This window comes from Motacilla alba, chromosome 4 (genome assembly GCF_015832195.1).
Source record: "Motacilla alba alba isolate MOTALB_02 chromosome 4, Motacilla_alba_V1.0_pri, whole genome shotgun sequence".
Taxonomy (NCBI): Eukaryota; Metazoa; Chordata; class Aves; order Passeriformes; family Motacillidae; genus Motacilla; species Motacilla alba.
This window is the reverse complement of record NC_052019.1, coordinates 46701627-46845437: the sequence shown is the minus strand read 5'-3', so window position 1 is coordinate 46845437 and position 143811 is coordinate 46701627. Positions and strand designations below refer to the sequence as shown.

The 143811-nt window shown below is 42.4% G+C and overlaps 4 protein-coding genes across 5 annotated transcripts in view; 3 read left to right on the top strand and 1 right to left on the bottom strand.

Annotated features, from left to right (window-relative positions):
* SGMS2 (sphingomyelin synthase 2) overlaps positions 1-24997 on the top strand; it is a 42160-nt gene extending 17163 nt beyond the window's left edge. For both annotated transcript variants that reach the window (XM_038136380.1, XM_038136379.1), the window contains exons 2-6: positions 8249-8867; positions 9615-9732; positions 11417-11570; positions 13321-13487; positions 14218-24997. In XM_038136380.1, the coding sequence (XP_037992308.1) occupies positions 8413-8867; positions 9615-9732; positions 11417-11570; positions 13321-13487; positions 14218-14421 (1098 nt within the window). In that variant the 5' untranslated portion in view covers positions 8249-8412 and the 3' untranslated portion in view covers positions 14422-24997. The remainder of the gene's footprint in view (positions 1-8248; positions 8868-9614; positions 9733-11416; positions 11571-13320; positions 13488-14217) is intronic.
* An 857-nt stretch (positions 24998-25854) lies between these two features.
* Positions 25855-40098, top strand: LOC119700765 (cytochrome P450 2U1). The gene is made up of 5 exons (XM_038136376.1): positions 25855-26378; positions 31602-32234; positions 35454-35615; positions 36576-36743; positions 37152-40098. The coding sequence occupies exons 1-5, from the start codon at positions 25940-25942 to the stop codon at positions 37328-37330; spliced, it is 1581 nt and encodes a 526-aa protein (XP_037992304.1). The 5' UTR covers positions 25855-25939; the 3' UTR covers positions 37331-40098.
* Positions 40099-41963: 1865 nt separating this feature from the next.
* On the top strand, positions 41964-59615 carry HADH (hydroxyacyl-CoA dehydrogenase). Its single transcript, XM_038136381.1, has 8 exons — positions 41964-42112; positions 45274-45402; positions 46727-46884; positions 51600-51726; positions 52952-53041; positions 54568-54640; positions 57729-57845; positions 58885-59615. The coding sequence occupies exons 1-8, from the start codon at positions 41984-41986 to the stop codon at positions 59001-59003; spliced, it is 942 nt and encodes a 313-aa protein (XP_037992309.1). The 5' UTR covers positions 41964-41983; the 3' UTR covers positions 59004-59615.
* A 7575-nt stretch (positions 59616-67190) lies between these two features.
* On the bottom strand, positions 67191-142973 carry LEF1 (lymphoid enhancer binding factor 1). Its single transcript, XM_038136377.1, is given in 13 exon segments — positions 67191-73179; positions 85480-85520; positions 86159-86207; positions 89807-89914; positions 92629-92791; positions 93479-93601; positions 95430-95513; positions 97738-97828; positions 101810-101942; positions 139799-139932; positions 141392-141455; positions 142291-142471; positions 142473-142973. Coding segments are annotated over 12 exon segments (1194 nt in total). The 5' UTR covers positions 142502-142973; the 3' UTR covers positions 67191-73179; positions 85480-85485.
* Positions 142974-143811: the final 838 nt, after the last annotated feature.

Genomic DNA, 143811 nt, shown 5'->3' with positions numbered 1-143811 from the left:
TACTGTGAGCATCATCCCTCTTAACTAATACTCATAAAGCTTTCCAGGCAACTACATCAACAGAGTTGAGCAAGCTGAAAACTCTTCTTAGGGAGAAGAGAGGAAGCGAGTCATTGATTCTTTCCTGACCGGTTTTAACAGTGTGTAGTGTGCTAGTCTTCTATTGTTGGCACAGAGGGTAAAACATTGGTCAGAATACCATCAGACAAGGGTGTGTGTGGGTGTGTAGATATGGGTGTTTCTGAAAGGGGATGTTTCTGCTGCTTGAGCCTCTGAACACAGCAAGTGTTGCTGCTATCTACAGAGTCACAATTTGTAATGTGCCACATGAACTGAGGGACATGTGAAACCAGCTTGTAGTATGATACTAATTAGTTTTAAATATGCCCTGTCCTAAGAACTCATGTGGGGTGAGGATTGCAGTCTTGTGCTTTGCAAGGACTATTGTCTGTTTCAGGCTTTTTAAAAAGTGAGTTATGAGGTAGGAGCCTCTGTGTACACCTCAGTGCTAAAAACACTTTTCTCTGGATTGTGCAACTTTTATATTTATTACTGCTGGTAAAATGCTGTGCAGATTTAAGCAATTACGGTCCTCTCACTTTAAACTTCTGAGGTGGAGGGTTCTTATTGCTGCAGAAAGTACACTAGAATGTTCTCAGGAATGTGACCTCTTATTTACATGTGGGAAAGGCTGTGAATGTTGTCTTTTTGGACTTCAGCAGGGCCTTTGGCACTGTTTCCCACAGCACACTGCTGGGAAAGCTGGGAGCCCATGGCTTGGACAGAAGTATCTTTGCTGGGTTCAGAACTGGCTGGATGGCCATCTGGATGGATGGGCAGAGTCCAGGAGGATGAAGTTTATTAAGTCCAAGTGCCCAGTCCTGCATTTTGGCCACAATAACCCCCTGCAATGTTATAGGTTGGGGATGGTGTGGCTGGACGGTGCCCAGGCAGGAAGGGACCTGGGGGTACTGGTTGACAGTCAGCTGAACATGAGCCAGCAGTGTGCTTTGGTGGCCAAGAAGGCCAATGGCATCCTGGCCTGTGTCAAGGATAGTGTGGCCAGCAGGAGCAGGGAGGTCATTCTTCCCCTACACTCGACACTGGTGAGGCCACACCTTGAGTGCTGTGTCCAGTGCTGGGCCCCTCAGTTTGGGAAGGACGCTGAGATGCTGGAGTGCATCCAGAGAAGGGCAACCAGGCTGGTGAGGGAGCTGGAGGTGTTTAGGCCAGAGAAAAGGAGACTCAGAGGTGATCTTATCACTCTCTGCAACTCCCTGAAAGGTGGTTGTGGTCAGGTGGGGATTGGTCTCTTTCTCCAGGCAGCAACTGCCCGAACGAGAGGGCACAGCCTTAAGCTGCATCAAGGGAAATATAGGTTGGATATTAGGAAAAAGTTTTTTACAGAAAGAGTGATAAAGTACTGGAATGGTCTGCCTGGGGAAGTGATGGAGTCACCATCTCTGGATGGATGTGTTTAAAAAGGGATTGGATGTGGCATTCGGTGCCATGGTTTAGTTGAGGTGTTAGGGCATGGGTTGAACCTGATGATCTTGAAGGTGTGATTGTGTGATTCTGTGATTTTGGTATTGGCACGGCTGCGTTTTGGAAGTAACATGGGGAAAAAATTGACAGGCAGTATCTTGTTAATAATTACTCAAATATTTTTAGGGTATATCACAGATCAATTTACTGATTATGTAACTTCCTCTTCTAGCTGCCTGATGGCTGATAAGTTGTCGCGCAGTCACTTTAAAGCACACATTAGTCACTGTGACTCCTCACTGCCCTGTACTGAAAGTGGTGACTAATCTCTGGGTCTGACTTTCCATTATGAAGTGCAGCCTTTACCCTCTGTAACTAGGTGGAGGACTTCACAAAATAGTCTAAAACATTTCTGCCTCCTGTGCTGGCTCCCCCTTACCTCACAGCCAGTGTCTGCAACTTCTGAGTCAGCTAGGAAAGATTTGAGGCATTTGTTGTTCTGCTAGGCTCTTAACAAATCTTTAGACTTTGCTGTCTCTTTGAGAAGAATCTTACTTTGGATAGTGGCTCTTAAGCAGTGTCTGTGAAGCTCTAGCAGAATAAAAGAAGAAGCCAGCCTGCCCATAAAAGCCTGATCCAGAGGCTTTTTGTCTGATGAAACTGAGGTAGTACAGTGACTTCCCTACTTTGTACAGTGTTTATAATAGGCTTTTCTAATGAATAGAACAAGGTTATGAGCCAAACATTTTTTTGCAATGTTACAAAATATGCAGTGATAGAGAACCTTTTTTGCCTTTATTCAAAAGCAGCTGATTCAGAGCTTAAATATCACTTCAGGTTAGCAGACCTTTCTGTGCAGGTGTGAAATACTGAAACAGTCTCATTTTAGAGAGTATGAGTTAAGCAGGAAGAAGACTTAATCTTAGTTTTCTGGAATAAATAAGTTGTGAGGGAGTCTTTAGGCTTTAGACTTTAAGGTTGGAATAACATTAATACTTCTTTCAGCTCTGTTCAGAAGGGATTTAGCAGTGTGCATTGACAGTGAAGGCAGGCAACACTGTCCTGAGCTGTATTTAATAGGAGCACAGTCATTATTTATAGGGAAGTTGTTATTCCTCTCTGCTTTGTTCTACTTGGCTGTCTAGAATACTGTATCTGGTTTTTGGTCCTTGATCCAGGCAAAACATGAAATGGCAACAAGCCTGGCAGAGAGACCATCCAGGGTGGTCAGGAGGCTGGAGCACAGGCCTGGGAGGGGAGCCTGGGGGAGCCTGGGTTGCTTCAGCCTGAAGAAGAGCAGTGTCAGAGGTACATGACTGCAGCCCTTTCATACCTGCAGGGATGCCATCAGGGACATGGGGGCCAGGCTCTTCGCAGCAGTGGGAAGATGAGATATAAAGGCTGTAACTTCTAATAAGAAGTAGGTACTAAACCAGTAGATTTAACAATTAAAAACCAAGCAAAATAGCAAAAATAACAGTCCAGCTTTCACTGTGAGAACAGCCATGCAGTGAACCGGCTGCATGGGGAGGTTGTGCTTCTTTGTAGGCATGAAAAGTACAGCTGGATTGAAACCCTGAGTCACTGCTGATCCTGGCCAGAGGCCCAGGGACCTCCTGAGGTTTCTTCTAACCTGAATGATTCTGTTTGTTCTGCTGGTTCTACAGATATATGACTGACCATTCTCAAAACACTTGTTTTAGGAAAGATTGTTAACCTGCAAATAAAACCAACTTTGTCATGTACATATGGATTATTTCTAGAAAGAGTTACAGTAGCACTAAAAGATAATAAATATTTGACAGCTATTGTGATCTTGTTTCTTAAACAGAAGGGTAATACTAGTCACAAGGAAAATATAGCCATGTTATGGTGTCACCTTTAAAGGATATCAGACTCTTAGTTACCAAATACAGTCCTTCAGAGTCTGGGAACCAAAGAGTTTAAGAGTTTGAAGATTCCTTCATGCAGTTAAGACAAATCTACTCAGCACTGTTCAACATGATAAAAGAGCTTAAAGATGCTTTTTGTTTCCTTGTTTGCTTAGTTTCTGGGGATAGGTTAGATGGGCTTTAAGGACTTGCTCTAGTGGAAGGCATCCCTGCTCATGGCAGGAGAGTTGGAACTAGATGACCTTTAAGGTCATTGTCAACCCAAAACATTCTGTGGTGCTACAAATGGGGCTATTTTTTGTGCTTTTTGGGACATACTGTTTCAGAAACCTGGCACTGCTGTAGAATGCACTGGATAATGAATTACTAGAAAAATGAAACCTAACATACCTTTTACTGTTAAGAGGTATGAAGAAACAGAATTCCACAGGACTGGTAAAACTTGGTTTGTACAAATGGATAACCTGTAACTTTGAAGCTTTTCACGTCTGATTAGTATAGGGATTTAGTCCTTAAAGATGTCTTCTCTTGGTACATGAGTAATCCGAAATGAAGGACTTGCAAAATCCCTCTCTCTCAAGGTAGGGGGAGAAACTGCTCTATTTCTACTGCTGAAAATAGTTTTATATGATGTAAGTAGTTTATGCTTTTTTTTTAATAAAAAAGCTAACATTTACTGCAAGTGATAATGTGATGATAATGAATGATATTTCTGTGATCCAGCTCTGTTCTACTTGCAGTACTTTGGCGTCACAGCCGTTGTCTTCTGGAGGTTTTGGGTGGTGTTGGGCTTCTTTTTTCTTCCTTCCAGCAGCCTGCATGCTGTGAGATGTACATATAGCTTGGAAGAAGGGATAGTGAGATCTGGAATGCTTTCAAAAATCAAAATTAGGGAGAAACCCCTAAAAGCAAGTTTTTATTCATTGCTGTCTAGATAACAGTGGTAACCTGGCTTCTTTTTTAGTTCTAGTTCCATAGGTAATCCTAAAAATTTAACTGATCAAAATACAAGCTAGATAAAAATTGTCTCCCCGTAACTGTATGATATAGATGAGTTACTTCAAATTGTACTTTGTTTGCAGATCCTTTTTCTTCAGTTACTAAATACAAGAATACAGCTGTATCAAATGTTTGAGCCAGCCTTAACAAAAGTGAATGAGCTTTAAAAAGTACTCTCAGAAGTCTTTTCCATTTCGTATGTGAAAATACAGCTTCTCTTCATGTCAGAATGGATCAGTCTCACTGTTTTGGCTACTCTTGTTCAAATAGTATTTGAACAGCAGGTTAAAAATTGCTTATTTGAAAAGCCTGTGCAAATTGTCTATTCAGTCCTTCATAAATTATAAAAATTAAAATATTTTGGGAAATGTTCAAGTTCCAATACTGGATGAGAAATACCATTTGGGAGCTAACTTCATGTGAAAATGACCTTTAGATGAAAATCGGATGACTAACAAGCTAAATAAAACTCTGTTATTCTTAAGTTCTAGCATAAAGAACCAAATGCAGACATGCTTTCTGGTGCTTGTCTCAAAACTGTGTCCCCCATCAACTATTTTCTTGCAAATTACAGTCAAATAGGGATGCAGGAAACTAAGGGATGCTGTTTGCATGGGCACTGGTAGGAGCTCAGGATAAAATATTAGGACACTTCCTCTTTTAGTATCTTTTTAATTCTAAAGATTTTCTTTGAAATATGTTGTTGCTTGAGGCAGTTATGATTTCTGCTGTAAAGTTGCTGCTTAAGAAACTCTGCTTCTTGATAACATTGATTTTTAGAAGGTATAGAAGGGGTTCCAAAAAGAAAACTTCTTCCTAAAACTTGGAGGTATTCCTTATAGGAATTTTATTTATCCTTTTGGGTTACTTGGCCAGTTTTTTGTGAGTTCAAGACTTCCCCAGTAGTTGCTCCCTATTCTAGAGCAATTTATTGTGCTTTTCAGACCTAGGTGTTGGCAAGATGGCCAGATATAAGCATTGCTGCCTGGTTGCTGAAGGCCGCCTACTAGGCAGTTTGTGGGCATCTTCTGGTTTTGATAGGGAGATGTTTTGGATTTGACAAAAAACTCAAATGGATATTTTATCAAGAGGATCATAAGGGACAACATGGAGCTAAAAGGAACCACACTTTTTTTGGGTGTGTGAATGGATATTTGAATTGGGGACAGGAACTTGGCAGAAGAACCTGTGCCCTCCTGGGGAGTTCCTTTTACAGCCAGTAGCAGAGGATGATTAGGCTGTTGGTGCTCTGTATCTGTCACTTCCCTGGCCAGTCAGATTGCCAGCAAGGGACTGAGAGCTTCAAGAGGGACTTTTGTCTTTTTCATCAATAGAGTTGCTAATTTCTTTGAGAATATGGGAGAAAGAGATTGAAAAGGTACTATAAAAGGAAGCATTTACCTTCTTACAGATCATTCATCAGATGATATATAGCACCTTTAATTACCAATGTAAACAAACTTTTGGCTACAGTATGCGCTCTGCTTGAAATAATCTTGATGAGCCATCAGAAGTGGTAGATCAATATGCCTTACAATCCGCTTAAAAGTATCAGGAAGGAACACAACTTTCTCCTGCAAGCTGTGGCTATAATTGTTTTGCTTAATAAGTTAATATGAGAACATGAGCACCACTCCATTTTTTTGGTTCTTATTTTATTGTACTTCAGATATTCTTTGATCTTTAAGGCTTACTTGGATGTCATTAAACATCTGAAAGTAAAACCTTTCACTTATGTCACTAGGCACACTAGGTTAGGTATTTGTGGGGAAGAGAAGGAAATAATGAAGGTAGTTTGCTCTCAGTTAATGCATAATTCTAATAATGTTTCAACAATGCAGGATGTAAAATTTACCAGGTTTTGCCAACTGCTGCCTCACTGGCTGCTATATGTAACATCATGGTGAGAAGTGGGGTCTTGACTTAGTAAATGAATGTTAGGTACATGCATTCCAAAATATAAGCAATTAGGTTCAGTTTTTTTCTCTACTGTCACCAAAGTGTTCTGTCATAATCTTAGCTTTAGTAGTAGACAGAAGGAATAGATGTGTGTGTGTGTGTGTGTGTTAAGAAAAAGACTTGTGAAAGCTGAAATACTGTTCTGGTATAGTTTTGAGTAAGGCTGTTGCTTTTGTAGATGCTCTAAAAGGGTATTTTTAGTTGTAGGAAGCATCAGAGAAGTTGTTGTCTGGCTGATGGGTTAAACATGCCCTTTTTTTAGAGATGCAGAGACCACAGTATGATTGGTAAGAGGGAGAAAAGGCATAAAAAATCATCACTTGTTTTCTTGGGTGTTTATTGTTTGTATGTGTTGTGTATGGATGGTTATCATACACTTGTAGATCAAGAGTTTAGGGAAGGTCAACCAATGACAGTGGATTTCAGAAACACTGTTGGGGGATAAATTTAGAAATGCTTCTCATCTATTTCCATTTTATTTGTAGGAATCTAATATTTGGGATCTGAACTTTTACTTTTCTTTTTCAGTGGTTGAAGCAGCACCCAGGAAATCAGTGAGATTTATGTGCTGAACACGTTAAACGTCTTCTCTGTTTGGGTGGGATGAGGCTGGAAGGACCAAAACACCATCACTTGACTTTCCAGGCTCTTTTTGGTTTAGATTGTCCTGTAAGCAGGTGGCATGTTCTTAAGCAAGTCCTCTGGTATATGGTAGGGAGACTGGCAGCTCTAGCTGCCATCATGGTGACTTAATTGTACACAAAGCATGGCAAACTGGCAGCCTGCGGTTGGCATGCAGAGACTTGAGGGGGTAGCAGTGCTGAACTTCTCTTGCAGGAGCCACTAAAATAAGAGAATCACAATTTACTGGTAGATGGGGAGCAATTTGTACATGGTTATACTATTTTTGTCATGGGAGCTGAACAGAGTAAAAAAAATAGGTACATCACAGCTATGATAAGTGGTTTCATAGAACTTTAAAGATGGGGAAATGGCCTTTATTTTTGCTAGCACGATGTCTGTTCACTAGAGATGAACTTCATTCTTTGCTCCTTGTAGAAAAACTTGTTATAAAACATATGTACTTACCTGGTTTTTTCGCTTGCAAAACTTCGGTGAATTAGCAAATGCAGCCTGAAATAAATCCTGAGTAATAATGACTCTTTTCTGTTTGTTCCTGTTTAAAACCATCTAAATAGATCTGTTGTTGAAGTAGCTAAAGGACAAACACAGGTTCATTTGTCATCTGTTCTATGTGTAGTCTACCATAACTAAGAATCCAATCCAGGGATATATTTCTCAGTTATCTGAAATTTCAGACATTTAGTGGATATTACAATGGCTATATAAATGCATTTTTGTCTTGATGGAATACTCATTTAGATCTAATGAAATTTAATGGAGCTATCTATTGAGTAGATTTTCTAGATGAATCTAAATTAATTTATGCCCTACAAAATTGAATTCTGTAGTGCCGTTCTGGTTTTTGTCCCATCACCTGAACTGACAAGATTTGTCTGATCTATATGGACAGCCCATATTAATATCTGTAGCAACCCTATGGTCAAAATCAGGATATTTTTCATGGACTATCTCTAAGCAGTAAAATTCAATGTTGCTGCAAATATGGATTAGCCTTAATTCTGATAACTGATAAAGCAAGTGATGCCATGATCATTTAAGTCTGTGGATCTTGTCCTTTAAAATAACCCAAGCCTTAATTGGTACTAGTTGTTAAAATGAGATGAGATTTATCAAGTAGGAGTTGGCTTGAATTATTTCACAGTAATTTGCCTTTTGACTGTGTTTCTAAGTAGACTTGGATGGAGAGCCTGTTCTGAGAATATTTTGTTCACTGTCACGTTACTAGTTATGAAAGCTCTCAGTATCTGTTTTGGGGTTTTTTTTTGCAGATGATTCAGCTCTAGAAGAAAGACTTGTCTTCACAAATTCCTTTGGAGGCACAATGGATGCATTTTAGAGTTCTACAGAAGTCATCTAGGAACAAGAACATTGGACTTTGAGGAATAACAGAGTTCAGAGAGCCCAGAAATTGGTCACTAATAAAGCCTTGGAAATGAATACCATTGAGACAGCAAAGCTTGAAGAGCATATGGAGGGTCAGCCAAATGAGACTTCTAATGGCTACTCACGACCTACTCTCTCAGTCAGTGAAGAGAACAAAAATGGCACTAGCAAACCCAAGGGCTTGTCTAATGGCTTGCGAAAAACAGCAAAGAAGTATCCTGATTACATCCAAATTGCTATGCCTGCTGAATCTAGGAACAAATTTCCTCTGGAATGGTGGAAAACAGGCATTGCCTTTGTCTATGCTCTCTTCAACTTGATTTTAACAACTGTCATGATCACTGTGGTCCATGAGAGAGTACCTCCAAAGGAGCTAAGCCCTCCCTTGCCTGACAAATTTTTTGATTACATTGATCGTGTGAAATGGGCTTTTTCTGTATCAGAAATAAATGGAATGATACTACTTGGATTATGGATATTCCAGTGGTTGTTTCTTAGATACAAGTAAGTTTCCAATGTTTTTTTTTCCTCTGCTGTATGTTTACATTGCTCATTTTGGGTAGAAGAAATCATACAGTAAAATCCTTAACAATATTGTAGAATAGGGCTGGCAGGAAAATAACAAAGGGATAGCTTGTTTACAGAATGTTATAGTGCCTATGCCAGGTAGGGAAATACAGCTTTTCTGACTATTGAATGATGTCTTTGAATTCTTAACTTCTGACATCTATGTTGTACTAGTCAAGTTTTTTCTGAAATTGGGCTTTTCAAAGTGTGTTTACTGACCTGAGGATGTTTAAACTGGGGAAATCATGATGGTGTAAGAAAATCTCATCCAAATTTGAGGAAGAACACACCCCACTGTCCTCTACAGCTAAACAGAAGTTTTTTCCTGTGTCTTTAACTATATATAAGTTGAGAATGGGGTTATAGTATGGGACTGAAAAGAAAAGGTCACTGAGTTGAGGAAAACTGCCTGGCTACACCTGTAAGTTAGACTGAGGACATCTTAAATTGGTGGGAGCTTCACACTATAAGGAGCTAACAAGACTAAATGCTAAAGAGGTATGATTTAATATTTGATTCAGAGAAGTGTGTGGTGAAGAGCTGGGGTGGAGCTGCTCTTTCAGTCTAAGAAAGATATCTAAGAAAGATTTTCAGCTCTCTAATGTAGCTAGAGCTCCATAACTGTTGAATATCCTGCATGTAAACTTTGTACTCAATCTGTTTCCCCCCTTTCCTTACTTTCAGATCAATAGTGGGGCGCAGGTTCTTTTTTATAATAGGAACTTTGTATCTGTACCGCTGTATTACCATGTACGTTACCACCTTACCTGTGCCTGGAATGCATTTTCAGTGTGCACCAAAGGTAAGAGTCTTTGCCTCTTGCTTCTTGCCTTAAGTCTTTGCATTGGTCCTAATGGCTCCTTAGATCAAATAGAAGATAATGTTTCAGGTATTACTAAATAACTCAAAATACTTTCAGCTGATGTCTTCAGAAACACAGGTAGTGATAAACCAAAACTTGTGTGATAACAGAGCCTCAAATTGTTGATGCAGTTGGCTGCTCCCTTTCAGAACATCTTAGGTTGGAATAGTGCTGCTGCTAAATCATTCACCTTGCTTCTGAGGCTCTATTGCTACTGTAGCAATGTTTTTTCTTATATGGTAGGATACCCAAGGTCAATACTGTAATTCATAGCCTGATATGCAAGCTTTTGTTGCTGTATTCCTGTAAAAACGCACACTGTTGTGTTCTTTGCTTAGTTTCTCACACTGTTTGGTCAAGATCTATTGCAATACCTGAAGTCAGCTGCCTGTCTCAGTTTCCAACCTGCAAAATGTATAGGAATGTGACTTAAACAAGTTCAGCTGCTTAAATGAACTGATACATACAGAAACATGGACATACTAATAGTTTTACAAAAATATTTTAAAAATTTGATGACACTGGAGTTAAGTGATGGCATAAAGGAGTTGTTACTCCCACTTTAGGTTACTAATAAAAAATTGTAGACTTAAAATTCCTTGGAACAAACTCTATTGTGTTAGCTGTACTGAAAAAAAGTATTGCCAGTTTAGTGGAGGAATAAATTTGTTACCTCTTGGATAAGATTTCTAGTCTTGAGTTACAGCTTCATGACTGTTGTCTTGTATATTGAGACAACTTAGGGATGTAGTGGATGAAATAATTCTCTTACAAATCAGTGTCTTTTTGAAAATGCTTTATTTAACTGCCACTATTGTGAAGATTTAATGGTTTTGTTCTAGCATCTTGGAGAATGACTATGTAATAGACTGTATTGAGGAGTGAGAAGAGGTAATCAAAGGAAAATGCAAATATCTTTGAAAGTACATTTTGCTAGCATTAAACCAGGATTAATTACTTCAGCTCTGGTAAAACAGTTGATGATAATTCTTCTGGATTTTTTTAATATGTGAATAGTTTTCTGATTATGGAAAAGAGTTATGCATTTATCTTGGTTTTTTTTCCTAGAATTAATTTAAAGCAGCTAGATAAAACTGCCTAGTATCTGTAAGAAATCAAAAGCTGGTCCTAATATATGCTTTAAAAATGTACATCCTCCAAATATAAGTTAAGTCCTGAATGAGTTTGTAATTAAATCTAAAATGAAGCGAGTTTGAGGGTTTTACTCTGTAGAAATACTGGTCAGCTCTGGACAGAATAACAGAATTGGTATGCAAGGTTGTACCAGTTTTTAATGGGTTTCATTGATTCTGTCAACTGCTGCCATGAGAGATCTGACCTTAAAAATTTTTAATGTTTACCTTGTTGGTATATTCTGCATCTCTTTCTTGTACAATGCATATTTTAAATTAGCCTAGGAAAGTATAGATGGAATGCTAGTTACCAAACTGATCTTTATCACCTGTCAACTTTTAAACAAATAAGCGTGCATTTCAGAATACGTGAAAGAAACCTGAAGAAAATTAAGATAATTTGTCCTTTTACTCCTGTCTCCTTGACTCTGCATGTGTTTGGGTAAGAAGTTTACCTGAGTCACTTATGATACTTCTTTCTGGTGTTCTAGTTGAATGGAGACTCTCAGGCAAAAGTTCAGAGAATCCTGCGACTGATTTCTGGTGGTGGTCTATCCATAACTGGATCGCACATCCTCTGTGGAGACTTCCTGTTTAGTGGACACACTGTAGTATTAACGCTGGTCTATCTGTTCATCAAAGAGTGTAAGTGACTGTATTTCAATGCACTTTCTTGTTCATATTCATTGTACCAGGAAAACAAATGACAAAAGTACGTGTAAAACTACTGCCCTCCAAAAGTTACTCGTCAGCTGTACGCAGACTGTATTTATATGGGTTTGAAACACAAATCAAGTGGAAATGGAACTGTGACTATAGTAAATTCATAAAATGGTTAAGGTTGGAAGGCGCCACTATAGGTTATCTAGCCGAACCTTTCTGCTCAAGCAATTTTCTGTAGAGCGCATTGCACAGGATTGTGTCTAGACAGTTCTTGAATGTTTCCAGTGAGGGATAGTTCACAGCCTCTCTGGGCAGCCTGTTCCAGTGCATGGTTACCTGCGCAGTAAACAGGTTCTTCCTGCATTTAGGTAGAACTTCCTGTGCATCGTTTCTTACTTGATGCCTCTTGTCCTCTTGCTTGGCACCCATGAGAAGGGCCTGGTTCTGTTCTCTTGACCCCTTCCATTCAAATATTTAGACACACTGATGAGGTTTCCTCTCACACTTCTCCAGTCTAAGCAGGCCTATTTTCCTCTATTGTTCCTTATGAAAGAGGTACTCCAGTTTCCTAATCATTCTCATAGCCCTTCACTAGACTTGCTCCACATCTGTCTTGTACTAGGGAGACTGGAACTCCAGATGTGCCTCACCAGGCTGAGTAGAGGGTCAGGACCATGTCCATCAACCTGCTGGCAATGATCTTACTAATACACCCCAGGCTATTCTGCCCTTTTTGGCCATGAAGGTGCTGCTCATGGACAGCTTGGCCACCAGGGCCCCCAGGTCCTTCTCAGTTGAGCTGCTTTCCAGCAGGTTGGCCCCCACCCTGTAGTTGTGCACCAGGTTCTTCCATCCAAGTGCAGGACCCTGAACCTGCCCTTGCTGAGTTTCAAAAGGTTCTGCTCTGCCCATCCCTCCAGTGTGTGAAATCTTCCAAAGGGCAGCACAGCACACTCCTCTGAGCTTTGTATGCAAGGGGTGCCAAAACCTCTCACTGTGAGTGAATTGAAGCCAGTTAGCCTGTCAGAAGTTATGAATGATCATTGTGACATTCAGGGCATTTTTTCAATGGGCAAAGAAATACAGGAGAACTTTTCCACTGAGGTGACTGAAAGGCATTTTGAAGAGCTTTGCTCTCATTTGTTAAATCTTTCATTAAAGGGTATAAATTCACATACTGCCCTTTTCTGTGTATTTTGTTTCACAGAACTGAGGCTTCGTGCAAATTAATTACAACTTAAGAATTAAAATGAGTGTATTTCTGTTTAATTTGTGATCTCTGCTCAGGTTGTATCAATTCTAGAGACTTGAGTTTACTCAACAATAGACTGTGAAAAGATTAAATACAACCAAGTTAAATAACCAAAGTGTATGTTTTACCTCAGTTTTCTCTTCCTCTGCACCCTAGATCCTAGAAATGATTTAACTGGAAAACTTAATTTGACTAGAAGATGGGTGGCAGTGTTGTCTAACTAACCCATCTTGTGCTCACCTTAAAAATTAAGAACACCTCAGTAAGTTTGCATAATTCATTATGTACATTCATACAAATCAAAATGAGATCTGTACCAGTGTGATAGCAGGGGATCTGTACCAGTGTGATATGAGTTATGTTTTCAAATTTAGCAGCCTTAAATTAATTTTCTTATCTTTTCCCCTTGCTCTTGTGGATTGTTAGAATAACAGATGGCTTTTTGCTGTGTTTTTTCCCCATCACCTCCCTGTCTTGCAGATTCACCACGTCATTTCTGGTGGTATCACTTAATCTGCTGGCTGATGAGTGCTGCTGGCATTATTTGTATCCTGGTTGCCCATGAACACTACACCGTAGATGTCATCATTGCCTACTATATCACCACGCGGCTCTTCTGGTGGTACCACTCCATGGCTAATGAAAAGGTGAGTGGCCTTCACAATCAATGTGTAGCCTGCATTTGTTAAAATTGCCTGAAGCTTAAAGTAAATTCTTAATCTCAGAATAAAAAGAGGTTCTATATAGAAGTTTAAACAGAATGGGCAAGGAGTATCACTTCATTGTTAAGTTAATAATATTAATTTGCCTTAAAAATATTTTGGAGCTTTTGAGGTTTTATTGCTATAGTTGATGTATAGAATAGCCCTTCTTTGTCTCAGCTTATGACTAAACAGTAGTTGAGTATTAAAATTTCTGGATAACTGAAATTACTTAGACATTCCTTCAATTCTAATGACATTTCTTGTGTAAATGTTGTTAAAGGTACACAGTTCAGAAGGTTGTTGCTGCTGTTGTTTCAGCAACACTTTCAAGTAGAAGCATAGCTCTTAAGCCCATTTAGTCTAATTCTCAACTATCACTCATCAGTGGAAACATGACGTGCCTGAAAGCACTCATATTGGAGAAGTCTTGAGTGCTTTGTTCCCCCAAATTTTGCACAGCAACAAAGCATCTCTTTGTGGTCAAGATGCTCAGTTTGTAGTATGTATTTGGACTCTGTCTCCATTCTGTGTTTCTAGGCTAAATACTCACTGTCTTTGCAGAAATGCATGCACATGCAATGCATTTTTGCTGTTGTCTTGACTCAATGTAATTGATTCCAAGCCTTTAAACTGACAGTTGCCTTTTCCTCTTTACATGCTTGTGCCAATACAGACTTTAAAGGTGTCTTCGCAGACGAATTTTCTCTCTCGAGCATGGTGGTATCCAATATTTTATTTCTTCGAGAAGAATGTGCAAGGCTCTGTTCCTTGTAGTTTTTCCTGGCCAATATCTTGGCCTCCCAGCTGCTTCAAATCTTCATGCAAAAAGTATTCACGGGTTCAGAAGACAGGAGAGGACAATGAAAAATCTACCTGAAGAAAAGAAGGAAAGCATCTGCTCTGGTTTTTTCATTTTTGATTTTTTTTTTACCAAAACATTAATGCTGTAACCAAAGTTCTTAAGAAGACTGTAACTGAAGAAGTGGACCAAGCTTCTGTGCAATTGATGGAAAGACAATTGTAGACACATATATTGCGTTTCAGATGTTTTCCTCTCATCTGGCTGTACAGACCTATTCTACTCTTCAGTGCTACTGAAATGCACCACTGATGGGATTTTTTTATTAAAGAAAAAAACGGAGCAGGATTGTGCTTTATTAATGAGATAGAGGTGCCAAAGACCACAGTAACACTTCCATTACTATCACGCATCCACAGAAGCACCCAAAAGTCTCCTCTTCAGAGCTCTGGAGTGCGTAAGGGCAAAAACATGCTAACATGTAAAGGCACGATATTGGCATATTGAGGTGTAGAAAAAATAACACATTTGTGGGAAGTGGTTTGTTGCATTATTCTTGCTAATGGAGGTTAGGCCTTTGTGTGACTGGTACAGCTGGAAGCAAGTCTGACTTTTTTACACACTGTGGGTATGAATATCTTAGGACCCTAAAATACTACTTACCACCGTTAACTCCAATGTATAGTACTATATACCAATTTTTACATTTTTATTAGTAATTTTATATTTAAATAGTTGTGTTACCTGATGAATTTGCAAATTAGAAACAGCTGCTAGCATCAGAGCTCAAGGAGCCTAAAATTTTATTTTTAGTAAGAGACACAGTTTCAACATTTGAATCTTGAATTACAGCTGGCCTTGTGTATATAGCTCTACAGTGCCTGTCAGTGTATATAGATGCAGATATACACAAAAGCACATACCTTAAACAAAATTATTTACTGGGAAGAGTAATCCTAGAGTTTTAATGCGGGTAGAAGTTGTACAGTTCTCACCTGCTTGAGGAATGCAAGGCCAGGTCCAAAATGGGGCTACATTTAAAATAAAAATTTTAATTTTAGTAGCAATCTCTTTCTGAAGCTATGTAGCAGGTTTGCTTGGGAGCCATAGTTCTCCACTGAATTTCTTTTTTTGTCTTTTACCTCTTGACACATGTTTCTGTGATTTACTTTAAAGAAACAACCAAACAAAAAAGTGCTAAGATGGGATATCTACAACAGCAGCATTTCTTCAATTACAGCATAAAATAATTCCATATTAAATGACACTGTGGTAGACCTCAAAAATAGATTACCTTTCTTCTTCCCAGGGTTGCAGTCCAGTTAAAATGGCTATCTAAACAAGGTGCCTGAGAATGGGGGAAGCTACCATGGGGTGAACATGTAACAAAACCACAGATTAACAGCTACCTGTTTCTTGTTAGTTTATGTTGTTTTGTATTGTTGTGAAAGCAAAGTAGCAAATTAGCACACCATGTTTAGCCATTTATATTCTGGAATAATTTCTGCAGTTAACTCAATATTATTTTCAGATATTCACTAAAACCTAATGAAAAGATAAAACTGCATTATGTTGAGGTGATACTAATAGAAACGAAATGCTGCATATTTTAAGAATGTCTCGAACTGAGTGACAAGTGTGAACACAATTTAACTAATGACAACTTGTTTTTAAAAAGTCCAGAGTTAAAGTCATAAAAAGAAATACAGAGTATTCCAACATAATAATTTTCAGTTAAGGGGATAATTTCTGAGTTGTACATGAGAATATTTTTGTGCGTTCAAATATTTTTGTGCATTATCAAAATAATACAATAAAAAGTGTTCCTTTCAATACATTTTTGGAAAAACTTAGTTAAGAAAGAAATTCTGCTGTGGTTTGGTTTTGTTATTTAAAATGAGTTTAGTAGACTCTGATAATGTGCCTCTGAAGTTGTGTGTATATCGGCATATCTGTGCTTTCATTTACTTGCTTCTAGCAGACCTTGAACAGCTACAAAGCCAGTATCAAAAAACTTTTGAAAATTCTTTTTTCTCTCATAAATTAATCTGTTCAACACCAGTCAGTAGATCTCCTGAGATACTTGTTATATCAGTACTACTTCATAGATCATAATTTTTAAAGCTAAAATCTAAGCTTTGTGATACCTTAAATATAGTCATGTTAATCCCCTTGTAGTAATACTATCTTTTAGGAGTTATGAATGGATTTCATTAGTAGTCACTGTGCCTTGAAAATAGCATGATGAAAAGCATTACCTAAGGAGCTTAAGCAGTTGTTTTTATCTGGTGGCTGAAAAATAAACACTTTGACAGTGGGATTTCTCTAACAGATCTGCAGAGTAGGCTTTCTTCATGCAGGATGAGGTGTTTAGGGTTTTTTACACTTATTCCTGTTTCTGAAGGAAAAAAAAACGTGCAAGTGATGAAATAGACTTTCCTGCTGTATTACAACAGACATCTCTATCAAATTCAGCAGTAGAATGAAAGCTCACACAGCCCAACAAAAGCAGAGTGTTTACCTGGTTCTAAGTGGCAGCTCTAGCTCAAAATACTTATTCCTGTTCTGGCTCAGTCCTTCCTTAAGTACTTAATATTTATCCATTGTATGGAAGCTCTCAAAGGGATATGTGTATGTTTAATTAGCAGAAAGCCCCGGTTTTCTATCCTCTCAATAGCTTTTAAGTGATTTTACCAACTTGGATGGTGTAACTGTATTTGATGACTCTTCAGACCTATATGTAAGGTGATAAAATGGGGTAAGTAATGATATATATCCTAGTTCTTACTGTTATAGTAATTTATCTGATATAAACCACAACTGCTATGTAAAAATTAATTATTGTAACATCTTGATGATCATTGTATACAAATACCATGAAGCTTAAAGTATAGTTTCATCATAAGAAGCAAGAGATTGGAGTAGGCAAAAAGAAGAAACTTGGTCTTCCCTTAGGCCTACCATCAAGTGGTCATTATATTATTTGGTCTATATATGCCAAATACTTAGCAGTGTGTCACTAGTTATTTTTTCCTAGTTATAGTAATATTTCTCAGGTGTCACATGAGCTGCCCCTTTCCTCTGACTATAACATGCTCTTCTCGACTGAAGAGTATTTTCGTGTTGAACTTTACAGACACTTAATAAAAAAACATCACTGCATTTACCAGTATGACTTAAATGCTGGTGGGCTTTCTTCAAATGCCTAACATAAATTTAAATCTGGATTTTAAATGTTAACTTGAGCATTTAAAGAAGTATGCTGCTAAGTAGTCATGCTACAGATACTTACTGCTAATGCCAGAAATTGTTAACGTCTACTTGAAAGCACTGGAAACGGGCACCTTTTTCGGTATGTGCTTAGCACTCCCATGTGGATGTAAATGGTACTAACTGTTAGTCATCCTTCACTGCTGCTTTCTTGGAAAGATCGCCACAGGTGGCGTCGTAGCAAAAATAGCTGTGCTAAACATTGCTATGAACCCTAGTACTGGATTTGCTGCCCTCCTTAAAAAAATTGGGAGAGAAGGAAACTAAAAAAAGTTTGTTAAACTACACTACCTTCATGTAATAGAGAAATAAAGCTCAGCAACAGAGACAGAACTGGGAAGTCTTAGAAGAGATGAGAGACCATTCTCTTAATTGAATTATTGCAAATTAGCTTAGTAGGGTCTTAAATCAGAATCTGTTCAATCTCTGGCTTTCTCTTTATCAGTAGTATCTGGCTAGACAGTTTATCCTAAGTTGTTTGGTACTAACCCAAATTCTTTTTCTCATTTCATTAGATAGGATTTACTGTTCTAGGGACAGATCCATTAGCTTCAATGCAAGGTGAAGTCTTTCCATTAACTTTAAACAAACTTTCACATGGCTCTGTGTTGGTTTTTGTTTGTTTGCAGGATTTTTTTCTTTGTTAGTGGGGTTTTTGGTTTTTTGTGGGTTTGTTTTTTTTTTTTTAAGTGCATAAACCTTGAATCTTAAAGATTCATGGGCTTATTTTGAAAATGGGTCCAAGCTGCTAGATAGACTGGAACCATTTTGCCTTACTGGCAGATCTAATAGTTGTAAAACTCCATTGTCATCTTGATATTTTCACAATATATGTGTTTTGGACTTACCTAGAACTCTTATATGGGCTATGAGATAGAACACTTCTGTATTGAAGTGCTCTATTCCAGGCATTGTAAAATTAATGTCTTAATTCAGTTACTGAGAAGAGGGATCTTAAAAGTAAATACTCCTATTAGGCATCATTCAAATGAGTATTGCTGCTTAAGTACACATGAGAAAAATACCCTGGCATGCCATTCAAGTAGCTTTGCTTATAAGTAAGTCTTCATGTGCCACTCTGTGACATTTCTTAGAATCCAGAGAGAAGAGCTGTGAAACAGAGAATATAGACAAAGGCACTTGTAGTATTTATAAGGAAAAGGAAAGAAGATGAAAACACTGAAGTAGATGGTGATCATATATTGCTTTTTGCATGAAATGGAGCTAAAACTATACCTAACTTGTAAGAAGTGTAGATTTAAATTGTGTAATAGTTCTGGAAAAAAAAACCAACTATAAGGAAAGCCTATAAGGAAGCAGCAGTATTAAGCACACCATTCCATGGTACAGATGTGTATCTCTGCTGGCTCTCATCCATAACTTCCTATATAAAAACAAAACCCAACTCAGTGAAAAATGCTTGGAGATTAAAGTGCTTAAATATTATTTACAGTCTTTTAGAAGTTGTTCCTACAAGCTGCCATTAATAGTTTCTAAAAGAAGAACAAAGTGCTGCAATGCTTAAATACTGAAGCTTTTTTCTAGTTGGCTTCAGTTTCCATGGATTTAACCATATGATTAAATCTTACTAACCTAGAAAGCAGCACATAAGAATGTCAGGCTGGATACAGGTAGCTCATGTATTGCAAGGAAGCTTTCCAGTTTTGAACTCATCTTTCCTAACTAAACTTTCAATGCCTGAATGATTTTTAAAGATGAAGTAATACTGTGTAGTCTCTAACATGTACATGAAATACTGGTGTTGAGGACTCCTTCTTTCTACTGTAAGTCAGTGATTAAAAACCCACAAAGGTTTGAGTTGTTGTCAAGGAAAATTTTTTAATTGCAAAGAACGTGGAGTTGAGCACATGTTGAGCTGTTTGTTTTCTGTGGCTCTTGGCTGTGTACTGACCTTTAAGATGCAAACTAGGTGGGAAGAGAAGATCACTTCTTACTGGGAGGAGCAGTGTGTCACTTCATGAATTAAAATTATATTGGCTGCATGTTACATGCAGTCTTATCTGTACTACAGTTGAAAAAAGATGCTGTATTATACTATTATAGTTAGTTTTTGCATTCTTAAAAATGGTTCTGTAGTGGTTGACCCAGTCCTTCTGCTGGATGAGGAGTGAGTGCTTTTGTCCTTTACTTGCTGTCTATATGGTTAAATATAACTGGTTTTAGGTCTGGTAAATGGCAATGAAAAAATTTCAGATTCCTTGGATACAGTACCAGAGATGTTTTAAGGTGTCTGTGCATGGGTTTCTTCTAGGAGAAATATTCTTCTTTCAAGCTGTGCCTAAAAAATAATAATGTTAGCTCTTGCATTTTCTCTCAGCATAATGTGGTCTTTAGGAAGTTAGCATTTGTGACACTGCAAATAATTACTACAGAAGATGCTCCTTTGTGCCAAATGAGTTCAGTTTTCACAAAGTATCTTTGAAATATGTTTGAAGATGACTTTTGAGTTTTTTGGTTGTTTTTTTTTTTAATTAAAAGTGGTCAGAAATGAGTCTGAAATAAAAGCATCTCGAGCAGTTGGGGTCAGGCACCACGCAGGCACATGGGTGTGGAAAGGGTTTCTCTGGCATAAGTAATATTGGATTCAGAAGGCAAACCAGGTTGCATTTGTACAGTACAGATGGCTGTGAGCCATCTCTACCTGTCCTTTTGAGCTTCTTTTGGACTGACAGTGCAGTACTAAAGGTGGCAATAGCTAGAAAGTGAAGGTCACTTACAAATCAAAACTATAAATGGAGCTGAAAAGGCAGATCTCTGTAAAACCGCTCATCAGAGAGCTGTGTTCCAATTCAACAGAGCATACAATTGGGTGTTACTTCAGGTGTGTGAGTCATATTTAAGATAAGTGGGACTGTTTGCTTTCTAAATTTTTTATTAAAGATGGCAGGTGTGCTGAGAATACCAAGAGGAAGTTTATCTCCCTGCTTACTTTTACCTCTGCCATTGAAGTGATTGTGTATGAACCTTAAACAATATTACTGAATTCCAACCCCTCTTTACATTTTGAATAACTTAGCAGTGCTTTGTTACTTCTGTAAAAACTGGGTTTACATTCCACCTGTTTCCGTTTGTTGCCACTGAAAATGGCAATGGTGCTTATGCTGAAGCCTGTGCTGCTTTAGACTCTTGTCTAACTACATCTGCTTCTACTAATTGTATTTTCTAAATGGCTCAATACAGAAGAGTAGAATTTACATTTGAGAGAGCTTCATAATTAACCCTAAAGCCAAAGGCATTCTTGTCAGACACATCTTTGCACAATTAGTACTTGAAAATAATTTTAAAGCCTAACATGGTAGGACATAATTCTTTTCCCTCAGGAATCAATTCTTGCTTCTTAAATGTTTAGCACATTTGTTTGTGTTTATTTTCATGATTCAGGGCAGTATATGTGAGATGTGAAAAAGGTTCTGCTAGCTTTTGAGGTCAGGGTTATACCAAGGAACCTGAAAGTAAAAGCAGAAATAATGGTTTGATGGCTGTGGTTCTCATGCTTTCCATGTGACTTTGAAAACTTTTAAGACTTCCCCTAAAAACAGCACAGGACCTCATTTTGGCTGCAATATGGTTTCTTCCTTGTCAGCTGACAGCTTTTCTTGCAGGACTTCTCCTAGGTTGGATCTTGGGTATCCATAGCTCTTTATGTCAATTGGAGCTGTAAATCCAACCTTGGAAAGACTAGGCAAGAAAAGACATTGGTCCCTTGAGGGACCCTCCAAGGTAATATGAGAATGCTGTAATGCGTGCATGACAAGAAGCTGATAAGATGGCATTGTTCTGTAGCTTCAGGGTCCAGTTCTGCAAACGCCATGCAGCATACTACAATAACAAACTGAGAAACCTTTGGTGCTGTAGTTTCTACTGGTCTTTGCAAATTTGGTGTCGTTTTCATAGAAATTCTTCACAATTAGCAGGAGTTGGCTTTTATATTGTAAAACTTTCAGGATGACACTTTAACTGATATTTTGTCAGGTAACTGAGTGTTATGGTTTGCTGCATATGTGCAAGAGGTACTAGAGCTAGAGTTGTGATTTGTGCTGCAATCTGTTCACTGTGTTAAAAAACCCCAAACCAAAATCAACCATTGCACTAGCTGTACTTTAAAAACAAACAAAAAAAGCAATAATGGGAGCATCTTGTAGCTTTTCCCTCCAGAGGTGCTGTCTGTCAAGGTCACTTCACTGTCAACTGTGAATTTGGTAAAACAGGTTGAAGAAATTGTCCTATGTGGTTTACTTGGCACATACAAGTTGAAGTTGTTTATTGTCAGCCTGTGTACTAATGAATACAGGTGGATTATTTACATAACCACTCACATGTTTAAAAATCAGAAACCTTATATCCATTTATGGTGCTAATAATCTCAACTATTATAAAGAGCTGGTATTCTATTATTACACATGAACACTAAGGAAAGCTGTTGTGACACCTTTCAATAAAATAAAATTTCTCTACATTTTAAGCCTGTTCCAAATGATTTTTATATAAATACAACTTAAATACAATATATTATATAAATAACACTTTTCTATTTCGTTTTTATATAAAAATGGCCAAAAAATAGTATTTTCATGCAGGAAAACATTAGGAGTGTATATTGTTCTAAATTACATGTCCAATTATAAATTTTCTTACATTTAGGATAGCTAATCTTCTGAAACTCAGTCTAAAAATCTAAGAATTTCACTAGGTAGGATTAAGGGACAGGCTAGTAGTTTTAATAAAATAATTCTCTGACTTTGCCATCACTTTTGAAGCCTTGGAGACAGAGGGAGAGGATGTGAAATGGACAAAGCTGTATTAGGAGGACACTGATTACACAGAGTAGATGTATATTTTGGTGAAATTTTTAAAAATCCAAACAGCTTGGGATGGAGGTGACCATGTAGCTGTCTAAAGAACAGAAGTGAAACAACATAATTGTCAAGGCAGTTCACAGTAGGACATTGTAAGAACATGTGTGAGAACCTTAAACTAGATTGTTTAGATTGTGAAACAACAAAGTAATTTTCTAGCTTTTTTTGAAGGCTTCACAAGCAACTTTTTCTTAAAATGAAAAACTATCTTGTGCCTTCTGTTGCAGAAGTTGTTGCCTTTCCCCCCACCTTTGGTTGTGATTTTATTGTATATAATGGACAGTGCACTTCCATATCTTTCCAAGAGGCATTTTTGGGCAGCAGTACCTACACTTTCTATCCACAGAGGATACTGAGCCTTTAGTTCTTGTTGAAGGCCCCTTACTTGTGAGCTTACAGTTGTGAAGTATCTGCCTGTGACAGGTGTGGCAATCCTGCTGGAGTCAGCTCTTAGGTAAGCATGATGCCCTTAATTCATCTGGCCACGTGAAGTGCCGTGCCCAGGTGCACTGGTGGCACTGCAGCACACCCCTCTGCTCTGAAATGATTGTACCCCAAGCTGCTATGCTTCATATACTAGAATAAATTCTCTTTAATCACTTCCACCTAGTACTTCAAGAAGTAAATGGGCTTCTCTAAGATCTATTTGATGGAACTTCTATATCAGTGCAAAGAATATTCCATATTTAGAGTAACTTAATTTAAAGCAGAAACAAGCCCACCGTCTAGGATAAAACCGGGGCTGGGTGGGGTTTGTGTTGAGTGAAGGTGGGTAGTCTAATAACAATAGTCTGGATTGTCTTCCTACAAAGTCATCCATAATAGTCCCAAGCCACATGGAAATATATTTTTCTTGTTTTAATTACTAGATGCTTCAGAGAAAATGGATTGTATTTTTTTAATTTACAAAAAAAAAAAAGGTGCAATACTTAGAGAAACAGTAAAAGGCAAATGGCTGCATGTTTCTATGCCCTGCAAAAACAAAACCTTTGTGAGCATGTGACGTGCACTTGACCAAAAGTGGGTTTTTTTAGCTTTAGCTGCTATGTTACAGAAACATGTTTCAGTGCACTAGTGTAACTCAGAACTTTCAAATATTTTCAATGTGCTTTTGATGAGGAGAGTATTTTTTATTCATAAAGTGCCTGTGGAAGTAAAAATCCAAATGTTGCATGCAAGCTCAAATAAATCATAAAACCACAGCCCATACTTGAAGAGAATGGGTGCTAAGTCAGCAGCTGCATGGAACAGCTGGTCAACAGTCCGAAGCCTTGATAAGATTCAAAGACTAAGTGTGAGCGAAGAATATTATGTTACTTTTGAGAGTTTACTGTGTTAAATAAACTTCCAATGCTTCTGCTTGGGCCTTAACTCTGTAACTTGGTTATCCTTAAGGAAAAATTAGTTCCTTTGAATTATTCCATTTTTAATGCTTTTTTCATTATAGTCTTTACTCTGGTGGGGATTTTTGCTTGCTTGTTAGGTGGGGCTATTTTTTTGCCTGTTAAAAGTGGAGTCACCAAATGCTTTGATTACTCAGTTCGGGGTAAAAGAGTTTGAAGAATGGTGTTTCCTTAAGTGCAGAATTAAAGGGGGTGTGTTTTTTATTACACTGATGCTAGGACTGAACAGGAAGGATTTCCATGGAAAGTACTGTAGTGCTAAAGCTTGTATATGTAGTTATTAGGGGTATGCAGAGTATTAGTAAAGTACTTGGATATGTTTTGCTGTTAATTTCATGCTTTAAAAACAGGCTATTTGGTTCTAATTTAAATTGGAGAAACTGATTTTAATGTTGCAACAGCTATTATTTTAACTTGAAATATCCGCTTACGTACTGGTATGTTAGAGGAAAAGTTATGTTTTCTCACTTAAAATTTTGAAATTAATCACATTTTCTATCAAAATTAATGTGCAATTTAATCTCTGGACATCCTAGAATTGGCCATATGCCACTGAAACCAAACTTTTAGCTGCATACATAGGGAAGAAAGGCATTTTTTAAATCTAGTTCAGCTTCTTGACTAGACTGAGAAGGAAGTGAGGCTAGATTACTCTTGTACAAAGAAAACAGACAAAAACAGTAATGTGTTTCAGCTGTGCTGAATACCTTAGCTTCTTATTTTCACACTACAGAACTTAGACTTTTCTAGAGACTCAGATTTAAAATATCTTTAGTTCAGCAAAATTTTCATCTGTTTTTATATATTTTTTTCTAATAGATGCATTTTATTTGTATACTTTGTAATTAGCTGCTGAATTTCTGCCAGATATGGACAAAATAAAAGCTGCATTCTATTCTGCCAGTCAAAATCTGTTTTTAGTTTTTCTGTTTTGTTCAATCCATGGCTGGTAAAATGTCCACTTGCTGTTTAGATTAAAGAGACAGTTGCCTTAATTGCTCAGAGGAAAACTGACCTTGACCATCCAAAGCTTTGTGTATTTCTGAAATTGCTGTAACTTCTGTATAATTGCAATAAAACCTTTGTAATACAGTTCAGCCACTATTTTATGAGCAGCTTGTCACTATCTTTACTGAATGTTCAACTGTTTAAAAAAAGTTTGTTTAGCAAAACCCTTTTTAATGGGAAAGCTCCCTTTTCCGGACGATTCTGTCCATTGTTTTGTTTTTGGGGATCGCTTTATAGAAGGAGCACTGTGGGCAAAACATGAATAATTTTCTCTGTTAGGGTATATCAAGAGCACTTACTAGACCCTCTGATGCTGCAGTAAATTATTGGGAAGACCAAACAGCGGCTTTTTTTTGACGTTTAATTACCTCTCTGGGGGTTGGTTAAATTTTATGTTGCTGATCAGCTGGGAAAAGTGCGCTAAGGTGTTTACTAGAGGGAGGGGGAAGTCACCCTCAAAACCAGTTCAGAATGGGTTTGGGGGATTGGGGTGTTCGGGTGTGTTTTGGGTTTTTGTGTCTGTGTTTGGGGTTTTTTATTACTATTTTATTTGAGGGAAAGAAGGAGAGCTACATGTCTTTTTGCTCTAAAATTTAAGTGTCCCTCTTCGAAGCCTCTCTGCGCTGTTCTGCATTTGCCAAGCAGGGGACCTAGAGCCGAGTTTGTGTGTTTGGGAACGGGGAAAAAGGGTCATCTGCATTTCCTTCCCTTCTAAACCGCTAAAAAAATAGCTATTTGCGTAAGAAGCATTTGAAAGCAAGTCCTGCGGGGGGCTGGGGAGGAGCGCTCACTTTTGTTGTTATTGTTGGTTTTTTTCACACGAGCAGGACACGCGGTTCATGTTTAATCCGTCCTGAACTCGGCTCCGTCGCGTCTTGCGGGCGCGGGGGCGGTGCCGGGGCCGGGCCCGCTCCCCGCCCACAGGCCCGGCGGGCCGGGGTCAGGCCGCCGCGGGCCTCGCCTCCCGCCCGCCCCCGCCATCTTAAACCGCTACGCGCCGGCGGCGAGGCGAGGCCGGCGGTCCCGCTGCCCGGGGAGATGGCGGGGACGAGCGCGGAAGCTCGGACGTGGCTGCTGCGGCCGCCCACGGCCACCGAGCTGCTGCTGGTGGCCGTGTGCTGGCTCGGCTGCTTCTGGCTGCTGCGGCGGCGGCCGCGGGCGCTGTCGGGGCTGCCGCCGGGCCCCGCGCCCTGGCCGCTCGTGGGCAACTTCGCCTTCGCCCTTCTGCCGCCTCCGCTGCTGCGCAGGTGGGCGGTGGATGTAAAGGGCGACCGGCTCTCCCCCGCCTTCTCGCCCCATGTCTTCCTCACCGGCCTCACCAAGATGTACGGCAGCATCTTCCGGCTCTTCGTGGGCAACCGCCCATTCATCATCCTCAACACTTTCGGGGCGGTGCGGGAGGCGCTGGTGCAGAAGGCGGAGGTGTTCAGCGACCGGCCCTCCGTGCCCATCGTCCTCATGATCACCCACCACAAGGGTAAGTGCCCGGGGACGCCCCGAGTGCCGCCCGGGGAGCTGCCGCACGCCCGGTGATGGCCGGGGGTGATGCTTCGGAGCGATGCGGAGCGGGAGCTGCTCGGGACCGGGGCTGCTCCGCCGAAATTTATAGCTAACTCCCACGAATTATGGACTGAACCGTTTACTTGCTTTTTTGCTCCTCGCGTGTGTCCCTCGCCCTGCTGCTGACTGAGAGGAACTCGCCCTGCCCTTGAGGTGCAGCATCCCCGCGAAGTTGGCAGTGCGGTGCCGTGCACCACGGAGCATCTCTGGGTGCCTGAAGTGCCCCATCCCTTTAGCTGTGTGTACAGTAAAGGGACTGAGGAGCTGCTGGGGTGGTTTAGATTGGAGAAGGGGAGGCTCAAGGGAAGGCCTTATCTCCCTCTCCAACTGCCTGAAAAGGGCTTGTAGCCAGGGCGGGGTTGGTCTCCTGGGTAATAAGGGATAGGACAAGAGGAAATGGTCTCAAGTTGCACCAGGGGAAGTTTAAGTTGGGCATGAGGAGGAATTTCTTCGCAGAAAGGGTGGTTTGACAGTGGAATGGACTGCACAGGGGGATGGTGGAATCACCGTCCCTGGAGGTGTTTATGGAAAGGCTGGATGTGGCACTCAGTGCTGTGGTCCCGTTCACAGGGTGGTGTTCGGTCATGGGTTGGAATCAACCTCTTTTCCAACCTCATTGTTTCTGTGACTGCCATTTGTGCAGGGGCTAAGGCACAGCTGGTCCGTCACCGCGGGGCTTTCTGATTTTGGCTGTATGAGGGGAAGAAATTTCAAGTACTTGGGCAGTGGTAGGAAACTGAGCACTCCCCCAGGTCTTACCAAGGTAGCGGTGGCAGAAATCAGGCTTCTGTGGAGTCCCATGGCTGCGCAGTCCCCGTTTTCCGTGCGCAAGCTACTGTTGCTGAGATATTTGCAAATGTGTTATTCTGCTTGTCAAAACTTACTGAGTGTATTTGGGTTTGGTTGTCTTTTCTTTTTTAAGAGTCCAAAGGAGAGTTCCTAGCTTTTGCAGGAAAAAGGCAATGAGGGGTTTAAACACATGCTGACAATACTGCAGGTAGAATTTCTTCATGTTTAGTTTTTAGGTCATTACTGATCTCTGTTCTTATAGAAATATACTTACCCTTTTTCAGTTTAGGAGGTGGACCCCAGAAGGCTTGTTAGTGATTAGGCTAGCTGATTGTGAAACTTACCTATTTTTATTTTCTCCAAGGATGGGGAAATCTGGTTTTTAAATGCATGAAACATTTATCTTTCTTTTTTCCCTATACCAGAATTGCCCTAGTAAAGAGAAGAAAGTGAAGGACCTAGATCATGTTTATTTAAATGCCATCAGATACCATTGCTGAAATCAGTTTAAAGAATAAAGAAAATAAATGATGAATTGAGTTGGTTTAATGATATTGTTCTAAGACAGATCTTACTGACACATTGTTATCATACGTGAGTATTTTTAGGTACAGTACTTCAGCAAGAACTGGAGGAGGAAAGGGGAAGAGGAGTTAGATAATTTTAGCAGTGCTGTAAAACCTCATGTTCAGCCTCATGGTAAATTTGTTTTTCCTTCAATGCTGTGGATTTCATATGTATCTTGTTCTTTATCAGACGTTTTTGGATATTGTGAAGCAAAGAGTAGCCAGGGCAGCTGGCAGCTTCCACCAGTGGGTGCTCCAGGAGAGTTGGACATACCAGGAACCTGTTGTCCATAGCCAGAGCATGCTGCAAGCAAGCCCAGCATGGTGCCTGTCTGTGTTGCGCTGTGGCAGGGACATTGTGTTGCTCTGGGTTTGGTTTTATCTGTATGATCACCGTAGCTGTGCTCAGCCAGGAGGACTGCAGCATCAGGGCTGCCCAGTGGTCCATAAAACATCCCCAGCTGTTCCACAGTGCTCATGTTAGCAGCATGCTGGATTGCCCTAGATGTAGGAGTATTGTAGAGTGAGTCAGAGGACTGGTGTGCTCTGAGTGCACAAAGGGTGAATATGGGCAGTGGGGCCACTGCCCCCTGCAAGCTGGTTCTCCAAATGCCAGTGGAAGCTGCAGATGCTGTCCCTGTGCTGCCTTGGGTTTGGTGGTGGCATGAGGAGATGACTGAGCCTCTGCCATGCTGTGCTTGTGCTAACGAGTGTTGCTTTTTTTTCTGTGGTTCGTGGAGGAGGCAGATGGGTTACAGCACTCAAACTGGAGGCCTCTTAAGATGGGTTTGGGTGATAATTTCAGGAGTTTGTGGGTGAGATGTTTCTTCAGGTCAGGACAGCAGCAGTGTTAGTATGTAGTAGGAAAGGAAACAGTAAGGGCAGGATGATGGGTAACTTCAGCTCTACCACTCAGATTTGGGTACTACAGCTCTGGGAGGTTTAGTGTCCATTTTGGGTTCCTGCATGTCCTTGGGTTCTTTGGGTTCCTTCATTTTGTAAGTGAGCTATTGTGGTATGAATACAGAGATATTTTCTTGGAAGCTACGTTTGCTGGTATAGTTTTGTCTTTATCTTGAGCTGCCCTGCCAGGTGTGGTATGGAAGAAAGAGTGGCTTATGTCAGCTGTGGGGTTCTGTTGCATGTAAGATGCAAAGAAAAAAATTGTGCCTGGGGGAGAGCAGGTAGAAGTATCAGAAATGGCAAATACTACATTTCAGCAACTTGATTAGCAAGTAAGGGAGGCCTTCTTGGCTGGATACAAAATGCCATAAGAACTTAAGGGAGAAGATAGTAGTCAGTTCTTGATTCTTAATTCGTCATCACATATGTCTGCAGAAAGAGAAGTAGTAGACTGGGGAGAAACAAGGCATTTCTGTGGTCTAATTTTAGTATTTTAGTTTTTCGTATTCTATAGCTACAAGAGGTAGCAAAGACTGAATCTGCAGAGTACATGGAGTCAGAGTGGTTGTCTGCCTTTATAGCCCTGCCCTGTGCATATCCACATGTGGACATCTGGCAACACAGAAGTTGAATGTTATTAAATGTTATGAGTGCTGTGTTTGTCAATGTTCCCAGTATGGTAGCAGCTCTAGAGCTAGCAGTAAAAAATGTGGGGGATGGAGGAGAGTAAGTAAGCCTTTGCTTCTTGTGAGGATTTAAATTTTTTTTTGCGTAAAAAGGGGGAATAAAATGAACTCTCTGGTTTTCTGAGTTTGTTGGTTGATTGAAATGGTTTCATTATCAGCTCATAGAAATTAGGCCTCTCTAGTGAGCATGAAGTCCTGGTTGTTGTTGCTCCAGAATTTATTATTGTATGACCTTCAGGGTTGTTTTTTTGTTGTTGTTGTTTTGTTTTGTTTTTCTTTGCTTTAATTTCTTTACAGGGGAGGTTGTTTTTGTTGTTTGTTTTTTTTTTTTAAGAGTAGAGGTGTCTGTGCTGAATAACTTGGCTTTTTAGGGCAGGCAGATTTTCTTTGAAATCAGCAGAGGACTATTCCATTATTGTAGCCTGGTAGGGATGCCGTTGAGAGTTTGCTTTCTTCTCTTTCCTCTATTGTTCTGTCTTTATGCTCTTCTTCTTCCTTAATCTGTATTCTATGTAATTCTTTCCCAATTTACACATCAGCTGTTAGTATTCTGCAGCAGTTTGGGATCTGGGGACATCAGTAAACACCAATGCTGTCTGCAGGACTGCTGGAGAGACTCACTGCATGTGGGGACGTTTGTTGTTGGTGTTAGCTTTTCTGTGGGCCTAGGCAAGTCTCTTTTACATTCAAGACAATAGGTCTGTTTTGTTTATGAAAGTAATTTTCCTAACCAAAAAAAAAAGAAAAAAAAAGGGGAAGAGACTGTGGATGCATAGCCTGTTTTGGAGATATTTGTTGCAGGATAGAAACAGTGATAACTTTGTTTTGTTTCAAGAAATCCATGTTTCTTTCGCAACCCAGCCACAATCCCTGGAGACCCAGGGTTCTTGGTTCTTGGCCAAATTCAGCCCCAAATACTCCTGTTTTTTTCACTTAACCTACTTCAGGACACCAATGCTAACAGGAAACAGTTGAGAGAGGAAATCTGGAAAGATTTCGGTTCTGTTTGGTTCTATTTTTTGAAGGGCCAGGAATAGATTTGAAGGGCATTTGAATAGATTGCCTGAGGAATGTCTTCATGCAGAGAAGATGAAATTCAGCTGATTCTGAGCTTGTCCTGATTCTTCCTAATATTCTTGTTTAGGACATTTGAAGCTAGGTCATGTGTTTGTATTCTTTTAGCATTAATGACTTGGAACAGTAACTTGTAATAGAAATATAAGAAATGTTAAGTATTGAAACATGATGCATCTTCTAGTATTTATGTACTACTTCTATTTTCTTATGGCCATTTCTCCTTTTAAATTCAACTTTAAGGTTTGCAATTGAAAGAAGAACTGATGTTGCTTTTACAAGGTAACTTTTGGTTTCCAGAAAAAAAAAGTGGTATCGTTTTACTAGAAGAACAAATCCAGAACTAGATCATGTTTGATGACTAAACTTTCTCAGGTTAACCATGGAGTACATTAGAAATTGCAGGTTGTGTATTTGTTACCCTGTGGTGTCTTTGGTGTGGTCTTTTAATTCAACATAAGAGATGTTTCTGTTTGAAAGTGAGTAATGGGGATTTAATTTAAATGGTGTTTCATAATGACACAATCATGCAGAACAAGTGCCTACAGGCATCAAAACTGTTGAGATGCATATCAAGCAGGATTTTGCCAAGTGTCTCTGAACCTCTTTACACCTTCCCAGTTTTTTCCTGCAGTGTGAGTATCCTGTATTTTATTATAACTTTAAGATAAAGCTTGCATGTAATAGACACACTTGCAAAAAGTATTGAGAAGTTTGTATAACATGAAGGGAAAAATGCAAATCAGTTTGTGTTTTAATGTTTTCTGTTATGCCTTGCTGAAGAAGTTCATGTTTCAGGACATTGGGGAGAAAAGACTATATCTAATATAAATCCCAGACCAACTGTTCCCTCTTCTCCATCTATTTATTTCACGCAAAGTCTAATGAAACTAGTGATGTAACTTGGGATATTCATTTCAGTGATGAGGAAAAGCAGGGACAGGATATCCAAAAGCTATAATAACGAGCCTTGTGTTTTTCCTTTATCTCCTAGACAGGTGCTTGGGAGAGATTTGCTGTGTATAATTTCCTTCTTTTCTGGCTCTTGAGTTGCAGGCATGGCTAACTGTTTCTAATTGAAAATTGGGCATTTCGGTTTCAGTCTCTCCCTTTTTCTTTCAGGTGTTATTTTTGCACCTTATGGCCCTGTCTGGAAGCAACAGAGGAAATTTTCTCTGTCAACACTGCGTCATTTTGGAGTAGGGAGACACAGCCTAGAGCCTAAAATCATCGAGGAGCTGAACTTTGTAAAGGAGGAAATGCTGAAGCATGGAAAGGATTCATTTAATCCCTTCCCAATCATTCGCAACGCGGTGTCCAATGTCATCTGTTCCATGGCCTTTGGCAAGCGTTTTAACTATGAAGATGATGAATTCAAGACAATGCTGAAGAACATGGCCCGTGCCCTGGAGCTGAGTGTGAACAGCTACATGATCCTGGTCAACATCTGCCCGTGGCTCTACTACCTTCCCTTTGGGCCTTTCCGGGAGCTTCGGCAAACTGAGTTAGACATTACTGCTTTTCTGAAGAGAATAATTGCCCAGCACAGGGATACACTGGATGCAGCAAATCCCAGGGACTTCATTGATATGTACTTCATCCATGCTGAAGAAGAGAAGAACAACAAGGAGAGCAGTTTTAATGACGATTACCTGTTTTTTATCATCGGTGATCTCTTCATCGCCGGCACAGATACTACTTCCAACACATTGCTGTGGTGCCTGCTCTACATGTCTCTTTACCCTGAAGTACAAGGTAAGATTATTTTATTCTAGGTGATTTATTCCAGACTGTGAAGCTCCAGATGGATGCTCAGAAACAGAAGCAAGCAGCAACAGTGAAGAAATCATTTGGAGAGCCAACGGTTCGTGTTGTATGTGTGATTTGAAAGGCTGGTATGTAGTCAGGCATCATCTATCCTGCTGTTCTATGATGATTTTTGGGTTAGTGCTATATATTAAGTGCTAAATAGCCCTTTAATCTGTGAGTTTCTTCTGGTTTGGGACAACTTTACCTTTCCCAAGCAATTCCAGGGAGCTTTAGCATGTTTGAAAAACTTTGGCAGTTGTGACATTCCAGGCACGTAGTAGTGATAGAAGATGTGTGAAAATCATAGTGCTAAGGTCTGCTTTTATGGCTGCCTGAGCAGGGAGGTTCCTGAACCTGGCAGCAGAGTCTGGGGAAGAAGAACACTACCTGCTGTAGTGGAACATCAAATCAGAGACAGCTTAAGCAAACTGGACTTGCACAAATGCACAGCACCAGCTGCCAGTGTTGTTAGGGGGCCTCTCCCCGTCAGTCTGAGTGTTCAGGGCAGTCGGGTGGGTTGCTGATGACGAGGGATGGGGGCACACGAACAGAGGCAGAACAAATTGGTCTTGTTCAGTGGTAGGGAGGGATGACTGAGGGGAAACCTTATGCTATCTACAACTGTCTGGTCAAAAGATGCTAAGAAGATGGAGGCAGTCTCCCCTGAGGTGTGCAGTGGAGGGAAGGGAAGGGAAGCAGTGGAAACAACCTACAACAAGAAAATTCTGATCAGATACCAGGAAAAGAAATTGTCCTATCAACATGGCAAATGAGTGACGTAGATTGCCCTGAGAGTTAACAGAATCCCTGGTTTTGGAATTTTTCAAAACTAAGTGGGTCATGACCGGTAGTAGTCTCATCTACCCTGAGTTGGATCTGTTTGGAAAAATCTCTTCAAATAGGTCAAGATCATAGTTTATTGCACAAAGTCAAACAAACTGCAAAACAGGGCACCAGTTCAGTACATGGGGGAGAGTTCACTGGGGACAAATGTGAAGTAAACTTTTATTGCATAGGCTTATTCTTCTGTTTTAATGCTGTGTGTTATCGCTGCTTGACTTGATATGCACTTACGTGGATTAGATGTATTCTAAATTACACAAATGGAATCCAGAAGAGTTTTGGAGTTTTGTGTTTCTTTTTTTAACCTTTTTTCCTTCTCTCTGGTACTGTATGTGTATGTGCTAGTCAATTTTCACTTTTCTGCTGATCTCTAACAATTGTATTACCTCTCTCTTGATTTCCCTTTACGCTGTGGCTCTTGTCAAGTAGTCTAAATATGCTCAGTAGTCCAGATCCTATTCCTTATATCCTGATTGCCTTGGAACTTATGGGCACTTCTTTTATTCCTGGTAATACATTTCTCTTAAATTTCCTCTCTAGAGAAAATACCTGAATTGTGTTTCCTTTAGAAGTAGCAAAAGTTGCTTGCCGTCATGGAAGGGAAGCTAAGGGCTATCAGAGGAAAAAAAAGTATTTTTCTCTTTGGGAAACGGTTTTGCTTTTTACATGGAAATAGAGAATGATGTGGATGGACAACCTGGTGAAGCCATGGGGAGTATTTGGTTTGTTCTGTTCCCTGACTTTGTTTTGGTCCTTGACTTCTGAAGATCACTGAGATTTTTAAATATGTGAAAAGTTGTGGAGCAGTTCAAATAACATGCTGTTGCAGAGGCTGCTGGAGTTTACATTTTGCAGCTGGTAATGTGAGCAGCAGTTTGGCTGCTGTCTGTTTAGTTCCTCATATTTTTAGAAACTCTGAACAAATGATTTGTTCAGGATAAAGCAGTGATGGGACATTTGGTATGAGACAGTCTCTTTTTTTTTTTTTTTTATATATTGAAAACTTTATTTCTTTGTTTAGATTACTGTGAACATACATGCATGAATATAGGGCTACGATATGTCCCTAATAAAAGGGAAAGAAAGAACTTTCTTTCCCACAAAAAAAAAAGTACTGGAGAGTCACGCTGTCAGCACGTCTCTTGCTGTATTTTTTGTGGTTTTTTATGTTCCTCATGCATGAGCTTTTCTTCTGGGGCAAACCCAGTAGGTGGCAGCAGCAGCTCCTTAGATGCCGTTCAGGCAGCAGGTGGGGATGCTGCTCGGGAAATTGGGACAGTTTTTTCGCATTGAGCTTTTATTTAATCTTGTATCACTGCTAAGGAGAGAAAAGAGCAAAAACTCAGAGTATCAGCAGCCTGGTTGGAAAAGTCAAGTGGAGCAACCACAAAGTATGCAGGATATAAAGGGTAAAAAATGAAAACTGACTTCTATTATTTTTGAATAAAGGTTAGTTTAGAGGTCTCATTTTTCAAGATTGTCTTTTGTGGTGTAGCCAGATTGCAAATTACCTGCAAGAAAAGGCACGCCATCCTGTATGTACGTAGGTGAAGCAAATCCTGAATCTTGGAAACTTCTGCAAAGAGAATTACTTGTATGCTGAGCCTTCAGTGAAATGAAAGGGGCAAGCAAATAATTTGATATTTTTTTCTCCCCAAGAATGAGAAAGTTGATAAGCTCATGAATTTTTTTGACTTTGCAGGAGGGCTGCAAAGGGAATGGAGCATCTGCTGCTGCCTTCAGGGGAAATGGGAAATACCTGACTTTAGGTTCTGTGAATAGAAAGTAGGAAATGGCAAGAATGAGTTAAATGGCTTCAATGCTTGCAGTAACAGCACCAGAATTCCTGCTCCAGAATGAAGTATCTAAAGCAACTGCATGAAAAACTTTCCCATCTCTTCACGCTCAGGCACACACTGCACGCAGCTCTCTTACTGTTCAAGTTTTTAATTGCAGAGCAGAAGCTTGATGTTCCCATCATCCAAATTACTGTATAGTTGAACTCCTGAAGTAGGATTATGAATACATTTCGAGCAGCAACAGGACTTTTCCTGTACTTTTCCACTACTGAAGTGCTAGCAATGTCTGTCATCTCAGTAGCTTTACTATTGACTGTTGTCAAGATTGTGCTTGGTTGTTTTCTTCGTTGCTGAGTTCCTAAGGCTAATGTTGGCATAGCTGTTTCAGCTAGGAGTCACATCTTGAAGTAATTTTTGATAAATCTATTTAAACAGTGAAGCAAGCATGGTCAGATGAAATTGAGATTATGTCTTCTCACATATTATGTCTTTTGACTTTATTTTTCTTGCTCTCTTTGAATAGAGAAAGTTCATGCAGAAATTGAAGAAGTTCTAGGACGTGACAAAGTTCCCTCTCTTGCTCACAAGGCTCAAATGCCCTTCACAGAGGCAACCATTATGGAAGTGCAGAGGATGACTGCAGTTGTTCCCCTTTCTATTCCTAGAATGGCCTCAGAAACTGCTGGTAAGCATTTCTAGAAGCTTGTTACTACAGCGTATCCTCTGGGGTTGAAGATCTGATGGGACATCTAGTGATAATTTACAAAGACCTCATTTACGTGTTAGACCTGTAAAACAAATATGTAAATGTCCTTTATAGGAAGCAGGAGGCCTTGACATAGTTCTCTATGTAAGCAGCATGTCTGACCTGATATCAAGCAGTTTTTCTAATCTCGAGTGATTTCTTCTCTGGGGGTCAGCTTGTATTGATTAATGTGCTAAGTCATAGCTGGCAGCTGAGACTGCAGCTTTTTACCTGAAACAGCAGAGCTGTCCTTGGCATTCTGACACAGAGGTCTGAAAACATCCGTTTAGAGTAATTGGTTTGCTAAAGGCTTATACCACTGACCTCCACACGTACAGAAAACATTAAGAAATATCATCTTCCAACTCATCTATGTGTTTTCATAAACATAGCTGAGCACTGGCCAAAGTCGGTGTGCGAGAGCAATACTGAGCTTTTAAACCGATTACTGAATTGATCTGCTTTTCCAAATGTTTTGATTTGCAGGGGAGTGAGGTGCAGCAAGCTGAAATGAGACTAATAATTTCAAAACCCTTGTGTCACAACAGTTCAAAGTCCATCCTTTGACTGTGGTGGGGCTTTATGATGGCACAGGAGCAGGAGGAAAGTGGGTCACAGTATTGGGGTGCTGCAGATGCATTTCTGACAACTGCTGCTTCCTTCTTTCTGCAGAAGCTGTCGGTGTAACTTGGTGTCTTTCCAGCTGCTCAGGCTTGTGTGATTCTGACTCAAGCAGGGTAGCATAGATCACCTTTGCCTTCAGCTTTTGCTACATTTGCAGCCCACAGCTAGGGATCAATATAATTTTTTGTGACACCCTCTTGTTGTCTTTTTACTGCTATTTTTCCCATGTTTCCTTCTAGCAACTTGTCACATCTCTGTCTCTGCTTTTGTTTAAAGTGCTCCAGGGATATACTATTCCTAAGGGTAGTGTGATTGTGCCCAACCTGTGGTCAGTACACAGAGATCCAAACATTTGGGAGAAGCCAGATGAGTTTCAGCCATCAAGATTTCTGGATGAAAATGGCCAGCTAATAAAGAAAGAGTCATTCATTCCATTTGGAATGGGTAAGATAATCCACATGGAGTCATTAGCTGGGTGGGTGGGTGGTGGTGTTCAAATGTGGGGTGTTGGGGGTGAGAGATGTAAAAATTGCACATAGGACCAGTTATAGAAGTAGATTTATTATCACAGTTGGTGGCTCGCAGAATGGTTTGGGTTCCTAAATAGCCAGTCACTAGACAGAAATTAGGACTTGTCCTTTGATACTGCTATTGCTGTGGATGTAAATGTTGTTAATATGAACTAGCACAGCTAAGCAAAGACTCAAACACAGGAGGCCAGAGCTTCAGAGTTTATAGCTTAATAGTAGTTTGAGTCTTTTTTGGACTGTGGTAGCACAGGAATTACATGTGTGTTAACAAATAGGTCAACTGTATAAAGCCAGTAATACCTCTCTTCCAACTCTTCTTTAGGTAAACGTGTGTGCATGGGAGAGCAGTTGGCAAAAATGGAGCTGTTCTTGATATTTTCAAGTCTTATGCAAAGTTTTACCTTTATGTTCCCTGAAAATGTTGCAAAACCATCTATGGAAGGAAGATTTGGTCTAACTTTAGCTCCATGTCCATTCAACATAATAGCTTTGAAGAAATGATACAGTGTCAAAAAAGATTAAGCAAAGAAATATTGCACTTTCAAAATACAGCTTTTTTTTTTTCCACTATTTCCAGCTTATTATTTTGTTACTTTCTTTCCAGAAAATAACCCCAACTGCGTAGGCTTTCCTAGTCAGTGAGAATGATCCATTTAGCCTGGAACTGGAAAGATTTTTTTTTGTCAGTTGTTGCATTCCACAAATGAATTGACAGCATAGTTTTTAATTTGATATTAAAACTTGGTGGGCTTAACATCTGTCTATTATGGTCAGTTTGTCAAATGTTATTATGGGAGAATGGTCCAAAACATTCGTTACTGTTCTGGCAAATAGTGATTGTAAAAAATTGTGAAAGCAGCACATAAACATTTCATTTCCCAAAGGAGTGAAGCACATAATGTAATATTTAAAGTATTAATGAATTGTTAGCATTTTCTATGAAAAGAAAGATTATAACTGAGCTTAAATAATTACTTATACTTTCTGGAAATTACCAAATGACATTACTTTTAACCTTAGAGGATTCTTTTTTGCAACTAACTTATAGGTGTAGTAGATTGGATGCAACTATCCTTGAGATTCAGGGCTCACTATAAAAAAGCAGGTACCAAGTTGGAAAAGCCAGGATTTGAGGCCAAATGAATTCTTGAATACACCATATTCTCAACATGAAATGAATGTGCAGCATCAAGATGCAGATGTTTTATCTCAGAATACGAACGAGAGCGGAATTCTCTCACAGGAAACAGCAGAACTCTGTTCTCTCTGGTGCCAAACATATTCAAGACATCTGTGCTGCCTCTGGCTTTCATTGTTTACCTTGTGGCAGCAGTGGCTGCAGGCAGGACGGGACCAGCAGCTGCTCACTGGGGAAAACACTACAGTCTACAGTGTGTAGTCCTGAAGTCGAGGCTGGTGCTCAGGTTTTTCATCCACAGGCAGTGTGGACGGTACTGCCACAACCTCTGGCTTTGGGAACTGGAGTCTTCAAATACGGCATTGCTGCAGCAGTACAGGTACTGCTTATACATTTACCGTGGAGCAGGAGGAAGCTGACCAACAGGAGGTTTGGATATAATGGCTCTCTCTTTGTTATCTTCCATGCAGAGTAAAAGTATCTGTAGTTCATGCAGCATTAGTGTATCAGTACTTTTTTCACATGCAGAATCTCAGTGCTCTTAACCACTGTCAAACCAGCTGCCAAGGAAACCTCATGTTAATTGTTTCAGAACAGGGCACTCAGTCTTGCCTTGTGTTTCCTGGAAATACAACATGGAAAGTGATCTTTTGGGGGGCTATGTAACAACTAACTTTTAAATAGTTGTTCTAATCATTCTTTAATCTCTTTACACTCCTTTTGATCTATCAGAATTTCATATCACATTAATTAAGTTCTTATATACTCTTCTAAAGACTTTTTCCCCCTCACTGGAGATCTAGAGAATACCCAGAGCCTTCCTAATGTCAAGTTTACAAGACTGGAATGTGAATTTGAATGTAATTTAGAATTGGGTATTCCATTGCAGAAACAAAACTTAAATTGTAAAAGAAGATACAACTTTTCAGCTTTAAATTTATGTCTGGTTTTGTCACTTTTAACCTTGAAGTTTTAAAAGCCAGGTAGTGCCTAACAAAGACTGTAAGATAGTTATTTTGCATTTAAATTAAGGTTTTCTGTTACCTATTTTAAATAACAGAGTGCCTTAATTTTTGAATTACATATTTGGTTGGTCAGGTATCCCACTGTTCATGTGAGAACTTTCAATTCTTTTCAATTTAATTAGGTTAACTTTGGACTATATAGGCTTGTGGGTGTGGTTTTTTGGTATGAAGTTTTAGAAAACTTACTACAATAAAAAGTTGATTTTGGTACCAATGCCAGTGAACTTGCTCTAAAACCTGAGAGTACTGGAGAATTAAGCACTTTATTTAGTTTAATTTTGTATTTTCCAATGAATAAATAGATTCTGTAGGGTTGGGATTTTTGTCTGGAAATCTTAAAATTATGCTTAATTGAGAAGCTAAAATTAAGTGCTGATAATATTTATCTTTCTGTTGAAATGCCTCTTTAAACAACATAATGATGTTGGTGTGCAACTGATCACTTTTACAAAATACCTGTCCTTTTAATGAATGAGGACACATTTGAAAAGCACTTTAGTATTTTTTTTACAGATTCCAAAGAAGATGCAATTCACATAATCCCCTGGTATGTGAAACTGTACATATTTGTGCTTGTTTTGCCTGCTGAGTTTAGTTCAAAATGTCACCCTTGAAAATTAGCCTTCTACAAATACTACTTTGAAAATGTGGTTTTGGTGATGCCTGTAATCAAATACTGCAATGTGCAACATGCTAAAAGTACCGATTAGAAGTTCTAACCACGTCAAGGTGTGCTAGAATACAGGATCCCGTTGGAAATGACAATAAAGACCTGTCTTTCATACCTTCCAGGCGCATTGAAATTTTCACAGGATACCATAAAAGGAGCTGAACAGAAGCATAAAAGCAGCAAAATCTGTGGTTTTCAAAGTGTGTTGCTATCTTTGGCAAACTGTAAAGAGTGGTAGCAAAGTTGGTTTGTTTTTGTAAAAGTATGCTTCCCCTCTCCTTTTTTTAGCAGAGGAAGCATCTCAAATGCCTTGTTGAAAAATTTATGCTCAGATAAGTGGGTGACTGTTTCTGAATCCTGCAAATATCTTTATTTCTAAAATTACTTTGCTTCAATGTGTTTTTATTTTTAATAAAGTAATTCCCAAGTAAGTGTTTCACAGCTTTGCTTAGTCATTTCAATGAGTTCCACTTACTGACTAAACTTGTGGTGTTTGGCATCTTACATCTTGCAGAAAAAGCGTGAGAAAATGTTAAAAATGCTTTGGATGAGGAGTGAAGGAGGTGGGGAAACAAAGTGAAATTGGGAAAATAACATTGCCAGGCATGTTATGATCAAATGATAGAAAGAGGGTTTTTTTTTAAAAACACTGTTACCCAGAATAGAAGAGGAGGGAAGGGTAGGAGATGAGAAAGATAAGAGTAAATGAATTGTCAGCAGGAGGAGGTGTGCAGTCTGCAGGAAAGAAAACCTGGGCAGAAGTTGATGTGTAGTTTTTTTTGATTCCTGGCATCAAGGGGAGGCAGAGGGCAGAGAGGGAAAGGTGTGCCAAGGGGGGAGCCTGGGGGAGAGGGCAAAGAGGGGAAAGCAGGAGATCCTTCCATATGGAAGAGCAGGGAGCTGAGCTGGAGCCAACTGAAGTGTTTGTGGGGAGGGGCTGGGTATCAGCACTGGTGTTAACCAGGAGCTGGGCACTCAGCAGCAAGAGCTGTAGGTGGAAATCTCACGTCTTATGTCCTGGAGTTAGGTTGCAGGTTACTTAGCATATTGCTATTTTTTGTTTGTTTGTTTTTTAGGGGAAATTCATTAATTACCACTCAGCTGTCATTTGTATACACAAAGATTATTAAGGGTGAGTGTTTGGATAAAGCTGTTTCCACAGCCACTTCCTGCTCCTGCCTATTCCAGGTGAATTTTTTTGCAGTAGGTTTGTGGTACAAAGTGCAGAGATATGACAATACATCACTTAGTTTATTTGAATAAAACAAGCTCCTTAATGTTTACCCTGATGCTGACTCAAGGAGTAATTGCTGTGTTGTCAGCTGCTGCTGAAGTGCAGGTCTTTCTGGTGAGAAATTAATTAGATGGAAATCAGGGCAGTCTGCATCTGATATGATTCAGCTGTTAGTGTTTATAGTGGAAGAATTTTTTTTCTTGGTTTTTTATTATATTTGTTTATTATGTATCTTGTGCTGGCCTGGAAATAGCATCCCCTTCTAGTCAGGAAACTTTTGTTGTGGAGAGAGAGCTTCTAGTGTGAATAAGAAGAACATTGAGGTGCTGGAGGGTGTCCAGAAGAGGCTGGGGAAGGGTCTGGGGCACAGGTCCTGTGAGGGGTGGCTGAGGGATCTGGGGGTGTTTAGTCTGGAGGAAAGAGGGCTCAGGGGAGACCTTATTGGTCCCTACAAGTCCCTGACAGGAGGGGGTGGTCAGGTGGGGGTAGACCTCCCAAACAGCCAGTGATAGATAAGAGGACACAGCCTTAAGCTGTACCAGGAGAGGTTTAGGTTGAACTCTGTGTTCACAGAGAGGGTGTTTTGACACTGGAATGGGCTGCCCAGGAAGGTGGTGGAGTTACCGTCCCTGGAGGTGTTTAATGGAAGACTGGATGTGCCACTTGGCGCCATGGTCCGGTTGACATGGCAGTGTTTGGTCATGGGTTGGACTCGATGGTCTCGGAGGTCTTTCCAGCCTCATTGATTCTGCGAGCACGGGCAGCGGCAGCGGGAAGGCGAGCGCTGAGGGCAGCGCGGTGACCTCTGAGGCAAAGGGCGGGCACCAGCGCAGCCTCGGCCGCCGGCCCAGCGCCAGCCGGGACTCGCGGGCGTTCCGGCAGCGCTGACCTTGCCCTCGCTGCTTGGCTCTTAAGGAATCAGAGGTAGCGAAGGTGAACGACCCAACGCGCTCCCCCCTCGGCGGGCAGCTGGAACCGGGCGGCCGGAACCTGCCGCCTTCCCCCGGGGCGGAGCGCGGCCCTCGCCCCGCCCTGCCCGGCCCGGCCCCGCCTGTCCCGGCCCCGCCGCTCGCTCCGCGCCTTCGCCATGGCCTTCGCCACCCGCCACTTCGTGCGCGCCGCCTCCTCCGACGCCGCCACGGCGGCCGCCAAGAAGCTGCTCATCAAGCATGTCACGATCATCGGCGGCGGCCTCATGGGCGCCGGTATCGCCCAGGTGAGTGCGGTGCGGCGGGGCGGGGGGAGCGGAGGCGCTATGGCGGCCGGGGCCCGGGGCGAGCCCTGCGGCCAGCGCGGGCTTTCCCGGGCTGCTGCTCCTGCGTCCCCGGCCCTCCGCTGGGGCTCTTCGCTCGGAGCTGAGCCCGGCCGTGGTGCTGCGCTCCGCCCTGTCCCCGGGTGGGAAGGGACGAGCTCTAGGGAGGGCAAACGGTCTGCTGGCGGACCAGCATTAATAAAACCCACAACTAAACGTAGTGGCGCTTCTCGGAATGTGTTACAGTCCGTGGTCAAGCTCCTTCGCGCTTGCCTTTGCAGGCTGTGTTTGTGTGGGAAGCAGCGGCTGCGCTGGCTCTCGGCCGTGCTGGGACTCGCCCCTGCGCTGCGCTGCCAGACTGCCGCGGGTTCGGCTGCAGCCGAGGCGGGGTACAAAGTATTGCTGCTCCGCTCCTCTCTGCTTGCTCAACTCTCACACTGATCCTGCTGGTCCGCCCATCTTCAGGTCAGATGGCTCGGCCAGAAGAACCCAGGCTGATGGCTTAAATTGTTTAAGGTGGTTCTTAAGACAATGCGTGGACTAATTGTAAACAGACAGCGGGTCTGTGGAAATACGTGGAAAATGTTGGAAAGAAGTTTCTTCTAACTTTACAAAGGAGCAGATCTAGTAACATTTTAGACGTTTTACCAGTAGAATGCAGCAGCTAAAATGAGCATTTAGCTGTCAGTCATCTTCAGAATTATGAAGTGGTTAATATTTAAATAGTACTTATTTTCCCAGAGTTTAATCTCAAGCCTTTGGCTTTTAAGTTCACCTTTAACTTGATAGCTTTAGGACATTAAATTGAAGAGTCCTTTCAGTGATTGAAAATTTCGGCACTTAGTTAATTCACAGAAAGAACCCGTTGCCCAGGATACCGGGGTAGTTCACAAACTTCACAAAGAATAAGGCGGGTAGGCAAACATCTGAGCGGAAGCTGACAGTGAGGCTGGAGCTGGAGCTCATGAGTAGCAGTTATCCATTTCAATGAATTAATAGGTTTGTTTCTCAGAATTAAAAATTTCTTACGTTCCTGGCAAATCTCTAGCAGATGGAATACAGAGGCTTTTTCTCGGCTAAGAAAATAGTTGTTTGTTCTCTTTTCTGTTAAAAACACTTCTCTGTATCGTGATACTAGAACTTGAGGTTTCCACTGGAGAGCCATCAAAGCACAATTTAGAAAAAAATTGGTTTTGTATTTGAGGAAGATGCAGACTATGCAAAGCTTATAATTTTCCAGGTAAATGTGCTGATCTTGTTCTGTTGGACTGCACATTTTCAGAGAGCAGCTTGTCAAGAGAAACATGTCTGGTATTTGACAGTAACAGGGGTTGCAGGCCTCTACCACTCTTAAGGACCCAGGATTGTTTTGCTGACCATCTGCCTCCAATTTATCAATCCAAACTTTCCTCAAAGCAGAGGTCATTATAACACTGAGTGGTGTCTCCCCTGTACCTATTAATAAAGCTGCTTTTCATCCCTTTTTGAGCACTTAAGAAACTGCATCTGCTCTTCTCTTGGTTTTTCATACTGTCAGGTGAAGCAAGCCTCTGCTAAAATGTATGGCTGAAAGCCATAATTTTTGATTATGCCCCGTGAAAAGCACTTCTGTATGAAAAGGCATTAATTGGCTCCCCAGCACTTGTGCTTCTTAAATTCTTAAGATCTTTGGATAGTAGCGTTTAGGCAACTGTGTGATAGAGTTGCAAGGAAATGGTATGATCTTGTCTCATTTTCTTCTTCCCTGTCCATGTAAATATGGTGGGAAATGGGAGATGTTAATTTTTTTAAGGATTTTTCACCAGCTGGTCAGTGACAGTGTCATAACTGAATCCTCAATGAAGCACCTCTTAAAAATGTGCTTGGTAATGATTTTCATCTTCAGATGAAAAATCACTGCTACAAATGATCAGCAACAGATGAAGTGTTAGGAGTAGAAGTACAGGTACTTTGGTTTAAGTGGTTTTTATGGAATGCCCATACTGAAAATAAAAAAACAAGTTGAATAAAGAAATGCCTGTCTGCAGACTGACCCCTTGTTAAAGCTCTACTGCTACTGTCCAGAGACAATCTGGCACTTCCTTGTTTGCTGGGTTAGTGAGGCAAGTTGGATGAGAATATCATCATGCTTTTCTTCATGAGATAGCTGTACTTTCCATTTCAGCTAGCTTTGTTGGAGTAGGTCTTGTGGGTGCATGAGTATTTAGTCATCACATGTAAGGTTAAATGCAAGGTAAAAGATTGCAGAAGTTGAGTCACTTTAAAACCATCAGTGGAACTGTGTTTTAATATCTGTTTTACACAGTTACTAAATCACAACTCTGTTAGTTCAAGGATTCTGGAAGTGAAGATAGGCTGTTGCTAACTAACAAGGGGAACATAAATAAAGTAAAAGTGAAGAAAGAGATAATGAGCAGCTGATCTTTAATATGTTGGTGCAGTGTGAGACAGTGACGTTACATGTTTGAAATTAATTTAAATACCAACCAAATACCAACCAAAAAGGCAATTCAGTAGTGCTGTGTGTAGCTGGGCCAGTGTGTGCACCAAGTGCAGAGTAAGGAGACTTTGCAGCCATTCTTGTCTGTATGGAATCTTGGAGTGGCAAACATTCACCCCTGCTCCCAGCTCCACTGTCACCTTCTTGTTGTTGCAGGGACGTGCTCATGGCCGGGCAGCAGAGCTGTGTTCTGGGGACACAGGGTTGGCCATCCCCTGTGCCACCTGCTCACCCTGCCAGCGTTCCAGTTTTGGCCTCCACAGCCCTTTTTTCCTTACAAGATCCAAGGCTCTCAGCTAAAACACTTGTTCCTTTCAAGACATCTGTTTATTCTGTCGCCAGGGCCACAGAATTTAGATGCCTTGAGACACAAGATTCTGCAGACAGTGTGAGGGAGAGATTCCTTTTTCCTTTTCCCTCAAGTTGTTTGAGACCTTTATCCCTTCAGCATCACCCCAGGCTTTTATGCAGGCTTTTATGATTTTTCTAGTCAAGTGCATTGAATTCAATGTATTTTAGCTCTGTTTTGCCTAAATGCCTGGCATATTGTCTGTCAACACAAATCAATATGGTTGGTTATTTTGTGACATTGATGTTGAATTTTTTTTTTTTTTTTAACTTCTAGGTTGCAGCAGCCAGTGGCCATACTGTGGTGTTAGTTGACCAGTCAGATGAAATCCTTAAAAAGTCTACAAAAGGAATAGAAGAGAGTTTGAAGAGAGTGATAAAGAAGAAATTTGCAGATAAGCCTGAGGTTGGCACCTTCTTCTTTATTCCTCTGGGAAAACTTGGAAAAATAAAAACTGCCATATTGAAGTTATGATATTGCACTGATGCATTATACAGCAGGTTATTTTACTTGCATAAAAAGAAAACTTTTTTCCCAGTGTGCTCAAGTACCTGGACTTTCAGTTTTTGGTTATTGTTTTTTAATTTTGAGGGGGTTGAAAAATGTATTACCTAATTTTCTTTTCTAATAAACTTCAGCTTTAGGATAAAGATTTAAACCAACTTGGCAATCTTTTAAAACAGATGCTAAGTGCAAAATGGAGTAAGTAAAATTATTCATCGCAACTTAAAAGCAAGCAGTCTTTGAGTGCTTACCTGGGAATGCACCCATTTTGTCCAAAAGCAAATGGTAACAGAACTGTCTTAATATCTGAGTAAGGTATCTTTTATTATTTTATTTTTCTTCTTCCTAACACTTGGGCACAGGATTACTGCAAAGGAAATAGGAGTGCAATTGACACGTGTTAGATGTATAACATTGCACTTGTATTGCTGATTAAGTCTTGCATACAGCCAGCCACTGTGGTGCAGTTGATGAGTCTAGCTGTGTATCCTAAAGGTTACTTGTCACTGTGCTTGCTTCTCTGAATTCCTCAGCAGATTCAGTTCTTCTTTTGATACATATTAACAAATACCATGTATACTGATATTGATGATTGCCAGAAAATGATGCAGCAGACGAAGGAAATAAAAAGAGCTTGTTAGCAGGAGTGTGGAAGTGCCAGGATAAGTAGAGCATACATATATAATTATGGAGAGCCTTTTAATCAAAAAGAAAACTGTCCACATAATACTTGCACTTTTTGTATGACATTATATTCTACCATATAGGTTGCTTTTTTTTTCATTTGTACTGCATCTCCATTTACCCTTGGCTAAAAGTATTGCATTTCTGTTTGATTTCTGCCCTCACAAACCATGTCAACAGACTTACTAGTGAGGAAACATTTTTCCCCACTTTTTCACTGAAACTATAGCTACTGATTGACCAACCAGGTGATCACTCAGACTCTTGTGCTGAAGGTTGGACTACAGCAAATGGTCTTCCTAAAAGAATGAGTTTAAAGGTCTCCTATTTGCTTCAAAACTGATTTGATTGGCTAGGAAAATTTTGTCAGTGGAAAACATTGTACCTCTACACACTTAGAACTTTCTCATTGATTTGGAAATGTGGCAGACTGCCTGCATTTGGGGGGGGTCAAAATGACCAGTGAACATAAGGAGATTCTTATATAAAAGTAAATTAAATCACTGTAAATAGACATTACAGCTGCTTGAAAATGTTTCAGGCTGGTGCTGAGTTTATTAAGAAGACCATGAAGAACCTCACAACAAGCACAGATGCAGCATCAGTGGTCCACAGCACAGATTTGGTGATAGAAGCCATTGTGGAGAACCTGGAAGTTAAAAATAAACTCTTCAAGACGCTGGATAAGTTCGCTCCAGAGTATGTGTATTTTTCCTGTTACATTTTGAAACTTAGACTATTTTCTGTTTTTACACTCACAGTTAGTTCTCTGTTTTCTTAGCTGCTTTATTTAAGAATGAGTTTTGCTGTCTTAGACTAGCTCCAGACTATCATGTTGGTGTGGAATATTTGTTGTGCCAGGTGCATATGTTATAAACATTCTCAGGTGTGTTGCATTGCTTCATTTGCTTGTTGCGTTGCTTCATTTGTTGTTCCAGGTGTGTTTAGTCATTCAGATTGCCTATCTACTTGCCAATTTCCAATCTTAATCCAACTACAAATGCAGAACAGTAGAATTGCCTTGTTCCAGTGGACATGGGTTACTGTTAATGTTGTGTTCCCCATAGGGAATTGGAATGATTAAGTATTTGTTTCCAGCACACCTGTCATAAACAAGTTTTAAGAGGTCTCAGTCAGCTCAATAATGTCTTAAGTGAACTAACTTTACTTTGTATTACAAGAGTTAGCAAACAGCCATTGCTGGTTATTGTGTGTGATGTAAAAGGGTAAATAGTATTTTAGTAGGTACTCATTACATAAAGTCCCTGGAAATGCCTTTGAACTATATTTGATAACTGTTGGAAGCTACTGTTGAATTGTATCCAAACCCAAAAATGCTGTTAAGGTGAGCATGCGGTCTCAGAAATTTGAGCCTTGTAATTGATGAGTCAGGATCACAAGACCTTGACTACTTGTTGAGATTTTTAACTAGTGCAGGTGAATGTGGGGGGATATTGGCTAGGAGGTGTCCTAGACTGTCTGACCTGTCAACTGGGCAAACTGTGCCTTGAATATCACATCAAGGGAGAAAAGATGTTATCATTAGTTGACTTCAGCCTGGTCAGATTTTTAGGCCTTCTCCTACTGTCAGTAATTAAAATCACCTGGTAATTTTGAAAGCAGTAAATGATCACAAGCAGCCATGTACTGAGCACAGGGTAACTTGCCATTGCCCTGACACACAAAAGTAAATAGATGCCTTGCACATTTATGAGAGTACCTTGTTATGGTGGTTTTGTGCCTATTTTGTGCAAACAGACCATTGGTTGGCCGAGTATTTAATGAGCATATTGGAGTGTACTAAATGGTAAACTGTGTAAAACCAGTCAGCAAGGAAATGTGGGCATGGGAACTTGGAGCCTCACTTAAAAATATGTATGTTTGGAACACCTGAGGCTATTTTTTTTTGTAAGACTGAGCTGTTTGTCAGCATAACTGCTGTAAAACATCAAATTTTACATCACAGTGTTACAAGATACTGGGGGTTGTTCAAATACTGCCCATTGCAAAAGGGATGATTTTGCAGAGTTGGGAAAAATGGCTAAGACAAGAAGCCTTCCTTTTTAAGAGGATATTTGGAAGCTATTATAAGCATACAGATATCTTATGTGTAGGCTAAAGGAAGGTTAAGTGGATGGCAAAAAAATGGATGCAGTATAGAAAGTCTAGATGAAAAACTGGTAAAATGGTGAAACTTAGTAGTGAAGGGTTTAAAATATTAGCTTTGGATACAAAAGGTAATTTTGTAACTGTGAGAGTGTACAGAATTGCAGAATGTGTGCTTAGTGGGGGGAAAGACGGAAACCTGTAGTGAGTGGTTTTCCATGTCTTAGAAGGAAGCAGTAGGCTTTACTCATCCCACATGGCACTGTGCTGGAATGGAAAAGCTCTCCCTGTCAGTGCAAGCATTCTGCAGCCTTTTCTAAGGCTGAATAATTCAAAATTTATAGACCTATTGTATGGACTAACTGTTGTGTCAACTCAGTAGGGTGGTAGACTTGTGGTTAATTAATAGTAACTAAGATGGGATTTGTTTAAAGACAGCTTTGAGTCTCAGGAGGAGCTTTGCTTCTAAGGGGCTCTAAGCATTGATGGCCCTCTGAAGTGTGGCTTACAGGGAGACACCAGGAAGACCAGGATGCTGTGGAGGAACAACTTGGCTTCATTCAAATCTCAGGATTTCCCACAGGGGTGGATGATAGCGGGTGAAAATGTGAGGGGCTATGTATTACAATTGTTCTGACAAGATGAAATCTGCCTGTGAAATACAAGGTGTGTGAAACCCTGCATTTTTCTACTTTTGTGATGTATTTCATGTCTCATGCATTTCCTCATCTGCAACATGTACTTGTTCATCTCCCATTTTTGCACTGCGGAGATGTCTCCGAGGAAAATAAATAAGTCTGGGAACTGCAAAAAACTGAAATATTACAAGAGCACAATTAACTTAATTCCTTTCCCTTTTCTTATAGAGTAACTGTAATTCCTCTGAAAGTGGATCTAAACATGTAGGGGATAGGAAATTTATTCTTTTATTGAGAGAAATTGTATTTGTGAGTGGGGAGCAAATTTCTCGTAAGTGTTCAAATCAAATGTAATAAGCCAGGAGCATTTGACAACACCAGAGCACCTTGGAAACTCAGGGTATACCTCATCTGGGTAACTGTCCAGGTGAAACAGTGGATGCTGTTTCTTGGGTGCTATTAGTCTGAGAACATACTGGTTTATGTTCCTGGAACTTTGCAAAAAATTATGTTCTTGGAGCTTTGCAAAATGTGGAAAGCAAAATTGTATGTTCTATTCCTCTCAGTATTAAACTCACCATATTTGGTGTTTATTACTGTGTTACATGGTCATCATCTTTGGAGCAGAGTAAAGCATTGTTACCCACTCTTCAGTTCTGTTTTCCTTTTCTAGAATGGAGTTAGTCTTGCATTTCCGTTTTGAAAAAGGTCAGGCTAGGATTTTTGTAGACACTGCAGCACTTTTCCAAACAGGCTTGTAATGAATATGACAAAAGAATTTTGCGTCTCCACTTTAAGAACTTTTCTGTACTTGATTTCTGTTTTTTTTTCTGGGTTGTAGGAAATGCCCATCAATATTCCTCGGTCTAGGATTTGCCTTTAGATGTGTAAACTCAGCTTGGACCTGACCAGTGTTTTTCAACTGTTCACTGTGTTAGGATGAATGTGTTATAAAACTTCAAAAAAGAAGTATTACTCAGTGTTTGCTGTGTAAGGCAGCTGGACCGTAAGAGTCGGATTTATTGGAAATATTTATTAACGTTTCTCTTGTGTTTGACACTGCTTTTGACGTCTTTCCCTGAGCCACTAGATGGCACCAAGAGAAAGCACTCTGCTGCTGGGAAAGCCATTTCTATGGCTTCACTAGTTCTGGCTTCCCAAAGCCTCCCAACTCTGCTTCCACCTGAAGCGTGGATTGTGTAGTTCTAAGTCACAGATGCATGAAAATTCTATTCTAAACTCAACTGAAATCAATTGGTTGGTCAGAGAAGAAAGTGTAACTAAAATGCACTTGTTCACAGTGCAAATCCAATGCCTTTCATTTTTCCAAGGCTTTCTATTGTGTGAAGCTACAGAAGAAGTAATGAGGTAAAATCTCTTAAGTGAACTCAGATATAAACCTAGCAATTATATTTCACGATTCAGTGTGCTTCTTTTTTATCTGAGTATTTTAATTTTTACATACAGTGGCAGATTTTCAGTGAGAGTAAGTGACTTTTTGTATGCACTGATCTTGCAAAGTCAAAACTATGAAATACAGAATGTTCCTCTTAGTACCTCACCTCAGAACAGTATAAGGCCACTTTATGGCGGAGGGATAATAAAAGAATATTTTTAAGAAGAGTAAGCAGGAATTTTCAGGATTTTTTTATTTCTTTCACTATAACAAAAAAGAAAACATAATAAAAAATGGAAAACAAAGTGGGTGTTTTTGTCTTGAAATGTTTTCTTTTATGCCATTATAAAATGTGCCCATGACTTGGACATAACTTTTTTGAAAGCTCTGTTGTAAAGCTCAGTTACATATTAGTACAATGTAAGCAAAATATCTACATAGATATACATTTGCTGAGTCCAGTAGGATAACTTTTTGAAGGAATAGTAGGATGCAGCCCAAAATGAAAAGTAGGTTTTAATCTCTGGTTTCTGATTTGAAGAAAAAGCCATCTCTCTTAAGTTTTTGGTGTGATAGCAGGGCTGTTGAGGTTTTAAGATATTTCTGGGAAGAAAAACCCAAACAAACAAAAACCTCAAACCATTATAAATTGCAGTTAGTAAATCTGGTTTATGTCTGGAAAAGGATTTCATATATGTCTTAAAATTCTTGTCATTTTGTGTATCCTTTGCAGTGTCCTGTAAATGACAGGTCTTAAATTTTTTCTGGATTTTTTTCCCCATCAAATCTTTGCTCTGGTGGTAGGTTTGCTCATCATGTCTATCATTGATAATTTTAAAACAAAGTAGATTGCCAATTTTCCGTAAGACTCCAAAGTGCATTTTTGACATGGCATATGATTGAGTTTCAATAAATGTATAAATGTGTTTAACAACAAACAAATTACCCTTAGGTTTTCAGGATTGCTGAAGGAATTACCTAGAATGGATCTGGGGAGTGAAAGAAAATTTTCTAACTGCACAGTCCTTTTTTCTAGCCCCTAATGAAAGTATTCAGCATTAATTCCTCAAGAATCAGAAAGTCACACGGTCTTTGCAGTGGTTATTTAATAATTTTAATCCTTTTGCTGTGCTTTGACCTCAGCAAAAGGACCGTGATAAAGTGCAGGGATATTTCTGAGAATTCTTGCATAGTTAGCCACTGGATATCTGTTTATGTTTAGTGTCTCAGTCTCCTACTGTCCTTTATGCAATCCATATATTTCTTATTCCCAGGCATACAATATTTGCAAGCAACACTTCATCCTTGCAAATCACAAAGATGGCAAACGCAACCACCAGGCAGGACCGATTTGGTGGTCTCCATTTCTTCAATCCTGTGCCTATGATGAAGCTCGTGGAGGTGAGTGCTTATGAGCACGCCTTACAGGGGCTGCTGTCATCATGTTCCATCATAGCAGCAGCTGCAGCCCAGCAGTGCAATTGTCAGCAGTGGGATTTCAGTTAGATTGACAGAGCAGATCTCAGTTTGCAGCTGTTCTGATATGGAATTTGCTATCTCTAGTGATGAGAGGGTGCTGCAGTCTCTGTTGAGGGGCGGCTTTAAGAGACAGAGGTAACTCCTTCAGTCTCAAGGCTCCTGAGTTCTCCACTGAACTGCCGACTGCTGTTTATAACCATCATTTCAAGCAGGGAGGCTTATTCATAAGAATTGCTGATGCCAGTGTAGAAATAAATAGAAAATGTCAGGAGATGAAATCTTATTGTTTTGTCACTTTTGAAACAAAGTCAGTCGTGTTTGTTTCAGTATTTCCAGTGCTACAGGCTGGGGAAGAGGGGCTGGAAATCTGACCAGAGGAAAAGGATCTGGGAGTGCTGCCTGATAGCTGCTGAACGTGAGCCAGTGTGTGCCCAGTGGCCAAGAAGGCCAATGTCATCCTGCCATGTGTCAAAAATAGTGAGGCCAGCAGGACCAGGGCTGTGACTGTCCCCCTGTGACTGGCTCAGCACTGGTGAGGCCACACCTCGAATGCTGTGTCCAGTTCTGGGCCTTTCACTACAAGAAAGACATTGAGGTGCTGGAGCGTGTCCAGAGAAAGGAAACAGAGGTGGTAAAGAGTCCAGAGAGTAACTCACATGAGGAGCAGCTGAGGGAGCTGGGATTGTTTAGCTTTAGAAAAGGAGACCAAGGAGAAACCTTATCACTCTCTAAAATTACCTGAGAGAGGGTTGTAGAGGGGTGGAGTAGCTGCTAGAACTTGCTTTATCAGGAACTAGAGCTGTTTAAATGGCTCTCTAGAGTGATGTCTTTGTGTTTCCCAAGAAAAGAGACTATGTAGCTTTTAGAGTTATTTTGATACACTATAATCTCTTAGGTGTGCTTTCAAAGAATGGTTCCTTTTACCATCTTTCCATAGTGGCTGAGTGGGAAAGTGTCTTAAAGTAAAATGCTGTATCTATGTGTAAAATAGTGTTCTGTGTCTATTACATGTCTATACACTCAAGCTGGTTTTCTGCAAAACATTTTGTGAATTTCTGGAAGAGTGTTCTAGATTGCTGCAAAGGGGGAATGGGAGAGATTCTGCTCATAAGTATGCTTATGCTCTCTCTACCTTCCCTTTACCCAGGTCATCAAGACTCCAATGACCAGCCAAAAGACTTTTGAATCACTTGTGGATTTCAGTAAAGCAGTAGGAAAGAGTCCTGTGAGTTGTAAGGTGAGTAGGTTTTGACAGTATAGTGTTCAGAGGGTCTGTCCTTGTAGACTGTTAATTTTAAGGTGGTCGGTTTTAGCAGATGTATGAGCACTTAAAAAATTTCTAGGCTGCTTCTTGTCCGGTTTCTCTTCATAATTAAAAGCAATTTGACAAAGAAAACACACACATTTACCACAAATTCTTCAAAGTCCAATGACTCTAGACATTTTGTCTAGAGCAGCAAAACTCACAGGTGTCAGAGCTTACTGTTATGGAGTCATTTTTTCAAGTCCTGCAGAAGCATAGACTGGAGAGCTTAAGCAGGAGCTCATCTTTAGCCATGCCAGAGACAAAACTGCTGCCTCTTGTACTGTGAGATAGTTGGCTGAATCCTCCATGGTGTGTGCTCATTGCAAGTTTTTCTTAAGACTGCAGTAACTAGACACATATTAATCTTAATTTCTTTTCAGCTTTGGGTTTTTTTCTCTAGAGAAACACCCTACTTTGAAAGCTCACTTTTTCTGAATCTGTTAAGCTGTGGTCTGGATAGCTTTATGCAAGCTACTGCTTTGGGTTTCACAGCCCCCAGGAGACAGTTGATAATAAAAAGAAGGGCCTGCAGTCCGGTAGTTGCTGGATTAATTAATTCAGCTTCTGGATGCTGGACTCTAATTCTGGCTATGTTCTCTAAATTCTGGCTAAATTGTTCTTTGGCCTTAGTTGACTTTTTTCCTATTTCTGTCACAGTTTAGTACTATGCAATGTGTAGAATATAGGAAGAATTGTTATAAATTAGCTTGGATAGAGGTTAATGCAGTATTCATGCATGAACTTTTTTTTTTTTTTTTAATCTTGCTTATAGGGGAAATATTGCTTGGGGTTCTCTGGATTAAATATTGATATATGATATAAATTGAAATGAATAATAAACATTTGAAACAGTAGTAATATGCAAAATAATGTTGTATTTGCAAAAATCTTTCTCTTGTGTTTGGTGGATTGTGCTTTTGATTTTGCTTGTGCAAAAGAAGTTTTGTATTCATTTGTTACCTTCTGACAGCATGTGTCTTATCTTTTCATTGTCGGTGTTGATGTTTGCTGTTAAAACTTTCAAAAGTATGGATCACCAGTGAGCAGTGGGGGAGAAGCAGACTATTTAGTCAGGAGTTCTTCTGGTAGTTGACAGACACAAAAAAAAACCTTCTAGGGAAGAACTACTTTTGTCCTAACCTTCGGGAAATTGCATCATTAGACTCTTGATAAAGAAAAGATTAGCCATATTAAATTACTTTAAGATTAATTGCTTTGGCTTGTAGTAGTCTTATTGTTCTCAGACCTGATGACTGTTTATGTGCCATTCCTTGTTTGAATTTCACAATGTTTTATGCTTTAATACTGAGCAGATAAATGAGATGAAAAATACAGTTCAGAGAGTACCATAATAATGATACAATAAGTGTCTTCATCCACTTGTTTTATTTGTCACATTGCATTGAGTGTAGTTCTGGTAGAGTATTTACTTAGAAGCCCTTTTTTTATTTTTATAGGATACTCCTGGGTTTATTGTAAATCGTCTCCTGGTGCCATATATGATGGAAGCTGTTCGTCTTTTTGAGAGAGGTACTTGGTGGGTTATTGACTTCAAGGGATGTTGACACATAACACTACTAAATGTTGCATTGCTTCAGAAAAGCCTTGGGATTCCCTCAGAATTTTCAGACATTAAAGGCTGGAAATGAATAGAGATTGTTAAATATGACCAAACATGTGTAGCTGGAAAAGCCTTGCCTTCACTTTGAAATGTCAGGTTATGCAGAGTTGGAAGGTACTTGTGTGTGAAATTCCTGGTGGTGGAAAATGTTTCTGGCTTGGAGGTGACAAGGTGAGTGTAGAGCCATTGTGAAAACATCCATTGCCACCTATTCAGGAGCTTTCCTCTCTCTGTCCCTGGAGACATTGATAAAAGTGATTGAAAGTCCCATAATGGGATTGTTAGTAAAGTTCTCCTGAGTTCACTCATATGGGACTTGTGAAATAAACCACCGGTTTCGAGGTAAGTGGTGTAATAGTGTCACACTATGGTACTGGAACTGAAGTGATTCAAGCTCAGCTACTGCCACATAAAACTTCCTGTTCCCCTTCTGTGTTGATTTTTAGACATGGGTTCTTCAGGAACTCCAGTCTCACTGCTGGTCTCTTTTACATTAATATGTAGGTAAAAATAATTATGAATCCCCAAAGAACCACTGAATTTTTCAAAGCATTGAAGCTTGTTTTGAAAATAAGCCAATAATGAATGTAGTGGATAAAGATGAAATTACAGACTATAATTGCTTTTATTTCAAGTGCTCTGCTTGTAGCTCTGTGCTACTCAGAATGTCATTTGAAACATTTTGTTTTTGAAATCACTGCCTTTTTACAGATGAAAGCACTCCATTTTCAGGATTCCACCAAGTATGCTTTAAATATTAAAAATCTCTTTTAAAGCACATGGAAGGGATGGTTTGATTTCTAAAAAAACCCAACAAAATAAAACAACACTACTTGTTTATCCATCAACAGATGTACCTAATTACATCTCAAAGGATAAAAGAGCAAATTTAGTGACTTGAAAGGCAAAGGCATGAATGTGAGGGGGCATTATTCTTTTAGAAAAAGTCACAGTTTTGAATAAAGTGTATGGGTGTTTCAGTGTGTTTAAAAGAGGTGCTTTTGTTAAGTGACATGTATCACTGTGCATATTTCAGGAGACAACAGAACTTTTAATTAAATGCAGAAGAAAACATTTACTGAGTTTGTGTGTTAAAACTGAGTGCTTTTGCCTAAGCAAAACAATATTTTGATTTAATCTTTATTTTTTTTTGTATCTTCTCCCACAGTATGATATTTCCAAAATTGCTAAAGTTCATTTGTGACTTTTTAACTTTAATGGAATCTATTAAAAAAGCTAGTTGATGTCTTGGGAAGATTGATGGCTGTCTTTTAATTCATATGTTCCAGTGAATCAAGTTAAATTTCTGTCATATCCTTTGTGTTTATTCTCAGAGTAGACACTTGAGCCAGATTGTCATTTACATTAAATGAAATAGTTTCTCTTTCCTGGTAACCCTAAGCACTGAAATGCCATTTTATTGGGCTAGTTTTTGCATTTTTATTTGTACAAAATCTCATTCTGTTAAATGTGCACTTTTGCATAAGCAACGTACCTTTAGTATATTAACAATTACTTAAACGGGGCATATTGTAAATATTAATGTAGTGGTCTGTACTGCTCTGCACTTAGTGGAAAAACTAAAAAACAATCAGCTAAGTTTCTACAGAAGTCTGCTTTATACTAGGAGAGGCTAGAATGAACTTAGGGATATAGCCCTTATTTGGCCTTTTACTGCTTTTTATTGCATTCTAATTAAACTGTCGGGTGGCCAAGTCCCAAGTTTGACAAAGTGGACAAATGTGTTGAGAGAACAAGTCTGTATACCTGCATCAACTGCAAATGAGCTGAGGATTTAGCTGTGTTTGAATTTGGGGAACTGAAATTATGTTAGAATTAGGTAAGACTACTCTCCGCAGCTTCTCAGAAATAAAATGTGGCTTAAAAAAAACATTGTCAGCTTTAAAGAGTAAAAGGAGGTATATATAAATTATTAGTTCATACAGAACTGTCACTGAAGTTGTTACCTTTACACGAGATTTTGTAAATTTATTTCTAGGGTTCTCTGATCTTAGGCATATAAATTGCACAGGCTGTGTCTGCCAAGCTGCCGGACACCGTGCACGCCTGTACGCATTGAGCACGGAGGTTACTTAACAAGTACCTCTGGGGTTTGTAAAACTTCATCCTTTTTGTAGGATCTGCAGAGAAAGCCTTTCTCAAAATATGAGTTAGAGGTATGCAGTAGAGGTGCATCTGCTTTGATGACAGTCTAAAATATGTATTCCCAGCTAAAGAATGAGGTTAAAGTTATTTGTGACAATGTTGCAGTGCGGGATTTGTATTTTTATAGGCGCAGACTGAAGTAGAAGTAGCAAATTTCTGATAATTTTGATTATTTCTTTTTAAATAATTTTGGAATTCATCTGCACCTGCACAGTCATTTCAGGTCTCTCTTATCTGCCGTTTCTGATTCAAACAGATATCCTCTGGTGATAGGTGCTGTAGCTAAGCATGTTACTCAGATGCTCCTGCCCCCCTCTCCATGCCTGCCTTACCCATCAGCTGGATATCACTTGAGTTCTGGCAGCCGTAGTGTAAGGGTAGCTCTGTCCTGTGCATCGTTCAAAAGCTGCTGCTGATCTCATTAAGCTGAAATTGAGTTGTTTCCTTACTTACCCTGTTCTGCTGCCTCTAAAAGAAGCTCTTGTTTCTTCATAGTGGCCAGTTCTTCCTTTAGTCATTCTGATAGGGTCAGCATGGTAGCTGTGGCCCCATCAGCAGTGCAATGCTCTGTATTGAAATGCCAGAGGAAACCAGGAAAATAGAAAGCAGGCCTGCAGGGCTTGCTTTTTTTTTTTTTCTTTTTTTTGTGAGAGGTTCAGCTTTATGCTCCAGCATGTGTATGCTGACTCCAGTTTTTGTGGCTGTGAAACATGCAGAGATTTCTGTGAAGAGCTGCACCAGGGTGAAATAACACCCTGTTAATTATTTATAAGTGGTGCCAAGGAGATGCGGAATCTTCTCTGTTCATCAAACTGTCAATCTTTTCTCTAGGAGATGCATCAAAGGAAGATATTGATGTTGCTATGAAGCTTGGGGCTGGCTATCCCATGGGTCCATTTGAACTGCTGGACTATGTTGGGTTGGATACCAGTAAATACATTATAGATGGTACTGCATGCTTCTTTTTTTCTGCTTTTCCACTTTCTAGCTAAATTGTAGATGTTTCAATGCAAATGTGACTCTTAAATATTTAAACTGAATGTTTATGGTATAGCCTTTGAACTGTTGAGGAGAAAGGAGTTAGGATTCAGCTCAGAATGCTGTATGAGTACAGCATTTTTACTGCATGCCTGTACCCTTTGTACCTGGGGACAGAACAGTGGTGGCTTTGCTGACTTCATCAAGTGCTATTGGAAAATAATAATGATATTAACATTAATGGTACTTTGTATTACTAAAAAGAATCAGTGGGAAGGGTGACATGTAGTGGAGGTGAGGAATTCTGTGAGACACCCTATCCTTTTTCTACCAGCCATATTTTCATTCTTAATTAATAGGAAACCCAGCAAATATCTCAAAAGATGTAAGTGAACCATCTCCCTGTCACTTCAGTAAATAAGTGGGTGAATGTCAATACAGTAACAAAAAAAACCGTAATTGGTGATGGCTTGTTGATGGTTGTTGTTTCTTTTGAATGAGCAGCGTAACCATTCTCTGAGGCAGAATGTCACTTTGATGATGGCATTTTTAGTGGAACCTCTTTTGCTCTTAGTCAGTGCTGTGGCGTTGTGTTATATTGTTCTAAGTAACCATGTGTTTCGCAGGTAGAAATTCAACTTGGAATTTCTTTGCACTTTAATTTCTTTTCAGCAGAGCCTTTATTTTATTTCCTTGTACTTAACTATGTTTCAAACATTCTCCTTAATTGTTTTAAAAAATCCTCAGTTGTGGGGATTATAAGGTGCTCAGAGTACACTGAGCCTGGAGACTAATTCTTAGATTTGTGCATAATTATCAGTACTGATCTGGGCTTTATGAAGCTGTACTGCAGGGTCTCAGAGAACCTAGAATAAGTTTCAGTCCTTCTTCAGTTTTCTGACCTTCAAATATTTTCCTAAGGAGATGCAGATCTCCTTATCTAATCTGCATGTTATCTTTGCATATAAACAGAACTGTTACTAATTCATCCACTTCCCTTCCTTTCCAGGATGGCATTCATTAGAGCCCAACAATCCTCTTTTTGCACCCAGCCCACTCCTGAATAAACTGGTAGAAGAAAAGAAGCTGGGTAAAAAGACTGGAGAAGGATTTTACAAATACAAATGAACTCCAGACCTGAAGAGGTGTTAAACTATCTGTATATGCAATTCAGCATTGCCATAATACAGGTGTTTAAACCTTCCCAAGAGTGGCACAAGCTGCATTTAGAACATAACTCACTTGTGAACTGAGTGATTGCACTAGTTAACTATGGTCAAAGCTTGATTTGGTAGATTGTTTTTCTCTTGTAATTCCAAAAAGCTTTCTATGTACAGTGCCTTCATGAAATGTTGATTTTTCTCAGGTGCAGTACAGAATGACAAGTGAATTCATGTATTTGAAATGTTGTTATATTGATGGGGAAAATCCTATAAATAACCTCCCTTTCTTAAAAATAAATCTTTCAACAATTTTGTATCGAGTGTGAGGGCTTGCAGTTGTGTCTTGGATGGAGACCGCAGGGTGGCAGTCTCTTCCCACACTGCCAAATGCAGCCTGGAAAGGCAGTGGGTTGTTTTGTTAGGATTTTTCTTAAGTGCACCACTAATCTGTAGATGTAAATTACAGTGCCTTGAACAATAATGTTTTGAAGGACATATTTAAAAACAAATAAAAGAATCCCACAATGGCAGGCTGCTCCCCAAACAGAAGATTCCCAATAAAGAATTTAAAAGCAGAGCTCATGATTTGCTCATGATTAGCTCATGATTTTCATGGGGGTTTTCTAGCATTTTCAATTAGTGGTTGAGGGCCTACTTTTGCTAGGTGCTGTAGAAACATAATGAAGATTTCTAGTGGATTTCTGGTCTCAGGGGCATAAGATAGGATGCTGGTGAAAGCTTCTGAATGTTTTCTAGAGTCCTGTAAATTGGCTGTATTTAAAGTGCCATTTTTATATCATACACTACTATTGCAGTTGAGTACCTTCAGGATTGCAGTTGGGAGTTTGTGCTGTGTGAACAAATAAGTGTGTCTGGCTGTGTGAAGCACCTTCTGTTTTGCAACTTCATTTTCTTGGGGCTTAGCAGAGCTGAATTTGTCCATGGTGGGAGTGTACAAATCCTGTCTTCTCTCCAAGTATTGCAGAGCAAGTGGGCATGAGGATTGGTGTTCCAGTTCAACTCAGTAGTAGTGTTCCTTTCCTTTTGGTACTTAGTGCTTATATACATATTTTTAGTTACAGAAATTATTAATAATTTCTGTAATAAATAATTTAATGCCAAGTTGCCTCTTCCTCTCTCCTCCATCATCTAATTCAGATTGCATACGTAGAAACTGAGTGCTGACAGAGGTTAGTTTCCTGGACATGATCACATAAGAAATCTCTGAGTAGAGAATAAAATTTTTGGTTTACTGGATCCTTAATTACATATCATCTGATTTTGAGCCACTTGCCTTGAAAGAAAAGGGTTAAAGGAAAGAAACAGTTCTATAAACAGTCTCTTTTCTTTACTAATATGTTGTTAAACTGACTTGGTTTTACTGGAATACAGCCCACTTTTTACATATGAAGTCTGTTTCACTGAAGGTTCTTAATGCTTGTAGCTCAGTTTAGTGAATTTTAAATACTGCAGGGTGAAGTTAGCTTCAGTACTACTGTTTTCAGTAGTAATAAAAATGGGAATATGTATGACTCTTGTGTCTTAAAAAATGCTATGTTTTTTACAAAAAACATTTAGGTAGAAGAAATCTGCTACTGCTCCCTTTACTTGGGTGATAATCTTTAATTTGGAAAGGGGAAGGTTTATGGCAATACATAGGCTATTTAATGTTAAATGTGCAAAATATTTTTCAGTAGTAAATGTGATATATTAGAAAAACAAACTTTCTCTAAAACAGGATTTTCCTTTCAGGAGCTCTAACAGGTACAGTATGTGTATAGGTAATAAATAGAGGCATTTTTGAGTTGGACTTGCTATTTGAGAAGAGACTTCTTTTTTTTTTTAGCAGAATGGGCCCTGTTCAGGTACTTTAATGGTGGGTGTGGATAGTTTATTTTATCAGCATGTGGAGCGCTGTGCCAGGATGAGTAGAGATGAGGTAAAGGGTGAAAACTTTAAATGCTTCCTCTTAAATCTAGATCAGAATGCAGAATGGTAATTGAATGACTGTAGTCATTGAAACAAGGTAAGCCTTTTCTTTTGCTCCTCAGTGGGGAGGCATGGAGAATGTAGAAGTTCCTTTTAAGAGAGGAAAGTTACAAAATTAGCCAGAAGTAGGATATTAAGTAGTCACTCCTGAATTTTACAAGAATTTCTACAGCTTTGATAGTTTAAAGATTTCTAGAGAGCTTAAAGAATGACTATGTATTGAAATAAAGGAGTTGTCTGTTGCCACCTTTTCCTCAGTAAAGATTATTTCCCATCCCTTGCAATGGCTGTGACTTGAAGCAGAGGTACCTGAGCCACCTTCCACTGCACACAGTGTGGATGAAGGGGAATCTCCTGCTGGTCAGTGCCTCAGACTAGCATGTGGTACATTAGACTTGCTCTCACCATTCAGCTCTCCTTGAATTTTTATTAATAGTGGAAAAGAGATTGTGGAAAAAAATGAGGGACAGAAGAGAAAGGAGGGGAAGGGGTTTACTTTCCCTCATTGCCTACTTTAAAAACCTTTAGTCTTTATTATCCTTTCTGTCAGCAGGCCTCACAGATTTAGAGCATTTGCCCCGCTTTGGTCAAAGCTTTGGGATGTACGCTTGGCACAGCTCGAGGGCAGCTTGACAGCCAGCAGCTGAGGAGTCGGACGTGAGCCCAGCCGCTGCAGCTGGGAAGATGGCTCCAGATTCAGCATCTGGGTCATTTCAGCTGCCAAATGTGCTCCATCTGTGGTCAACCTAGCTGCTGACACGGCGGGGGAGAAAACAGGAGCACAGCAAATTTTAAACAGGGACTAGAAAGCAGAATCTTTATTGGGCAGAGGAGGGTGCTCTGCAGGAGTGGCTTATGGAGAATAAAGTGCAAGAGGTGGCAGTAAAGTTTGATCTGGAGAGGAATTATGTGTGTAAAATTGATTGACTCAGCAACTGCATAAAATAACTTGGAAAGGTATCTTTTTTTCTTTCATAGATGAATTGTATTTGTCCCCCAAGCCATCGGACCCAAGGGTTTTTAGGTGACAATGCAAATATCCTTCAAAAACTAATTAACAACAGTTAACTCCAGCATCTAGCATGGGCTCTTCAGAGCCATGAGATCCAGTACTACCAGCCATGCACTTCAGCAGTGAATCAGGTCTCTGAAAAGCAAGGTAGTGGTTTCTGAATGAGATTCCATTGTGGTTTGGGTTTGTTTTCTTAGTGCCATATTTGGTGGCTTGTTCTGTGGATGAGACTCTTACACACCTCTAGGTATCTGTTAAACTTTTGAGGTTCATCAACCAATCTCTTCTGGAGACCCACTTATTATAAATTAGTGAATGTTTATCAGGGTGAAGAAGCAAGAATGAAAATATTTGCTGTTTGAAGTGAAGTGTAATGAGATACAATTGTCTTGTTAAATCTGTATCTGCTACTAGAATGAAAAAAGGCATCTTAAAAATAGTTGTTTTGTTTGCCTGGCTAAAAGGTGATTCTGATGTGAGAAGGTCTTGTATGTTTCTGACTTTGAGCCAGCCTTTGGTCAATAAAGTCTTCAAGTGAGTTAGGTGTAAGCTAATGCAATGCAGTGTATTCCTCTGGCCAGGTGTGGTGCTAGGAGGTGGGAGGTAGTAGCAGACATTCTCTGTTTAGAAGAATGTTCTCTGCTTTTTATTCCATCTAGAGAAAGCCCCTTAACATTACCAAGTGACCTTAAAGATGCAGGTAAACTGCACACAGCTTCTGTAGTTTGTAGGGACCAACTTTTCCTAAGAATTTACTGCTGACAGTTTTGAGCTAATTTTTTCAAGAGAGGCACCTGTAGCTGTGGTGCTACATTCTTTTCTAACTAGTACCACAGCAGTGACCCACATCTCAGTATTTTTATTCATTACAGTTTGTGACCATGTGAGCAGTTATAAAACTGACCTGAGTAATGCCTTTTCCTTGTGCTTTTTGGAAGAGCTGAGATCAGGAACAAAAGCAGATGCTGTGATTCTTTTGAGAGCTATATCTTTTCATGTTGTATGTTCCTTCAGTAGCTTTTTCTGTTATTCACTGCCAGAGGGATGTGCTTCTACTGAATTCTGTTAGAGAAGGGTTAAGTAGAGCCACAATCTGGTAACTGTAAAGATGATTTGTAGAATGATCTGCCTTGAGCTTTATGAGTTTCTGAAAAGATCACATCAAAACTGAAATTGCTCTTTATATACCATTTACTATCCAATATACTTGTTCATTTATAAATGCAATGCTATGCAGAATCTTAATTTAAATGTATGAGATCACAGAACAGTCTGTGATGATGTCAGGTGTTACTGATAATATATTAGATTTAGGTTTGTATGCCCATGGAGCAACTTTGCACTTGTTCAATTCACTCTTCTCTTTGATTCCCCCAGAGGTTTTCTGTTTGGTTTTCCATAAATTGAAAATAACTCACGGCAGTGCATTCTTTGCAGAGAAACCAGCACCATAAAGTTCTAATGCTGGCTGGAAGTTTTGGTTGCTTCTGGGGCAGGAATAATACAAAACATCAAACCTCGTTATTAAAGGAGCCATTTCTGTTGTCTTGTGGTGGCACAAGGCATCGCTGTGAGGCGTAAGGCCAAGCTTTGTTTCCAGCCTGGGGTCAGAGGCTGCAAGTTGGCCATGGCACAGGAGGATATTTTAGCACAAGGCTTTTGCTTGGCGGGCACTAAGGAACTTGTCGCTTACTTTGGCTGTCCCATGCTGCCAGATAACAGGATTTTTTCCTAGCCTGTTGTTTGCTGCTGCTTTGCTTTGTGCATCTCTGTCCTGCCTGGTAACAGCTTCTTCTATTCTGGTCCATTTTTTTCTGCCAGCAACCACTTCTGGGTGGTTTTCTGTAAATGGAGAAACCCTTACAGTATTCGCTAGTTAAAGAATGCAAGTTTTTTGTCATTAGTAACTTAAACCTCCCATTTGGAGTCTTGGCTTCAGCAACAAAAATGTTGTGGATTAACCACTTTCACCAGCAAGAGGCTTTCTGATGAGCTGTGGGAAGAAGTGTATGCTTGGTGGTAGGTCTACAGTAAACAGCTGGAATTTGCATGTGGTGAATTAGCACCAAATAAAACCCCCTTTTTTTTTTTCTTAATTATCCTTGCATACTAAAATGGACCTATTAAACATTTGTGCAATAGAAATTGGTAAAACCACACATTTACAGTAAGTGGATCTTGGTTGGCCTCAGGCTGACATTTCTCTGCTCTGTTGGTGGCAGGACCTATGTAAGTAACATATAATCAAAGGAAGGGACCGCTCTGATCCCTGACTCCTTGGCATGCAGTGGTGCCCTGATTTGGATTGAAGCACTGCAGTCATTGGAAGGAAGCCCTTGCTTCAACTCAGAATCTTCACCTACTTTACATTAACTTTGTTTGAGACCTGCTGCTTTGACTCCTGCACAGCCACAAGTATAAGCAGGTGTAAGATACACTGCATTTGTATTATCTGTATTTCACAGGCTTTTTAGTTGTTAGTTTTCTCTAAAGAGGCTGTAAAAGGTAAACTGTTTCTGACAACTGCTTTATTTCTCTGAATATGTCAGGAGGGCTAATGGGTTCCTTACAGCTGATGTTGCAATTCTTTTTTCATTGCACTTTAGGGTGAAATTTCTAAAAGCCTTTTATTTCAGTTGGAAGCCTAGTGATATTTTCCAGAATGTCTAAACAGATGAGGCATCTAGCTTCCTATAATTTCTTAGCACTGAAATCCCTCTCAGAACTTTAAAAAGTATTTATTGAAGAGCCTGATTTTGGAGGCCCTAGTTTACTTTTAAATCTTGAACCTAATTTCCAAAATAATGGGGAATATTAGAAAAGAGCTGGCATGGACTTTGATGGCAAGTTCTCCCACCTCCTTTCAGTTCTTGAGACAATGTGAAAGAAAACAGCAACCTTCATACTTTTCTTCCTGTGTTTCCTCTTTGTCTAATTTCTCAAACACAATTACTTGCAGGAACAAAATTGTGCTCTTGCTAATTAGTAACTTCAGACAGTAGCAATCAGACTGTGCTTCTGACAGTTGGAAAAAAGTACTGCCTCCTGATTTCTTCACGCTTCTTTCACTTCCTTTTGAGTCAGAGGGTTATCCCATTTACTTATGGATGGATTTCTGAGTGCTTCTGTGACATCAGTGTCAGACAGTGAGCAGTGGACACCCCAATAATATTTTAAGTGCTTAAAAAGACGTCTGTGAGTCTTTTGAGGAGGAGCATGGGTGAAATAGAGTGCAGGGAAATTGTTTATTGAGAGGGAGCTGATTTGAATGAGGCTGTGGATTCTGAAACCAGTCCGGGTGCTTTTAGGAACATGGCAGTGTGTGTGAAGTGTGAGATTGAGAATGGGCATTTAAATAGCTTACTTTAGAGTAAGAGACAGAAGACAGTTGGAGAATTTAATTTAGTACTAGACATATGAGGGTTTTTAAATGGTAATTTTTTTCTTTTAATAGGAGAGAATATGGGGGGACAGGGGGAAGATGCTATGAATTTCACATAAGTGGTTTTCCTGATACCATTTTTTTATTGCTTTAAATAAAAACATTACTTAAAACTGAGGAAGAAGTCTTTCTCTTTCTTAGGGACTTAGCATTTTATTTTTGGCAAAGACTGAAAGCTATTGTTGCCTAAGCTGACGCTTAACTGGCAAATCTATGAACTGAAGCCAGTATTGTTACTTGGATCTAAATTTGTAAGGACATTTGGTTGTCATAGATCAAAAGATGAACATATAGTTTACCTCAAAGACAGAGTTGTATTCTAAATACTATTTGCACGTGTTTACAGCTGAAATAATTGCTTAGCCTATTGACATGTGATATTTGAAGTAGAGGTGGAAGGGGAGAATAATGGCAAACAATGATGAGTGTGTCAAACGATCATACAATTGGCACTACCTTTACCCACAGACTCATTGCTTTTTAGCAAAGGCCAGAGCTTTTCCACAGTGGTAGACATTTCTAACATTACAAGGAGGAAAGTTTCTAGTGAAAACTATGACTTTGAAAAATTGCTTTTATTGTGTTTTTAGGGAATGAACTGTTTCAGTGACAGATAAGACTTGGCTTAGCTATTGCTGGTATCAGTTTGACTCAAAATTTTGCGTCATTCATATTATGAGAGTAGTGCTAGTCCACAGGCACATAGCTCAACTTGCTACAGATTTATATTGGAACTGGGAAATCAATCTAAAATGAGTGCCATATTCTCTACCTTCTGGAGGCAAGGAAGTGGCTTTGGAGAACTTGCTGAATCTGCTGGGGAATGGAGAGAGAAGTAACAAAGTTTGATATTTGGCAGCTGGAAATCCAGCATGTGTTTAGAGGATTTTAGATACCTTTGACTAGAAGTGATTTCAAGATGTGAATTAGCAAGGACATCCTTCAACCCCATCTACTGTAAGCTGCAAAGAATGTGGCAGGCTTTTCTATCCTGATTAGGAGTTGTCTTCTGCTTAATTTAATTAAATATTGGCCACAATGTCTAAAATAAACTGTTTGAAATCTGGTAAAGGGACAGGTGAGAAAGTCCTGCCTAGTCTTCATTGTTCAGCTGAGAGTGATGTGTTTGCACTTTTCCATTTAATCTTTTCTGTGAGCTGCTACTTCTACTTCATTACACTCTCAGCCTAAGCATGGGTCTCTCCACACTTCCCTGGGGTCATGGCAGTGTAAATGCTATAATAGCAGTAGTGCCCAATAGAAAATAGTTCAGGTGAAACTCTTAAATCCATGCCTGTCAGCTTTCTCTGTGCTTTGTTTTCTCTGTTCTGTCTGGGTTTCCTTGCCATTGCCTCTGAAAGTGAGCTAACTCCTGCCCAAAAATGGCAAAGGGTTAAGCTAGTGAGGATGGAGTAAGGTGATCTGAAGAATTCTTTGAATTTTGGTTAATAAATACAATATATTCCATATTTATATAATTGTGTGGTAGCTGTTATGATAACTATATCTGTAGTGTAGCTGTATGCATCTCATTTAAAATATCTCTTCATTCTTCTGTCTGTGGTTTACATGAATTACATATAATTGTATCTGATCCTCACAACATACCTGGGAGCTAAGGAAGTACCATCCTTCAAATGTGCTTGGGGAACACATATGCAATGAAATTCTTCCTTCACTTGTCTAGAAAATAGTCTTTCTCCCCTTTCTTCCTTCAAATTGTATTTATTTCCAAACTGGACAGAATGAAAATACAGTGTAAGTGTTATACCTGTGCTAGATTTAAGTCCATTTTTTTTACGTTCATAGGAAATCCAGCATTAGGTCATTGGGAAGGGGGGACTGCTTCTGAGTGGTCAAGAGCAGTTAGCAGAGCTGTTCCATAAGCAGGGAACTCTTTCTGCCAATGAGGACAGGCCAAGAGCAGAGAAGTCAGTCAAATACAGGAGAGAAGGGGGAGGAGGGAAAGAGGCCTAGAGTAGAAGTGAAATCGAATGGACTAGAGGGAAGAAGGGAATAAACTACTTGAATATTGAGAAATGGCTTGCCATTCCATTTCAGTATGTAATTTCAGTAAATTCACACTTACTAAACAGTTAAATATTAGTACCAGTATAGGCAGAATTAGACTGCTCAGTGATTAACTAAGTGCTGTGAGTAGTTTGATTTCTGGGTCATGCAGTTATACCAGTCCCACTCAAAGGGAAACTTTGACCATATGTGAATTCTGCCTTATAAAATTTGACTTTTCAAACAGTGGCTAAAACCATTCATGGCTAAATTTGTTGAGGGTTATTAGATTAGGATGTTTTGATTGTGAATTCTTTCATGTTATTGTCATAAAAAGTTGAGTACAGTTTGAAGCTATCAGGTCTTTACAGGAAAAAAAGCAGTGGCTGTTCTGTCAGATTATTTGTTTGCAAATATGATTACTGCCTATTAATTTAGCATTAATAGAGTGTAGAATAAAAGAAGTTGTTGCTGCTGATGTTAATAATGACAAAATTAAACATTTCACAGAGAAGAGTAAAAAGGAAACATATTTCAGGGTAGCAAAGCAACAACTAGAATGTAAGAATCTTGTCCATCTTGGACTTTTTTCAGTCAAGGGATGCAGTCACTGCCATGTTGTACTGTGTGCTGTCTCCTCTTTTGTTACCCAGCATTATGCTTTCACAGACAGGTGCCAAGAACTAATCCTTCTATAGCATTCTGCTTTGTCAAGATCTGAGTCCTTGTTTCTGTGGCTTTCTTCTCTCTCTTAAAAGACAGAGATGTCCTAACTCAGTCAAATAGATATCCTGTAGGACTTTTTTAGCCACTTTTCTTAGCTGTAGGAAATTTGTACAAATTCAAAGAATGGCCTGTCCAAATAACACTTCTGACCATCATTAAGTTTTGGAGTATGTTATTTTTCTTATTCTGCTGAAGATTTTATTATGTCAGTTAACTTTTCTCAGCACAGTGAACGGTACAGACCACTTCTTGGGTGAGTTGCTCCTCTAGTATGAAGCAGAAATTTTTCTCCTAGCTCTGTTGGTTTATGCTGATTTTCCATAGCTGACAGGTTAATGAACCTGTTGCTTATTTGTATTTGTTGGGTTTCAGGAACGTGGGATGGGCGAGTTTATCAAAATGTGGTTTGTAGAACAGTATTCACAAGAAGAAAACCTTGGTTTTCTAAGGTTCTCAGACCAGGTATGCAGTCACTGTTATCTCAGTCAAACAGACATCTGTCATTCAGTGAAGGCATGGTTGTTGCAAGAGGAGTGTCCAAAGAGAAACTATCATTTAAAATCCATGGCCTGAAGGTATGACTGTTTTTCTGGGAGGATAGGGAGCAGTATTTCAGTCCTTGTTTTGACCCGGTCAAAAACTGGTGATTAAGAGGTTCATTTCCCCTATTTTGGGCACATACCTTCTTTTCCTGGGCAGATGCTTTCTAAACCTGAGTTTCATATCTATGAGGAGACTCAAAAGGGTAAATTCATACATTAATCTAGAGTTTCTCTTCCTAATGTGTCGTGGAGAAATGGATGGGTTTGGGCATACTTTCTAGGTTTTTGATTTCATCTTGGAATGTGTTTATAGCCAATCATTTTCCTGTTGCAGCTTCTTCTTTTGGCTGACTTCCTTTTTAGCCCAGTAGTTTTTCACTGACCTGACTTAGGAGAAAGGTATTCATAGCTGACAGACTTCTGGCTATTTATGGACTTACTTCCCCTCTAATGTTCTACTTTGTGTTAGGTCCTTATTCTGAAGGAGAGGTTTCCTTGCATGTTAGTCCCCTTGCAAATGAAGAGAAAAAACTGCAGCTGCCTTATGGGAGAGGTTACAGGGCATTTCTTAAGTCTCAGTAGTGTCCTTCATTTTCTGCCAGTCTTGCTATAGCCTGATTAGCTGTCACTTAGATCAGAGCAGGAGGCCACCAGGAAAAAGAATGATTGCTTCAAAGCCTTGTGCTCTGCAGTGGTTTCAAATGAGTGCAGACAACTGATGCTGTGGATTCTGCTGTCCTAGAGCCTGGAGCAAGGATTGGGTCCTTAAGGTCCTACATTTTCTGCAAATTGAGCCAGCCATCAAACTAAGTGACTGCCTTTTCTGTTGCCTAATCCAAAGCGGAAACTACAACGGAAGATAATTCAGTAGAGCTGGTGAGTCCCTATAAGCACTAGTGAATCTGTCATCACTTGCTGCATAAGAAGCCAAACTTAGCTGAAGCATTGTTCTTTTATGTAACCTAGGGAAAATGGCTCTGGTCCAGGCGATCCAGAAGCCTGAGGAGCCAGACCATCCTGTGATGTTGGCCTGATTAACTGTAAATAATCCTGGTTTAACTCCCCTGTTCTGTATCTGCAGGGTTTGGTGAGGGGAGGGGGAAGGCTGTGTGTTTCCTAGGTACTGGGATAGCTCTGTGTTTATGAACTAGACTACCCGTGCTGTGATCCGTGCAAGAACTGCTTTTAGTATATGCACAGAACCAAGTGTGGGGGCAGAGAGTGGTTTGTGAGTGCTTGTACAGAAGTGTCTGGATAATTAACTCAGCCATTAGGTAGGAGCATTTAAATCCTTGAAAATGTTTTCTGTGGGAAATAAATGATAATCATCTCCTCAGGCACCCAAAAGAGACAAAGTTAGATTCTGACATCTCCTAAATTGCACATCAGGAATTTAGGTGCTGGTTTTGAGTCTCACCTGGAATAATTTGTTCCATGTCACAAGGATTTAAACCTAGTCTTACTGCCAGGGTAGCACCATCATCGCTTGGCCATCTTTACTAGCTCATCTGTCTCCACTGACAAGCTGACACAGTACAGTGAGGGCTCTTTCAGTCCCACAGGAACAAATGCCAAGTAGCAGGGGAGGGCAGGAGTGGACACAGACCCAAGCACAGGGGGTATTCCAGGATAGCAGGGTTACTCTGTTTTAGGTGTTCTCATGGCAGCATTGTAAGCCTTGCATATTAGTTAACCTTTCCCATGGCTGCTGTATGTGAAAGGTCTTTGATCTATGAATGAGCCCAACACATGGTGCTTGTTCACTGTATGTTAACAGCAGAGATATTATTTTTAGCTCTCAAATTCTTTTTCTTTGCTATTAGAGCTGAAATACCTTTCGTCCTTAAGGCAGGCAACTGCTCACAACAGTGTATTGGGGACCATGTGCTACATGAAGCTGACTTCCATTGGGAACAATTTTTTTTCAGAATGGATAAATGGCTCTTTAAATACCATTACAAAATCCAAACAAAGTAGTCATGTTTTATAAAGTTCTAAAGAGAACTGTTGCCTTTGGAACATGTAATTTGCAGATCTCACTGCAGTAATCCTTGATTTAGAACAATTACAGCGCTAAGTACTTGCCTTTTTCCCCCTTTAAAAAACAAAACCAAACCCCAAACCAAAAGCCAGACAGGTTTCCAGCAAAGGCTGGGATAATTGAATGGAAACATAGCCAAGTCTTGCAAAACTCCAGTATACAGTTGCTATTCTCTCATGAGATATTTTCTCCTGCCATCTGAGAGCCTGGTCACTTGTTTTTCTTTTTTTTTTTTTTCTTTTTTTTTAACGTAATCACCAGTTGCTAGAAATAAATATTGCAAGAACTAATATGCTGGTTACAGCCTTAAAACTGGGCATGTGTGCAGTGCACACTGGTTTAAGAGGAAGTTGTTTTATAACATTTTTAATTATGAAATTTCTTATGCAACTGAGTTAAAGGGTCATTTATAAACAATCCAATTCCAAAGCTTCCTTAGGCAGTAACTGACCTATGTCATTTCTTGTAGCTTAAGCTTGACTCAGTCCAGTCTCAAGCCAAACAAGATCTGGGAGCTGGAATATAAAGAATGCTGATTCAATGTATAGTTCTTTTCCACTCAAAAATAGGTGTAGTTTCAGTAGTGCAGTAGTGGCTCCAGTGTCTGGTTTGTTGTTTTTTTTTACATCCCTTAGTAGAAGTGAGGCAGCTGTGCTGCTTGCTGTGGCAGGAACATCTCCCAGGCACCACTGGCAGTAGGCAGGCCATGCCAACTGTGGATGTGAGACCATGAAACCAGGCCTTGCACAGCTGATTCTGCAGCCAGCTTCAGTCCCTGACTGAGGAATAATTTATACAGCTACAAGAAATTTAACTGTAGGCCTCTACCTCTTGTGCGGCCATGGAGCGCGTCCAGAAAGAAGCAAATCCATATTTGTAATCATCAGCTTAAAACCACTGCTCCCTTCCCTAAGATTTTGCTAGGAAAATGATGATGGAGGGATCCTTAATACTTCCACCTAGGCCAAAGCTAACGGAGCAGCACAAGGGACCATCCCCATTCCTTTTTCCTGGTATGGATCTGAGACTTCTGCTCACTTTTCAAAGGAAAGGTCATTTTCCAAAATCACTTCAGGTGAGCGAACAGCCAAACAGACACATTGTATTTCCTACAAGAGAAGACTGAGCCAAAAGTCTTCAGCCTTACATGTGACTGTGCCATCCTGAGCTTGCTTCTACCTTTCAGGAATTCTAGCAAAACCCATTTTTGGTTGGTTTTTTTTTGTTTTTTTTTTTTTAAGCCAATTTTAAAGACAGTTAACTTTCATTTTATTACAAAGCTTTTATTAAAAAACAAATGCTCAGCACATTAACTCAAACTGGAATGACAAAAAAAAAATTGGTTGACAGTATTTTTGGCAAAGGCTGTGCCTTACTATTTTAAAAAATGGGTACATCAATGCTCATTTCAACAACTGGCATAAAATCCCACTAACAGGCTAACAAAAACAGATACAAATACAGAACAATTGAAGTAATAATTCAAGTGCTGGGCTTTTTACAAGGAGAAGGGGAATGGGTGAGAAGAAGAACTCACTGCAGTCAGATTTGCTGGATGTATTGCTTATGTTTACAGAGTAGATGATGCAAGACTAACATGTCTACTGACCAGCTGACTGTTGTTACATTTATTTAGTTCTATAGGACACTGTATTATATAGACTGAGAGGCCACTATTTGTTACAAATAGTTTAACAAAACAGCCACCTTTTTTTCCATACAGATTTTTCCTCTGGCAGAAAAAAAAAAAAAAAAAGAAAAACTCCTTTTATTTAAAAAGTATTTCAGATTTCTGACACTTGTTTAAGCTCATACCTAGTAAAATATACACCAAAGAAATTACAAACTAAAAGTTAAAATATAAAAGCATTCAAGTTTCTTAAAAAAGCTAAAACCAAAATTGATCCTGTCGCACCATTAAATAAAAAGAAGGTTGAGCACGTCATCCTGGTCCAGGCAAATTCCATCCCTCGATGTGCTGTATGGGGCAGCTGTGGTCTATGTAATTCTGCTGGCTGAAGCAGGCACAGACAGCCATGCTACTGTGTTTGCTGACTCAACATGGACACAGATGAGACGGGGGCTTAAGAGTGCAAGGCAGAGGTGAAGACAAAAGCTGCTCTGCTGACCCAGGAGCTCATTTGCTCTATTTATATCGGGGCTGGACCTCGTGATAGTGAAGGATTTTGGCAGTGATTGTCTTTATGATTCAGTGTCTCTAGCAGTGACATCAGGGTGAATGACATCCTAGACAGACTCCTTGGGGGTGGTCTGTGCGGATGAAGGACACACCTAGGGTTTAACAAGCTTCCATCTCCAGAAGGGGTCCTGGTGTCGCCGCCTTTGCTTTGCAAGTTGAGAAAGCATTTCTTTTCCCACCTACAGGGAAGGAGGGGGAAAGAGAGAGAGAGAGAGAGTGTGTGATAAAGACTATCTGAAGCCTTTAAAAAAAAAAAAAATTCTTCACACAAGCTGGTGATGGGTCACTGTAACTCTTACAGCTCTATTAGTGCATTACAATGTCAAAGTTAAATGCAGAATTTATTACTACTTGCTTTTGCTTGAAGTTTGCAACTATATTTATGGAAAGTACTTTGCATTGTAAAGAGATACCAACTAGAAAGGTGGGGTTTAAAACATCCAGCATATTACAGATTTTCTTCCCTTTAGTAGTGGATATCATTTATCTACAACATTTGACCCAGATACCATTACAAAATTAGACATCCTCGGGCTTTAGTACTGCAGTGCAGTGGTTGAGGTCAATTAAACCTCTATTTCAGAGCCTCAAGCTTTACTCCCTGCAGACATGGAAAAAATGCTGTCTTCTGCAAGCAGTTTGGTAGAGGAATGTGGTGGATGAGGCTTGTGTGAACACTGATTCTACCATCCATCCTCATGACTGGGGAGAATTTCTTCTGCTCTTCAGTGGGGTAGGGAACATCTTCCAGCTGTGTAAGAACCATGGGCCTCCTCCCTAGCAGTAAAGCTCACTAGATCTTGGGAGGATTTATATTCTTAGAGCATGTGAAATGGCCCACAGTACAGGCCTAATAGGAATTGCTCACCCAGAGAACAGGCTAGGTCTCTGGGTTACATCAGCTGATTTATGAAATTGCCAACTCAACCATTACCCTTGCCATTCTGATCCAGACAAGTGGGTTATAACAGGGTCTCCACCCAAAATCTCTCTGACAAGTCAGACATTTTTCCACACATGGACACATGCTCTCCAGTAACTGTTAGGGGATTATTGGTATCTCAGAGAAATCAACATTAACCTCTAGGTCTCCATGTACTACTCAATTGCCTAACAGAAGGTTCAATGAGCAAAGCTTTTGAGAGTGATCAAAATTAGCACAAGAATGCAGTTCAGTGGAGAAGGTAAATGAATTTTCACCAGAAGAAACATAAAATTCTTAGTCATATAAAGATACACTGCCAGCACCTTGAGTCACACAAGGCAAGACAGAACAAGTTTATGAAGAAATGGTTTAAGCCACAAGTCAAACTTCTTTTAGACTAATCATGATAGACAGACTGCTTAAGCCTGCAAGAGCCACAAGCTGAATTAATCAGCAAATTTTACATTACATTTCATTTCATTTCAGCAGTATTTAAACCAGGGCCATTTATAACTAAGCACCCATCTTCCATCCACCGCAGCTTCCATGTAAACCATTACCACACAAAGTGTTTCACTCACAGTGGCTGAGTAGCGTGGCAGCTCCTGAGTAAGGAGTTACACTGCCTCATGTAGTCCAGGGTACAAAGCCTCTAAAACTGATTTTGTATCCTTTGATTTTAATCAGCATAAGCTGAGGCCCCAAAACCTTACTAAACAAGTTGACTCCTTATCAGAGGTCACCCACTTAGCTATTGTTATAGTGGAAAGTTGAGGACACTTAAGTTTAGCTGCAGACTAAGGAAGAAAAGACCAGCAAGAATTGATAGCAAACTGCTCTGTACAGCTCAGGTTTGATGTGGACTCCCTTGTTGCCCGCAGAGTGTCATCCCTGACACATAAGGAATAACTTACACCTGCTGCTGGTAGCCACAAAAGGACATTTAAAGCCACTGAGGCCTCTTAAAAGAGCAGAGCTAAAAGTCCATTGGCAAACCAGCAGTTTCAACAGAGGTGGTCTGTATTGACTAATTCAATTCCTATTTCCTCATAAAACCAGCCCATGTCCCAACTAAAAAAAGCCTCCTGAGCTTCCTGCCTTTTTTTATTTTTTATAAAGTAGCGCAGTGCTCCGTAACACGTGCGGATCAAAGAGCTACGAAGGGCTCTACCTTTCCAAGGAGCACGAAAGAGAGGCCAAGCAAACAGCAGAGCAACACTGGGGAGAGCACCCTGCAGCTTTATATTTATTTTGTGCCTTTTCATCCCAGATTTTCAAAGGTTTGGTCCAGGTTGCTCTTCCTGGGAAGGTTTTCCTCTCAGTCTTACATGAAAACATTCAGCTTCCTGTTGAGGAATGGCCTTGAGGCGCCAGGCCAGTAGTTCACAGCAGTCTGATACAAGCGCTGTGATTCAGAGCTACTCCCCATTAGCAGCCAGGAATGTCTACTTCACTGAAGGAAATGAAATGCTCTTCTGTTGAGATGGTTCCCTGCCTCCTCCCCCCTTCCCTTACCAGCACGCTGTCTTTGAAGTCAGGAGGTTAAAATAACGACCGTGGCCTTGCTCTGGCCCTCAGCTTTTTCCAACAGCAGCCATTGCTTCTTTCTCGATCCAGAGGCAGCTTTTGCCACGCCTGCCTCCTTTCCATTGCTCCTAACTATGACCGGCTCCTCTAGAGAGGCTGCAGACACCACAGTGATTCTGCAAGGGGGACAGGCACAGGGAAGCCCCACGTATTTTTATTTCCAAGCAGTACAGCAAATTATAGAGTAGCTATCCTGAAAACAGCATCTAGAACCCAGCCTTTCCCCTGCTGCAAATTAAGGCTACACACTGGAAATTGCTTCTACTGCTGATAAACCAAATAATACCTAAAAAATACGAGTGATGATGGTGTTGCCTTACAGATATAAAACAGGTCAAATCAGGATTCTTTTCAAGAAACCACAGGCATGTGTTAAGGAGACTGAAGACTTCCCACATCTAAGGCTTCACTGGGGGGCTGCAGCTGAAGTCTCGCCAGGCGAGGCATGCCCTAGCAAAGCCCAATCCACAAGTGAAGTCGGCACAAATCAAAGACTGCAATTACAGCTCCCTGGCTGTGGTTAGGCTTCAAAGAAAGTGCTGCAAGTCACATTTTACATATGTGAAGTCTTGAGCCTGAGCCACAATAGGAGGCACTGTCTGTGCCATTTGCAGTGTACATCTGACTGCAGGAGGAAAGGGGAAAAAGAAAAAGAAAACAACACCTCGAGTACGAAACAGACATAAGATTCAAGAATAATCAAGTGCAAAAAGAAAAGCCTTACTATCAAAGTGATAAAACTAATTCAGGAATTGCTACAGTAAAACTAAATTCTCCTAGCAAGCCTGGCCTCAGTGGCTGAGGGGATCACAAGGGGATCTGAAGTCCTCCCCATGCTTCAGAATGAGATGGATGAAGGGTGGGTCTGCAAAGGTCTTGTTCTCCTCCTCTGGTCTTTTAACTTTTCTAGAACAAGGGAGAGAATTATGCAGCTTCATCCTGGTCATGCTAATCAGAAAAGGTTATTGAAGAAAGTCAGAAATGTCCAGGTCAGTACAGGAATAAGTACTGAATAAAAGAGATATCTAACCCTTCACAGAGGGCAAGGGATATTAAACATTTTAAATGAGATACTTTTTTTCCTACACCTTTTCCTATCACATTGTTTGGATACAGTTCTAAGGAGAAACAAGACTACATATAACAGGCAGTTACATGGTTTGTTTTTTTTTTTTTAAAGAATAAAGTTCATATCCAAACCTATCTTTTAATCCGGTACTTCAAACAACATGGCAAATTCAGGGACCCAAAAAGCTGAAACGGTCATTTTCTCTGTAAGTCCAAAACGAACATGTTCAACTTACTGCCAGCCATCGTTTATTCAATACTCCAGAAACCCGGCTGTGCAAAACCAGGTCATTATTTATCAGGGCGGTTCATGGTGCTTGTGAAGTCCCTCTGTATTTTCTTTAACAGCAGAGTTGGAGAGGGTTTCAGGAGCAAGCAGATAGATGCCGGCACTGCAGTCTGCTCCTCTTCCTGCCCAGCTGTGCCATGGTTTGTGGGTTTAGCCCAAACCAGATCCTTGAGATGTTCAGGGCAAACACAAACAAACACTCCACAACCCTTGTTGTTTCTAAACAAAAAAAGCACCTCCCAACAAAACCCCAGTCATTTAAGTAATCCAATTTGCTGCAGGGTCCCACAAGCTGTTACAAAACATGGATGGAGAGACCTACGGGAGACAGGAAAAAGCCCTCTCTGTAAGAGCTGGATACCAGCAGGCAGCAGAGGAAACTTTTTAAGCTGCCTTTGTATCCAAAGAAATGACATAAAATTGTACCATAAAACTGTAACAGATGCTGCCATGTTGAAACTACGTTAGTATGAACTTTTTCTTGGTCTGTCTAACCCCTCCATCCCCCTTGCTACTTTCAACCTCAGTCCATTGCTGCTAACTGTGAATGGAAACTCCAACAGCAAATTATTCACTGATGTTTTAAATGCCCTGAATTAACCGCCCCTGAAAATACCTCTCCATTAACTACAGGTGGAGCCTGGAGTCCTAACTTCTGTCCTCATAGTTTGACCTCAGCTAGATGCATTAAGTGAGCAGCAGGAATATTCCTCCCCCAGCCTTCCCAAGCCAGAGACCTCTTCTAGAGCAGATTAATTGTAGCACGGAAAACGCCCAGGTATTTTAGGGTTCCCATTTTGTGCAGCTGACGGCAATGATGCCAAGCAGGTGTGGCTCTTATCAAAGGCCTCCAGTGTAGGCAGCACAAAACTATAAGCTCTATCACTTAGCTAGAATCTTTTAAATTATCTTACTGGAAGACCCAAGACATGTTTTTCCTGTTGGGTGTGGGAGGGGAGAGAGGCTCCATGTTTATAATAAAAACCAGATTGCCTCTAGACAGCTGTCTCTAGCAGCTTCTTAAAGAGGAACAGTATCCTAAAGGCGAGGAAGACGGAGAAAGAAACAGGCTTGTCTCCTTTCCGTATCTTTATGGCATATAATAAATATTCAGGAGACTATTTTTAAAATCATGTTTTCTAGACTGAGAGGTAGGAGCACTAAAATTGCTACTTCAGTTTTCACCTGCTGTAACAGAGAAGAACATGAGGTATTGATAAAGCAATAAGTGAAGATTCTTTCAGAAGAAAGAAATAACACGGGTACAGTTTCCTTTTTAGATTTTTTTCTGCCACAATTAAACATAGGTTAGAACTTACAGTACTTTGAAAGACAATCTCAACAATTAAATCTTTTGATATATGGAATAATTTAAATAGTTGTTTTCACGAAACCAAAGGCAAGTCAGATGTAACCTGAATATCTTCTTGAGCTTCCATTAACTCTTCTACACACAGGCATCCACAGAGCAACACTAAAAGCATAAGACAGCAGTACACAGAAACCACTACAGAATTCAAACATACCAACTTCACTTTGATGCAATTAACTCATCTCATCATAAAATCTCTACTGGTCCAAAATACACAACAGGAAGTCTGTGTACCTCAAAAGACCCACATATGTGAGGAAAACCAATTGTTCATCAAAATGTAGTTCTACCTAGTGTGTGCATTTGCCTTTACACCATAGAAACCAATTCTGTGTAGTTTTTTTGGCAATAATATTTTACCACATGCAATCTCAGGTATCCCTGAGGTGAAGGGTAGATAGAAGGCTCTCGTAACTCCTAAGTTTAACTCTGATACAACTTAATATTAATGAGGGAACACAGATCCTGTAACTTTTGCAAGGAAGAAGCAACTTCAGAAATTATGTCTCTCTGCTCACTTAAGCCTACTTAACTCTCTTCAAGCCCTGATCCCACTGCACTGATGCCTGTGGCAAGAACACCAATTCAGCGATGGTCGCTGGTACCATCTTCCTCAGTTGCCTCTAACCCTGCTCACACATTACACCCCAGTGCCAGTGACACCTTCACTGCACAAATGCTTCCAACATTTGCTCCTACCCCTGGAAGGAGGAGCTGAAAGCTCTTGTCCTGAAATCTCACTAAAGCCCATAACATCTCACTGACTTGCCAGGCTCATGTTTTAACTGACCAGACAGTGGTGCTTCAGCTGGCAATGCTTTGAGCTTCCTTCCTTGTACAGCTGTCCAGTCTGCAAGCTTTCAAAACGGTCTGTATGGTACAGTCTTAACAAGCAGGTAAAGGGTCAAGAGATTTAAAAGATGACTTGCATAAAAAATCCTTAAAGTGGAGGATTAAGGAGCTGACTGGTATGAGAAGGTTTGATCTATTAACAGTGACTTTTGCAATATCATGGTTAAGGCTTTTTGGTTTTGTTCTGTTCTTTTGTTTAGCTTTGCCTTCAGGATGGCTAGGTTTGCATTCATGTATATCAGAAAACCTCTTAATCATAATCTCTAAAACCAGAGGCAAATGGAAGCAAAACTCAGTGTTAGGGTATGCTAGAGTTTGCTAAGCTTTGATAGAACTGCATTTGAATACAATTCTGTTGAAATTACAAGACAAATTTCACCCAAGCTCCAGAAACAAAGGGGAAAGACTTTGACAGTGCCATAAAAACTTGCTTTCTAGCTCATCAGGAACACAGTATCAAAAACTAATTTTGAAATTTTTCATGTAAACACACTAAAAAATGTGAAACTGCAATGTAGACCTGAGAAAAACACTTAACATTCTGAAATTTGCATCCGACTGGAAATGAAACAACATTTCAAAACCTTACATCTTATTTATGAAACAGTTTGTTTCAACAGAGTTTTTCTCATGACCTTAGACTTCTCAGCCTGGTGGTGAGTTTACTAAATCCACCAAAATACACCGTTTTTATCCAGAGAAGAATGGTGCACCAGCAGTCAACTCCCTGTCCCCACCCTATCCCACAGGAAGAGTTAGAACAATAGTTGTCCCACTGCTCTCCTTCATTCTAGCCCAAGCCGCCTACTGCTAACACCTCAGAAGTGAAACAATAAAGGGTTTTTTAATCACTTGTAAATGTGGTTAAGTTCAAACTTCATTAAGCATCTCTAATTTCAAAGTAGGTTCTGCAACTTGAGTATCTCCAACAAAACATATACCTTGACCGCCTGAATTACCTATTTTTTCCATTTGTCAATGTCAAATTGAAAATATGAAAAGCTTCATAACTGACCGCGCTGCACTTATTTTGCAAAAATCCTTAACATTTTTTATTATTTCTCTAATCCCATATCTACGCTCATTATCTAGTTGAAAGTGTTCTGGTGTTCTTTAATTTGTAAAACCTATGCTTTGCTGCTACCCTCACTTATGCCTCCCACAGTGTGATTGCACTGAAAATAGCCCTTCCTTCCTTCCTTCTACAAGGGACCTCCACCAGGATAGTAACAGGAAGCAGGGACCTGGGTCCGCTCTTCTGCACCTCTCCCAGCAGGTGTCAGTGCCCCTCTGTACCTGCCACCTGGCTTCTCTTCGGGTTTGCTCTTCTGACCTTTTCCTTGATGTCAGAGAGCCTGAAACAGAGGATGGCTTCTGTCTTTCACCTCAGCAAGATCAATGTCAGGTCAGAATTAAGTTGCGAGAGGGGACACACAGAAGGGACAGAATGCTATCCAGAGGGACATGGGAAGGCTTGAGAGGTGTCCTGTGCAAACCTTATGAAGTTTGACAAGTGCCAGGTCCAGCAACTGAGTCAGGGCAATCCCAAGCACAAATACAGGCTGGGTGGAGAAGCAGCCCTGTGGAGCTGTTGGTGGAAGAAACCCAGCCATGTGCACTCAGGGCCCAGAAAGTCAGTTGTATCCTGGGCTGTATCCAAAGCACCATGGCATCAGGGCAAGGGAGGGGATTCTGCCCCTCTGCTCTGCTCTGGTGAGACCCCACCTGCAGTGCTACATCCAGCTCTGGGGTCCCCAACAATAAAAGCACATGGACTTGTTAGACTGATCCCAAAGAAGGCCACAAAGATGCTCAGAGGGCTGGAGCAGCTCTCCTCTGCAGACAGGCTAAGAGAGTTGGGTTTGTTCAGCCTGGAGAAAGTTCCAGTGAGACCTTATAACAGTCTTCCAGTTCCTTAAGGGGGCCTCCAGGAAAGCTGGAGAGGGACTTCTTACAGTGGCATGTAGTGATAGGTCAAGGGGGAGTGGCTTTAAACTGACAGAGGATAGGTTTAGATGGGATATTAGGAAGAAAGTTTTTTAATGTGATAGTGGTGAGGCCCAGGGAAGTTGCCCCATCTCTGAAAGTGTTCAAGGCCAGATTTGATGAGGCTTTGAATAACCTGGTCTAGTGGAAGGTGTTCCTGGACATGGCGGGGGGCGGGGGGGGGTGCTTTGGAACTAGATGATCTTTAAAGTCCCTTTCATTCCTAGCCATGATCTGTCTGAGGGCTATAATAATTTTCTATGGGGGGCTATACTTGTTTTCTATGGAAATTTTATGCTTATCTGAAATAGTACAAATATTTAAATCCAGAAAATTTTCTTCTGCTTGCTCGTTCTGTCCCTATTGCCTGTGCTGAAGGCCACTATTCATGGGATAAATGGGGAATAAGGAAATATGGGTCACACAGAAAACAATTTTTAAAGCAAATCAGGACAAATCTCTACACCACCATCACCACACACATTCTCACAGAGACTAACTTCTGTGCAAGTTCTCCAAGTTCTGTTTAAAGCTTCTGAGCAGTCAAGAGCTATGGGAAGGGGTGGAGCATTTGTTTCAATTTGAACTACTCCAGCAGCAATTTCAAGAGCACTGGACAACCCGGATTTGAAAACATGCCTTAGACAGGAAGGTATCACATCCTCTATGCATCTCCTTTTTCAGATGCTGGCCAGAAACCCATGGTCAACCACAACCACAGTCATCAGACACTTCTTTTCCACACTATTCTGGCTGTGGACTGGTCCACTTTATAGTCTGCTTTCACAGCCTCACTCCAATTTTTTTTTAATGTAATAGGGAAAACATGACACATCCAGTAATAAATTACTGCCCAAAAATCACTTCTGTGCTGAAATTTGGCTCAAATTTCCACATAGGAAGTTTGAAGTGTTAAGATAATTCATTGTTCAAAGTTAAATGGTCTTAGTCTGATCCTTTTAAGTACTTCTGATTGCAAATCAGTATTAGTCAAGTTTTCTTGGTTTTGAAAGCTTTGCTAATGTAGGTGCTAATTGTCATGGAATTTTGCAAGCCACAAATAAACTTCACACAGGTTTTCAGATGTCTATTAAGCTTCTCTATCACTCTTTTTAGTCCTTGAAGATATGCCAAAACACATTGTTAAATTATGTACTTTCCCAATTGCATCTTGCCATATGTTGAATGATGAGCCTTTTAGAGTTCTGTAAAGGGCAAGTCATATAAGAAGCTAAGTATTTCCATGCTGTAGAACAATGAGGAATTTTTCTTAGTACCCTTCTATTTCCTTGCTGATTTCAAAATACTCATGAGTTGCTAAAAATCACTGGGTTTTTTCCTTCAAAAAGTCAGATTGGATAGGAAATTAGAAAACTCCACTTCCAAGACAGAATTGATCCTATTTACAAATCCCCTAGATTTGTGCTTAAAGTAAAAAAACTACCACTCACATTTCAGAAAGGTGCTCAACGGGTGATCTCTACATTGTCCTTTATCTCAGCTTTCTTCATTTCCCCTTCTCTCCCTGGCCTCGCCTCAATTTATTTTTAGCATTATCAGGTCTAATTCCACTCTTGATTGATTTCAAAAGAAGAGAATAAATAAGAGTTTTTTCTTCAATAAATCAAAGTTATTTCAAACAGTGTTGGGCCATGTCAGCTGCAAACAAAATCCTTCTTGGGACAGGTTCCACAACTCTTGAAGGACACACTTTGGAGTCACCCAGGATAATATAGAAAAGACTGGTGCAGAGGGTCACAGTATTCCTACAGTATTCTGAAGTGTTTTACAAATTGGCCATTCAGTAGGTTGGAGTTCTAGAACTCCATTAAATCCTAAGCAGTGAAGCCATAAGATGCCTCCTCATGTGTACAGCTCTTGGGAAAGGGGCAACTTAATGCTACCACCTTGACTTTACCATTCTAATCATGTTCAAGTCATACAGCAGGATTAGAGGTCCACCTTAAAAATCAGTTACTTGCTGAATGTTCATGGACAAAAAAAAAAAAAAAAAACCCAACAAAAACCCCACACCCAAAACTTTCACAGTATCTTAAATCATGTCTGTTTGCATGTTTCTTCCGTTACCTTCCTCTGAACATCCCACCACACAACCCTCCCACCATTTCATCCTTCTCACTTACATCACCGTAATTACAGCCCTGGCTGATCTCCTTTGTGCTGATCTTGAGATTCTTTCTTTGGTCTTGCCACCTACTCATTTCTGATTCTTCTCAGATAACAGAATGCTTGTCTCCTTCCCAGACCTCCCACCCTCCTTCTCCCTCTTCCTTACACCATCCATGCGAGTAAGAAAGCTATTCCCAAACTTATTATCTCCATCCAGTAAAGACTACAACAGCTCTGCTGTGGGCCTGGTAAGATATTATGCTTGTGGGCAAAACATTCTTTGGATTAGGCTTGCAGAGGGCAAGAGCCTTAACCTTCAGAAGTTTACTTTGAAGTCTGGTTGATTCAGATTTCCTAAATCGTTCTGTGCATCTACTTCAGCAAGAGCACATCTGTACATCTCCAGTGCAGATCATTCACTCAGCATGAAACACTTAGTGAGGCTGCCTTCACATGCATATATGGAGTCAACAGCACACTTCCCCTTCCCTGAAGAACATACTGCTGTTCTCAGACTCTGTGTTACAAATTGCCTGAAGACAGAGAGACAGATATTGCCCACAGTTTCCACACAGTTACAAAGCCTAAGAGGACACAGGAAGGCAGGAGTGTAAAGGTCAAAGGGGAGAGAAAAAACCCCACACTCAGAACATTCAACCTGTAATACAGAAAATTATGTAATATGGAGAAACTCCAACAAAAGTAGGTCAGCATAGGCAAGACTGTAAGGCATCCAAGAAACCAAATATTCCCTGTTTTTACACTGTCACTTGAACCTTAGTTGTATTCCAATCCCAATCAAGTACTCTGCATGAGTTCAGATAAAATTATGGGTATTTTGCGTACTGGTACTGTGTTAAGATCAAAGTGAAAAATGTTCACAACAGTCATGGACCTGGGCAACTAAGCTGAAATATCAATTAGAAAACTCAAGGTTAAAGCACTTTATTTTTCAGTAGGTATAATGCTCTAAGTAACAGTATTTTATAGCTACATTTGTTGTATAGACTACAGAACCCCAACACTGCAATCCACATCTCAAATCAGCATGACTCAGGCACATTGCAAAGGGCAAGGCTGCCTGCTTGCCTGAAAAACTTCCACTTATTAGGAAGAAAAAAAGAGCACACATTTTGTCTTTTCACTTTACTTCAGCTTAAAAAAAAAGCAACAAACAAACCACCAAACTCTTGTCTTAACCAAGTTTAGACTAACCAGCATAATGGCATAACTTCAGAAGAGGCTTGAATAATGCTGACTGACACACTGCACACAGGAAAGTGAAGTTGGCTTTCTCAGGCTGAAAGTCCAAGCAGAGCAGAAGGCTCACAGGAGCCTGCTTTGCTGACTTCTCTTGAGTGCCACAGGGAACCCGTGGCCAAACAAGGCAGAGGAAGAGAGGACAGAGCCCATTTCTGATACAGCGCATAGGTGATTTTAAAAACTCCTATTTCTTTCTGCATGATTCCTGGAATTCTTGGGGATCTCCCAAGTGCAATATGGGTTAATTAGGCAGCTTAGAAGCTATTATTATTTCAAATTAATGCCATTCCTACTAGAAAACAAATCACACAGAGAAAGAGAAGGACCAGCCTTCTCACACAGACACTGAGAAATTAGAATCTCACTGTGATACTGTGTGCACTCACAAGCTGACTAGATGGTGTAATTGCACGTGTGTAAACACTAGTCATTCCATCCTCATTGCAGGTAATATGATATACAGGAAGAAAACTTATGCTGGAAATACAACAACCACAAAAAACCCCAACCCGCGCCACACATGAAATACCACTGTACAGCTGTGGGAGAAATTCTTGAAACAACTGAAATACAGTCCCATTTTCTTAGCAGGTGTTTTGTTAGTATACAGGTGAATAAATTGTTTTTAAAAGGTGTACCCAGCCAGCCAGAATCTTGTTGATGTCAGGACATAAAATGTGCTTCAAAGCCAGCATCTACCCTGCTCTTATGAGCTGTGACAGCCTGGGAGGGCTTGCACCACTTAACAGACCCATCCCTGGTTCACAGGAAGACTTGCAGTGAGTCAGTGAGGTGTGATCAATTTGAAAATATTATGGTTAAGCAGTGAAATGGTGAACACCTAATAGATAGCCGGTATAAAAACCATCAGTAATCAAAGTAACATTAGCTTTGGGATATGGTAGTTCTGCAATTTTTGCTAAATTCATATTATTGCATAAAATTTATAAGAAGTCTTATTTTACAAATCAGTTTTATCAGCAGGAAAGCTTTAGAGATGTTCTTACCATGCTTCAGATGTAGGCAGCTGTCATTCTGGGGCCTGTACCTGTAGAAGATTGTTTTCCTTTAACAAATTTCTGTTACAGAGTTTTTGTACATTCCAAGTAAGTTTTTTTGCTACAGTGTTACATGGAATTTTTTTGTGTGTGTGTTTTTTGGTTTTGTTGTTTGAGTTTTTTTATGGTTCTTATACCAGCCATTTTTTGTTGGGGAAAACAGGGTGTTTCTTTATATACAGGAGACCTCACTGATGCTTTTAGCCAACCTACTAGGCAGCTGTTAGTGTACAAAGAAATGTAAAATACGGTGAGTTACTACAAAAGGTCTGTCTGTGTAAAGATTCCAGTGTCCAAAAATACCACACAGTATTTGAGCCATAGTTAAGTCTAAAGATATACAACACAGATTGAGGAGAAAAGCAAAGGTAAAACAGGACAGTGATTGCAGCAAAGCATAAGTTCAGCCAAAGATGTTGATGCCATCAGGACTGCTGCTCAGAAAGGGGTAAGGGAAAGCAGGCACAGGTTCTGTGCATGTTCACAAGGTTACATTCCAAGTGAAAAACTTTAAAACGTCCATCAGAAGCAAGTGTTAGACAAAAGCTTGTAAAAATTAAATAGCGCAAGCCCTGGTTTCTAAAATATACCTGAGGTGAATGGCAAGTAAGAGGTGGTCATAGCCTACCTGATGCTGATTCCTGCAACTTTTCTCTCTTCCTCTTCTTTTTCTTCCCCTGAAAAACAGGAAATTTTATCATGTCATTACATTCACAGAACTTCTTTTTTGTCACTTACCTCACAGCAAGTCATCTGGACACTGAAAATGTTAGGAAAAGACCCAGTTATTTTCAAGGTAGCTTTTCTATCCCACTTTTAACTAGTTCAATGGTAACAAAGTTTGCTCTGAGCATCTATGGAGAAATATGCACATCAGCAATACATATATTTATATCCACACGGAATTACATTTTCTGGCAGTTTTTCAACTAAGACTGGCAGCCGCAAGCACCGTAAAGACTTCTCACGCTCAATAATCTGATGACACGTATGTTGATATCATAATTTATGGCTCTTACAAGAACTCTTCACACATTCAGATACTTACACTGTCATACATGGTAGGAATAGACAGGGTGTTGAAAGTACCTAGGACGACCATGAGTTGTCCTCAGGGTGCAAACCAGCCAACTAAAACTGTTCTGATAATGCTGGTACCTGAACAAAAGCCAAGTCTGGTGTGGCTGTGCCCGGAGAGCACGCTCTGCAGTAACCAAACAGCAGAGACTGTACAGCAGAGCACCCTTAACATGGCTGAAGTGCAGAACACGAATGCCTGGCAGCTGTCTTTCTGAGAGACCACACTGGCCACAGCCTGCCAACCTACACACTCAGCCTTCTCCTGCACCCCCATCTATGGAAATGGCCACAGCTCCTGCTTCACACAGTCTGACAACTGAAACAAAAGGCCATCTTAGACCCACAATTTTAAACCTCAATCATCTTGCATCACCCCAACCCCCACTGATATTCCTCCATATGTCTTGTCTTTATTGCCCTCTATAATCAGTGAAAGCTTTTTGTGTGTGTTTTAAGAAGAAATCGTATCCATTTATATTTTAAAGAAGCCTCCAGACAGGCCGCAACAGATGAGCTCTGGCAAAGGCTGGTGCAGTTGCTGTGAGCAGGGCTGCAGCCTGCTGCCCATCCTCTGGCCCCCTCACTCTCATGACTGGCAGCTGTATGTCCCAGCACAGAGCATGCCACACACACAGTGGCCTCAGAGGGGAAGGGCTGAGGTGCTGGGACACATCTTTTCACAAGCTGGCTCTGCAAGGTGCTGGGATGGACAGCAGGTGATGTGAGAAACCATCTCAAACCCCTGCAGTGCTCACTGATTGACAGACAGCAAGGGAGGACTCCAAATACAGGCTGTAGTGAAGCTCCAGCACATGAACTTAAGTAGCCTCCACTCTCCTCTGACAGTCTGGGACTGCCTGACTCTTAAACTCCTGTCCTTATTTATCCCAAGGCTGGCAACTGGGCTGGGCAATGTCTTGTGAGCAAGAGTCCAAATTCAGGACCAAGACTAGAAGTTGGAAAACATTTCAAGGGCTCTGGGGAGCTCCCAGCAATATGCTTTATCACTTAGGCACCAAGGCAATGCTTTTTTAGAGAGGAAAGTGCATTAGTGCAGATGTTAACAAGGAAACGTCATGGGAGGAAAATTTGTTTTATTCTCTCTGTCAGGCTGACTTCAAGTGCTAAAACATAAACTGAAAGTTGATCTGAGATCTACCTATGAGATAACACAAGTGAACAAATAGAAGACTGGGCTGAAAACTAGTTGTCAGCATTCCCAAGTAAGATAGTTTCTGACAACTGCAGCACACATAGACCCTCACACTGTGAAAACATTGTGCTTCTCATGTCTATCACACAATTTTGCATGACTGCTTTGGGTATCAGTAATAAAAACATGTGAAAAAGATAGTTTCAACAGCTGAATAACAATATTTAACATTTTCTTTGAATTCCTCAAATCAGGAAAAATTCCTAAAACCAGGCAAACCAAAATAGAAGAAGTAAAACCATACACATTTTTTACTTGTACTGTTTTGTGAAACAGAAGAACCATCCCTAAGTAACTTCCAACCCTCAAAATACTGGAGTAATACCTGTGATAAATAATTACAAATTCACTTTTTGATTGCTAAAGTTAGAAAAACTGAAGAGAAAAAAAAAAAAAAGATGCCATACATCTGAAAAGGTTTCAGTAATAAACTGTGCTCTCCTGTGATCACTGTCTGATCACCACTGCAGAGCGCGTGCATTCCTGGAGAGGCAGAGGGCTGCAAGAGGAAGCTAGCAGAGTTCTTCATTGTAACATACAGGACTGGAGTATGTCAGAGCTATACTTCCACACAGGATGCAGGCTGGAAGCACATCAAAGAGATAACTCATACGTGCCACCTCACACACTCCAAATGTCTGTCAAGGCATTTAAGAAACCGCAGGTCCGCTGCTTGTGCTGTGTGGCACAGGCTGGGGCAGAACACGGGGTTCTCAAAGCCTATATGACCAAACATCACAGGACCATCTTGAAGCCTGATGTCCAATAAGCACGAGCTGACAAGACTCCAAAGTGGTGTGATTTTCCAGCAAGTCAATTTGAGACAAGCTAAACCCCCTTGTTTCCAAGGAGTCTTTCCCTAAGACCCTGTTTGTTCCCAGCTCTATTTCAAGGCAGCTCTGTTGACACAGTCTGGCTACTGGAAATAAACCCTACCTGTGTAGTGTCAGGACAGTTTATTTGCTGTATAAAACAGACAGAAAGAAGCTGCTAGGGCTTTCAGTTGTGTCTGTGCTTACAAAAATGGGCATGCATGTCAGCAAGACCAGGGCATTTTCTTCAGAGATGATCACATAGTTTCTGTGTCAATGCATTCTGTACCAGTTTCTACAGTTTCTCTTACCACTGTGTTTAGGTACCTCAATCCTTAATGTCCAAAGATATCACTGAAGTAGAGAAAAACTACTGTCCCCCTAATGCAGAAGCAAAATTGAGCCAGATACAGCATGTACATTTCCTACCCCAGTAAATGGTGTCACATCTAATGGAGGGACAGAAAAGAGCTCAGATCTCAGGTTAGGATCAGTCTCTCAGGTCTGCAGCTTCTGAGTTTGCTATCATCACATTTGGCTACACTGACAGCTCACTGTAGGCACCAGTGTAACCATGCAGTGCAGCCCATTTGACAATTATAAAACAAGAGTAACTGTAAGAAAACTTCTTAACATATACATATATTACATATATATATATAACAGTAGGCTTTACCATGAAGGTTACTTATACAAGATTTGCACAGATGAACCATTCTGGATTAATTTCAGCTGAAGTTTAGTCTGCATTGACACCCTTGGGCTTGCAGTTCTCTTGAAAATAAGACATCCCTTTTTTTCTCAGGTCTAAGAAAGATTTCTGGATAATAAGTGATCAAATAGAAAATGGTGGAAAATTCACAGCTGTACAGTACAACATGATCTTCGAGACAGTACTGGGTATTGTCTTAGGAAAAAAATTTTCCATGCTATTTTTTCCTCTCAAAAACTGTGAATTTTGTAAGAAGCATCTCAACAACAACAACAAAATCCCAAGTTTTCTGGGTGCTTGAAGTGAAAACAAATGTAAGGTTTATGTTATATGTATGTTCACCATCCCTTCATCCAGAACTTTCCACAAGTTATAGAGAAAAAGAAGAAACAATAATAATTTTAGAATTTACAAAAAGAAGGTGAATTTTAAAAAAGAACCTTCAAGTGAGTGACTTACATAGTTGTCTCTTGCAGACCAGCCTGGATAAAGCTGCATGTGTAGCTGCCTTTCTTTACGAGCTAGTTCATAATATTTTGCTTGTTCTTCACGGGAGAGAGCATGCCACTGCAAACAAAATAAACACATGTTTAGGCTAGGAACTAACTTACACCTAGGCAACAGATGACTTGCTCAAGTGTTTAGTGACTTGATTCAGTCCTTCCCCACTGCAAAAATGAAATTCATTAGCAATTACAAGCACCTGTGTTTATTAACGACTTTCAGGCATTTGTCAGCTCTGCAACTGCCAAGTGCCTTGAGCAAGACAAAATTATTTATGGAAACAGAGCTCACCAAATAATCTGCTCACAGAACCACGCTCTCCCAACGCTACTTTAAAAAACCAACAACAAACAAACAAAAGTAAATCCCAAAAAAAAAAAAAAAAAACCAAAACAAAAACCAGCAACAAAAACCAGCCTTTAGCTCCTGACAGAACTGAGGGGGTTTGTGCTGCTTTTAAAGGGCAGCAATCTCCCCTTGACAGAAGGGTCTGCTGTCTTGGTTTCAAGCTGCAACTAGACACAGGTTTTCAATGCCAACACAGAAGGCTGTCTGTGCACCAGCATCCCTCTTCCAAAAATCAACTTCTAAGTATTGAACTCTAAGGTACCTGCTTTCTGATTGAAAAAGAAAAAGACAACTGCAAAAGTTTCAAAGATAAAGAAATCACAGAGCTACAGTCTTACAAATTCCATGAGTTTACCTTTGTAGCCAAGCAGGAATAAATTTCCTGGTTTCAAGTACTTAAAAATAAAAACACCTGCCCAAAAAAAGCAAACAAAAATACCTCACAACCTTCACATTTGGAAAGGTACCAACTACATTAGTAACTAGGAATTTTTTTCTTGTTGAAACACCTATCATAGACCTGAACCAGAAAGAATAAAGGACTTTTATTTAGAATTAAGTTCCACTGCTGCAGCATTAGATGCATCTTCTTGTTTGACAACATCCATGGGAAAGTAAGGGGAGAAGAAGTTACTAAAAAATCCAAAAACCAGACAAACAATCATTAATAAATTATTAAGACATTCATACAAGACTAACATACAGAACTAAGATTTCAGATCACATCACATTTGTATGATTTAATATGTTGTTTGGTTACACAGTAGAGGATGGCTCTTGTCTGCCTTGACTTGGCAAGTTGGATGTGTTATTGAGAGCCCAGGAGCTCAGCCTGTCTGCAACTCTCAAACTCCACATGCACATTCAAAAACTGGAAGGTAGTGAACACAATATTGTGGCATCAGGGAGCCCAGCAGCATTCAAAGTGTCAGCTCATGAGAACAGAGGTGGTTCCTCCTCTGGGACAGCACAAGGTTAAAAGTGACCAGGATGACTGAACACAAAACACTTGACAATAATTAATGTCCAAGCAATTGCGTTGGATAACTCATGCCTCGTTTGCTCCACAAGAAAAGTGGAATTTGAGGTACTTTAATGGAGAACAACTTGAAAAGAGGAGTCCAAGCTGCAGAAAAAGCACGCAAGGATGAGGCTGATTCCTTACCAAAACAGAGATAAATAAGCCACTGCCCTGATTCAGGCCATGAAAACAAGGCTGACACACTAAGCAGCTAATATCAATCATTTGGGACTGCCATCACCTGTAAGGGAAGTTCACACATCACAGAATACTGTGAGTTGAAAGGGACACCCAAGGATCATCAAGTCCATCTCTTAAGCAAATGGCCCATACATGATCCTAGAGACTTGCATGAAAGCATGGAAAAGGCAAGTACCAAGATGTCCTTTAAGAGGAGGTAACAGGAAAAACAGAAAGCAGAAGATTGCATGAACTGGGACAAGTACGAGTAGATTTCTGCTCTGTTTGGAGGGGGAAGTCTTTCAACTGTAATATAAAAGGAGCACTTTAAGGTCATGTACAGATTTCCCACTTAAAAGTACAGGGTTTTCAAAGAGTCACAGTGTCTCTCCATACTGCCTTGGTCAGTGATCAAAAGGAGATATTCACTGGGAATTTGAATAATCCCTACTCAAATTCAGATCAATACAGAAGTCACCCCTTTCCTCATTTCAGGGAGTCCATTGCAAAATGGGCATTTACCTCTGCTGCCTTCCCTTGGAAGAACAACACTGGCAGAGAACACAAAGGCTGTACTGTGAGTTGGCCTGCATAGGGTTTTTTGTGAGCGTGGAAAGTACAAAACCCACCTACCATGCCACAGTAGCATACAGCACTCAGCAAGGCTCTGGTACATGGACTGGGATCATCAGTACTCAGCTGATGACTTCAGTGACATTCAAAACTTGGCTGAGAAGGTTCCTGAGCAACCTGATGTAACTGGACCTGCTTTGTGCAGATGTTGGACTACATGACCTCTGTGGGTCCCTCCCAACCTGCATGACTGCAACTGGACCACATTATATTCACTTTTGAGTTTCATCTCCAGTGGCATCCAGTGTTCATCTCTGAATGATCCCTTCCTGCCCTGATGGACACCATCCTAAGGGAGGACCCAGAATGTGATCAGAATGCTCCTTCTATGCGTGACTGAGCGTATTTCCTGTCTGAGATGCTGACACCATGTTGTTCCACAACGTGAGTGGAACAGACACAAATTTGATGACGTTGCTGAAAAAATAAAATCAAGATACTGCTTTTATTTTTGTTTCGTGTTTTACCTTCCATAGCTAATTTCATAGTTGCACATCAGTTATCACCTCAAGCAGAAAGCCAGCCTTCACACCCAGCTAAAGGGAAACACAAATTAGCAGCACACGTGAGCACTCACAAACCCTCCTGTACATACCCTTCTGCCAAGGATCTGGTTGATAGCTGCGCTTTCTTTCAGAGTACACTCTGCTACAACGTTTGCTCTCATTTCTTTCATGTACAACATGAAAGCATTCAGAGGTTTCTTAATATGAGGTCTTTTTGGCTCTTGTTCTTTTCTCTGTTCGTGCTGAGGCTTCCTAAAACGTGGTTGGGAAAGGGAAAGGAAAGGAAAAAAAGCATTAATTTGCCTTCAACCTAAAAAGATTGAATGGAAAATTACTAACTTGTAGTGACAGTAGCACTTAAGTAGTAGGAATGAGAATTTCAGCGGCCATGTCCCATCCACTTTCATATCTTTTAGTTAATACTAAGGGAGGACATCAGGTTGACGTTCTCTAGCAAGTAACATTTAATCTGTGCATCTGCTCCAAAATTGTCTCAATTCTCTTTTTGAAAGGCTATCCATGGTACCCTAAAAGACCACTGCCACAGGCAGGCAGGATCCTCTTCTTTCCTGGGTCTTTTGCCTTTGAGTACTAAGCAATAAGACTGCTTTTTACTAGCGAATTTTGCAGGTAAGAACTTTTCCAGCAGAAGTTCATGAGTTCACACTCAAGCACCAGTCACAACTGGACAGGTCCATGATTATGACTGAATCAAGATGGCTGTTGCCAACAGCTTAAAAGTGCTGGACTGGAATGAAAAATGGCTTCTCATTACTCTTATCAAACAGTACCCCACAGTCCCTGTTTTAGTTATAGAAGAGTTAAAATTCAAAGAAGTCACAAAAGGCACTTTTTTTAAAGCATTCTTGACTCTTCTTCAGATGGAGTTAGTTCTCAAACATTTCTTCATTAAGGGCTAGAACAGAAATGCAGACTCACACATGCATTAGCTCACTGTCGTTGTGCAGATGTTCTTGTTTTACTTGAGGTGTTACAATAGCTGGGTGAGGGATTCCAGTTGTGTGAGGGCCTGGAGGACCAGGAATCATGTGATGTGAAAACCTAAAAGAGAAAACAAGGCAAGGTCTGTAACCTCACTGAAGACAGGCATCAAACACGTATGACAGCATCAGGACACTCCAAGAATGCAACTGCTATGGAGCTTGCAATGAAGACAACTCTTAAAGAGCACAACAAAAATATTTGGCTAAGATTTGTGCATTGTAGCCCAATTATTCAAGAAAAACAAACAAACAAATGAGTCAACATTTTGATTGTAGAGAAGTTGTTTTATTACCTTTCGGGCAAACACTTTTAGCAATGCACACGAAAAATATTTAATGTTTGTACTGTTGCACTGTCTAGCAATAAAATACACATTTCTTAACCAAAAAAAAAAAAATTCCACACCAAGATATAAACATCCTTGAAATATCCACCACCAGCCAATGCAAAGGAGGAAACTGCCATGCAAAAACAAAATGAAAGAAGAGTCTTTTCAAGAAGTCCCTGATGGCTCTCTTTACTTTTCAAGGTACTTAATGTAAAAGATTTTAACATATTCTCGCTATTCTTACCTCGAATGCTAAACATAAACTTTGAAAATCCTGCATCCTGGATGAAGGATAGGAGCAGGGAGACATTTTTTAATTAAAGCTTCCTCTCATTTGTACAAGAAGGAAAATGGAAAATAAAACCAAACTACCACTAACTGAATAATCCCACCCTACTAACCCAGGTAGTTCTCAAGGACAGCTGAGACAGATCTTGAAGGTGCTGAGCACTGCAAGCTTAGGCACAGCAGAAAACCTACATGCTGTATTTTAACCTGGTGGAAAGTACTGTTAACATGAAAAGCTCATACTCCAAAGTTTTGCTGCACGAGTGATGGCTAAAGAATGCCATCCAGCCTCTCCTTTCACCATTCCCTAGTCTCTTTGCTGCCCTTTTCCTTCATGTGATCAAAATAAAGGAAACACAAAGCCCTGTAATCAAGTCAAGTGATTTTATCATGGAGAAAGAATGTGTTTTCTTCCCAATCATCCTGACAGGCACATGCTTATCATTCCCCTAAAGAAGTAAAGGGACAGTGATAATCCAAAGGAGCCCACACACAAAGAGGTAAGAGGACCTACCACTAATCAAGTGGCTTGCCTTAAATCCCTGTGCAGGAGGATGTTTCTTCTACAGATGACAGAAAAAGCCCCCAAGAATTGTATATTGCAACCTCTTGTACACCAAGCACAGGATGCAGAAGCTGTCTTTAGAATGCAAAAGCAGAGCATAGGAGGTCTGGAGTGTGTCATGGCCAAGTCTCAATTAGCATTGCTTGCTTACACTTAGACATAAAGACACAGTGCCTGAGTCACACACCAGTACAATTACTGTGCTGGCATCCCCTGCCATTAGTGGCTTTGGGCTATGAAATACCTACTTGTGAGCAAGATTCCACACAGACCATTACCTACATGATTCAAGACTAATTACCAACAACTTTGAAATTGGAACTAGAGAACACAGACTAGAGTGACAACCCACCTGGTTGCATACTGACATGAGCAAAACCCAAGGATGCTATGCACAACACTATGAGTTGCATCTAGAAATGAACTAATGACTCATTTCAGATGAAACAGCTCAATTAATTGTTGACAATTCACTGGGTGCTCCTCATTGCAACACTTCAGAGACTGACAAGAAAATGCTGAATGAGACCAGTGTGGGATCCAGGCAAACTGCATATACACACAAAAGTTAAATAAAAATGTATGCATAAGGGTTTAGCTGACTGAAAAGCAAGCAAAGGCAGACCAAGATGCAAGCAGAAGAGCAACTTGCCCTCTAATGCCAGCAGTTACTCCCCAGTCAGTCATTCACCTCCTACACCTACCTGGACATGGAAGGGTCGACTGAGAGTGAGGATGGATAGGGCTGCCTGAATCCACTCGAGATGGGATATACAGGCTGACCTTGCCTGAGGTCACAGAAGAAAGGAACCCATCAATCATATGATATGCTATTCAATGGTTATTCTAGAGTTACAAGCTCTTGATGGGAACTCAGTACTAGTCACAAATAAATAGTAAGAGCTAACACTTTCAAGAGTTCTGCTAATGAATACTTAAATGTTTTGACTTTTTCCCTTGCTATTGAAAGATTCCCAATCTAAGTTTCCACTGGGAGGGAAAGCAAAACAACCAGCCTTCTTTCCCCAAGGCACAAATACTCATGCACACTTCTCTATCTCCATCCCTCTCTCACCCAGCTTTAGAAGCACTGGAATCAGATTCGTTAAACAAGCTCTTAGGAAAAAAGCATCTTATTCCAAATAGTTCTACTGTAGATCAGAGTGAGAACACCAGATGGTGAATTATTAAGCTAAAAAGCCTTTTGAACAGTTTTATTAAGTCTTTGAAAACTTAGGACTCTCTCCATTAGCATATGCTATAGTGAGGTACAAGTGGACAGCTTTTCTAAGTAGAAACTGATTCCATAAAAAAACGCCAACCCAACCACGTAAAAGCCCACAGTGACACAAGCCTATCTTACTACTTAAAGATCAAACTTTGCAGTCCAGTAAGAGAAGCTTGTGTGAAGTTTTTGCCTCCTCTGCACTCCCACATATACAGAATATTTTGCCACCAGTCCATCATTTGAGGTCTTTAATTTTTATCATCATCACTACATTTTGATTACTTGATGGCTACAATGAACCCCCTGAAGTAGCATGGGATGGTAATGTGAGCAAGTACCAGTTCAGCCCAAACACCTCTACCAGCCAGAGGGACACCACACACATCAATCCTATTCAAACAGTTGCTTATCAACTGGTCAATCAGCTCGCAGATGAGAAAAAATGGAACCTGGCCTTTGTAAGGTTCAGGACACAGATTTCATTCTTGCAGCACATTACTGGAAAATGAACAGCACTCAAAGGGAAAAGGAAATGAAAAAAAAAAAAAAGTTGAAGGAAGTCTCAACAGTGCTACCTCACAGCAGGGAGCCATAGCATAAGGGACAGCTGAGTATGTCCTGCTGTTGGTGAGTGCTGCTGAACACATCCCTGAGCCTTGTAAAGTTGGATCTTGTCTCTCCTCTTCTTTTTTCCCTCTTCCCTCCCCCCAGTTTCTGCACCGAGAAAACATTCAGAAGAAATGACTGACCACATCTGGAAAATGCATGCTAGCAACTGCCTGGTGGCAGTGGGAAGTGAGGAGTCAGCTAAGCAGCAAAATGGGGAAGAGAGGTGGGGGAAAAATTAAAAAAATAGACAATCAGATACTTCCATATTTTACTTTGATATCTACTAATTATTTGTTCCAAAAAGGCATGTGGCCTTTCCTGAAAGATATGCCAGCAATACAACATTTCACCATCTTCTGCTCTCTACTTTCTCCCTCTGTTGTCATTCTGGATCATGTTTCCCTCCCATGGAGACGTTAAAAAAATTTAAAAAATCTGCATCCCTCATTGCACGGGCACAGACCAGTCACAGTACAGATTCTAAAGCACTGAAATTGGGGCCGAGTTGCCTTATTCCCTGCTCCAAGAGAACTGAAGGCAAGTACATATCTACCCCAAGCAGACATGAAGCACCCTGCCAAATCCATTCTTCTGAAAATACTGCATTTCCTCCAAAAGGAAAATGACACCCTGAGTGGCAGCAAGAGATCATGAGAGTGCTAGTATTAGCAAGAGCAGCAAGATCTCCCAGTGACAGAAGCTTCTCTCCATACAGAAACTGTAAAAAGCAGCAGGCTGCAAAAGTTTGTTCTCCATTTGGGGCAGTTTTAAGATTTACCCCCCCACACACACACACTTCAAAGTTCTTTCTTACCTCCCCTCTCCTCAGTAATTGCAATTTTGTTTATTAAAATTTACATTTAATTACTTGAGAAGTGTTTTCTGCTATCTTTCCAAAAGCTAAGAGCCACAAATCTGAGCCATAAGAAACATACAGACTTCAAAGTGAAATCTACACACTTCAATTCCTGTACGTGTTCAAAAAATAGATTCATTTAATTTCAAAGATCGACATTTTTTTTCATCTTTTCAACTAAAATAAAGTAGCAATTTCTTACTGGAATGACATTATTATTGTTATTATTTTGCTGCAATTGTAATTGCTGCAATTGATTCAACAATAGCAAATGGTGTGAACATGCACCAGTCTGAAAAGAAACTAAAAAAAATCTTACCAGCCAAGAGGTGGTGTTATCTGTCCAACCCCCCCTGGAGACAAGGGATAGAAGGTAGGGAGATCAGGAGCTGGAGGATGCCTGGACATGCCTGTTAAAAAGCACAGAAGAACAAGTCAGGTTCCCCTCAAAATACTCCATATATGACCTGCAGTTCCCAGCTGGTACTACAGTGGAAGTAGTGCTGTGGATAAGGAATAACCACCGTCTTGGTTAGTGTTAAAAGCAAAAGGCTCCACGGGCCGCCTTTAAAACAATTTGCACACGATACTGCAATTCAAAGGGAGATACCAGAAAAAAACAACATGGAAGGAGGAAATAAATGCATGGCTAAGGACCTGTGCAAGTTTAGATCTCCTGTGAAGTGCATTAGGTGCTACTGTCCCCTCAATGGTCTCACCAAACCCAACAGGATCCTGAGGACCTCTTCTAACACATCATGAAACATGGGGAAAATAAAGCGTTGTCAAAGAGGCAGCACAGCACAGCTATTAGATTAGGTAAATTGCTACTTTTATATTTCCACGGGATCCCTTATGGATTCACAGATTTTGGAAACTTGCTACCACAGAGGATCAGTGGTTAATTAAGAATCATTTCAGGCCTGTAATGGTCACACTTGATATGATTCATTTGGCTTCCAATTGTCACTCCAGTTCCAACTAAGCTCTTCATCAAGTTGACTCCTGTGGGCTCCAAGGTCAATCTGTTTTGCAATGGTAGTATTTCATGGAAAAATAAGAGTCCCATCAGGAATGATCCATCAGCTCACATTTCCCAGAACACAGAGTCCTACGACTGCAAGAATCACCTCAAGATTAAAGCTAATCCTTATCCCAAAAGGGTCTGTGGTCTCCATTCTTCACCTAAACCTTGTGCCCCCAGGAGACATGGAATTACAGTTGCAGAGGCCACAAAGACATTGGTTTATTTAAATGTGTTTGGGGAAAGGGGGTGAAACAGAAGGAATTGTTAAGTCTACTTCACATGTTAAATCAGCTGCCTTAAAAGGGTATTAAATATTTATGTAGTGGCACTCCAAAGGTCCAAGACTGAGTGTGTGCTACCTTGAGACTTAGTTTATAGACTGATGTTACTGATTTATTCCCCTGCCCAGTTTGTACTTAAATCTTCTGAATTTAATTACAAAATCTGAAGAATATCTGCCAGGATTGTGTACAGGAAAGCATGGAAAATAATACCAGTGGTGTCATTGTCTCAAAAAACCTGAATTTTCAGTTTTGGAACCACAACCTACGTGAGGATTGAATTTCTGGCCAGCTGTCTTTTCAAAGGTGTAAAACAGCTGGTAGCTGACAGGAAAGGAAACACTTTACATATCCCAGGGCTTTTACATGACAGGGAGCACTCTTTCTGAGAGGTTAAAAGAAAAGAAAACCAAACAAGATGTAAAAGAAGCCCAGCATCTCATCTCTCACATCTCTGATGATGACTGATGCTCCTGGAAGTGATGACATGACCTTGCCCCAGCCAGACCAAGTTCTGCAAAAGGAGCTGGGCCACTCCTTCCCCAGAATCTGCAGTTCTGACCCATGGAGACAACACTGCTCTCTCCTAACTAGTGCACAGTTGTTATTATGGCTGACCCAAAGCTTCTGGCCCCTTATGGAGGGCTACCTGCACCTAGTGCACTCAGGAGCACACAGAGCTACCACAAGGCCAGTGCCCTCCAAAGCAAGTTCTCTTGAGAGGGTTAAGAAAAAAAATAAAATTAAATAAAAATTAATATTAAAAAAAATAAAATAAAGAAGTGACTGCCTTTAGGAAGGTGGTGCTGTGTGTCCATCCCAAAGTGCCCTGGGTGCAAGAGGCAGTCCTGAGGGCAAGCTGCTGTGGATGCCCTTGTTTGAGGATTTTAGTGGGAGGAGGGCACCAGGGCTAGGGCGCCAGGGCAGTGCCTTGTTCCAGACCCACAGTGGGAGGCGAGGACAGAAACAATGGTTGGAGGCGTTTGGCAGAGGACCTGAGGAAAAAAAAAATCCTCTCTTTGCAGCAACTGCAGGGGCTACTTCACTGTGGCTGCTCCCACACGCCGGTGGCGCCGAAACAGGGAGTATGGATGGAAAGACCACACACATCAAGGAGACCATCCCAGACAAAACCAGTAGTCTCCAGCCTGCATTATCCACTTCATCCATCTCCATCTTTGCCAGACACTGAGCAAAGGGATCAAGGGCCCGTTCAGGAACTCCAGAGGGCAATGAGCTTTGTGCCTCCTGGCAGAGGCCCTCAGCAGGCTTGCACTCGTGACTGGTGGGATGCTGGACAGGGGAGGCGGTAGAGAAGAAGCAGAAGAGAGGATGTGCAGCAGAAACAAAAAACCAACAAACCAGATGGTGTTCAGTTGGGGTCTCCTGTACAGGAATACAAAAATAAACTGGGGTAAAGGCAAAAAGATGGGGCACAGAAGGGCAAACTCAGCACACAGTAAGCAGAAACCTCTTAAGCTCACAAACTGCAGCAGCGGGTTGTGTCCCAGCTGTCACAGCCAGCTTTTGCAAGAGGTGGAAATCCCATTCTCTTATCGCGTGGCACCCCTGGGATTTCAAGGAATGAGTGTGAATATTCTTCTCTTGGGCACTGATGCAAAGGAGGAAGACAAATGAGGACAGGAGGTCTCCATTTGCTTCTTCCAAGTCAGAAATAGATATTATATACGTATTTACAGGCCAGGCTTTCCAGGCAGAGTGCTTTTTGTATTTCCCCTCCCTAGAAAAAAACAAAACCTAACCAACAAACACAAAAATCACAGAGAGCCACCAGGCCATAGCATTTTCTGGATGTAGCCCATGTTATTATCTCCATAGCACAGCCAAAATAAAACCTAGGCATTCAGGGAAAGACAGAACAAAAAAAGTCTCTCTCCCTGAACAATGATGACTAAAACCCTCTTCAGATAAATGGGACAACTGTGCATATGGATGTGTGCCCAGGTAAAGCAGAGCTTCAGGATTTTGTCAAATGGGTGCCACAGCACATGGTGGGACATGCGAGCGCAGAGAGAGGCAGGGAGAGGCACCCTCCAGGACCAGTCTTGGCACTGACAGTCTTCCTGCCCATGCAGAGGTATCCAGACTACAGTGAATGCCTTTATAAAGCCTCTGCTCTCTCTCCTTCCCTCCTCCCCACCAGCTCTCCCATGCAGGCTTTTTCTGCTCAGGTTCTTACCAAACCCTGGCTCAGACCCGTGATGGCCATGGCCAGTCCTCCCCTTGCACCTCCCCAACTTCCATCACATCCCTCCCCAGCTCCTGCAATGCACTGCAAGCAAGCACACCCTTCCCAGGAATGCCTTGTGTTCTCCTGGGTACTGGGCAGCAGCTCTTGGCACAGGCTGGGATTGACACCTTGGAGACTCTCCGCTCTTATCTGGGGGCCTGCAGACTGACCCTGAGCAGGGCTGGTCTGACATTCCCAGATTTGGATCTAGGAGGCTTCTGTGTTTGCCTTAAAGGGTCCTGAAGGTGCAGAGAAAACTGACATCCATGACTCGGACATCTAAAAAGATGATTTCTGCAGAAGGCACCCACCACAAGAAGGTTAAAAGATGTCAGATTTGTAAAGCTTTTACTTGCACAGGCTCAAAACTATTTTTATGGGCTATGCTTTGGTTATGCTAAGTGACATATAGAAGAATATGGACATCCAGAATACAAGGACATAAAGTGAAAGAGCTTCCAATAGCACCACTACTGAAGCACCTGTCCCCTGTTTTCAAGAAGGTGAGAGATGGTTGCCTTTTCTGTATTTGCATGCTGCAAGCCTTGGGCACCACAGGAGATGGTGAAGACTGGCTGCTATTTACTGAGATTTTGAAAGACTTTGATGAGAAAATCAAACCCAAATTATCACATGAGAAGGAGCATAAAAATTTAAGTAGCCAAGTTAAGCATCAGCATTACGGCAGAATTACTATCTCTGAAAGTGGGCATATGCACCTGGAAGCCTCCCTCTAAAATATTACAAATTGGTAATATTGGCTCTGTCAGCAGCACAAAGGGCACCAGGGCCACCCTTGCATCCTCACTGTGCTGGGAAAGGATGGGCTCACCTTGTTTGGAGCTGACATCAGAGGGGACGTGAGACGGGTGTGACCCCGGGGAAAAGTGCTCATCACTGTAGGTGATAAGAGGGGTGAGGGGGTGAACCGCATGAGAAGGCTGTACCACGGGCACCTTGTTGGACTGCAAGAGAAGAACAAAAATTAAATTGTGTTAGCGAGGTGAGGCTTCTGCTTTAGGAAAAAACCAACCACCCAACATTTCCAAAATGCTATTTTTAAATATTTGCATTACTGAAGCGGGGGAAACAGATGGACAGACATGACATTGGGGCTAGTGGATGGAAAGCAGGTTTGCTGCCAGAATCGGCATCCTCAAACCACTGGCACCCGAAGAGGGATGCAGATATTGAGGAAATGCAGGGAAATGGGTGGGGGCCGGGAGCAGGAAGAAAGGCATTTGGGAGACATTGAGACAGGGCTGCGGAAATGGCAAATGGAGAGCTGCAGGGCAGGAGGAGCAACGTGCTGGGCAGGCAGGCAATGTGCACCAAGGGCTGTGACCTAAGGACAGCAGAGTCAGTAGCAGTGCTGGAGAAACCCTTTGGTTACGGGAACAGTGTTTAAAAAAAGAAGGCTTAAAGTACAGGTTTGCCATATCTCTAGCCTAAAAGCTTCATCAGCTTCCCTCTTCCTCCCCAAGGCTCTTCCTGCATGGCCGTGGCATGGCACAGCTGGGACAAACCCCTGCCAACACCAGAGGAATGGCAAGTTTCTCCCTTGCAGTTTTATGAACTCTGGTTGAAAACTCTTGTCTGTCTACTGGGTAACTAAAGGGTCACCCTTAGAAGGCTGATTTTATATATGAGCAGTTGGCAGTGGCCTCTCAAGAGGGTCAGTTTAACGGGAGGCATGGCAGCGCGCCGGACAGCTGGGAGGCCTCTGACTCGATCAAGGAGAGCTCAAAGCTCTACAAACACCCACAAGGGTCCTGAAATGGGTGCCATAAGGTGATGTCCTTGCAGGGCAAGATGCACACTTCCCACCAGCACTTCACAGAGTGTAGAGGCACAGGGGAGGAGGCAGGCAGCATGACAGGATGCTGTCCAAGATTACCCCCTAAGATCAAGACTGCAAGACAACAGAACTCCTCAATCCCAATGAAATCCTGCATTATTAATGCTGCTTGAAACTCAAGTTGCTCTTTCCACGGTGGGACGAGCTGTAGTGATGATGCCAGCATGTAACAGGCACTTCTCATTTGTGCCCTGCCACTCTACCTTGCCCCTTAGTACAAATAATTATGGAACAAACAGGTTTTTGATAAATCCCCCCCCCCCCCAAAAAAAATAAAGCTATCCTTCAGACAGACACACTGACAGCAAGGACAGCCTGTCAAACACAAGGAATTTAAAAAATATATAATTTAAGAGGTCAATGAAATTCATTTTCATTGAGTTCACTACTGAAATTCAGTCACAAAGCAGATGTGAAGACATAGCTCCATGCACAAGTCCATAATTTTTCTGGACTTCTGGAAGCAGATAGATTATTAAATGGACAACTCAATTTATTGTTAAGGCTGGTACGAGTAGAGGAAAGGGAGCAAACAGGAACTAGTGCAGCATTTTCTGCTTTCCTTGTTTCCAGAGCACCACCTTAAGGAACTTGCATTAGCAGGCAGTATCTTCTTAATGTCTGACCTATCCCTCCAGTCATATAGCTCAGAATCTGGTGCCATGAATTTTTGCTAAATTATGCTATCCTTGCTCTCCTCTTAATTTTACGGTTTTCAACACAGATTTGCTTTCCTGTGGGAAAGAGATAAGAACCTGAGGATTTTAATTTAAGCTTCGGCCTTGTCTTATATTTTGCAAGATGGAGAGAGAAAGCAGCGCTAGTAGGTGTTTTAAAGCCAACAAGCATTAGGTCCATTTTTGTGACCAAATAATAAAAGCAATATGAATTCTCAATAATATCTATGAGTTGAGTTGTAAAGGGGATAGCTCAGACTGCTATTCATCTTCCCCATCCGTATAAATTCCACAAAAAACAGATGCCAACAAATTTCAGACGATTTACAAATCGGGCCTCAGTCTTTAGCTATGAGATTCGTGGGCCAGCCCACCATTCAGCCATTCCTTTATCAACAATAAACTGTATATTATGAATAAAGATAAGCAATAGATGTATTTAGGTCACACACACACACAGCTGCTAATCAGCATTAATTTCTCAAAATTTAGTAATTAACATTTTGTATTGTACTGGATGTAATTGTCATGCACGCCCCTGGTATCAGGATTCCTTGCTTTCAGAAATCACCCATTTATACTTGGAGCATGCCAATCCCTGTACCCCCTCGCTCTCCAGCATCCTGCAGATTTTATTTTATTTTCTAATTCTCGGCACCTTATCCCCTAAGCCCATGGCAGCGGCTTTCAACGGGCGAAGGAACCGTGAGAAGTCAGGAGAAAAGCAAACCGCTTGTCAGCGGGCTTAAAATTAACATATAAACGGGCCATATCTCCATTAAGAGCATTTGGAGGTCTGCAGAGCCAGAAATTGGGAGGAAATAAAAGTAACAATAAAAAATAGCAATAATGCAAAGCTTCCCAGCCTGCCTGCCCCACACTGCCTTGGGAAGACCCGGGGATCTCTGGCAGCTAAATCCTGCTGGTCGCCCCAGCGAGACAGAAGACAGGGGCTCACTGGGCACAGGCTGAGCCTCCCCGTTCCCTCTTGTTCCACTGAGATGGCCAGTGATTGACAGCAGGAGGACACACAGGGTGACACATGCACAATGAAACCAGGAGGAGAAAGGCCCGATGACATATTTTCCAAAAGCTGTATGGACTTGAAGTTGTTCTGCTACGGCACCTGCCCTACAAGGCAATCCAGATAACTTATCTGGGCCTTCCTCACAGAGGGGGTTCAGGGCAGGAGACCAAGACCTCATATGCAGACACCTGAAAGCCCCTCTTGCCACCCTCTTAACCCTCCCACCCCCTGCTCCAGTTAGGGATTGGCCCCAGGCACCCCATCCAGTCCCCATGGACACTGCCCTGTGCCCTTTCCCCTGGGGACACCCAGACTGGGGATGTTGCCAAAGCCCCTTCCAACATCTACTGCTCCCAGTGGGCACTACTGCTTTCCAAGGCTGTGAACCATGGCCAAATCCTACCTTACACTGAGGTACCAAACTGTGCTGATAAGACTGCTTCTACTGCTTCCCAGTTTTTACCCATTGGCTTCCTCCTCCCACAAACATGGCATCCCTACTACATTTGTCTCCCCAAATCCTCCAAAGACAATGCATACAGCTGCAGAAACACTTGAGAGACTGACAGAGATTCAGTCTTGGTCAACATGACCTCCATGCAGGGGGAACTCCATTCCCCATGGCTTGCTGACCAAGCCCACCACCAGCTCTCCCTGGCACACTGGTGATACTTATATCTAATTCAGGCATGGTCCAGAGTGTCTTTTCTCCTCAGCACAGCCTAATAATCTGCAAAACCTGATCAGTCCACATGCCTTCAATGAGACAATTACATAATTATGCACTGTCCTACATGAGGTTCTTCAGTATTTCAGTACCGAAATTATACTTCATCCACCCACCAAAACATAGCATTTTGGTGCAAGTAGGTACTCAAGCAGCTTCTAAAACCACAATAAAGTGAATGAGGATGAAATTGCCATTTCTATTCTCATTTCCAAGACAATCTGTAGAAGCTGAAACGTTTGTTGAAGCTGTCCCTAGCACAGCTCTGATGCCACATAAATGGTGTATTACCACACCAGTGAAGTTCCATTCTCTGTGCCTAAGGCTCTTCACATGACCTGGAAAGTAAAGGAAATGGGACATACAGCACAGCACAAGATATGCAATTTGGAAAATCAAATTACTAAAAATGAGCACCCGTTGTTTACAACCTGAAGACCTCCTTTTATATTTTAGGACACCTTATCATGCATGTGTTACCTGCTACAAACACTAAAGGCTAATGGCAAAGGGATAGCCTATTTCAGTTGGCCTAGGGACACACAGCTGTGCCCCACAGCACTCAGCTCAAAGGGACACTCCTGAGTGACTCAACCTCGGTGGTCTCCTTCTCAGAGACTACACAGCCACCAGGGCTCCAGTCCCAGAGCACAGTCCTGCAGCACAGACCACGCCAGCATCCTTTGGAAACTGGCATCTGTGTGGCCCTCCCTGGGACACTTTTTCTCATCAGCTTGGCCTTCCCAGTTGGCATCTTTTATTTCTCCCAAGCATGTGCTCTCAGGCTGAACTGAGGCTGTGCAGGCAGGGGACAGTCCCGTGAAGGACACCAACTGTACTGGAAACAGCAGGAGCCAAATTATTTGACCAGTTAGGGCTAAGAGGAAACTGCTATTCAGTTTATGACTGACCTGAAATAAAACCCAAAAATCCCCAGTACAATGTTGGTGGGAAAAGGGTAAGAGCTTGCAGGGAAGAGGGTCCTGACGCAGCAGTCGGCATTATCCCAGCAGGAGCTTTGCTATGCACCAGACACCTGTTTAAAACTATTGCTGTGTTAAAGTAACTCAGGAACAGGTCAGGACAACAGCAAACACTTCCCTTGCAAACTGCAATCACAGTCTGCAAGTGGTAAAACTTGAACTTACTCAGGAATTTTGGCCAGGGCAAGGAGCAGAGTGAGAAATCCCCTGGCTGCGACACTGGCACAGCTGCTGCCACATGGTTGGGTGACCCCTGCAAGTGCCCTGCGCTGGCAGTACTGCACCTGCACTCACAGAGCCACTCACCATTTCAGACATGTGCCTGCCCTCTCATCCAAGGAGCACACTGTGAGACAGTTCAGATTAATCTCTGGTGAGTTCATGGTGAAATGCTGTGGCACAAATTCAGTCTGAACCCAGTAAGTTTTCCCTCATTTTTGAAATGTTTCTGAAGAAAGGCAAGAGTCCAGAAAAAAAAAACCTCAAGCCCTCCCCAAACAGCCAGCTAATGCTTCACTGAAGGCCCACACCTGTAAGGTATCTTATATGCAACAAGTGTGCAAAAACTATAAAAAGACTGAGACAGCCATGGCAAAAATGCCTGTAGGTCAGCGCTGGGCGAGGCGGGCAGCTGGGAGCTCCTGCTGGAGCTGGGGCCACCATTTGTTCCAGCTGCTGCACAGAGAAAGATATTAAATTAATGACCCTTCAAAGGACACAAATCTACAAAGGAGGTCGCAGGCAGGCAGGGAGCTTGCAGAAAACCATGAGGCAAGCAAGCCTCTCTGCACACAAGACCCAAGCGTCCCTCGTCAACATCCAAAGAGGTGCTGGGTTGGTTTTTGTTTTTCCTCTTTTAACATGAAGTCGCTTCTAAAAGGCCAAAAAAAAAGGCCCCAGCCTGTCCACTCTTCCTCTTCTGTCAGTAAGTTATGCATTGGTTACAGATACTAGCAGATGGTCTTCTCAATTAAGACTAAAATAAGTCAACTAAAAAAAAAAAAAAAAAAAAAAACCAAACCAACTTAAGGAGGAATAAATGCATGCATTCCCTTTCATTCCTGAAAGAGGGAGTCATTTGAAAAAACCGCTTCAACTTTTTGACAGCAAAGTTAAGTTTAGGGGGCAAACACAGCAGATAGCTCCTTAAAAAATAAACCCAGCACCAAAACATCTCCAAACCCTTCCACTGCTGCTATTGTAGTACCTCAAAATAAAAGAACTAAATGGTGCTGTTATTGTGGGAGAATTTGAGGCTACCTTGATCTAAAGAGACAAGAAAAAATCATCCCTTTTCTACCCTGTTCTCATTTCTGGAGCCCTGAAATCATCCTTAGGCTGAAGGTTTCGGCAAACCCAGAAGACAGCAGTTTCAGCTGTCCAGTCAAAATACCAACAGCATTTTAATAGCTAAACAAACTCTGTATTTATGCCTTTGCCTACCAGCTGTTGCAATAAAAATGCAAGATCAAGAAGAATGTTATTTTGGAGCAATGTCAAAACCAGGCCCATGTCTGGGTTCATCATGGACAGGCTGCAGCAAAGGAGTACCAGTGGTGGAAAAGGAGGAGGTAACAGTGACGCGTTTTGGCCAAAACTAGTTACCAGTACAGGAAACAAGCTCATCAGCAGCAGCAGTAATAGCAATCACAATATGCCACCTCCCTGAGAGCAATTGTACAATCCCTTTTCACTGACAACTTCACAAAGATGCAGCCAGGTCAATATATAGAGAGCTCAGGTTACTCCCCTGTCCCTAAACCATGTTTAGAGAAAAGAGTTTTATGTCCAAAGCCAGCTTCTTTCTAGGCTCTTGACAGCAGAGATAATTTTATGTTTAATTTTCAAAACCTTCTCCAATCCTTGGACAGTGCAGGTGGGAAAATGCCAGAATGGCTATTGTCGGGGGTGGCCTGCAGCCCTGCTTTTAGCCTCACCTGAAGCTAAAAGGAACAGGGATAGGAAAGCACCCCCACAGGAACACACTGCTCACAGGAAACAGGGGCTTAGGAATACTGAGATTTATGAAAGACAAATAAAAAAGGTGCAGTCTTTTAACCCTGCTTCACAACTGGGCAGCAGGAGGCCATTTATCTCACTGACCTTTCAGGCTTACCAGCAGCAGGGGGGACACCCCAGGGACTCGCCATTTTAAGGAGGTGCAGTGAAATGCTGCATCGATGCCGATGTGAAACTTTCAGCTCCACAACTGCTAACATTTACTCAGAACAAAACTAAAATCAAAACCACACATTTCAGGGGGTAGACTGATGGCTTGGTGAGGTCAGAAAAAAAGTCCTCCTTTTCCTCATGTACTGTATTCAACTCTTCACGATGGAACTAAGTTGCACTTAGTGCTGGAAGTCAGAAAAGGGCCGAACAAGAAAATTACTCTAAGGAACTACTGAAAGTTTCCCCATCTCCCAAGGACACACTGCATCATGAAACCAGAGCCAGAGCATGCCAGGAGCCCTCAGAAGTTGGGAGAGAAGTTGCCAGCACATCATCAGCAGGTAAAGGAGGCACCCAGGATGCGTGCTAGAGCTTCCCATGGTTATTTGAGAGCAGGAAAAGTTTGTGACCTTTTTCCAGTTGCTCACACCACTTTCCTTTTCAGGAAGCCCAGGAGCAAGTGGCTGTGTCTGCAATGCATGGAAAGGCAGCTTCATGACCAAGAGGACCATTCCACAGTCCACAGGCACAGAGATCAGCACCTGAAGCAAAGGGGCATCACGGCTGAAAGAGCAGGAAGCATACAAGGACAGGCAAGAAGAATTGGAGAAAACTGCTCTGCCTGAATCCCAAAGGATTGGTGTGCAATAAAAAATTCCATGCAACAGCCAGGGGAGCATTGCAAAGGAAAGCATAAGTGTGATTTGACAAAGCCTAGAATAAATATCTGTCTAGATGGATTATAATCAGTCACTAAATTCAGGTTAATTGCAACATTAGTGAGAAACCACCACTTATTGGCTTGTCTACATTTTTGTCTTTTTCCAACTTTTTCACCCCTCCCTCCCCTTCAATCTTGGAAATTAATATAGCACAACAGTGATTTTTTTTTTGCTGAGAAGTTGTAATAAGCATTTGAGCTCCCTCAAGACAGCTTTAAAAACACGGGTGTTGAATATCTGACAGAAACATGCTTTATTTCAAGTGTTCATTAAGCATTGCCATTAAGTAAGTGATTAAAGCACACCCAGTATTAAAATAGCTTGATTAGAAATCCCCTGCTATCTCCATTTTCTTCTCTCCCATGACTTCTTAATTTGTTTGTTCTTGCGTGCTCAGGAAGGCTGTCGGGAGACCTGGAGTGCTGGTGAACCGTGTGGGGAACCAGGCAGGTCTTGCTTGTAAGGCTCTGATCAGGGGAGGACAAGCCCACATCAATTTCTGCACTGTGAGTTCATATATACAGAGAACTGGGTGTATATATATTACACCCAGTTTTACACAGCCCATGGTTTTTGGAAATATCACTGATAGGGCATTTAATCAGCAGAGAAGCCACATGCTCACAGAAAAAACTTTCCCTGTTACAATATTTTGCAATGCCTTATTTCACTCTCTAAACTCAGCAATGAATTCTCTTAGATGGAGATCAGCTGCCAGCAAACACTCCACAATTTGACAGCCAACGCTCATTTCAAGCTCTGATTTCTACAAGAAGGTCCTTTAACTTTGGCCATTCTGAACAGCTCATCTTTTTCCTGATGTAAAGACAAGCCCCCACCCAGCAAGCAGGAACCTGCATCATCAAATCACACACTCAACCCCAGGAGTCTCTTAGCACCCCCAAAAACCTGGTAAATGGGACTGCTGCCACTACCAATGTTCTGGACAGTGACACAGCCCATGGGCCTTTACCCTGCACAGTATCCCTTCTTTAGCCTAGTGCATCCTTGTCACATACAAGCAACTCCATCAGCTGGAAAGATGTTTTCCCCACTGTTTCCTGACCTGTCCAGAACACTTTCAGTTCGTTATTGGCTAAAGAGAACAGAGGCCCAGCAATGTTTTAACAAACCCAAGCTTGAGCCCCTGGGTAGCAGAATTCTGGCTTATTACTTGCTTGGACAATAAGGACAATTGTCCTAAGCCACCAGAGGAAGCCCACTGGACATCAGAGGTGCCAGTGCCCAGAGCCCAGCAGCTTGCCGGGGGGCGGGGGGAAAGTAGAATCTGACCAGGGACCCCCAGGGGTTCTGAGTAGGGGGAAAGGGGCTGGACTCTCTCCTGGATTCACCTCTTGTGCCATCCTCAGTTCTTTCCTGGGGACAAAGCTGCTCTGGTTTCTGTCACCAGAGCTGTCTGCTGAGTTAAGACAAAGACATGAGCTTGTTTTTCTTGCCTCGAGGTTATCAGGATCCCTGCTCACAACAACTTTGGCATTTTCTCCGGCATACTCAGACCCACAAGATCATGTGCTTCTCTCACAGGCGGAGGGATGTGCTTCAGTCCGATGTTCAAACCTTGGAAATGGCTCAGGCAAGTAAAACTCCATCTACCACATAAGCACACAAGTGTTGTGTGAAAGCAGGTTGTCCAACAACAACCTCTGAAGCCCAGCATTTCTGTTCTGGCGGACAACATGCGTCACAGGATGGGATGACTTTTCCTCATTGGCCTCCTCAAGTCCCACAGGATACAGACCCAGGCTCCTGGGGGGAACCAAGAAAAAAATCCATCCTGCACCCTGGTGACAGGAAGATGCCTTTTGGCACTGCACACACGGTGGATCAAAAGTGCCTGAAATAGGACCTCTCTTAAATGTATTTATATTAAGTCTATGTTACAGCCTATCCAACACCATATGTCATAACAAAGACTATCAGAGACCCAGAAAACTGAGAAATGGGTCAACTTTTCTCTGAGCTGCAGTTCTCAAGGTGTGCTGAATAGAGATGTTCTTGATTAAGAAAATGCAAGAGTATGACATGTATTGGGAAAACATCTTAGCTCTGTCATATAGGAGGTAAGGACAAGGGCTCATCACTTGTCCGAGCACCTTTAGGTGTTCCAAACCTCTGTCCACCATGGCTAAGTCTGCAACTTAGAGGTTGACCAGGCAGCATCTTCTTACTTCTAGCAAAGCAGAGATCACACTGGGCTGGTCAAGCTACCCAACATGACTGATGTTTTTGGAAGTGCTCTTGCCTCATCCGCCCTCTAAAAAACCAGGGACAAAAAGAAAAAAAATAGAGGAATGGATGTGATGGTAGAGGAGTGATGAATTTGATGACATCGATGACTCCTCTCAGCTGGCCTTTGCTCCTGGCAAGCCCTGTTCCCCACCTCAGTGACGCTGCTTGAAGACTCCTGCAGGGAAACCAGTGCCAAGGCCAAACCCCCTCTAGTTCCAAGGTGGCTGCCCCGATTAGCCATGAGGTGAGGAGACCCTGCTGCTGGGATTTTAGCTCCTTCAGGGGGCTTTCCTGGCAGCAGTGGAGCAGACCTGAGCTCAACATGAAGTGCAGTGCTGACAGCTGGGGCTGCATGCACCGCATTACAGGTGGCAGGGGCAGGCAGGGCCGGATGGGATGGATGCAGGGGTTGCTCAGCACATGCCCTCGGAGGGGACATTTTCTCCAAATTCGAGGCTCTCAGGCATCACTGACCCTGAGTACGCACAGTAAAAAGTTTTTAAGTAACTTCCTTGAGTCCGGCTAAACCGTATTAACAGATTTATCCAATAACATGCAAATTCAGGTTTTAATGAAAAGTCTTAAGTCCCAGCTCTAAGTGATTTAGACTTTTCTGCTAATGGCATCGGCTAATGACCAAAGATTTAATGCATCAAGTCTTAGCATACATCAGTGCAAACAATATAACCATTTAGTGGAGGCAAAAAGTCATCTCATTAGACATCCATCACTGGATGTGGGCAAGATGGTCCAAAGGCTTAAAATAAAATATTCATTTTTAAACTAAAAAAAAAAAAAATCCCTAAAAATGTACAAATGATTAGGCCAAAAGTAGCAGTCTGCTAAAGCTTCACTGGGATTGAAAATGCAAACTGCAACGTTTATCTGGAGGTAAAACGCATTTGCAAGTACTTAATTTCGGCAGCACTGTTCCACAGAAGACAAAACCAATTTTAACAGGAATTAAAGCAATAGGGCCCTCCAGAAACAGAATGTGTCTTAGACAGGTTATTTGAACCATCAGCAGAAGGTCACAACAGGAATTATTTCTCTACCACATTGTACAAGATGATTTCAGTACAAACAAAAGTGTTGAAAAGCTACTAACTTAATTTTATAGATCATTCCCACGAGGGTTTGTCACATCAATAAGACACAAAAACATGCCCTAAAATTACATTTTTATGTAGCTAAAAATACAAAAATCACAGCTAAGGACAAGCAATTAATGACCCGAACAAGGCATGGACTAAAAGAAGCAAGGCTAAAAACACTTTTTTTGGCCCAAACCATCGATGCCGAATGTTTCATTTGGACTCTTGAAATAAGGAGTAGCAATAATCCTACCACATAACACAGCTGGATGTTGAGCTACTGACACAAAATCTAAATGCTCATTATTTTTAGCCTTGTTCGCCAAGTGGCATCTTAGAAGCCATAAAAAAATCCAGACTGATGCCTCCCAGCCATGGGCTGATGGTGGGAGATGACTCAGGTAAGGAGAGGACTGTAATTATAATGGACCTGTGCAAGCTACCTGTTTGCAGCTGGAGTGGAAAAAGGATATCCAGATAAGATAGAGCACCCCACTTTTGTGCCTGTGTGCATCTCTCCCAGGGCAGCTTAGGAAACTGCTGTTCCTAAGCTTAAGAAACTGTTTTTCTTCTGCTCCCCAAAAAGCTGATATGGCAACCTCATGGCAAGCCCTGCCTTGAGGGAAACCAACACAGAGGGAAACCAACAAAGGAGCCCTGGAGAGATGCTCCTACATCAGCTTTGGAGTTAGATCATCCCCTAAGAGCTGCCTATCCTCACTGAAACACACACTTGTGACCCAAGGAGTCCTGAGGACCCTAAGCAAAGCTGTGTCAGGGGACCTATAGGTTGGATATCAGGAAAAGGTTTTTCACTCAGAGGGGGGCTGGGCACTGGAACAGGCTCCCCAGAGAAGTGGTCACAGCACCAGTCTGACACGAGTTCAAGAAGCGTTTAGACACAAACTTGGGCATGTGGTGTGACTCTTGGGGTGTCCTGTGCAGGGCCAGAACTTGGGCCTTGATGATTCTTGTGGGTCCCTTCCAAATGAGGATATTCTATGATTCTAAGAAAATGCATTTTTCCCTGTGTTGGTGGCATTGGCTCTCCTCCAACTCTTCACTAGCCCTGTTCACCACCCATCCTTGCCTCTGCTCCATAGCCCTGTACTCAGCCCTGGGAAGCTTCCTGGGCCTCCTGGCCCTGCTTGGCTCATTTAACTGCACAGCACCCTCAGGCTCCCCAAAACCAAGCATTTCCTTCAGCTTTCAGGCCTTACCCATGCAGGTGCATGGCTGTCCTGGGCACTGACCTGAAGACACTCCGGTGGCTGGGGTGGTAGCCCATGAGATGGGGGAGACAGGAAGAAACATGGGGCTCACCTACTCCCTCTTCCCACCCCACTCAATCTGGTCTGTCACCTCTAAGCTTCTTCACCCACTTGGCCACAGGGCTTAAAAAAAGGTTGCTGGTATGCACAAGACACGTGATGCCTTTTAAATCCTGCACAGGATATTTCTGCCTGCTGCTAGACTTGAATTTTTTTTTTTTTTTAATTCAAGAGCTGCCTTTAAAATTTAAAATTACTCTTAAAAACAAAAAACCACACCCGGCCCACAACCTAAGTTTTGTGCAGCAGGCACCTATGTTCTCATAAAAGCCCTGGGCTGTGCTTTATAACATGGGTAGAAGTTAAACATCGTAAAAAAGAGCCTAAATTGCCACATTGCCCAAACCTCCAGTAAATCACCCTTCCAGATGGGCTTAGAGCTGCACATAGAGCTCCCTAGTAGTAATGGGTCACCCTGCAATTATATTTCAATCCTACTAATCAAACAACATTCTTTGAGAGTTATGATCAACTGCATTAAAGAGGCACTTCCAAAGTTTACCATCACCCTGTCATTACCAACAGTTTGATTTTTTGTTCAATTAGTCTTCTTCTGTGCAATTAACTCCCTCCTCAAAGCATGGCAGAGGCCGGGATGGACAATTTCTTATCATAACTACATCCCTCCTTGCTACTTTTCACTGCAATAAAGGCTGTGCTTGAGAGAAACACAGTGTGTTAGAGTCCGCAAAACACCACTAAACAATTTATCAGGCAAAAAAAAATAGCTCGTGCCAGGAGAGCTTGGGGAAGCACTGAGCCCCTCACCCCCCTCCACTGCTGACAGGGCAAATGGTCAAGAGTGCCACAGATGCCCCAATGCAACTTTAATCCTTTCCTTTTTTGGTGTGGACACACAAGGGATCTGCATGAGACCTGCCCATCCTACAGCGGCTGCTGTGGGGCAGCAAACCCTGAAGCTGCTGCAGTGCCAGTCTGGCCTGGCACTGGGCCTGGGCAAGCTCTGCCAGCAATGCTCCCACCAGCAACCCCTGCAGCTGCCACCCCAACCAGCAAGGTGGGCAAGGCTGGCAACCACATACTGGATACAATTTTTTATTTGGGGTTTTTTTTCCCTGCTCCTACCAGAACAGGCAGACTCCTTCCCCACTGCCATCATTTCAGAGGCAAGGACCAGACCCTCACCTCTGCCCTGCAGAGGGAGCAGACTTTTTAACTGGATGATCTGAGGATCATCTGGCAGTCAGGCAGGAGACACAGGCACTCCTGCTGCAGGCCCCGTGGATGCTGCACACAGACATTTTGAGTTTGCTCGAGAGGCTGCATGTCCACAGCCAGCCACACAGTTTGCCATGTTTATCTGCAGATGAGGCAAATTTTTACTGCCCCCTTTTTCAAGAAACAGGCTGGGAGACAGATTAAGGGACATTCATTTAAGCCTTTTAATCAAGGAATCAAGTGCTCTGCTCTAAATAAATAAATTTATTTTCCTATTTACGGCAAAAGTACCCTTTTTGATGGAGAAAAATTATGGGCCCTCTTACTTCTATCCTACAACTAGAATAAGGATACCTTAGCCTCATCTGAAACTGAAAATTACCCCCAATTTCAGGCACTTAACATAATTCCACCACCTTACAGCCAAGACACTACTCACACCATGAAACAGGCAGAGTTCCCCTTGCCTTTCTCAGAGTTTCAGCATCCGTGCCTGAAGACAAAGATGTCAAATACCCTGTGCCAACCAGTCAGCCTCCAGACAGCCAGAGACAGGACCATGAGACATGGGGTGAATCTTTGTCACCCCTACTTGAGGGATGTACTTCTCCCATGCCACTGAACTAGCCCAGATGCAAAACTATGGCACCTCGCGTGCAGAAGCAGAGACAGACAGGATTTGCTCATCTCAAACACCTCTTCCTTCCACTCGCCCTCCCAAACCTCCCTGTCCATGCACAAGCAGCTTGTGGGGGACAGCCAGCTCCAAGTGAGAAACTGAATGCCAGTCTATCAAATAGAGTTTATCAAATCAGTGAGAAAACAGTATCCTCTCACTGGAAGAGATTGTAGATGATTTCTCATCTGCCCAGGATTTTGGCACTCACCGTTGTTATCAATTGCACAGAACTGGGAGCTGAGAACATGAGGAGAGCAGCCCCTCGGTGTAGCACAGAGACAGAGCACAGCTTTTATCAGCATTAACTCTCTCGCACTAAGTCAGAGGAAGGAAATGCTGCCTCCCCCACAACATTATTTTTTTTCAAAAACAACCACCTTTCCTCTTCAGAAGGCCCAGGCCAGGTGTTACATGCTCTCGACATCAAGCTAAGGCCAGGCTGGCTAATCTGTAGGTTCACTCGTTAACAAGATAAAGGATTTCAGTTCGGTGCCGTGGCCAGGCTGTGGGAGCTGTGGGCTGGAGGAGCGCTGCCGGCAGGCAGCTGAGTGTCACTCCTGGAGGAATGCCTGACCTTTCCCGGGGCTTTGATCATGCTGGCTCGCAGCGTGAGATAACCAGCCCTTTGCAGAATCCGGAGGTAATAAAAAAAGCAGCTTTGAGGCCTCGTGTTTTTGCAGGGAAATACCTGTGTTCCCAGCACACTGCCCGGTCCCCACCACCGTCCTCCCCAGTTTTCAGCCACTTTACAGCCAAACCCATTGCTGTCAACTAAGGGAATCATGTAAAGCCTTCAGATGAGAGTTTTAAGCTCTTGTTTAATTTCTCTTAATTGAAGAGGGTACTTGTGCACTGTTCTTAGGGAGGATACAGAGACTCGAAAAAGAGCAGAGCAATGGAAGTAAGGTCCCCAATTAGTATGTGATTAAGCTGTAAGTAGGATAATAGGAGGAGAAATTTTGTATCTTATACAAACAAGATAGCAAAAGAGATAGATAAAAGCATGGAAGGGGAATAAAGCTTTATCCCTAGTTCCCTCTCTCAACACTCAAGCCATACAGAAAGGAGTGGATTTGCTGAGGGCTTTTGGTTCACTTGTAATTCTTTTAAAGGTGTCTGTCTTTCTCGGGATAGTTCACGATAGACAATTTAAACAAGCCAGTGTAGCACCAGGTCCGTACTTGGAATCCTGGGCTGAATGTGATGAAGCTGTAAGTGATAATTAAATCAGTCTTGAATACTTCCTTTAATGAGTCTACACAAGCACCTCATCCACCCAGTCTGCTTTTGGTTACCAACCTAGAGAAGTTTGCATTATTTTCTCAGGCTGGGGAGGTTTTTTGTTTTGCTCTGTTTGGGACACTGCAGCACAGTCTCTGAAGTGGGAGCTACAATTCCTTGATGCTCTCTGCAGGCTGTATATGAGGCACAGGGCTTGCTCTGCAGCACTCCTCAGCTGCAAGCAGGCTGATGCCAAACCGAGCAGACCTGGATAAGTTACCCCTCTGGGGGGGGAAAAAGTTGTACTCAGCTACGCTGTCTTCCTCACGGGGTTAACTATGTAGATTTCTGATGCAAATTTTACTTTAGGGCAGGCTTTATGGTATTAAGAGTCTCTTTTTCAGCCTTCTGAAATTTCATATGTATACATGCTAGAGCTCTCTCATCTCTCTTAATTGGGTTTTGTGGAATTTCAAGGCCCGGGGGCCAAGAGGGGAGGGCTGCTGATTAAAGCACGCCATGCAAAAGTGGATGCAGAAGTGTTGCACAGGAGGAAAACAATTCCTCTGAGCTACCTGCTCCACATGCAAACCCCATCTGCTACTCAGGAGGAACCCCATCTTTTGCCCTGGTCTTCCTGAAGGTGCATGGATGGCTCCTGCCCTCTGCAATGGGCACCGTAGGGAGGATGTTCAGTCCCTTCAGAAGCTTCACTGGATTTGCAAATCGATTTCAGAGGTTTAGAGGCAGCTACATTTGTTTATTTCACTGCAAATAAACCTGTGTGCCTGTGTCCTCACTGCAGACCCAAATGGGCCTTCTTCCCACAGCCCTAACCATGACTTAGACACTTCAGGACCATTAAGGAGGAATTAAAGGGTATTTAATCTCCCTTTATCCCTTTTCATAACCCAGCACATACATGTATGTCAGAATTTGTTAGGCTGTGATGTCTAAACTGATGAGATGACATGTGTCTGTGTGTCCCCACAATGAGAGCACAGAAAACACCCATTCCTGCATTTGGCCAATCTGTATTTCTCCACATACAAGGATTCAGTCCAGGAGTCTGCTCGCAGCAGCTAAATACAGATATTCACACACCCATTATAAATGCAGTCTAGTTTCATTTTTAACCCACAGGAGGGTGTGGAGGGAGAAGACATCAAAGCATGGACACAGGCTACCCTGGCATTCTGGATGTGCAATTTTATCTTCCCCTCATTTCCCTCCTTTCCAAACCAGCTGCTACAACTATCATGATGCTTGCCCTCCGGCCAGTAGGCTGGAAAACTGGCTTCCAAGGCAGTCATTAATCTCTCCCCATTGCCCAGCTGGCACAGGATTTTGCTTAGATCGGAGAAGAGACAGCTCCAGAGTCAGTGCCCTCTGAAACACCAGTGGCAGCTCCTGCAGCCGTGCGTGCCAGGCACCCGCTGCCCACACCGGCACAGCCTGGCACCGCTCCCCCTGCCTCAACAGAAGGGTCACCACGCATGGAATGAGAAGGGTAAAACTCAAGCACAGGCACCGCAGAGCACTGAAAGAGGAACTTTGAATTATATAACCCCCTCCTGTCAGCAGTGACGGCGAAAAGAAGCGCTGTGCATCTTTGGGGGAAGATGTCTTGGCTCAGAGCTAAGTTTAGAGGCTGACTTGTGGCATAGCAATAGCAGCAGAGAGCAGCCCCTACATATGCAAGTTATGCAAGTGAAATGAAGATGCACATAAGCCTTTAGCAGGAGAGCACAGCTCAGCAATGCTACGCTTTCAATGCGGCCAGCAGGGTTCAGCCCATCTGAGGTAACAGGGCTGGACATACAGCCACATACAGAGGTATATGCTGAGCACCAGCAAGGGCTGCTTCAGCACAGCCAAGCTGAAATGAGAATAAAACAGGCTCACAAAGTACCCTGTGGACCACTGCAAGTTTGTTAGGGAGATTTATATATAACAAGAAGTGTGTTTCATATGGTTACAGCCTGAAACACAGCCATTTTACTGTCCCCTACCATGCACTGCACTGTCCCAGCAACTCCTGAGGCCACATTTGACCATCTACTTCGAGTCAAAAATAATTTTTTCAGAGTATACTTCTTTCCTGTGTTGATGGGATGATTCATACCAAACTTGTCATATCCTCTCAGTAATACCACTCATTTGCCATTTTTAGAGGGGAAGAAGGGGGCCCACCAAGGCCCCATAAATACACACCTAAACCTGCATTTGATCTGTCAGTAGTACTGTAGGTTTCCCAAAGAAGAAGAAACATGCAGGCAACTTTTTGATCTTCCTTAAAGCACCGCTTATCTCAGCTTTTGTTTGTTTTCTGTTTTTCAGGTGTGGGGTACTGTCTGATGTGAATGCCACCCACTGTAAGCTATCTAGGCAATGAAACAACCATCATAAACCACCACTGGAACAAAAATAGCAGCACCTTTCTCTCCCCTGCCTCCCCCGGGCACAGGCCACATGCAGGACAGTGCTGACAGCATGTGCAGCAACAATCACACTTTGCAGATCACAAACTCAGAGGTGCTAAGCATGCATCTCCCCCCATGTATCTTCCAGCCACTTGTTAGGGAACCACCAAGTCCTTCTGGATGGCTACCAGAAAAGGCAGCCGTTCATAACAGCTGTGGAGCAGAGAGGGGTAGTCCCCCAAGGCTGCTTGTGGGGTCAAACTACTGCTTGGCCCAAGGAAAGCTGCCACCCGCAGTACAACCAGATGAGTGAGCACTTACAGCAACACAGTTCACATCAAGCCTAAACCACAGTGAGCTGAGCCTTCTCCCACTGCTCAGGCCTTCCTCTTCTCACCCCCTCCTCACCATCAGTCCACAGCTAGACGTAAGACAGGGTGCAACAGCAACGGTACTAACTAAAAATCCTAACTTTGAGTGGGGAGATTGGTCTGAAAGGGATTTACATGAGGCTGCAGGTTAAACCAATATTCATCCACACCTATGGTTCAGTCCCTTTTAACCCCAGAGCAGACTGCCCAACCACAGCCACACCTGAGCTTGGAGGAAAGGTTTCCAAGTGGCTACTATGCTCCTATCAGCTTTGGGAGGGAAGAGAAAGGACAAAACAAGCCAGCAGCCAGGTAGAGGAAGCAGCTCTTCCTGAGCAGGAGGCAGCAATCAGCCGCTATGCCGCCTGCTCTGCAGCAGTTGGCCTGGTGAGCACGTGGCACACGGGGCCACTGATGTGCACCACATGAGCTCTCCATCCCCAGCACATCCTTCCTCACTGGGAAAGGACAGAAACCTCCAGGACGCCCAGATGTGGGGTCTGTTGCTGAAATCCTGCAGGGCTTCTGCTGAAAAAGGCACTTAAAACTCACACTAAAAATAGAGCCTGCACTGATGCTATATTTAGCAGGAGGGTGCGTGCTTTCAAAAAAAGGCTGTCGCCCCCTCCAGCAGCAGAGGAAAGGCAGCCAGGCATGCCCCTGGGATGGTCCTGCATTCCAGCCCTGCTGCAGCGGCACGTGCTGGCACCCCAGCATGAGCGTGCCTCAGGAGAGCCGCCTTTTGCTTTGGAAAGATGAAGACAGGGTGCACGAAACCATTCGTGAGGTCACTGGGTAGAGGTTCCTGGTCCACAGAGGCCAAGTGGGATGCAGGACCCTGGACCTCCCTGGGAGCTGTGCTGCTGGCCAGTCCCACAAATGGATGATTCCTTCCCTGTGCCAGGGTTTTTCTAAGTGCAATAATGAGCATCAGGTTTTTCATAAAGAACTTACAGATATGTTGCTTCATCCAGGTGCTAGAAGAGCCAGGCATGGCCACTGAAAACTTGTCAGCTAGTGAAAACACAAAACCTCCCACTTGCCTGTCAAGCCAAGTATCTTGACAAAACCCTTGACAGTCTCTCAAGCAAAGGGCAAAATGCTCATTTCCTGGCTGGACTACTTAAGCTATGGGGACAATCCAGAGCTGACGCAACACAGGCACCAGTGTCTGCACTGGCAAGCCCAAAGGGGCAGGTCTGCACTTTCCACACTTTGTGCTGGGTTTCCTCTCCCATAGAGCAAAGCTGCAGGGATGTGCAGCACAAGAGAGGATGCCACATGGTCCATGCAGACGCTGCATGGGAAAAAGCGGCACCTTCTCCCCTTGACTCGCTGAGACCTGTGGGGTGGCAAGATGTGGCAGGGGGTGTCCCACCTCCAGGGCCCAGGAGGAGCCACTGAAAGCCAAGCTTCTAATTAAGACCACAGCTTTGGTTAATTGAGTCCAATTCACCTGTGACGTGAAGAGTCCCAATCCCATCAACAATAATGGAACTACATCGGCTTACACCAGTAATGACTTCAAATCAGTGGCATAATAAAGCTAATTCAATACTTTTGCAGGTCCGGCTGATGAGGCTGCCGAGGGAGAGCAGTAGACAGCCTTCCTCCCTCGGCACCAACACCTGCTCGAGGGCAATGTGATCAGCTCAAGCTTTGGAAAGACAGGAAATACAAAAAATAAGTTTCCAACAAGACTAAGGCTTAGTTTTAACACTGAGTTACTCCTGCAGGTGACGTGTGCAAGTGCTGACAACAAAGAAGCATTGCCCACAACTACTTTCCAGGAGGAGGAAAGGTGTGCTGCTGAGCCACCCCACCAAGCTGAACCCACCAGCTCGGGGCACCGGGGACAGGACTTGTGTCACATGCTGGATAGCACCTGCCAAGGCGTGGGAAGGAGCTCCTGAGAGACAGCCACGTGCTGGCAGCCCTGGGGAGGAATGTGGATGAACATGGAAGTTGCCCGATGTAGGCAGACATGCAAATCAGCAGCTGCGGGGCCACACCGACAACCTCCTAATTGCCTCGGCAACCTCCTAATTGCCACGGCGCCCCCAGCTCTCTCGGGGCAGGGACTGGGAATAGCCAGGAGGAGCAGGAAGGAGCGAAACCCTCCCACGGGAGCAGGGGGTGCGCTGCCAGCTCGGTGCCGCCCTGGGACAGCCCGAGCGCCCCGAGGGATGGGAATGGCCCGGCTTGGCCCCCGGCCGCCCCACACAGGCCACTGCCTTGCGCACACAAATTTGTCTCTGCCTGGAGCCAAAAAAAACTAAGCCGACACTCTTTAGAAGAGACGTGCATTATTTTAGAGCAGTCAAGTTATGACTGGTCTGATTTCCATAATACACGCTCTGCAAACATCTGCCTGTTATTTAAGGCTCGTCTCCACTGGGACAGAACTTAACAGGGCAGACCTTTGAGCCGGTGTCAGTGGAGGACTCCTTGCTGCCAGAGATATCCCGGGGCAGAAGTGTGCCCGGCAGCTCAGGTGGTCACTCCTCGCTCCCGCAGCCTCATCCAGCTTCACCCTCCCGAGCCTTTCCCCACGCACCCATTGATGCTCCCGCTCCCATCGAAGGAGAGCTCCGTCCCCCTCTCTCTGCTCGCGCCAATGAGCCGGTGTCACCCTTCAGAGGACCCAGCGATGTGTCTCTCATCGTGGGCATCTAGCGAATCACCCGGCACCTTCAGGCTGTCTGCCATTTTTGCAGGCCGACTGTTGAAACCTGAGTGTCCCAACCAGACGAAGTTAAATGCTGCCCTGAACAACGAGCATTGCTGGCAAGAAAATTATCCCAGCATTATTAGACTGCTCCCTCCCTACGAAGAGACCGCAAATTAGTGTTTACTTCAGAGGCCAAGTAGGCCAGCTTTGAGAAAGCACGCCTGCCCCGCCATCCCACAGGTTTCCCAGGGGCTCCTGGTTCCTCAGCACACACCTCCACGCCATGCCCTTGCTCTGCATTTAGCCCGGGCTCCATCCTGGCCTGACACAGCATTTAGCTACTGGGTTTATCCCCTGCGTGCTGTACTGGGAGAGCTGAAACAACTGAGTCTCTGTACTGCAGTCAGTTGACACAGGCTAAGTCAATTAGCTGCTATTGCTGCGATGCTCAGCTAGGCCAGATCAAAAGACAAAGAAAGAAAAGCCTCACACTGAGAGGAACCAGGTCCAATCAACACATTTGTCTTCGATACTTCAATCAAAATATTTGAAATGGGAAAGGGAGATGGCTGATGCTTCCCAAAGCAACTAGGTACAAGCTTGCTTTCCTAGGGCAGGAGGGGCAGAGGGGCCAGGCAGGGCATTGCAGTTCCCATTCACCTCTGCTCAAGCCTTTGCTTCCATTCAACAAATCCTTCAAATAAACACACAAAAAAGCAAGATATATTCTGTAAGTTCAAGCTAAGGCACTTTCCATTTCAGAGTGGGCTTAAGCCCTGTAGGTGTCCTAGTTCATCCTGACTCAAACCAACACTCTTTGCAGCTTGTGCATAGCATTCTTCAGGAAGGACGCAAAAGATCACAAAGCACCACAGGCCTCGCTTATCCTCCTCCTTTGGGCAGGATTATTATTTTGCAGATCTCTGCTCTGTATCAGCCATCCCAAGGACCACTGGTCTTCTCACTGGCCCTCGCAAAACTACACCAGTCAGCAGGCACTATACCCAATACCAAGCATTGTGAGTACCAAGCCCATTTTTGCCTCCAAAAATACAGAATTTTTCTTTTGAGAGGCTGACAGTTACTGATGACAAGGCTTCACCTACAGCTGAACTGAAGGAAATGAAAACTGATAAAGGACAAAAGCAGGTCCACAACACCGAGCTGTAGTTGGGCAGCCTTCAGCTTCAGTTCAGCTCCTTGTGCAGCCGCTGCTGTTGTATCATGCCATGCTGCTCCTCACTTCAAAGAAGACAACCATAAGGAGAACTATTACAGCAATTAAAAAAATATTATCTTTAGGATGTAATCTACCCAGAGATGAATGGGAATAATTATCTAGCTGCAGATTTTTATGTGGTTTTTTTAAGGCAATAACTGGCTGAACATTCATTCTAAGTAGTTACCTACAGTAACTTCCACCTTATTGAAACAAGAGACTAAAGATACCATTTTTTTTCACAGCGTGGGCCATGTATTCCATACCATATTTCACAGTAACATCTATACTCACTAACCCTTTTTCCATTCAGTTCACAATCCCATAAACACCTCTGTAGCAGCTCATGCAACTGTTCACGTAGAAAAGGGTGCCTTCTGTTTTTCTCAAAGCAGCAAAGGCAGCAGTTCAACAGCCCGAAGTGAGAAGATCCAGCTCCAGTTTACCAGGCAGCTGTCTGAAATCGCCCCCTCAAATTCTCACTGAAGAGCAAGACCTAACATCAATAGCCTTGCCTTAGCATTCTTTAATCTGCATACCTTGAACCCTTTATTCTTCCTCTTGTGCTCTGTTGCCCCACCTCTGAAATGGATATTATGCCACACTGTAGAAAGGGAAACAGGCCCTGAGACACCAGCTACTGAGCTGAATGACTTCCCAAAATCCTTTGACTATCCATTCATTCCAGGTATTTTTGAAGGCAATGTACAACCTAGGTCTATTATTCACTTTTGGCTGGATAGATGTGTTTTCTGTAGGTATTACTTGAAGCATTGCCATCTCCTGTCTGCCTCTTATGTGCCCATGGCCAGGTACCAGCACCAGCCGTCCTGATCCAGGGATGCCAACAGACGCTTCGAGCTCCTCCTGACAGTATACAAACATGTGCTCACCCCCTATTATAAACACCCCAAAAGATGCAACAAAAACAGAAAAAGGTCAAAGCCAACAGACCTCTTTTCAAAAAAAGGCTTTTTTTGGCTTGATTAGACCCCTAAGATGTCAGTCCTGAAGAGACACAAAGAGGGATTTAGGTTTAATATCACAACAATGAGGTGCAGTGCTTTCCTCTTTATAGGTTAATGCTTAAGCTACATACTTGATTCAGTAAAGGCAGTTAATTGACATTGAAATTTTCAAGAAAGAGCTAAGAAAAAATGTTAAAGATCTCAAATCAATTTAAAAAAATCTATTTTAGGAATTCCTTTGTAATTTAAATTTATTGGGAGGCAGGGTGGAGGGAGAAATAACCCCAGAAGAAAACAGTTTTACTTTTTTTTTGTATTATGCATCTTTCACCAAATACTTAAAAAGAAATCTCAGCTCATATTTGTAATAACAAGAGATTATCAGAGTCCTTGATTTACTGTTGAAGTCTGCAGTAAAGTTTCATACCTTGAGTGAGGTGCAGCCTAATCCCTGCATGTGATTACATTTAGGAGTGAGAGGGAGGTATGCAGGGGGTAGGGAGAAGCAATTTTTATTGAAGACAACGCTTCAGGCAGCCCTGGAGCAGAGTGGATCCAGTTTGAAAAGAATTGGCAACCCTAAAACTTTTTGATAAGATAAAAATTCATTGATGTTGGCTCACACTAGGCCCACTTCAACTCTGCACTTGTCCTCTGTGTTTCCTTGGCATATCTGTTCCTTTCCTCTATCTGCTTTAGCATAACTTTATTTTTCTCTTTTATCTTTAGCTAACTGCACCCAGGGACTGGAGGGATTGATTTTTTGTTTTGACTTATTGTTTGAAGATCTGTAACTCAAAGCAGCTTCTTGCGCCTCTGATGTCTAAGCCCGAGCAGTATAAAAGGTAAAGCTCATCCTGTGTACCAAAGTGAGCAGGGATACCATTTTATAATCAGTCATCTGTGTTTTATTTTGCCTTTTGGGGAGGAAAACTATTTTGAGACTTTATAAGCAATAATACTTTAAATAAATATTCTCATGGCAGATACTGCACATGCCAGTTCCCCTTTTAAAGACAGACACTTAGTGCTTACCACTCAGGGGAAGGAAAAAAAAAAAGTTCTTAATTAAAGGAGGCCATTATACATCAGAAGATATTTTGAGCATCACGTCACACTACCAACAGCCTATTGCAGCCCAAATGTTACCATGCAAATGCAGAAACGCTCTCGCTCAGAGATGCGCTGCCATGAGGCCAGCGAAAATCCCCGCTGGGAGGGGAAGGCAGGAGACAGAGGCGCGCTCCTCAGTGCCGCTGGTAAACAGCCATCGCTCATTGCCATGTTAATACCACCCCGTCCCGAGACACAGAGGGATGGAGATGGATTTTTGCTCGCTTCCTCTGCCTTCTGAGGGCCAAACCCTGGAGATTTCTCCTTTTCCCAGGCAATTCTTCCCTCCCCCCACTCCCGGACAAAAATGCCTCTGGGCTGTTTTAAACAAGCAGCTCCTCAGGACGTGGCACAGGGGTTTCTCACTGCACATGCACATTTCTGTATCGTGGAAAGCCAATAGTCATGGAACACACCGACTTTGTTTACGATCGCCAGTCTCTGCTATTCCCTGAAGTTGCCCAGCTTGCTGAAATATGGTTACATATGCAAACATTATCTCCCAATTGTAACCTCATTTTCTGCTCTGCTGGACAGCGTGACCAGCATTTGTCATCTTGCCGCCCCCGCCCGCCACATCATTCATGTGTCTATAATTGTCATCAAGATGTGGCATGTCAGCAGGACTCCCGCGTCCGCTGCTCCCCATCTCCACGCAGTCACTCAGGTAACAAACCCATAATCTCACCCTGTTTTCATGATGGTTGAATTACACATAATTGTTTCTGCACAGTGATTGATTTCTGCCTGAATAGAGACCTCTGCCTTTTTTCAATGCGAGCGAGTGGCAGCCAAGTCTCTCCATCTAGGAGGAGGCAGCAGCCTTTGAAGAGATCAAAGCCAAGGCCGCGAGCAGTTGTGCGCCCTGGGAATATGGAAAGCCTTTATGCTCTCAACCCCATTTCCAACATCATGTTGGATTGCAGCTGCATTACATTCTGCCAGCATTCTTAATGCTTTTAGTATTGACTCTGACATCACCGATAGCTGTTTTAAAGTAACAAAAGCTGAAGGATGACTTATTTTCACAACTCCGTAATTGGAACATGCAAAGTTAGGGGAAGGGAGCATTTGTTTTTAATCTGAGATACAAAAGAAAGCACAGAAAATTATATAAGTTCCCCAAAATTAAAAACACGTTTTTCATATGGAAAGAACAGAGGGGGCATTTTTATAGCCTAGACCACACAAAATGAACTGATTATGCACATGCTTTTTCAAGCCTAAAGGCTGAAGTAAAAATACGATTGGGCAAGCGAGTCAAATTGGGAAAAAATATTGTGACTCACAGTACGTTTAGTGACTTTTAGCACCTGATGCAAGGGAAAAAATTGCAGATGCCCAGGCGGTTGTCTCCGCTCTGCAGCTCCTTGTAGCAAACTGCCAGTAGTGCACTTACCTTAAACCTGACACACAGCACATGGCAAACACTAAATCTCCATTAATTATCTAAAAAGATAAATAATGACCTAAAAGTATAAAATACTGCAAAACTTCATTTAAGCCTCCCTCTCCTCCAGTCATATAGACAATTCTTGGGCTGCTTTAAAACTACTCTTGCCACAATATGGTTTTCAGGGGCATCAAATGCTCCCATGCGCCTTCTCTCTTCTCATCTGGCTTTGCTGGTGGAAACAAAAGCAAATTTCTATCAAGAAAAGACTGTCCTGAATTTTAATTAAACATACATCTACATTACCCTGAAAAAATATTTCCAGGAAACTTTAAAAAACTATCAGCAGAAAGGAGGAAGGATAAGGAGGATGTAAAAAAGCAAAAGCCCAGGAGGGCACAGCAGCTGAACCACTCTGTGTGCGTGTGCTGCCCAGTCTGAGCACCAGGGCAACTTTGACAAATATTTTTATTCATGGTAAAACCACTGAATAGGAGCCTTTAGGAGCTGTAATTTTGAAATACGGTCCTACCACTACAGTGTGTGGAGTGCTGAGGAAGGAAGAATGTGCAAATAAAGCATAAGCTGTAAAGAATTAAACATTACGAGCACCCATGTATTAGCAATAAAAATAATTTCCTCTTAGCGGTATCGTTTTTGTTCTGCTGTACTAACACTCCTTTCCTCCCTGTAGTCATTAAAACCCCGACTCAAAGACAACAGCAAAGGGATCTGGCCTCTCTCCCTATGGACACAGAGCTTATGTCCCTGTCATTTCAAGGCTGGGAAACTGTCTCATTTTCACTTTGACTCTTCCTTAACACACTAACCATACCGAGGCTGAAATTAGAGTCAAACGTAGCAAGCTCTTTTCCAAGATGTAAAAGTTTATCATTTTTTCAGTATCAAGACAGAAGTCTTTTCTGTTGTAATCCAAGGTTTTGGAGTTTTTCCTCCCTCTACTCTCCTGCCATCCCTAACAAATTTACTGCTTCCCCTGCACAGCCTGCTTTTTAAAATCCAGACTAATTCTTTGTGGCTCTGGTGTTCATTCTGATAAGCAGAGGGATGCTCATAAAGCAACAAGGAGGAAAGAGTGGAAAGATACAGGGAGCTGAAGACGTCACTGTAAACAGAGGGATCTGCTGCCATTATCTGCAGGACAGCTAAATCAACTTCTGTCTATCCCACAAGGAGTCTCAAGTATCCAGAAACACATGCCAACCTCCAAAAACTGAACAAGTAACATGCATAGCATTGCAAAGGTCTCCAAAACATTCACCACTATGAAGACACAGCAGAAAAGTAACTTTTACACGATGCTGCAACGCTACCTTTCAACATCAAACCATTACTATGATGAAAAAGTATGTTTTACTGTAATTACTGCTAATTTTTCCCTTCCGGGGACTTTTGTGTTCATTTACAGAGGATTCACTTGCTACTTGATACTTTTTCTCAAAAGCTTGCTCCTATTTTGTAGCTATTCAGTGAAATTCAAGAGACACTATTTAACCCAAAAGAAGCACCTGAAGGCTGTCCGCCAGGTTTTCACCCCATGCAGCCTGCTCCATAACCTGCACAGGCAGCATTCTGTGCCCAAGCAGAGGCACAGCTTCTCCTCATGCAGGATTCTCTGGTAACCACATTAGAGAGAGCCAGCGACTCTGACAACCAACCTCACCCACTCCTGAAATCAGGAACTGAAATCCCTTCAAGGTGGCTACCTGCAGGACCACAACAAACTGAGTTTTAAGTGTGGCTGTGGTGCTGGGGACTGTGCAGCCACCAGCCGTGGCCACAGTGTATCAGCTGTAGCTACAGAGGTGTGAAGAAACAAAAGAAAATGCCACAGATGACCTGGCTAACCCTGGCAGGGCAAAGGCACCGGGGCACACCACTTAAGAAGCACAGATAGGAAGCTGAGAGCTGTGCTCCAGTGAACACAGCCCGGCTGCATTGTAGTGTATTAAAATAGAAGATATTTCAGGATGCCCAGGAAAAAGTTTAAAGCTTCCGGCTGCAAATGAGCTGGCACCTCCTTGCAAACCATTCTTCCCACCAGGGGCTGCTGAGGCACAGGGCACAGACATAACTGAGGTCTTGGCAGGTGCCCACCACAGCTGGAAGAGGAAGACAGATGCCATTGCTGCCGAGCTGCCATCTCAAAAAGCTGCTCTGAGGTCGTCCCATCCCTACAGTAAACAACAAAAGTCCCACCAGGCCGGTGCCAGGGCAGCTGACAGAGAAACCCTGGCTGGTCATTCCCAGCACATTGTGTGCAAGAGCTGTGAATCAATGGCAGGTTCCCAGGAGAGGGAGCGCACCGTGCTCGTTATCTAATTGTGTTTGCACTGAACTTCTGAGAGGGAGGGAGACAAAAAGTGGGGCATGAAAAAAATGATGCCGAGGGCAAACAGCCTGCTCCCCTGCAGGGGAGAGAGCAAACAGAAAACCAAGCAGGAAGATACGGGTGCTATTGTGTGGCAGGGAGGGAAAATGAGAAAACACGAAGTCTGGTTTTTGACAAAACCTTTTTTGGGCTAATTTTCTTAGGGCCCTTCTTGCTTTTATTTAGAAACTCTAGTAGATTGTTTGCTCCTTCATTCAAAGGCTGGATATGAAACACAGTCATAGCCAGCACTGACACAAACTTTCTTCCTATCTGCACTGGCTTCAACCCTCTTATTTTCCCTCCCTCCACCACACACATCTCAGTTTTTACTTTCTCAGACTTTTCATTTGCTTTCATTAAAAAACCTGAAACCAAAACCAACCTAAGAAACATATGTTTAGAAGTGAGCTGTCTTTCAGGTGAATTCCCAAAGTGAACTCAGGAAATAGGGATTTTATTGCCACCTCTGCCATCACCTTCCTCCAAGGTTCCAAACAAATGTTGCTTTTTCAGGTCCTCATTTGCAGAAGTCTCCTCCCAGACTGTGCCTTTGCTTTTGAGTGTGGAGCCGGGGGAAGCAGGGAACATCCACACACACAAACACACACAGAACCCCAGGGCCAGCGTGAGCACCAGGGATACTTCCCAGGAATCTGCCAGCAGTCACTGATGCATGCAATTTCCACGGGTCACGTCCTCATGCTACACTCTAGGTTGGGCAATTATACACAGAATTTACCTATTTCATGCTTAATTGCACAGGCACAAACTTTTCTTCCAGCCCTGAAACAGCTATAACTTACCAGCGGCACTTATGTTACCGCAGGCACCTCTGCCAGTCCTGGCTTAACCTCTTAGGATCAAATCTCAGCCACTGGATTAACCAGCCAAACCCTCCTGGGAGAACCCAGCAGAGGACAGAGAGGAAGCCCAGGTAACACAAGAAAGGCCAACATCAGCTATGGGCTCCTGGGCTGTGACATGCCACCTCCAGAAGAAAAATGAAACATCCACCTGTAGGCTCTTCTGCTGACTGAACTTGAAAAATAATTTGTCCACTAGATGCTGGCCACAGAGATTCATGTAATGGAGGAGGGCGTTTGTGCACAGTAAGCACTGTATTTACTGCTAGCTGTATTTACTGGGAGTCCTGGAAGACAAGCTTCACAAACCCACCACTGAGATCTCCTTCTCCTAGGAAGTCTGCCTGTGCACCAAACACAGGGATTTCTGAAGTGGCTTTGATTCAACCACATTTCCCAACTGAACATTTATTGTTCGGCCCCATTAGCCTGCATTATTCTCACTTACACACATATCCTTGGAAAGAAAAAGCAGTAAAAGGAAGGATTTAAAGTGTCAAAGAAAGAGAGAAAGCTCCCTACACAAGTTGTTTTGGAAGCACCCTTGAACTAAAAAATGTTTCAAGACAGTGTTTTGACCAGCTCTTCTACAGTCTCTTAATATTTCCTTATTACAAAGTATGAAGTCATCCTCTTACAGGTCACTCTGATAAGATGATTATATTTGCCAGTTATAAAATTAAAAAAAAAAAAAGGGTTTGCAATATTGCTGTCAAACTGTCTGGGGAGTCACCTAATAAATTAGCATTTTCTTGTGGTTCTCCTATTCCAATCCTTCCTTCTGAAGATTTGCATCTAAAACAGGATCGCTGCACTATTATCTTAGAAATATCCTCAAAATAACTGAGATAGGAAAAAAAAAGTCTCAACAAAACCTGAAAAATCCATACACTTAAGAGCTAAGCTTTTAAAAGTTTTATTTATTTTCTTTTGCCTTTAAATCCACCACAGCTTCCTTTTCTTCCTATAGCAAGAGTATTTAAGACATAAAATAAAGTGCAAGAGAGAAGGCTTTGAGTAACGTGTTCATTTGAACAAATCCAACATGTTCACTTGAAACTTATTTTTTCAAGCTGAATTTCAATTGTGTGCAGGAGGTAATTGGGCAGTAAAAACCAGACCAAAATACAGCCCAGCATGCTATTGTCAGAGGGCAGCCAAACTAGGGGAACCCTAAGGGTGTAAACTATTTTAATCGCTTGAGTTTTCAAAAATGTATTCCAGTATGTTCCATGTATGGGTTATTTCCTCAAGATCTTCACTGGCTCTCCCAGGGCCAGCTGGATGAGCTCATTGCTCCTTCATGTGTGGATCTCCAGCAGGCTGGAGGGGACCTGGGCCTGCCCCATCACCTTGGGCTCCCACACCTGACCCTCGCTCACCTGTGAGCTCCCGCCCCACTCCCAAAAGCTCCCCGAGAGGCTGAACCTGCACATACATTTGTATTTGGTAAAAGGAGGACCTGGATGTGAGCACAAGGACAGTCTTTACACTTGGCAGGGCCTAATTCCCATCCAGATGTTCAATCAGCATCCTTCAGTTTGCAGGGGTCCCTGAACTGGGTCAAGCCCAGCTATTCTCCGGCTTCACCTCAACTTTTCCGTACACAAGTGTTTCTTCAGTTTAAGATATAGAAGTGCTGCTGATCAGACCACAAGGATGGAACAAGGTGCCACAAAGCCTAAATTAAGGAGAGGGCACAGATGTGAGAATGAATCCAGCTTGTAAAAACTAATTGAAGAAGATATACAATAGAATTTTGCCGCATCAGGCAGAACATGGGTTGGTGGCAAGAACCTTGCTCACTGTGAGGGCACAAGGGAATGATACAAAATGCAATGAAGAAAATACAGGACTGCCAGTGAGCAAAATAAAGAGTGAGGAAAAACACAATGACCACTTGTAACTGCAGCTTCCTGAACCCAATACAGCACCACTCAAACTACAGAAAGGAGAGACCCTCAACAAATCACTGGATTGCAGCATTTAAACAAAGCAAATATATTTGCGTTGCTGGACACAGTTTATCTGCGTTTTAGCACATCGGCAGGCAAAAGGCCTTCTCCCAGACTGGGGTCTGTGTTTGACAAGTGTTGACACCTTTAATCGTCACCTCCACATTGTAATTTTTTCTGCTAGACAAAGCTTGCCAATGCAAGACTTGATAGGGATGAAGAAAGATCAAGGAAAAAAGATACGCCAGAACTGTGGAGAGACAACAGACCGTCACAAAGATAAACCTCTGAGACAGTTTTGAAACACAGAAAAAGGCAGAAAATTGAAGAAATAGAGCCTTATAGCATAGCTAAGTCACCAGTTACACAGAGAGAGCTCTGAGCAGCCAGTGTCACTAGGATGTCTACTCAGAAATACTGAGCCTACAGGGATAGCATTTTAGAGCTCATCACTCTCCACCTCTGAGCCAACAAAACTGCCCAACCAAAGTCCAATGATACCTTTCCCTGTTTTTTGAACATACATGATGAATCAAACAATTTCCAGACTGGTTTTCTTTGGATAATGACTGCAACCCCATCCACCCCTCCGTTCAAGTCAGTTAAGGTTAAGGTGAAGCTGAGCTGTCATCAGTATCCACAGGATTTCAGCATCATGCCTTGCAATTCTGTGCAGTCTCACTCCTTGTGCTGACACTGTTGCAGCTCCCACAATCTCCAGGTTTCTCAGAGCAAGGCTGCTGCGTATGTGCAGAGCCTGGCACGTGCAGCACCACCCTGTTTCAAAGTATTTTAAAGCTTCCCTGTTCAGAAAGCAAGGAGGGGAAAGGGAAGAAAAAAAAAGGTCACGCAAGCAGCTTTCCGCTGCTCTTCGCCGAAGCAGCGTTACCAGGGCTGCCTCACACCACGAGCACATGCCCACGTACCTGCTCCTTGGCAAACACTTGCATGAAGCCCCGCGCTCCCAAGGGACTTCCTCCCCTGCCCTGGTCTGGGCGAAGCAGACCTGCCCGCTGACTCGTGCGGCGCTGTTTGAAGTACAAGCTGGGGTACTGAAAATGCTTGGATAGACAGATGCTTTTGGGAATTAACTGCTCTCTGGCTTGCTTAGTAACTCCTGGCCAAAGCAATTCTCTGGTTTATGTGTTACAGCTGGTGACAGCACTACACTCACTTTTTAAGTTGAGCTGCCCATTTTATAAATATTCAATTGAAGCCCCGTAACTTTACACTTGTAATTTTTGCTGACTGAGCTCATCCCATTGATTTTATGCCTCAACCTTACCTATATCCACAGCCATTTAAAGAAAATAAACAATCATTGAGTCGACCTTTCAGCTCCGTTAAAATGCTCTTCTACACAAGGGACTTGGTAACTTTGAAGATCACAGGCGAAGATATTCTAGTTCCTTCATCCTCCATCTGAAGCCCCAGCAAGCAACACCACCACGAGAAGCCATGGAAGGCCAGCCATTTTTCCTTGGGCAGTTCAGGCCCCTTTTCTTCCCCTTTAGGAGAGCGGGCAATTCCTGACTGATTAGCGCAGTTGGTGTACATGTTAACTCCCTATTGCACTTTTAGCTCAATCCCGAAGATTCAATGAATACATTTTTATTTAAATGCTCAATCACTTTCTTGCTGAGAGGACAGATTCCTTTGAAGTGGGAATCCCAAACTAAATAAACATATCCACAAGATCCAAGTCTCAAATAGAAGCCACTGGGTTGCTAGATTAAGTTATTCTGAGTGCAATTTTCTTAAGTGAATCTAATGCTTATGAAGGGCCGGAGCAACAGAGACACTAATCCCCAAGTGCCCGGGCAAGAGCAGCATACCAGTGTCCTGCAGAAAGGGACCCAAACCCAACAGATGAGAACTGTCCTCACCCCAAACATGTCTTACAACCAAAACCAGCTCGGAGAGAAAAGTCTGCTATCCTGGACAGGGCAGTTTGGGGTAAATGGGAGCCATATCTGCACAGTTGGACCATCACAGCACATGGCTTCCCTGCAGCAGCGGGGAGGACACAAGCTGAGGACAACCTGACTCGACCAGGTCAAGGACAGACTCCCTGGCTCCCAGCAGTGTTTCCCTTGAACCAGACAGACACTGGATCAGGGTCCATCCACGTGAGAGCAGCACAGGAGATCACAGGCAGACACACACACAGCCCTCATGTCGCAAAATGTTCGGTGTCCATATTAAAATGGACTCTTGCACGTTTGTCTCTTTGTCTTCTTGAGAGACATGGTGTTTTACTACTAGCAAAAAAGAAAAAAAAGCACATGCCTCTGATAGGACTTCAGAAATATTAAGCAGCAGTAAAATGCTTTTGTGTGGGTTATTTCCTTCCCATATCAGGAGGCATTTTCGCTAACTATAAACAGAAGTTAAGTACTCAAGAGAAGCCAGGCCTGCGGTACCCAGGCTTTTCAATGCCTGCAGGCATGCAGTGCTGCAACTATCTGGAAAAAGCCTTTTCCTCTTTTGATGCCTGAACCTGTGGAGCTTCAGGCTTTCTTCTTGAGCCATATCCTCCTTGGCACTTGCAGCCCATAACAAGCTATTCTTATTAACATTTTTTCTGGGCTGGGATTAAGTTGGAAAAGAGACAGGAATGACATTTTGCTTAAACCACTTTAAAAAGTAAGCAGCAGCTTTACCATTTAAAGTTTATATTGAATCAGCTCCTAGATGTATAGAAAAAAGGGATATTTAGGACATAAACACACACACGTATTGCTATACAAAAGCTCCAACTTTGATGATTTGCAATGGGTGGGGTTTTTGATAATGCCTCTGCTCAAGCCACACACACACACACACACACACACACACACACACACAATTACTGCCTCTGTACTGACACCTCAGGAGAACATTTTGTTTTCCCCTTACCCATCCACAATTACCTAGATTTGCTAATTGCATCAATGTGACAAGGAGGAGGCAGCAAAAGCTGAAAAGGTGTTCTCTTCACCAGTATGTGCCAAAGATCATGGTAACAGTGAACTCTGTGCCTGGAGCTCTGATCAGGAGCATCCAGACCAAACTTCAGACAAGGACAACGTAGAGCCAGTGTGGTAACTTCTTCTGCCCCTTCTCCAAATGGAGGATTCATCTTATTAAGTGGTGGAAAGAAAATGCCACCAAAACTCATCCCATGACGATTCACGGCTTGGGTTTATGTTCCACAGTGGCCTGACTCTGACTAACTTAGACTGATAGCTGTGATTGCTTGAGTCAGAGCAGCAAGAGAGACGTGTCTGTAGCAATGAGGTGCCACTATTAGGACTGAGCAGATTCCCGTTCTTTCCTGGTGCTGCCATTTGGCACGACTCAGAGCTCCTCAGAAAATAATGCTAAAATTCCTGCCGGGGCAAATGCTAATACACTCCAAGTTCTGCTTCCATGCAGTCAAGAAGCTTTGTGCTCCTGTGTGCTTGATTTCAAAGTTATTTAAGGAGTTAATTGGCATCATTCAGCTGCACCACGAAGCCGTGCGCTGTACGGGGTGAAGCTGCAGAGCTTTGGTGTTGGATAAGCAGCTCTGGCTTGGGGAGCCCCTCAGCTGCCCATTTCCTCAGGTTGTGGAGGGAAGAGAGACATCTGTGAAAGGACCACAGCTGCCTAAAGCCCCAGAGCATCCTGCTCCAATGTCAATTTCGGAATGAGAGCAAAGGTTTCTGGTGGGTGATATGGGAGCAGGAGCCGAGCCACAACTCCTGCATTGTGAAAGCCTATTTCATATTGGGCAAGGGAGGTTTCAGCTGGCCACAGCTCCCAGCAATTCCCTACAACTGCATAGTGAGAGGAAGCAAATTCTCAGGAAAAGACAATACAGTGAAAAATCAGGTTTGTGTCCTTCTGCAGCTCCCACATGTTCCCCTTGGGGCTCCAAAATTTCCCCACAAGCAAGTGAATCAGCCCACTTTCAGAGGAACAGAAGATGTAGCTAGGGAAACAAAACCCTCTCACTGAGGCTCCATAGCCTCTCATTTTTGCTATTTCTACCCTCATCCTTCCTTCTGTCTATATTACCCTCTGAATCTCCTGAGACATGAGCTCTTCAAGATGGGAACTAACTTCATACCCCCTGTCATGTAGAAACACACAAGGAATATCCAAAATTTGGGCTAGTCCTGCGTTGTTCCTAGCAATCAAACTCTCTTGGAACAATTCCTCGTCATTTTCAGATTCATTTTCAGATATGCCGCACTGTACAAGTCGCCATAAAATGTTTATACATTGTATCCACCGACCTATTTAACACATCCAGCTGCTGCAGAGAGGCAGCTGAGCCAGGAAGAAACCCAGACCCCAAGAACACAGACAAAAAGTAGGTTGCAGAAATCCCCTATCTTTCCATAGGAAGTTTAACTCATGGGGAATGAGAAATAAATCCAAAATTATCTTCTGGATGAACTTAAAACATGGAGAAATGATCCTTCTTCAGCCACTTCCTCTGTTCCCACGTTCCCATCAAACAGTCAAGAAAGCTTTGCCACCCCAAAACTAGTCTTGTTAGCCAAAGGGAGAAAACCCCACACGTTAGAAAACAAACAGCTGTCTCCATTTCCCACCTTCAGTACCCCTGCGACGCTCAGAAACCACCAAGAGCTATCTCGAGCACACAGGATGCACATTCACCAGGTGTTACTGCGGTTTGGCACCGTCACCTGCCACTTCTCCTGCAGCCACCAAACCGACTGCTGCTTCTCCACTCACCCACCTATCTGGTAAGAACACAAACTGCGGCACGAGGCTCCTACCTGAACTTGCAATTAACACTCTCCTGCTCCTACTAATACAACTTGGAAAGAGCAAATCAGTTGCCAGTAAAATAAGAAAATAAAAAAAAAAAAAAAAAAGGAGGAGGAGGAGAAGGATTCAAAGACAAGGGGAGACAAGACCTCTCTAACAACAGCAGATTTTGGAAGATTTTGAATCCTTCTCAAATACCCTCTCCCTTCCAAAAGCTGCACTGAACTCTGACTTCTATTTCTTTTTATTACAATTTATTAGGCAAGCTGTGTCTGACTATAGATTTGTACTTTTAATTTCACAAAGCAAGCTTTTAAAGCATTTACCTTAAAAAAAAAAAAAAGGAAAGGGTTTTTTTTTTCCCCTCTACATATGCTGATGAAAGTAACTTTTTTCCCTTTCCAGGAAAGCTTTGCTCTCCCTTCTCATAGATGGTCCCTTGCCCTGTGTCTGGACGCCGTTCCCCAGGGGTGCATCCCCGGGGCAGTTTGCAGTCAGCAGGTCCTTCCAAGGTGGAAAAAAAGATTCAGCGCCCCAGGGCGCCTTTTTAATCCTGGCTAACACCTCCAGGCAACAGATGCATCAACAAGAAGCGTCTTTGTCATGCAAATAGCAGGGCGCAGGTACACACCAGGCACAAATGGCTGGGGACTGCTGACACCCCAGGGGAGACCTCTGCCTCCAGTGCTTGCTGATCTCAGCTGCTGCTCGCCCTGGAAAGGGGAGGCAGAGCAAACCTGGAGGGCAGCGGCTGGGACCCCACGGAGGCGAGCGCGGCGCGGCGCCGGAGCCGCGGAAAGGCGCGGGGAGAGCGAGCGTGTCACCTCCGGGATGCCGCGTTTTGATCTCCGCGCATTAAAAGCCAACTGTCAGCAACGAGCCCAGCAAAGATTACAGTTCAATTAAACAAAAAAATTATTTAATAACTCAAGCGTGTAGCCTTGTGGTTAAACTGAAAGAACTCCGGGCTTATGTCAACACTGCAGCCCTGCAACGGCACTGTTTTATTGAAATAGTGGTGCTGCTGTAACATGCAAGAGCAGCACTGAACTAAATTAGCCCCTCAGATGTTCAGCAGGCAGCTTTACAATTAAAAACAAGACGCGTTTTCCCCCTTTCCTCCCCTCCACCACACCCACAAAGGGCAGTTCCTCAAGAGCCTCTGCAAGATGATATTCTGAGGGCATTGATGCCAGATCTGTAAAGAGTGGCAGCCCCACGGCATGAATATATGGAGAAAATCCTCAGTGAATAATTAAATTGGATTTTGTTGTCCTAAGCCATGCACCAACACACAGGACTTTCTTAGGAAGGTAACAAGGCAAAGAGGGGGTAAAAAAAAAAAAAAAAAAAAAAAAAGTCTGGAGTTTCCTAGTCCTCCAAAGGGTAGGTTTGAGTCTCGATGCCCTCTTGAAAAGCTGCATGCTTTTCCCTGTGATACATCCAAAAGGAAGTTTCATGTAGAACAACGTTTACAACAACAAATATCAACAGACTGTGATCATCATGCTTCACCCTAAATGGCTGTAGGCCTCTGAACTGGAATTTATACACAAAAAAACACCACAGCTATAGAAAGTAATATACTGCACGAGTTTTTGCATCTTTCAAATGCAGATCCATGTGTTCTGCAGTGCCAAAGCACCTTGTCACTCTGACTCCAAATATACACTAATTTAACATGTTTCGCTGCTGTCAAATTACCAGTACAGATCAGGCCCCCTTCTTTTTGTTTTCGAAGTCAAATGCCACAGTCCTGAATAAAAATCAAGAACGTCAGAGAGCAAAACAATGCCATGACAGAGACCTCCAAGAACAAAATCTAGGAGCCAGTAAGAGGGAAAAATGCTTTATCACAGGGAAGTAACAGCATCCAGCTCCTCCTCTCACAGCACGCACAACGGCAGCGGCATTTTTCCAGCACGATGCCTACAAGCAAATTGTTTCCCGCTCCACTCAGGTTCCACTAATATAATTTCCACAGCTCATTTTAACACTGCCCCTCCATTGCTCTGTATGTATACCAAGAGGCTTACAAAAATAAATGGGAATTGACTATCCAGAATTAAAAGTACACGAAAATCCATTAAACATTAATCTACACCAATGGAAACAGAGGGACCAACCTGGAAGAATCAGTGCTCACCACAATGTAAGGGAAAGCTGTAACTACTGCACCATGGTTGATATTAATTCCTAAACGACCATTTCACAATTTCTGGCTGAAGATAAAGAGTATGTTTCAAAGCAATGCTGTCAGATAGATAAAGCCTTCAAGCAGACCAATTGATGGTGGAAATAAACATCAATCAGCAAAGAGCAATGCCACATCATAAGCAAAAAAAAAAAAAATTAAAAATCCAATCTTCTCATCTTGCTGTCATGTAACTTTAGCAGTTCTGCTTCCAGCCCTTGATTTTCCTCAACAAACGAAGAGTTAAAGCTAGAAAATTCACATCTGTCCCAGTCACTACAAAGACAGCATTTACATCATTCTGCCATACATTATCCTACAGTAGTAAACCAGAGCTCCCCCCACAAAGCCCCCAGCCCTGTTCGCAGACATTAATCTCAGCTTTTCCACTGTGATTACGACCAACACCTCCAAGAGCTGTCAAACTTCACTGGACAGAGGCTCTGAACAGCAGAAGCTGAACCTTCATCGTCACTGAAGCTACCCAAAAGACCCCATTGTAAACAGGCTCTGCAGACCAAACAGGAGGAAACCCAGCTTGCCAAACCCAGCCTTTGGAAGAGATAACTCACTGTTCTGGGGATGGGTGGCGACAGAGATCCATTAGGCATGTAGGGGTCGTTATTCATATTTGGCATCATGATATACCCAGAATAACCAGAGTACGATGGTCCCTTGCTGTATAAGCCATTGTCTGGATGCTTTCCTATGGAAGATGAAACAATGATTACATTATTCTCCATACATGCATTTCTCATGAGTTAGAGCACTCAAACAGGTACTGTGGATATATAAAAATGTTCTGCATGCAAATGCTTCCCTACTCATGGAAATTACTGCTGACAGAAAATGATACAAAGCAATTTTTAAAAACATTTTTTTTTTAGGAAGAGCAAATTCTTAAAGGAGCAAGTATTCTCAGTGAGGAGTTTATGTTTAAAATACAGAATAGCCTCAAAATAAACAATTTCGCCAGTACTCACTAAAATCAAAGTAGACACATCAGCAATGACATCACATTTCCCAAGTAGCAGTTTTCCCCAATTTTATACATGCCTCTAGGATTTGTCAATTCAGAATTATTGCCAGTATGGGTTTCCAACATCATTGTTAGGAAAGGGAGAACAAGGCTGTGATAAGTAGATAAAATAATTTCCTTCTCTTGCTGAGACAGTGTGAGCAGCAAACAATTCATTCTGACTGCGCTCATTGGGAACAATTAAAGGGCAGGAGGTGGCTTGGAAGGAGATCCTAACAATTTGGGAGGGAGGCTGTTAAGCACACATGGTACTACAGTCACGAGGGAAGCCCAGTGAGGGAGGCTATTTGGTAGGGAAAAAAAAAGCGTTTGGGTCCAGGTCCTGCAAATAGGGTGAACAGGTCTCCCCATTGACAAGGATACTACTTGAAAGTGAGGTTTTTAAGAAGATGCAGAGCTGAAAACTATCCAGAGCGGAACATCTCGCCCTCACTGCCCAAATGCTTTGAGCATGGACATCATTGCTTTTATGCTGTTTAATTACAAATTTGGAGGAAGATGGCCACAGAGTCCTGGAAAGCACCAGGACTGAACTCTGTCTGTCTTTATACAGAATTTATAATCTGGTTTAGCTTGTAATGATAAGCTTTTGATTTTAAACATAATCTTCTACCCTTCACAGCACACATTCTTTGCATGTGTGTCCAGCTTCCTAAATGATATTTGATCAACTCTGCTACTTCCTGTGTCCTCCTCAATCGAAATTAACCATTTGAGACATTAAAAAATGCAGGAGATGTGCTCATACTTAGATTTGAAAAAGGAGATTTAAGTGACAGACTTTGGCTATGGAGAAAAGCAGAGGGTTCCTGAGCACAACTGAACACTGTATGAATGAAGAAATAGATGTATTTAAGGTGATATCTTAAAAATAGTTACTTCTTCAGTGAAGATGCATCTGGCCTACTTATCAGTTTCTAAACAACTGGAATACCATCTGGTCACTCAAGATAAACGCGCTGCGTGTTCGCCTCCTTTTTAAATGCGTTTTGAAAAGGCTTTGGCATCCCTCCCCCCTGAAAGATATTAAATGTATGCTTTCCAAAGCAAACCAAGTTCCAGTTTGAGGACTGTGTGGCGGGTCACAGAGGGACAACATTGCAAGACGGGACTGTGCGACTCTCACCTTCCTCGGGGTGCTCTCTGCCTTTATCATGGTAGGAATCCTGTGCTTGAGTCTGCCTGGAAACCTGACCACAAGGAATCCACCATCAGAAAAGAAGAAAAAGAAGAAAAGTCATTGTATGGATGCTCGTTTATCAAACACACTGCTACAGTTTCTTGAAGGAAGAGAGGATTTTAGAGCACAAGATTAACATCTTTCTTTTTCCTCCTAAGTTGCTTGGAAGGCAACTGTACCAGAAACATTTGTGTAAACTATTGTTTTATGACAACGTGAATAACTACAGGGCTTTGCAAAGCATTTCTAGCAGAAGCACCCTTCATTTAATGAAAGTGGATCATTTCTGGAAAATATTTGGCACTCTGGCGGTCAAAACAATCTTGGTAAAAAGATACCAAAAATAATAATGAAAATCAGGTTGCCCTCCTTAGCAGATCTTTCGGGGAAAAAAAAAAAAAGAAAACTAAAAAAAAAAAAAAAAAAAAAAAAAAAAAAAAAAAAAAAAAAAAAAATTTAAAAGGCAGTTTCCGCGCTCGCCCTGAAGTTATTTTAGAGTCGGGAATTTCTTCCCTAACAGTTTTATGTAAATCCCTTAAAGAGTTTACAGCTAACGCTCCGACCCCGCTGATTTTACTGAGGAAATTTCATGGCTGCTTGAGGTCTAATACCACCGCACCGTCGGGGAACTCGCGGCAACTTTCTCGTCCCGGGCCGAAGCGCGGCAGGAGCTCTGCCCGGCGCACCTCCGGAGACAGGATTTGGGGTGGAACGATTTCTTTTCCTACGGGAAATTTTTCCCCGGTGCCCCGCCGAAGCTCCCTCCCCGCGGCGGCGGCCGGAGCCCGCCGGCATCCCGCGCCCCTCGGTCCGCGCTGCCCCGCGGAGCCCCCGCGGCCGCGCACCTCGTGCCCGTTGGCGCCGGGGGCGATCTCGGACTCGTTGACGAGGGAGGACTTGATGTCGGCCAGGTCGCCCTCCTCCTCGGGGTGGCTGATCTCGGCGAAGATCTTCTCTTTCTGGGGGTCCCCCTCGTCCTTGAAGGGGATCATCTCGTCGGTGGCGCAGAGCTCCGGGTCCCCCCCCGCCGCCCCCGGCCCCCGGCAGCTGCGGCATCCTCACGGCAGCGCGGCGTCTGCTGCGGCCGCCGGCCCGCCGCGGGAAGGGGAGCGGGCGGAGCAGCGGGGGGAGGAGGAGGAGGAGGGCGGAGGAGGAGGAGAGAGGAGGAGAAGGAGGAGAGAAGAAGGAAAAATCCCGTGAACTCCTCGGGGTTGCTCTCGGCAGCCGGAGACCCCTGCCTGTCCGCCCGCCCCCTCGGGGCCGAGGTACCCCGTCTTCCGCACGACACCGACGTCCCGGGGACCCGCGCCCCGACGCGCCGCACGGCCGGAATAGGTCGAAATACGCCCGCCCGTGTCCCGACCGCGCCAGGGACCGCCCCCCAGGAGACCCGACCCCCCTCCATCCCCCCGGGACCCGGGCTCACCCCGGGGGCGAGGAGACGCGGAGGGGAGCGGAGCCCGCCCGCGTTTCGCCTTCGAGTGAAGTTGCCACCTCCCCGGCGGGACCGAGTTAAAATGGCTGGGGGGAGGCGGGCAGGGAGAGGGGGGCGTCCCGGGGGAAGGGGCCGGCGCTGCCCGTGCCGCGCACCCACCGGGCCTTTGTCCGCCGCTTCGTCCGCGGCTCCGGGCACGGCTGGGCTCGGCTCGGCGGCACCGCGAGGGGCGGGGGGCCGAGGAAGAAACAGCCCCGGGAGGGAGGGAGAGCAGGAGGGGAGGGATGGAGCGGGCGGGGACGGTGACCCCCCCACCCCCCCGCTTCCCTCCGCGCCCGCGGGCAGGGGAAAAAGTTGCCGGCACGGCGCCCCCGGCCGCCTCCGCGCTCAGCGCCCGGCGCGGGGCCTCCTGCCGCAGCCGGCGGGCGCGGCGCCCCACGGGGGGCGGCGGTGGGGCGCGGGGCGGCGGCGGCAGCGCAACTTCAGCATCGCTCCCGCCCTCCCTCCCTCCGCCGTCGGGGCGGGGCGGGGCGGGGGCGGCGGAGATGAAAGGAACCGCCGCCGTGACTGACACCGTGTCCGGGCCGGGAGGGCCGAGCGGCGGGGGCGGGGAGAGGAGGGGGCTGGGGCCAGCGCCAGCGGGGAGGGAGGAGGGAGCGGGTGCGGGGCTGCCCCCGGGCAAACTTTGCTCTGGCTGCGCGGAGTAGCCTCTGTGTCCGTGTGTGCCCCTACACGCACACGTGTAGGTTTGTGTGTGCGTGTCCGCGTCGCGGGGGGTGCGCCGGGGCGCTGCCGCTCCTCTCCCTTCCCAGGCAAGAGCCCGCCGAGGAGGGCACAGGCACTAGCTGCATCCCCGGGAAGGGCGGACAGACCAGCTTTTTTAGGGCTGCTTTGTTGAGCCTTCCCCATCGCCACATGGCGCTGCTCCGGT

What these genes read in the sequence shown, in the direction of transcription:
- HADH (XM_038136381.1), top strand. Translation starts at nt 41,984, where the DNA reads ATGGCCTTCGCCACCCGCCACTTCGTGCGCGCCGCCTCCTCCGACGCC. An exon ending in TGTTCGTCTTTTTGAGAGAG is followed by an intron (nt 54,641 to 57,728) that starts GTACTTGGTGGG and finishes TCTTTTCTCTAG; the next exon opens with GAGATGCATCAAAGGAAGAT. An exon ending in CAGTAAATACATTATAGATG is followed by an intron (nt 57,846 to 58,884) that starts GTACTGCATGCT and finishes CTTCCTTTCCAG; the next exon opens with GATGGCATTCATTAGAGCCC.
- LOC119700765 (XM_038136376.1), top strand. Translation starts at nt 25,940, where the DNA reads ATGGCGGGGACGAGCGCGGAAGCTCGGACGTGGCTGCTGCGGCCGCCC. An exon ending in TCTTTACCCTGAAGTACAAG is followed by an intron (nt 32,235 to 35,453) that starts GTAAGATTATTT and finishes CTCTTTGAATAG; the next exon opens with AGAAAGTTCATGCAGAAATT. An exon ending in ATTCATTCCATTTGGAATGG is followed by an intron (nt 36,744 to 37,151) that starts GTAAGATAATCC and finishes ACTCTTCTTTAG; the next exon opens with GTAAACGTGTGTGCATGGGA.